At 44.8% G+C, this 144,179-nt stretch overlaps 2 protein-coding genes across 3 annotated transcripts; one reads left to right on the top strand and one right to left on the bottom strand.

Annotated features, from left to right (window-relative positions):
- Positions 1–25,261: 25,261 nt before the first annotated feature.
- LSM1 (LSM1 homolog, mRNA degradation associated) lies at positions 25,262–42,548 on the bottom strand. The gene is made up of 4 exons (XM_040414745.1): positions 42,411–42,548; positions 40,189–40,257; positions 27,618–27,733; positions 25,262–25,672 (listed from the first exon to the last, which is right to left on the bottom strand). Exons 1-4 carry the CDS (start codon positions 42,454–42,456, stop codon positions 25,502–25,504), a joined length of 402 nt encoding a protein of 133 aa, XP_040270679.1. The 5' UTR covers positions 42,457–42,548; the 3' UTR covers positions 25,262–25,501.
- A 427-nt stretch (positions 42,549–42,975) lies between these two features.
- On the top strand, positions 42,976–80,393 carry BAG4 (BAG cochaperone 4). Of its 2 annotated transcripts, none has more exons than XM_040414738.1 (5): positions 42,976–43,243; positions 66,778–66,870; positions 69,255–69,506; positions 77,092–77,247; positions 78,059–80,393. In XM_040414738.1, the coding sequence occupies exons 1-5, from the start codon at positions 43,070–43,072 to the stop codon at positions 78,530–78,532; spliced, it is 1,149 nt and encodes a 382-aa protein (XP_040270672.1). In that variant the 5' UTR covers positions 42,976–43,069; the 3' UTR covers positions 78,533–80,393. The 2 variants fall into 2 exon arrangements, with proteins under 2 accessions (XP_040270672.1, XP_040270671.1); XM_040414737.1 differs by having other exon boundaries at positions 42,977–43,243; positions 77,089–77,247.
- Positions 80,394–144,179: the final 63,786 nt, after the last annotated feature.

Below are 144,179 nucleotides of genomic sequence, written 5' to 3'. Positions count from 1 at the left end.
CGTCGTCCGTTTTTTGCGGACCGCAAAAAATGGCACGGTCGTGTGCCTGAGGCCTAAATATACAGGAAAGAATGTTTCCTAACAATTTTTCCTCTAAAATCGATTTTATCTTCGGTTTGGTGCGTATTATTATCAGTCTGTAAACGTGGTGTACTACTCGGACAACATCGTTCCCAGCAGCGACCTGGGAGTCCAAGATGCATCCAGACATCCTCCCCATGCTGTTCCCGAAACCATTTCAGTGGTGTTTCCATCAATTTCTGACCTTTTCCTGTGAACCAGACACCCTCCCATCTTCAGAGCAGGGGGTGCCTGGTTTAATGCTCGGGTTCTCCCATTGACTTCCATTGTGGTCGGGTGCTCAGGGTGTTCTACTTGAGCATCCGAGCACTTTGGTGCTCGATCAACACTAATGGACACATAAATGTGAACAAGGCGTTAGTTTTGCCTTTGGCCCAATATGGATTAATGAACATGGGGAAAGAGGGAAATAAACTATATGGCCAAATGTACATAAACACCCCTCCTAAGGCTACCTCCACACGTTGCGGATTACGTGTGCTTTTCCAATGTTGATTTTCATGCAGAAAAACTGCAGCAAAATACAGTGCCAACAAAGTGTACATGTTTTGTGGACTTTAAAATCAGCAGCGTCAATTTTGCACCTTAGCTTTGGTGGTTTTCCCAATAGACTTCAATGGGGTTGTTAACATAAACAGAATTATTTTATGGGGATTTTCTTTATGGAGATTTTCTGCATACGGATCCGCACTGTGGGCAGGTAGCCTAAAGCTAGAGCTACAGTACATGGTGACTTTGGTCATCCCCTGACCTCATTCAGTTCCATTATGTTTTGAGGCTGCACTGTGATCTATAGTCGTGCAATGCTTGTCTCGGCAAAAGTCGCCGTGTAACCCCAGCCTAATCATGACATTAAAGTTTTACAGCCACGCCATTTTAGACAGGTGGATGAAATGATGCACACAGCCATGTAAACTCCATAGACAAACATTCGTACTAGTATGGGTCGTACTGAAGAGCTGTGGTGGTTAAAGGCCACCATACACATCAGCCTATTGTTGGCCCAGCACACCAATTTTGGTGGGACCAGCCGAGTATCGGATTTCAACTCCTGGACCTTTTGTTCTCCCAGAAAAACACATACATGCTCGGCCTTGCCCAGTGAGAAACATTTACTATTCCTTTGCATCCCATTTACAAACTGTTTTACTCTTTTCTAAGCATTTTATGCCTCGTCCAATAAGGGCTGTGGCTTCACAAGAAAGGGGCGTACCTTCTCAACAAAAGGGGGCATGGCCTAAATGCACCTCCATGCGCCAAAATGTTGGTGCATTTTTGGAGTGAAACTACGCCAACTTATAGGTGGGTTAAACCTAGACATCGAGTTTTTTGGTGCATGGATACATTTTTTGGGCAGACAAAATTTAGAGGTGCACAGACAACATTCTGGCACACAGACACACTTTTGGTGTACGAATCGAATTGCTCTTTAAATCTGGCGCAGGATTTACAATATAAATGTTTTTTGACCGAAATACGTCAATAAAGATTTTACCGCATATATCTGCAGCGCTGATTGCTGAATAAAATTTGTTTTTCGACCGAAATACATCCCAAAAGGTTTTACCGCATATAACTTTGACTGAAATACGTCAATACGTCAATATAACGGAGCACGGAGATGGAGAGGGTCTTCGGATTCCCCCCGCACTATACGGACGTCTCAGAAATGAACCGCTGCTCCCAACAGCAGCTCCTGGGAAGGTCATCCGGCATCTATTCGCACCGCAGAAGGATCATTTAGAAAGTGTGTAGAAGCCACAGGGGGCCCCCACGCTGCAGATTTATCATGGAGACATCATGGAGATTTTACCGCATATAATCGCGGCGCTGACCGCTGAATAAATGTAGTTTTTTGACCGAAATACGTCAATGAAGATTTTACCGCATATAACCGCCGCCGACGTGAACTGAGAACGTATTTTTCTTTTTGTACTGAAATAGGCCACTGAAATACAAAATAACACATATGACCGCCGCACTGACTGAACGCTACCGCCGCTACTTCCATGAACCCCTGCACCACTACTTCCCGGGTAGGTAGGCTCCTGACCTCCCACTGCTGCCACCCTGCTGACTCCCAGCCATGCTTTCAACACATATAACCGCCGATGTGAACTGAGAATATATTTTTCTTTTTGCAATTGGCCACTAAATGCTTTCAGCAGAAATAAATGCACCAGTGAAGTGCGTATATATTTTTCTTTCTGTACTGAAATAGGCCACTAAACACTTTTGCCACAAATAAATGCACCAGTGAAGTGCGTGTATATTTTTCTTTTTGTACTGAAAAAGACCACTAAAGGCTTTTCAACATAGCACTTGCACCCCAATAACAAGAACAAATTGCTGGAATGACAGAGCTATATAATGGCTATTTGGATCCCCAAACAATCTTTCCCTGCACTTGTAAATCACTTTCCTTTCAATGTCACTAGCGACTTCTGACATCTCTCCCTGCACTAAGATGCTGTGAAATGATTCCTCCCTATCCTTTCCCTGCACTTATAAATCCTTTTTTCATTTTTTTTTTTTACAATCAGGTTTTTCCAATTGCTGTCCCTAGCGCCTTCTCACGACTGTCCCTGCACTCTGAATGCTTGAAAATGTCTGACTCTAAGATGGCCGCCGTATTTATAGGGCTGTGGCATCACAGGGCTGGCTGGCTGCTGATTGGCTGCATGCATGGCATTATGGGTCAGCCCGCCTTCCCAGAGTTCCTTGCCCCATGTCCTCACACGTGTAGCCGCCATTTTAGGAAAAAATGAAGCGTGAGGAAATTCTAATCGTGAGGAAATTCGCATTCGTTGCGAATCAACTTTTTTTCCTAAAGTTCGGATCGAATTCCACTTCGTCAGCTTCGATTCGCTCATCTCTATACATAACAATATAAAACAAAGTGACATGAAACAATGCAGTAGCACAATCATGATATACAGTAGAAATACTAAGAGAACATGGTCACATTTATTATAGTAAAATTATGGTACCAGGAAAAAGAGGGGGTAACACAGATGGGGTAAAATTAAAATGATGTAGATGGAAGTACATGGAGATAGCTAAGAAGGACGCAGTCGTACAAGTCAAAGCCCTTTGGAAAATACCCTAGTCATGAACCAAAAAAGGGCAAAGAGAACTGGAGATGGGAGAGCAGAGAACTATGAAATCTTAGAGGCATCCAAGTTAACCCACTTAAGCCAAGGTGACCAAAGTTTCAAAAATGGGAGTGAAAATGGGTTTCCCGACTGGACAACTCCTCCATTCAATACACTTCTTTGGCCATGTTGATCCAGTCTTGTACAGTGGGGGTGGGGGGTGATGTCTGAACAGTGCAAAATATCAAATTACTCCCACTGGTGGATAACAACTTACCTTGAGTCTCACTCCGACTCAGTGTCCATAATCTCAACACAATTCAGTTGTATATAGCTCCTAGCTTACATGTATGAGTGAGGAAACATTGCTACTCACTTTTTATGAAGTGCTTGCACTTTCAGTCCTTTATTTGATAAACATTTGATAAACATTAAAAGCAGTTTCTGAGGCACCGAGTTGTAGCCTACTCCATCATGTGCAACGTTTCGGGGGTCACGCATGAGTAAGGGGGCGTGACGCCTGAAACATCTCACGTGATGGAGTAGGTTACAACTCGGAGTAGCAATTTTTCTTCACTTATACATGTACGCTAGGGTGATGTCTGAAGCCAATGAAGAGGAATTAAATGTGTCTTGATCTGATAATAGAATGGAAATTAGGCTAACCCTAGAAGGTCTATAAACGACTTGAAGGTTTATAAAGGAAGGCCTCTTCAAAAGACAAAAGTACATTGAAGAATACCTATTTGCCTCGGGGAGGACTCAGTGCTCAATGCTGTGCCAATAATTAATCATTATGGTGCATTACCACCACATATGGGACAAAAGAGCCTACCTGTGAGAACCACACCTCCAACAAAGAGCGGAATCAACAAAACCAAAACGATGAAAGAGTTGTCGGGTCTTGTACCGGCGGGAAAGTAATTTATAAGAGTTTTCTTGTAGCAAAACACATTTGGAGAAACTATGTGAGAAAGCTAGCATAGATTTCATAAAAGGTTGTATTTATGGTAACTCTTTTTCCCACGAAAGGAGAGACGAAGGTTTACTGCTTCATTTTGTGACTTTTTGAAGCCAGAATTCTGGAGTAAAGGCATGATAAACCAGGACCTCAGTATTTATTACCCCAATTCTGCAGTTTTAAGAAATATCCCTTATGTGTATCCCATATATAGCATACGACGTGAGTCAAATACCTGCCTCATGAATGGAGGAGCATCTTGGATTTTGGGGCTTTTACTTTTTAAGAGGTTTTTCAAACATCATTTGAGATGGCCTTGAGGTGCCCAAACATAAGATACATCACCAAAAGACCCATTTCAGAGACTACAACATTTCAGCAATTCATCTATGGGTGCAGTGAGCATTTTGACCCCACAGGTGTTTCATAGAATCACTCAGAATGAGGCCATGAATATAAAAAATTACATGTTTCCAAAAATATGCAGTTTTACCTCTTTTTTTTTTTTTTACAAGATTTAACCAGAGATAAATCATCCCACAAATTGTAACGCAGTTTCTCCCAAGTACGGCAATACCCAATGTGGTTATAACCTGTCGTTTGGGCACACAGCAGGGCTCAGAAGGCAAGGAGCCCTACTTGACATTTGAAACACAGATTATGTTGGAATGGATTTGGGCACCTAGACGCATTTGCAGAGCCCCTGAAGACCCAGTACAGTCAATCCCCCCCCCCCAAGAAATGACCCCATTTTGGAAATTACACCCCTCAAGTAATTCAGCTAGGGGTGTATGGAAAGTTTTGACACCACAAGTGTTTAATAGACTTTATTGACATTGGACAGCAAAAATTTAACTTTACATTTTTTTAGCTGATGGGTGGAGGTGCCAGGAACTGATCAGATATTGATGACCTGTCCTGAGGACAGATCATCGGTATAGAGCATTCGGTAAAAGCAGTACACAAAGTGTTACACAATTTCTCTTGAGTATGGCAATACCCCATATATGATCAGAAACTGCTGTTTAGGGACACAGCAGTGATCAGGAGGGAAGGAGCACCATTTGGATTTTGCGGCATTGATTTTTTTAACAGCTAAAAAAAATTGTATAAAAAATTTTTTGGTCTGGGGTACGTATAACTTTTTGATCACTTTTTCTTAGATTTTTGGAGCTATAAAGTGGCCCAAAAATTGCAATTCTGTCAGTGTTTTTTATGGGTTTCACATGTGGTATAAATGACATGATAACTTTATTCTATTTGTTGATATGATTACAGCTGTAGATTTTATTAGTACCATTTTGGGGTACATTTGGGGTACTTTTAATTCAATAAGGTGTCCAAATAACATTATTTATTTTATTGTTTTTTTTTTATTTTATTATTTTTTATTAGGTTTCATCGTATGGTGTAAATGAAAAAATAACTTTATACTGAGGGTTGAGAATTTATACTGAGGATAATGACAATGGCAAGTTTATATAGTTTTTTATGTTTTACTACTATCTTTTTATTTTCTGTTTTTGTGTCACCATATTCTAGGAGTCATAATTTTCTTATTTTTCAGTTGACAAAACTGTGTGAGGGCTTGTTGTAGTTTCCATTGGTACCATCTTAGGGTACATATGACATTTTGATCACTTTTTATAAAAAAAATTTTAGGAAGTCAGGTGGTCAAATAATAGAAATTCAGTCAATGTTTTATTTTTTTATTTTTTATGAGGTTCACCATGCGAGGAACATGATAACTTTATCCTATGTGTTGATATGATTATGATTATACCGTATTTATATGTTTTTTTTGCTTTACTAACTTTGCATAATTTTTTATTAGAAATCATTTGTAATTTGCATCGCTGTGTTGTAAGAAACAACTTTTTAATTTTTCTGATGAGGGATCTGTATGAGGGCTTGTTTTTGGTGGGACAAGCTGTATGTTTTTATTGCTACCATCTGGGGGAATATATGACTTTTTGATCTCTTTTTATACCATTTTTTGGGAGGTGAAGTGACCAAAAACATAAATTCTGTCATTCTGACATTTTGTTTTTACTGCGTTCACTATGCAGGAAAAGTAATATAATCTTATAGATGGCACCCTCTGAGAATGGCACAAGCACACCTCCTGTGTCCGCACCATTCACTTCACATAAACGCGTACATTTGCAGTAGTAGGATGCTGTATTTGCCACAAGTCAGTTTGTTAATTTTCTGATGTTTGGTCAACTGTGATATGAATCTGAAGTGGAATCGTGTAAGGCCTCATGCACACGACAGTATTTCTTCACGGTCCGCCAAACGGGGTTCCGTTGTTCCGTGATCCGTTTCCGTTTTTTTTCCCGTGTGTCTTCCTTGATTTTTGGAGAATCACCAGACAGGAAAAGTGAAAAAAAATTCTAAGTCAAGTTTGCCTTGAAAATGATAGGAAAAAAACGGACACGGATGTTCTATTTTTTTCCGGAGCCGCGGACCGGAAGATCAGCGGCGCGCTCCGGAAATGCGTATGCGGACAGCACACTGTGTGCTGTCCGCATCCATTCCTGCCCCATAGAGAATGAATGGGTCTGCACCCGTTCCACAATTTGTGGAACGGATGCGGACCCATTATTACGGACGTGTGAATGGAGCCTTAGTGTGTAATGATTAGCAGGTGCAAACCCGCTGTCCCACATTACCAATAGTGATGAGCGGCAGGGGCAATATTCAAATTTGTGATATTTAGCGAATATTTGGGCGAATATTCATCATATATTTGCAAATTTGAGAATTTGCAATTATTTTCTTGATTGCGAAAATCGGCAATGTAATATGCGCGTATTGCGCGCGCAATACAGGCGTGGATCACTTTTGCTACATTTTTCAAGCTGGTAGAAGTTTCCTGAGACTGGAGAAAATGGTTGGCATGGCGGAACATTACAATAGCTTTATGTGCAGATAGAGTCAAGTGCTCCAATGTATCTGCGATCGTGCAAATCGGCAATTAATGATGCGCATATTTTTGTGCAATACGTGCAACTTCACATTTTAGCAGGTCTGACTACATATTACTGATTGGTGCAGTAAATATTGTTGTGTACTTGTGACATCACAGCACTATGTATGTAGCATGTATGTATGGACAGCAGAACCTACAGCTGCACTATATCAGGATATAACCTACACTGACTATCTCCCACTAACTATCTGTATTATATATATATAATATCTAACTAACTATCTAGTGTAATGACACAAGAGAGCACAGAGCACAGCAATAACACTGCTCTCTCTCTCAGAACTGCAAAAAACTGTAGAAAATGGCTGCTGGGGAGGTTCCTATATAGTAAGGGGCAGGCAACTTTCCTATTGGTTGCTAGGGATGTTGCTAAGCTCAGACAAAGACATTGCAGCTTTCCCATTGGCCCACAAGCAAGAAGGGAGGTCACTGATGAAAAAAAATCTAGAATATTTGCAAATACGAATATATAGCACTATATTCTAAATATTCGCAAATTCTCGAAGTGGCGATATTCGCGATTCGAATATTTGCGCTCAACTCTTATTACCAACCTCCTCAGAGGGCGATGACTAAGTGCACCCCTCGTTCTTTACCTCTGATGGTGAGGATAGACTTTCCCAAGGGGTACACCAGGTACTACTACCTCTGTGGAGGGCTGGAACACAAGGGAACAGAACCTGGGTGTGGACCCACTGGGCTGACCTCCAGATGGTATGGTACATCCAGAGAGTGCTGGGAGGCCAGAGGCTGATCAGGCGGTGGCAAGGTCAGAGTACAAGGTCCAAGGTCAGGGCTGACAGCAGTATGGTGGAGTCTGTAAACGAGGTCAGGGCAGGCAGCAATATAGCAAGGTCTGTAAACGAGGTACAAGGTCAGGGGCAGGCAGTTCGTTAAACAAGATGCAAGGTCCGGTACACAGTAATGGTAAGCGTCAAAGAAACATCTTCGCTAAACAGGAACTAGACTAGGCTAGGAACCAAAGTTGCTTAGGTCCCCATTTAAATTTTTACCTCAGGCAACAGAAAGACTAGGTGCACCCCTACCCCTTGCCATAGCACTGAGGGAATGGGGGCCCAAGCTGAACTCTTGCACCAGGGTCCATAAACATACCCCTTGGCTGAAGATAATCTAGAAGAGGAATTGGAGCAACGAATGTGGAGATCTCTGGATCCATGTGAGGTACCAGGGCTGGTTCTAGCTTTGTGAGAAAGAGATTGTCATGTACTATATGATGTCATAGCATATACGCTTTAATGGATGTGATATCACTATATGGAGGACTGGCAATGGGGGAGTCAGTCACAGCAGTCTTTTTCAAGACTAAAAGAATTTTATTGGCCTACATCCAGCATAATTAATGGCTTTTTCCTCAGATCTTTCCCACTAAATATTCTGATTTGAAGACCACCTGATGGGGATCGCCATGCTGTGGACAGTTGCCAAGCTGTTTTTTTCTCCCCTCTGCACAGTGCTAATCTTGCTTCGATCATTTGAGACTGGTTGCTATGGATACACTGCCTAACAACCAGGTCGGCTTATAATGCAGCATATCCCTAACAACTTGTCAGTCTGAAATACGTCAGGTCCACAGCTCAAGGCTAAGTTGGCTTGATCTAAGGAAGGAAATATCAGAGTAAACTTTTCTCTTCTTATAATCAGGAAGTAATTCTACTGTCTCAACTCTTTTCATATCCGGGAGGTAAGAGCCTGGGGAGGCGAAGAACTGCATGCAAAACATCCCTAATTATATGGAGAGATGCAGCACGCTACTATCATCAAGCAAACAAATTTCCAGGTTACGGGTGTTTAAAGAGAATGTACCATCAGAAAATTATGGATAATTTAACCCCTTCAACACCCAACGACTTTCCGTTTTTGCATTTTTGGGGTGTTTTTTGTTTACTTCCTGCCTTTGCAAAACCATACCTTTACATTTTTTTTCCATTTACATAGATGTATGAGGGCTTGTTTTTGCAGGAAAAATGTCATTTTCTAATGGCACCATTTAATATTGCATATAATGTAGTGGGAAGCTGGAAAAAATTACAAATAGAGTGGAATTGGAAAAAAAAATGCAATTCCGACACAGTTTTATAGGTTTTGTTTTTACGGCGTTCTCTATGTGGTAAAACCGACCTTTTACATTCATTCTCCAGGTAAGTACGATTACAGTGATACCACATTTATATAGTTCTTATTGGGTCTTAATACTTAAAAAAAATAAAAACTGTAAAAAAAACTGATTTTTCTTTGCATCGCTATATTCCGACCCCATAACTTTTTAATAGTTACGTCTACGGACCTGTTAGAGCACTCATTTTTGTGGGGTGATCTGTAGTTTTATTGATACCATTTTGGAGTGTTTAGGACTTTTTGATCACCTTAAATTAAGAATTAAAATCTTTTTCTTCATTTTTTTCCCCCTGCAGTTCAGTTGTTAGCTTTACTGTGTAGACTGGGGCAGAGTCAGCAGGGTCATCTCATTATTTTAGAGAAAAGTGATTTAATGACAGATGACAGCGCTATAGTACTGCCGCATAAAGAAGAATAGCAATAATATACATATATATAAGGGCTTGTTCACATGACCGTTGCCCCTCCGTGCCGGTGCTGTGGACCGCAAATTGCGGTTTGCAATGCACAGGCACCGGCCGTGGGACTACCGCATGCGGATCGCGACCCCATTCACTTAAATGGGGTCTGTGATCCTTCCGTTCCGGTGTTTGCGGTGCGGAGGCACGGAACAGAACCCACGGAAGTACTCCGTAGTTATTCCGTAGGGTTCCGTTTCGTTATTTTGTTCCGTTCCGCACCGCATCTCTAGATTTGCGGACTCCTTCAAGTGAATTATTGCGGGCCGCAATACGGCAACGGCCGTGTGAATGAGCCCTAATGTCCATTATGCAGATTTTCTGACCTCTGGAGTAAGGTGACTGTAATCCACCCCTTTATGTAAACAATAGGAGTCTATGGATAATTTTCTGAGGAAGCCATGACAAGCAACCTCTAGTGGCAATCGGCACGTGCAGTGCACAGATGAAGCCGAGGCTAGTGCACCTCACATCACTCCTCCTGCACCGGATGGCACTGGAGATGACTCCTGATGACATATCCAGCCTGTGGGACATCAATCAAGCCAGGAAAGGGATCGGCCAGCATACGTCTTCCAAGTTGCGACCCCTACCCCACGACTCCTGACACGCATTGGAATATAGCAGGCAAATTTTTATTTTTGACTTAGGCCGAATTACTCAATATCTTAAAGATGTCAGTGTCCTGGATAGCAAGTTGGTGATGGCTTGAGGGCCTAAATCTTGATGAAAAATGGGGCTTTAAAGGGGCTTCTGCATTTAACGTAGAGCTGTTTTCCCTTTGTGTGGATGGAAACAAGTCAGACCCCCACCGATCGGATAGTGATGTCATACCCCAGCGATAGGTCATCATGGTGGTGGACACCAAAGCTTTATTTCACACTGAAGTTTCAGCTAGTTGGCTCTAGAAGCTGCATCCTCCTCCTTACAGCAGAATGATTGAGAACATCCTCTGTGGGAACCTTCAGCATCCTACACACAGTGTCAGACCGGCTGTTCCTTTCTGCTGTGACTATATGCAGCTCTGCTCTTTGTTAATATTTTCTTTATAAGGGAATTTTAGGATATTGTTATTACAAGTTTTGGTCTAAACGATGGTAGGAATGCAGTTTTCCAGCTTTTTCATGAGCTTTTGGCATTACTTAAAGAAACAGTCCACCCAAAATAACAAGGTCCAATCCCATGTGTATGGGAACCTCTCTCAGTTCTATGCACAAATGTGTGGTCTCATGTGAGCTCTTCAGAGTGATGACTGTGAATTATGCAGCTCTACCTCCCTCTCTTACAGCGACTGCAAGCATCAGTCACAGCTGCATTACATCTGCCTAGCAAACCAAATTTTTGTGCCCTAGGGCTAGTCATTTTTTTATGTTCAAAACCCCAACTATATATTCTATTAGGAAAAAGGAATATCAACATGGAATGTCAGATTCTACCAATATTAGTCATAGTGAATGGCCATTAAAGGGATAGTCCAAGATTACCAAAATCAGCCTTTTATTTAGGAAACTGTGCCACGTCTGTCAGTTGGCTGTGTTTGGTATTGCAATGCAGTCCCATTCTCTTAAATTTTTTTATTTTTGGCATTTTTTTTATTTATTTTGGCAGTGCTATACCATTGAAAATTTAAAAAAAATATTGCCCTAATGTATCAGTCAGAAGAGCCTGATAAAACGCCTATATAGATATTACACTAATTGTCAGTTTACTGCTGCTGTGAGGGAAAGATTTTAATTGAAATGTAATCCTCATTGTTAATGGTAGGTGTAGAATTGGGATAACAGTATGACTGCTCTATTGCTTTCTTGCTAGAAATAGGTAAAGGTATCCAGAGAGGAATATTGTACTGTACTTACCAGTATACAGTTACTGCAAAGGGGGGTCCCTGTGGCCTTAGCGATGGTCTGCCGTGCCAGGGTAGGAAGTAGAATACACAAAAAAACTTCAAAATCCAGAAAACCTATTACATAGTATATATTCATATAGGCTCTTAATATGTGATTCAAAATTTTTGATGAAAGTGTCCCTTTAAATGAGCATCTAGATGCGATCCCCCCCAGTGATACCGGCTGATCACTGAACCAGCTTTCTTTTAGGGAACGGCTACGTGGTGATTTTGGTCATGCTAATCTGGGTTGGATTTTTTGCGATTCTGGGGGTCACAGTCACGGCAAACGCCATTTATTTCTCGCTGGAACCCCATTAATTTCTGTGGCTGCCCTGCTACACTGCAATACTTGGACACAGCAGTTGTCACGTGACCAAGATCACCATGTAACCGTACCCTTAAAGGGGTTGTCTGGTAAATTTATCAGTTTTGTTAATCAACTGCCCACAGCATGGCCCATACTTACCTGCCTCCGCTGTCTCCATCTTCCGCTCCTGGCTGGTTATGGGCATAGTCACATGTACTGCTTCACCCAATTACTGGCTTCAGCCGTGATGTGCTGCCTGCTTGCGACCATGTCACCGCTGAAGCCAGTCATTGGCTGCAGCAATGCATGTGATTATGGATGTGAAGAGCGCGGGGACTGGAAGATGGAGACAGCGGAGGCAGCACAGAGGACTAGAGTGGCTTGGAGCAGGTAAGGATGAATCTTCTGTATCAGGTGCCTTGATAAAAAAAATAATTCTTACGGGAAAACCCTGTTAAAGGAATTGAAAGATGAGACAACACTTGACTACTACTCTGAAGAAGCCTAATAGGATGCAGTTGGCGAGCACTTCGGTGATAAGAGTGGAAGTTGATAGAATTTTTACATTCTTGCACCATTCTTGGTCTTGCACCATTTATAGTACAATTCCTTTTTTTTGTTTTTGAGAAATAGATTGATGATAAGGTGTCCCATTGCCGAGACTACCTGCAGTCAGCGGATGAAACTGACAGGAACCTGATTCTTTATGGTAAGAGCAGTGAGACTATGGAACTCTCTGCCTGAGGAGGTGGTGATGGTGAGTACATCAACATCATCTATTTATCCCCAGGACTGTGACGAGGGGACATCCTCTGCGTCTGGAGGAAAGAAGGTTTGTACACAAACATAGAAGAGGATTCTTTACGGTAAGAGCAGTGAGACTATGGATCTCTCTGCCTGAGGAGGTGGTGATGGTGAGTACAATAAAGGAATTCAGGAGCGGCCTGGATGTATTTCTGGAGCGTAATAATATTACAGGCTATAGCTACTAGAGATGGGTCGTTGATCCAGGGAGTTATTCTGATTGGAGTCGGGAAGGAATTTTTCCCCTAAAATGAGGAAAATTGGCTTCGACCTCACATTTTTTCTTTTTTTTTTTCTTCCTCTGGATCAACTTGCAGGATAACAGGCCGAACTGGATGGACAGATGTCTTTTTTCAGTCTTATGAACTACACTGCGTGCAGAATTATTAGGCAAATGAGTATTTTGACCACATCATCCTCTTTATGCATGTTGTCTTACTCCAAGCTGTATAGACTCGAAAGCCTACTACCAATTAAGCATATTAGGTGATGTGCATCTCTGTAATGAGAAGGGGTGTGGTCTAATGACATCAACACCCTATATTAGGTGTGCATAATTATTAGGCAACTTGCTTTCCTTTGGCAAAATGGGTCAAAAGAAGGACTTGACAGGCTCAGAAAAGTCAAAAATAGTGAGATATCTTGCAGAGGGATGCAGCACTCTTAAAATTGCAAAGCTTCTGAAGCGTGATCATCGAACAATCAAGCGTTTCATTCAAAATAGTCAACAGGGTCGCAAGAAGCGTGTGGAAAAACCAAGGCGCAAAATAACTGCACATGAACTGAGAAAAGTCAAGCGTGCAGCTGCCAAGATGCCACTTGCCACCAGTTTGGCCATATTTCAAAGCTGCAACATCACTGGAGTGCCCAAAAGCACAAGGTGTGCAATACTCAGAGACATGGCCAAGGTAAGAAAGGCTGAAAGACGACCACCACTGAACAAGACACACAAGCTGAAACGTCAAGACTGGGCCAAGAAATATCTCAAGACTGATTTTTCTAAGGTTTCATGGACTGATGAAATGAGAGTGAGTCTTGATGGGCCAGATGGATGGGCCCGTGGCTGGATTGGTAAAGGGCAGAGAGCTCCAGTCCGACTCAGACGCCAGCAAGGTGGAGTTGGAGTACTGGTTTGGGCTGGTATCATCAAAGATGAGCTTGTGGGGCCTTTTCGGGTTGAGGATGGAGTCAAGCTCAACTCCCAGTCCTACTGCCAGTTTCTGGAAGACACCTTCTTCAAGCAGTGGTACAGGAAGAAGTCTGCATCCTTCAAGAAAAACATGATTTTCATGCAGGACAATGCTCCATCACACGCGTCCAAGTACTCCACAGCGTGGCTGGCAAGAAAGGGTGTAAAAGAAGAAAATCTAATGACATGGCCTCCTTGTTCACCTGATCTGAACCCCATTGAGAACCTGTGGTCCATCATCAAATGTGAGATTTACAAGGAGGGAAAACAATACACCTCTCTGAACAGTGTCTGGGAGGCTGTGGTTGCTGCTGCACGCAATGTTGATGGTGAACAGATCAAAACACTGACAGAATCCATGGATGGCAGGCTTTTGAGTGTCCTTGCAAAGAAAGGTGGCTATATTGGTCACTGATTTGTTTTTGTTTTGTTTTTAAATGTCAGAAATGTATATTTGTGAATGTTGAGATGTTATATTGGTTGCACTGGTAAAAATAAATAATTGAATAGGGTATATATTTGTTTTTTGTTAAGTTGCCTAATAATTATGCACAGTAATAGTCACCTGCACACACAGATATCCCCCTAAAATAGCTAAAACAAAAAACAAACTAAAAACTACTTCCAAAAATATTCAGCTTTGATATTAATGAGTTTTTTGGGTTCATTGAGAACATGGTTGTTGTTCAATAATAAAATTAATCCTCAAAAATACAACTTGCCTAATAATTCTGCACTCCCTGTATGTGACTATGACAGTGGGTGTTTGATTTCCCTGCAGCACCACCGCAGGCAAAATAATGCATTACACTGTGTCCATTGAAATTAGTGGCTATCCATGTAACGCGTTTATGCTTCCAGTCCTCCAGATAAAAATATTCTGCTAAGGGTGCATTCACACGACCGTATAAATGGATCCGCATCCGTTCTGCAATTTTGCGGAACAGGTGCGGACCCATTCATTTTTAATGGGGCTGCAAAAGATGTCGTATCCGTTGTTCCGTTCCGCGGCCCCGCAAAAATATAGAGCGTGTCCTATTCTTGCCCGCAACCGCGGACAAGAATAGGCATTCTCTATACAGCGCTGGCCATGTGCGGTCTGCAAAATGGTATCCGTGTTTTGCAGATCCGCAATTTGCAGACTGCAAAACACTTACGGTCGTGTGAATGCATCCTAATAAAGTCCTGAATGAGGTAGTCTCCCATATTAACTCAAACGGGCCTAATAGGGAGCTAGATGAGGGACTTGGGTGTCTGCATGATGATCAATGACCCCAATGCTTGCACAATACTCAGAGGGATGGATTGATACAGAGTTTTGTAACTGCTTCTGCATTAACACGCTGCTTGTTCGGGCAAGCTGAAAGTGCTTGTGTAACACCCTGTGACGTGCACATCCACTGCCGCATTATTAATGCTTTCCTAGAAAGTGGATCTACAAGAGTTTAATGGGTTCCAAAATTTGCTCCGTATTATATACCCGTGGTGACACGTCCGCCATGTGGGTTCGATGGCTCGATACTTCCAGCACATAGGTGTACTTCCAATATTGTTCTGCTTTCCCACACAACATATGCATTCCATCAGACATCATGCGGCCCAGTCAACAGGTCCAACTAAAATCACAGCCAGGCATTGGCTTAGGTTATGGGTATTGTGCAAGATTAGAAAAATACAGCTGATTTTTCCCCCTAAACAGCGCCACGTTTGTCTGAGGGTTGTGTAAGGAATGGCAGCTCGGCTTCACTGGAGTGCCCGGGGCTGAGCTGCAGTCCCGGTGAACAGAGAGGACTCTGTTTTAGGGAAGACAGTAGACATGTTTTTCTAATCCTAGACTGCCCCTTTAAGTGCATCCACTAAATAGCTCCCCGTTCTACATTTTAATTTGAAGGGGTCGGGGTGAGGTTGAAGTCTCTAATTTGTTTCCTGACGTGTTTTTTAACAATGTTTTTTTGGGTGGTTTATTTTAAACTTTTTTTTTTCGCCTATAGAGAAGTCCATGGGAAATTCCTTGAAAAAATACGGCACATCCAGATCATACTGCAATTTGAAAACAGCAAAAAAAAGTGTCTTAAGGGGGATGTTCCACGATCGATGTGAAAAATGAAAATCAGACATCATATAGTACATGACAACCTCTTTCTAACAAAGCCAGAACCAGCCCTGTACCTGACATGGATCCAGAGATCTCCACATTTATTGCTGCAATTGTTCTACTAGGTTTCTAGAGTCTGGCATCTAAGGGTGTGTGTCCTGTCTGCTGCAGTTCTCCTGTCACAACTCAGGGGGGTTCCTTTCTGCTGCAGGTCTCCTCCTATCACAGCTCAGGGGCATGTGCTTTACTGCATTTCTTTTCCTATTCCATGTCCTTTCTGGTGCAGGTTTCTCCCTAGGGTGCATCCATTCTCATGGGGTGTGTCCTTTCTGCTGCAGTTCTCTCCCTGTAACTATCACAGCTTCTGACGGTAGTTGAAGGACAGAACTGAGCATGTGTGACCTCCTCAGTAGGTGAATGTGCACATTACTATACAGATTAAACACCAGAGGGCGCCATTTTAATGAAGTAGATAGAGAATATCTCACAAGTGGAGCATTTCTGTTACAAAGTAAATCACAAAAGTAACTCGTTTTTCACGCTGAATTATTAAACTAACATTTAATGGTGGCCCAACCCCTTTTTTTTCCCTATAGAGAAGTCCATGGGAAATTCCTTAACAAAAACGGCACATTAAGATCATACTGCAATTTAAAAACGGCAGTAGTGCCCCAACCCCTTTAAAGCAGGGCTACAAAAAATATAGTGTTCCTATTGGCCAACATGTAACATGTGACTGGGGTGATTTTTGCTCAAAAAATTAAATTCTGGCATTTTTGAAAAGGACTAAATGCATGCAGCCTGCTGGGGCCATCTTCCTATGACTGAACACGTACTGCAGTGCCGTAAATTGGAAATAATCTCGCCCAGAATGCTCCAGGAGGAGGAGGATACCCCAGTAAGATGCCATGTTAATAACATTAGAGAAACTTGGAGGTACAGTGGGTGCCGGGATTAAGAATCCATATATTTGTATATGTTACACGCAGTACATCCATGGAAAGATGTATGTGCATGCAGAGAGTGGAGATCTGCCCATACCAGCCAATCAGATTCAAGCTTTCATCTTTCAAAGGCTCCTTGAGAAATCAAAACTGCTAACCGATTGGTTGCAACGGCGGATGAACCAGCTGAGTGCTGTGCTTGGCTAAGCTATGTCAGTTCCATAGACAAAGGGTTTTCCGACATTTTACTACTGATGACCTATCCAGAGGATAGGTCATCAGTATCCGATTGGTGGGTGTCTGACCCCGTTGATCAGCTGTTTGAGAAGGCACCGGATCTACTGTGAGCACCGCGGCCTTCTCTCAGCTCACCAAGCACAGCGCCGTACATCGTATAGTGGCTGTGCTTGGTATTGCAGGTCAGCCCCGTTCACTTCTATGGAGCTGAGCTGCATCTAGACCACGTGACTGATGAATGTGTCGTCACTGACCTAGGGAAAGTTGAGAGAAGGCCGCGGGACTACTGCAAGCGCCAGTAAATTCTCAAACAGCTGATTGGCGGGGGTCCCGGGTGTTGGACCCCTGCCGATCAGGTACTGATGACCTAACCTGAGGAAGGGTCATCAGTATTAAAATCTCAGAAAACCCCTTTAAATGGAGCGGCACTGCACATGCTTCTGCTTCATGCAAACTCCTCCTGCCGCAGTCATTTACTGGGGATAAATGGGGGCTCGGGACTTGTGATGGGGGGTGCTCGCCCCCTCAGACATTTATTACCTGTCCTTTAAATAGGCCAATGTGGGAAAACTTACTAATTAAAGGGGTTGTCTCACTTCATCAAATGGCATTAATCATGTAGACAAAGTTAACACAAAGCACTTACTAATGTATTGTTATCATACATATTGCTTGTTTTGCTGGCTGTTTTCTTTTATTCATCAAATTATACGCTGCTTGTTTCCATGGTAACGACCACCCTGCGATCCATCAGTGGTGGCCGTGCTTACACAGTATAGGAAAAAGCACCAGCTTATTTGGTGTCTGGAACCGCGAGAGCGCACTTAGGCTAGTGATTTTTTTTTCTATAGTGTGCAATCACGACCACCACTGATGGATTGTAGGGTGGTCATAACCATGGAAACGAGCAGTGTATAATGTGATGGAAAAATGAATCCAGCCAGCAAAGGAAGCAATATGAACAATCACAATACATCAGTAAGTGCCTTGTAGTAACTTTCTCTACATAATAAATTCCATTTACTGAAGTGAGAGACAACCCCTTTAAGAAAACACTGCAGTCCATGCAGTCCACAAATACCAGCTCTTGTAGCAAGTACAGTGGATATAACAAGTCTACACACCCCTGTTAAAATGTCCACCTTTAATGTGACCTATAAACTGTACCACTCAATTGAAAAACAAACTGAAACCTTTTCGGTGGAGGTGAGAAAACAAAAAAAACTAAAATAATGTGGTTGCATAAGTGTGCACACTCTCCTATAACTGGGGATGTAGCTGTGTTCAGAATTAAGCAATCACATTCACAATCCTGTTAAATAGGAGTCAGCATACACCGGCCATCATTTAAAGGGAGTCTGTCACCACATTTGAGCCTATTAGACAGATCCAATAGCGTTATATGTGCCACCCAGAAGTTTAAAACGGTACCTTTGTTGCATATACCGGAGTCTTGTTTCAGCCAAAAATGAACTTTGTAGGTTCTGTAACTGCGCCCTCTCAAGTGCCCAGGGCGGCGTCTCAATCTTCCGAGCCCAAGACCGGACCTCCCCAACGGCTCATAACCCCGCCCTCCGTGTGCCTCTGCCCGCCCGTTTACGCTCCTCCTCTCTCCTGCGGCGCAGTGGAAAAGGAGAGAGGAGGAGAGTAAACGGGCGGGCAGAGGCACACGGAGGGCGGGGTTATGAGCCGTTGGGGAGGTCCGGTCTTGGGCTCGGAAGATTGAGACGCCGCCCTGGGCACTTGAGAGGGCGCAGTTACAGAACCTACAAAGTTCATTTTTGGCTGAAACAAGACTCCGGTATATGCAACAAAGGTACCGTTTTAAACTTCTGGGTGGCACATATAACGCTATTGGATCTGTCTAATAGGCTCAAATGTGGTGACAGACTCCCTTTAAAGTGCCTCTGATTAACCCCAAATAAAGTTCAGCTGCTCTAGTTGGTCTTTCCTGAAATTTTCTTAGTCGCATCCCACAGCAAAAGCCATGGTCCACAGAGAGCTTCCAAAGCATCAGAGGGATCTCATTGTTAGAAGGTATCAGTCAGGAGAAGGGTACAAGGCATTAGATATACCATGGAACACAGTGAAGACCGTCATCATCAAGTGGAGAAAATATGGCACAACCGTGACATTCCCAAGAACTGGACGTCCCTCCAAAATTGATGAAAAGACGAGAAGAAAACTGGTCTGGGAGGCGACCAAGAGGCCTACAGCAACATTAAAGGAGCTGCAGGAATATCTGGCAAGTACTGGCTGTGTGGTACATGTGACAGCAATCTCCTGTATTCTTCATATGTCTGGACTATGGGGTAGAGTGGCAAGACGAAAGCCATTTCTTACGAAGAAAAACATCCAAGCCATAATTCCAAAAGATATGTTTGGCGCAAAAACAACACTGCACATCACCAAAAGAACACCGTGCCCACAGTGAAGCATGGTGGTGGCAGCATCATGCCAAGGGGCTGTTGTTCTTCAGCTGGAACTGGGGCCTTAGTTAAGCTAGAGGGAATTATGAACAGTTCCAAATACCGGTCAATATTGGCACAAAACCTTCAGGCTTCTGCTAGAAAGCTGAACATGAAGAGGAACTTCATCTTTCAGCATGACAACGACCCAAAGCATACATCCAAATCAACAAAAGAATGGCTTCACCAGAAGAAGATTAAAGTTTTGGAATGGCCCAGCCAGAGCCCAGACCTGAATCCGATTGAAAATCTGTGGGGTGATCTGAAGAGGGCTGTGCACAGGAGATGTCCTCGCAATCTGACAGATTTGGAGTGTTTTTGCAAAGAAAAGTGGGCAAATCTTGCCAAGTCAAAATGTGCCATGCTGATAGACTAATACCCAAAAAGACTGAGTGCTGTAATAAAATCAAAAGGTGCTTCAAGAAAGTATGAGTTTAAGGGTGTGCACACTTATGCAACCATATTATTTTAGTTTTATATTTTTTCTTCCCTCTACCTAAAAGATTTGTTTGTTTTTCAATTGAGTTGTACAGTTTATAGGTCACATTAAGGCTCTATTCACACGTCCGTGATGTGTTGCGGACCCGCAAATTGCGGGTCCGCAACACACCAGCCCGTCACCCCCATTGAAATGCCTATTCTTGTCCGCAAGCTGCGGACAAGAATAGGACATGCTCTATCTTTTTGCGGAGCTGCGTACCCAAAATCGGTGGCGCGCTCCGCAATTGCGGCTGCAGACAGCACACTGTGTGCTGTCCGCATCCATTCCGTCCCCATAGAGAATGAATGGGTCCGCACACTTTCCGCAAAATTGCGGAAAGGATGCGGACCCATTTTGCGGACGTGTGAATGGAGCCTAAAGGTGGAAAAAGTTCTGAAATGATTTATCTTTGTCTCATTTTTTTACATCACAGAAACCTGACATTTTAACAGGGGGGTGTAGACTTTTTATATCCACTGTATCTAAACATAAAAAAAAAAACTCTGGGCGTATTTAAAGAAGCTGCGGAGAGCCCCTTTAAGAGTGACAAGTCTCTTCACCTATGTGACTAAAAATCCTTCATCCAGACAGAAGAGCAGAAACCTGCTTAAATAAACTCTTTTTCTAAAACCTGTAAATCACCGGCCGCACAAAATGCCATATTAGGACGAGCCAAGTCCCTGCAGAACCAGACGAGCCGGTCCCTATTATAGTTCAGCATTCCAGCCGCACGTCAGATGAAAGCTACACACAAGCCTCCCGGCTCTGCTATATATAGCACTCAGAGATGGTCCGACTGGTCCTACCAATACCTGGTATTTGATAGCAGGAAAGATACCGTCAATCTGCGCAAATACCTTACTAATTTTAGCTCGAGATGCTGTCAAGAAATGTCTTACGTAAAACCGTCATGTCAAAGTCAATAATGTAGTTGTCTATGTGCAGAATGTCCTTGGAAGTCCCATGGGAACTTCTTCTCATTGTCCTTTGCTCTAAGGTGAGAAAGAGGAAATTGTCCAAGTGTATTACCCTGAAAAACAGGTCATGTTGTGATGTGAGAGACAGGTAGGAATGTCCTGAGGCGTGGGGGAGGGGATAGTCAAAGGTTTGAGTGATGACCTGTACCCAAGGAGCACCACCCAGGACGACATAATGGTGGCTGTGATCTGCCCTACCAGATAAAGGCCCCTAGGCCAGCACGGTGCCATCATCTCATGTGATGGACAATGAACATTTTTTGCAATGATTTTACGACCTCATAACATGGCCTCAAGAACGCGACTGTATTTTTCATCCATGTGCGATCGCACACTGGCCCATTTGTTTCTATGGAGCATACACACAGCCATATTTTTTGTGGATCCGAATGGCCGTTCCACAAATTATAAAAGATGTCCTATTTTGGTCTGTATTGCGGAACAGGACAGCCATTTCTACTGATGGGAGTGAGAAAAACGCAGGGTGAACATGGAAGGTAGCTGTATATAGCGTAGCGTGGTTTGCGGACAGAAATACGGACATGGCCACTGCAGATTCAGTTACAAAATCATGCAGATGACTGCTCCAGTAATAGTCAATAGGGTCCAGTGGGCGCCATTCATTTCTGTCATGATAATTCCTAGGCTGTCATGTTTTTTTTTTTTTTTTTTACCCCGGACCTAGAACAGAAAAACCGATGCAGTTGTGAACATAGCCTAAGCGATCCCAGGACCTCAGGCTGTGCAGAGAACCAGAGCCGGCCCCATTGGAACAGACCAGGTGGGCAAATACATCACTTAAATCCCTTCATGCTAAGGCCTCATGCACACAACCGTTGTTTTGAGCTGCAGTTTTGGCGGCTGGGATGCGGACCCATTCACTTCAATGGGGCCGCAAAAGATGCGGACAGCACTCCGTGTGATGTCCGCATCAATTGCTCCGTTCCGCGGCCCCGCAAAAAAAAATAATATAACCCGTCCTATTCTTGTCCACGTTTTGCGGACAAGAATAGGCAGTTATATTTATGGCTGTCCGTGCCGTTCCGCAAATTGTGGAACGCACACTTATTCCATCTGCAGTTTGCAGACCACAAAACACACAACGGTCATGTGCATGAGGCCAAGAGGATCACTGGGTCATGACATCATATCAATATTGTCGCGTTTCTGTATGGGAGGGAAACCCACACCGAACGTAGGAGGGAAAGGGGTGAGGGGAAAAGGCCTGGAAACTAGAGAAAGGAGCTGGTCACCTCCTAGAGAAACCCTAATCAAAGTCCTGACTGACTGCAAATACAAACTGACCCCAGAGGTAGGCGAGTTGATACACAGGAACCTAAAGTCCCAACTCACCCTGTAGGATCCTGGTACTAGTGTCAGGACAAGAGACAACCTGTTCCTCCAAATGGTAGGACGAACAGGAGTCTCCCTCAGGCCTAAACACAAATGACAGGGAAAAGAGCAACACAAGATAAACCAAAAAGGGAAAAAAAAAGACACTTCAAATAGATATGGAAGCACAGGAACTCCGCCGAGATACAAACATCAGTAATCCAAAGCAAGACTATAGCTATAAACCGCACAGCATGGTGGGAGAAGCCACAATAAATAGGGAACGATAAATGACCACATAAAACAACACCTGAGGCAAGGGGTGTCGCCATCACCAGAAACGAATTGATCCACAAGGAACCTGACAGATCAAACCACGTGTTGCCAGTCTCACTGATCTCCTGGCACAGGAACGTCCGTGACAAATATGTCACTTTAGAAGATTGAAGAGGCAGGGAAGACTTTTGGCTTTTTCCATTCACATGAATATATGAGTGCTGTTCATTTTGGGGTATGCTAGGGAGGCTCGTTCCCGTCACCACCTGACATTGGCTGAAACCACTCCCGCGCACAGGGAGAAGCACCGGTGGCCATGCAGGGTTCAGAAGAGACACAGATGCCAGGAAAGTACATTTTGTGTGTGAGGGGCCCGGGCGTATGGGGAGGGGGGTCATTTCAGGGGTCGGCTAACCCCTTTAAAGGTCATGCACAATGCAGTGTAAATATTTTACCGTCATTCAAGGGCCATTGCCATTCATGGGATACCAAACGTTCTGGACAGCAAAGACACGGAGCATTAACATGATTGATAATACTCTTTGCCCCTCTGTGACCTTTTCGCTATAAAATCCCGGTGACAACTTTATCTCACTGTGATTTTGTAGTAAAAAGATCATAGTCAATCATGTTAATGCTCCGTGTCTCTGCCGTCCGGAACGGGGCTTGGTTCCCTTTCACGCAGTGGATTACCCGCACGGCCTCCGCTCGTGTGAAAGAGCCCTAAGGGAGAGAAAAAACAAAACATGGCAATTTTTATTTTTAAAGACACTGAAGCAAAATCACATCTGAATGGTCGAAAAAACTGCTTAAAAAGAAGGCAGGGACAGGACTTAGATGGTCACACAACTTTCCATAAATCAATAGTGCAAGCGACCACAAGAAACTTTGTAATATGTTTTAGCATTGAGAAATGTCTAGTTCTCCTGTTTACTAGCATCACTGCCCTTCACTTTAAAAATGGCTTTTCTCCATCCAGGACAGATCATATTACATGTCAAATGCAAGTCTATGGAGAGGGGAGGGTGGAGGAGTGAGCAGGAGCTGAAGAGAAACAAAGCCAAGCAGGACTGCACAGCTACATAGGAAGCTTATAGCTCAGCACACGCTTCGTTCACAAAAATACAGGTCAGGCTACTTTCACACTAGCGTTTTTTGCAGACCCGGCGTGGATCTGCAAAAACGCTTTCGTTACAATAATACAACCACATGCATCAGTCATGAATGGATCCGGTTGTATTGTCTTATATAGCCTTGACAGATATGTCATGACACAAATTGAAAGCCAATGGGCGGCGGATCCGTTTTCTTTTGTATCCGAGAAAACTGATCCATCCCCATTGACTTACATTGTGAGTCAGGACTGATCCGTCTTGCTCCACACCACATCGCGGACAGAAAAACGCTGCTTGCAACGTTATTCTGTCCGCGATGGGAGCGCAACCAAACATTTTGGTGCATTCCGTTTTGTTCAGTTTTGTCCCCATTGACAATGAACGGGGGACAAAACTGAAGCGTTTTCATCCGCTATTGAGATCCTATGACGGATCTCAATAGCAGAATTGAAACCGCTAGTGTTAGAGAAGCCTCAGTACTTCTCTGTAATGTCCTCCATTATCCTGGGGCTGCTGGAAGCTGAGTGACTGTGAAACAGGAAGGATATTCTCATCTACTTTCTGTGTGCAGTTGATGGCAGCTAGCCTCCACCCACCATGTCTGAGAGAACTGCAACCAGATATTCAGCATTGAAAACGGCTTTAATAAATATATATATATATATATATATATATGCCAGATATAAGTCACATATTGGCCAGAATTGGTGTCACTTCTCATGTACACACTGTACTATTGATTAATGCAATATGCTGAATGCTCTAAGGAGGAGGGGGGGGGGGGGGGGGAATCTATATTACTCCAGCCAGTTTTAATTACTAAAACTTCACAACCCCTTTAACCCCTTGCAACTATAGCTAATGTTTGCTGCTTGAGAGCCATAACTTTCTGTTGATGGAGGAACATGAGGGCTTTTAATGAAATCTTTTTGGGGATTTAATTTTTTTTAATTGTGTAAAATTATACAGTTTATAACCATTTAGAAAAAAAAATATATATATTTTTTAAATAAAATCCACAAACAGGTCGATTTAGAGTCGCACTAGGGGACTACAAAGTGCATGGTGATCACATTCTATATACTGTGTTCGTACACAGTATATGAAAGTCCTTATTGCCCGTCAGTAATAGTCTCTTTTAGGGACGCACCACAAGTGGACATACAGTTAAAGATGGTCCAGCCTGGACTAATACACCGTTATCCCTGGTTTATGGGCAGAGCACGAGCAGGACACCATATGGAGATCTTACATTCCTTTTGTCATGCACTGCCCCCTCTTTTCCAGTGTAAATTACAATAATTTTTTTTATAGCCATGGACAAACCAGTCCTATAGGTGAACAGTCCCACAGTTGCCAACAATTATAAGATTGGCACAGCCATGTACATTATGGTATAATAAAGAGAAGTAGCACAATCAAAAAAAATAAACCAGTCAAAAAAGAAATCTTTAATGGGGTGCCTTCCCCTCATCGTGGAATATAAGTGCTCTCATCTAGGGATCACATACAACAGAAATCATTACGTAAGTTTGAACCATTATTCACAGAGTGCAGCAGACAAGTCCGAACAGAAAAAAAAAAAAAGGAAAAAACGCAAAGTAATCCCCCTGGGATCTGTATAAGTGTGGACACCTACAGCGGCATTGTCCACGCAGGAGCTCAGTACTCGTCCAGGGTGTCCGCTCTAGGAATGGACAGGCCTCGTTCCTTCAGGGCCTGCACCTTCACCCTCTCGGCCTCCTGTTTGCTTTGCTGCTGCACGCGCTGCTCCTCTAAGATCTCCTCGATGGAGACCTGCAGTAATTGAGTGTCGCTCTCCTTCTCCAGGTCCTGTAGGGACACAAGAAGCGCAATCATTTAGACGATCCACTACTGTCCATGATCCGAGAAAACTGTGCCGATCATCTGGTGTGCATGGAGCAATTCTTTACGGACATGGGCCACATGAAACTCAGCACGACCGATCCTCATGTCCTCAGGGGACAAATACCGCCAGAGGTTACTGGCATCCACTTTCTTCCCCCTACCCGTTCAGAAGACATGCAGGAGCGAGTGTCTACATGGTGGCGCTGTTCTAAGGTGTATGGTGTATGAGAAATGGATGTTAAAAATGGCCCCCTTTCAAATGGTATGTGCGCTGTCGGTGAAAACGGACAAAATAGAACTATTTATTTGACATCCGTTCTTCACGGGCCTTCAAACAAATTGCTGTGTGAATAACCCCCCCAGACTTATTGTGGTTTTTGTTTCTATGGGGAAACAACTTTACAGAAGGTGCAGAATTGAACAAGCCATTGACATCCACACAACAGGTCAATTTCTGCAAGAGAATAGAAGACTAGAACATGTCCTATTATTTTCCACATTACAGACAAGTATAGTACTGCTCTATTCAGGGCCGGCCATTCCGCAAATGTGGAGTGCACACCCGGTATCCGCGTTTTGCGGATCAGTCGTTTGAGGACCGCAAAACAACAATGATCGCCATTGCACAGGCTGCAGAGAAAAGAAAATCCGTGACATAGATTGACATGCGGTGCGGAATTTAAAACCTCACCAGCTGCAATGCAAATTAATCAGTACGGTATATTAGATAGTTAGAAGACGGACATTATACTCTAAAGCTTGCAGTATGAAAAGCATTCAAAAAGAGAAGGCAGATAACATTTGTGGCCCCAAGCCCCTCTGTAATATAGGGGAGAGCAAACTCTCAATTAGAGCATTAAAAGGGTTGTCTGGGCTACAGCTATTGATGACCTATCCTCAGGAGAGGTCATCAGATCAGCACCCCCACCGATCAGTTGTTTTGGGCAGGTTCCAGAAACTATACAGTGTACAGAGTGGAAGCTGAAGGCTCCGTGCAGTGGTCGTTATGGGGTACTGCAGCTCAGCGCCCATTCAAGTGAACAGGAGCTAAGCTGCAATACGCCAGAAACGGCACCATGTACAAGCCTTCTGCTTCCGCTGTACACTATAGTTTTGGGCACCTGCCCAAACCGCTTACCACTTTATGGTGAATGAGTGCAGATCAGGTCTGAACCCGGACAACCCCATTAAAGGGGAGGTCTCACTTCAGTAAGTGGCATTTATTATGTAGAGAAAGTTACTACAAGGCACTTACTAATGTATTGTGATTGTCCATATTGCTTCCTTTGCTGGCTGGATTTATTTTTCCATCACATTATACACTTCTCATTGCCATGGTTACGACCACCCTGCAATCCATCAGTGGTGGTCGTGCTTGTACACTATAGGAAAATGCACCAGCCCATGTGCGCTCTCACGCTTTTTCCTATTGTTGTGCAGGCACGACCACCACTGATGGCTTGCAGGATGGTCATAACCATGGAAACAAGCAGTGTATAATGTGATGGAAAAATGAATCTAGGCAGCAAAGGAAGCAATATGGACAATCACAGTACATTAGTAAGTGCATTGTATTAACTTTCTCTACATAATAAATGCCAGCTACTGAAGTGAGAAAACCCCTTTAAGACCTCACGCACACAACCGTGTGCTGGCTGTGCCCACCGTCTGCGGACCTGTTCACCGTCTGCATCCATGATACGGTGTGCACACGGCCGATGCCCGTCTATTGTGGACCGCAATACAGGAATGGATCTGCTACAGTCATGTGCATGAGGCCTTCGTCTTTTCTACATCAGGATAAGACCTACCCTCAGAGGAGGACTATAAATGGGCAATCTGACAAGTTCAGCTTATTGGCGACACCAGGCATGCTGTGGAACGCTGGTTTTCTTCACCGATTACTTACTATTTCTCCAAGAAGGACCACATTTTCTCCTCGCACAACAAATATTCCCCTAGGAATATCCCCGTATTTCTTCCCAACGTGTATCCTTTCCACCGTCTGGTGCAGAACAAGATTCGCTAAAACACAAGTAAGGATGAGAGATCAGATCATCTGCCCTCAAAACACATTTCTACCTGGAGTCCTTACACAGTCTACAGCCTGGCGCCACATGACTATGTCCTGCAGCTGAAGGGTTTTTAAAGGGGTTGTCACAGACTGAAAAAAAGTGGTCTTTTTTTTCTCTCCCTCACACAGTGCTGCTCGTCCAAGACCTGTGTCTGGCATTGGACATAAGTCCCATCCACCTGAACACTAGGCACAGCTCATGGTCTAGATCAGGGATGCTCAACCTGCGGCCCTCCAGCTGTTGCAAAACTACAACTCCCAGAATGCCCAGACAGTCTACAGCTATCAGCAGGGCATGGTGGGAGTTGTAGTTTTACAACAGCTGGAGGGCCACAGGTTGAGCATCCCTGGTCTAGATAGTGAAAATTCACAGGTCCTAGGGACGCAATTTAGCCGATGCAGTCACAGGTTTCGAGGAAAATCTAATTCCAGACGCGCTGCTGTCAATTATGAGCACCTTTCCTTAAAACGCTGCATTTTGACGTCCCTCTATTATTCCATCCGGTAAGGAACAAACTAGATTTTTGTACTTACCATAATATCAGTTTCTCTTCTGTTCATTGGGGGACACAGGCTTGACCGTGGGTATAGCTGTTGCCACTAGGAGGCGACACGAAGCACAAAAGTGTGAGCTCCTCCCTTCAGCTATACTCCTCCTACAGGGACTAAGCTAAATCAGTTTGTGCAAAAGCAGTAGGAGAAGCACGACAAAAAACGGAAACCAAACTCTGTACAAACCCAGAACCACACAGGCCAGAAAAAGCCCGTAACAAGAGAGAACGGGTGGGAGCTGTGTCCCCCAATGAACAGAAGAGAAACAGATTTTACGGCAAGTACAAAAATCTAGTTTTCTCATCCATATCATTGGGGGGACACAGGCTTGACCATCGGACGTTACAGAGCATTCCCAAGGGTGGGCCATAAATGGATCCGGCCAATCAGAGAACCGCCGTCTGCAAAACTCTACGCCCCAGAGAAGCGTCAGAAGACGCCAAGGTGTTTGTACTCTGTACAATTTGGAAAAGGTGTGCAAAGATGACCAGGTAGCGGCCTTACACACCTGAAGGGCCCAAGCCCCATGATGCACTGCCCAAGAGGCCCCCACTGCCCGAGCAGAATGAGCAGTAACCCGGAAGGGTGGGGCCCGGTCACCGACACGGTACGCTTCCACAATGGCCAAATAAATCCATCGGGAAATGGGAATTTTGGATGAAGCCAGCCCTCGTCTCGGCCCCTCTGGAATGACGAATAATAAATCCATCTGTCGGAAAGAGGACGTCTGAGACAGATACAGTCATGTGAAAAAATTAGGACACCCTTTGAAAGCATGTGGTTTTTTGTAACATTTTTAATAAATGGTTATTTCATCTCCGTTTCAACAATACAGAGAGATTAAAGTAATCCAACTAAACAAAGAAAACTGAAGAAAAGTCTTTTCAAGATCTTCTGTAAATGTCATTCTACAAAAATGCCTATTCTAACTGAGGAAAAAGATAGGACACCCTCACATGTATTCCCTCTTAAATTGGCTCAGATCTCACACAGGTATATCACACCAGGTGCACATAATTAGTAGATCGTTACTCTGCATGTTGAATGAGGCTTGCCCTATTTAAACCTCAGACATTTAGTTTGGTGTGCTCCTGACTGTTGAAGTGAGAGTGAGCACCATGGTGAGAGCAAAAGAGCTGTCAGAGGACTTCAGAAAAAAGATTGTAGCAGCCTATGAGTCTGGGAAGGGATTTAAAAAGATCTCAAAAGATTTTGAAATCAGCCATTCCACTGTCCGGAAGATAGTCTACAAGTGGAGGGCTTTCAAAACAACTGCCAACATGCCCAGGACTGGTCGCCCCAGCAAGTTCACCCCAAGAGCAGACCGCAAGATGCTAAAAGAGGTATCCAAAAACCCTAAAGTGTCATCTCGAGAACTACAGCAGGCTCTGGCTACTGTTGATGTAGAAGTACATGCCTCTACAATCAGAAAGAGACTGTACAAGTTTAACTTGCATGGGAGGTGTGCAAGGAGGAAACCTTTGCTTTCCAAGAGAAACATCGAGGCCAGACTGACATTTGCCAGCGATAAAGTTGACAAAGACCAGGACTTCTGGAATAATGTTCTTTGGACAGATGAGTCCAAAATTGAATTATTTGGACACAACAGCAGAGGACATGTTTGGCGTAAACCAAACACAGCATTCCAAGAAAAGAACCTCATACCAACTGTGAAGCATGGAGGTGGAAGTGTCATGGTTTGGGGCTGCTTTGCTGCAGCAGGACCTGGTCAGCTCACCATCATAGAATCCACGATGAATTCTACTGTGTATCAGAAGGTGCTTGAAGAACATGTGAGACCATCAGTTAGAAAATTAAAGCTGAAGCGGAACTGGACCATGCAACATGACAATGACCCAAAACATACTAGTAAATCAACCAAAGATTGGCTGAAAAAGAAGAAATGGAGAGTCCTGGAATGGCCAAGTCAAAGTCCAGATTTGAATCCCATTGAGATGCTGTGGGGTGACTTGAAAAGGGCTGTACGTGCAAGAAACCCCTCAAACATCTCACAGCTGAAAAAGTTCTGCATTGAGGAGTGGGGTAAAATTTCCTCAGACCGATGTCGAAGACTGGTAGATGGCTACAAGAACCGTCTCACTGCAGTTATTTCAGCCAAAGGAGGTAACACTCGCTATTAGGGGCAAGGGTGTCCTATCTTTTTCCTCAGTTAGAATAGGCATTTTTGTAGAATGACATTTACAGAAGATCTTGAAAAGACTTTTCTTCAGTTTTCTTTGTTTAGTCGGATTACTTTAATCTCTCTGTATTGTTGAAACGGAGATGAAATAACCATTTATTAAAAATGTTACAAAAAACCACATGCTTTCAAAGGGTGTCCTAATTTTTTCACAAGACTGTAGATGCGAACGGCCCGAACCAAATCCAGAGTGTGGAGTGACTGCTTACGAGGAGGAGACTGAACAGGACAAAAAGGGAGAATGATCTCTTCATTGAGATGGAATGCTGACACAACCTTCGGAAGGAAGGACTGGACCGGACGAAGGACTACCTTGTCCTGATGGAGGATAAAGAAGGGCGACAGACAGGAAAGAGCCGCGAGTGCGACACCCTACAGATGGAAGTGATTGCCACCAAAAAGGCCACCAAGAAGGACAGGAAGCGAAGGGACACCTACTGCAAAGGCTTAAACGGAGAGAACTGGAGAGCGCTGAGCACAAGATTAGGAGGATTCAACGGATGACGGAAAGATGGCGCAGCATGCGCAACTCCCTGCAGAAATGTCCAAACCGCAGAAAGCAAGTTCCGCCGAAAAAGAATGGAAAGGGACGAAACTTGCCTTTTGAGGGAACTGAGAGCCAGCCCCAAGTCCATGCCCAACTGCAGGAAAGACAAGAGTCTTGGCAATGAAAACCAAATGGGATAGATCCGGGAGGACGACGGCTTCCTAGCACGAATTATGGTCTGGACAACAGCATCCGAGAAACCCTGAGCCCTTAGTACGGCGGCTTTAACAGCCTCGCCGTTAAATGTAGAGACCCTAAATTCGGGTGTAAGATCGGTCCCCTGTGACAAGAGGTCCTCCCGAAGGGGAAGACGCCAGGGTTAGTCGGCGAGGAGGGAGACTAGGGATGCGTGCCAAACTGTGTGGCCAGTCCAGGGCCACGAGAATGAAGGACAGACCTTCGGACCTGATTTTCCAGAGAAGACACGGAATGAGCGGAAGAGAAGGGAACACGTGATCTAGTGGACGCAGTTCACGTTTCCTTACAAGGTTGTCCGACGCCCGAGTGAGAGGGTCCTTGGACCTCACAATGAAGTTCTCTACCTTGCGGTTGAAGTGGGAAACCATGAGATCCACATCCGGGCAACCCCATCACAACGTGAGAAAGACCTATGGATGCAGAGCCCATTCATCGGGATCGAGTATCTCTCAGCTGAGAAAGTCAGTGATCCAGTTGTCGACGACGAGGATATGAACTGCCGACAGAGCTGGGACATGGCTCTCCGCCCAGGAGAGGATGAACGCTGCTTCCTACATGGCTGCAGGGCTCAGGGTGCCGCCCTGCTGATTTAGATACGCGACTGCGTGGAGTTGTCGGACTGAACCCAAACTGGATACCCCGCAGACGGTCCGTCCAATGAACCAGAGACAAATTCCACAATATTGATCGGAAAGTAGCGTTCCTCGCAGGACCAGATGCTCTGGACCGAGAGATTGTCCAGAACTCCCCCTCAGCCCCGGAGACAGGCGTCAGTCTTCAACACCATCAAGCGGAGGGGAAGGAAGGAGCGGCCCGATGTCAGCATCGGAGACATCAACCACCACTGAAGGTCTCAGCGAGTCGGGACAGAAAGACGGATGAGTCGATCCAGGGAGGCTGGGGAACGGTCCCAAATGGTCAGAATGTGCCACTGAAGAGCCCTGGTATGGAACTGAGCATAGGGCACTGCTTCGAAGGAAGAGACCATGTGGCCCAGAGCCCTCATGCAATGGGAAGAGGCTGAGGCTGCAACAAAGAGGATCTGACGACAGAGTGGAGAGTTTGTCTAGGGGCAAGAATATCTTAGCCCGATTGGTGTCCAACAGCATGCCCAGAAACATCAGCTGCCGAGATGGGTAAAGACATGACTTTGATAGTTCAGAACCCACCCGAAGTGTTCCAGGGTGTCAGACGATGCGTAGGCTGTCTGCTGTTGCTTGGAATGACGGACCCTTGAACAGAATATCGTCCAAGTACAGAATCGCCACTATCCCCCTGGCATGAAGCAGATCCATGACTGAGGCCAAAATCTTGGTAAAGACCGTGGGAGCTGTGGCAAGACCGAACGGGAGGGCCACAAACTGGTAATGAAAAGGTCCCACTGCGAACCGAAGATATTTCTGGTGACCAACGCAGATGGGAACATGGAGGTAGGCGTCCTTGATGTCTATCGAGGACAGGTACTCCCCCAGGTCCATGGATACAATGACCGAACGCGGGGACTCCATCCGGAAGCGGCCGAGCCAAAGGAATCGGTTGAGGGCTTTGAGGTCTAGGATGGGACAGACCGTACCCTCCTTCTTGGGGACTACAAAGAGATTAGAGTATAATCCGCGAAAACGGTCTTGAGGCGGAAACTCAACAATCACTCCCTGCCGCAGAAAAAAAAAGGAATGGGCAGAGGAGGGAGAGGTCAGGGGAGACTAGCGGGGGGGAAAAAAAAAAAAAAAAGTGGGGGGGCCGAGGTGGGGACTGGAAGTCCAGTTTGTAACCCTCCGAGATGACTTCTCGCACCCAGGCATCCGAGATGTCAGCTAGCCAGACATGCTGGAACAGATGAAGACGACCTCCCACTTGACTGGGGGCGCTAGAGACCATACGTCATGCAGAGCCCTGGGGGTATAGGGCTTGGAGCCCTGCTGGCGAGGACACCAGGGAGGGCAAGGCTTGAAAGATGGCTTGCGCTTCTGCTCTGGGGCAGATTTGTTCGGCTGGCCGCTTCGGGCTGGAGGAACTCCGAAAAAAAGAGGTCTGCGCTTTTTTGACCTCTTGAAGCCCGTACTGCTCTGCAGCAAATGGGTGCTTTTACCGCCCCCCCCCTCTAGCATCAGAGATCATCTCATCCAGACGCTTGCCGAAAAATCTGCTACCTGCAAAGGGGAGGGACGTCAAGGCCCGTTTAGAAGCATTATCAACCGCCCAGCAAGATAGCCACAGGGTATGGCAAATAGTCACCAAAAGGGCTGAAGAGCGGGCCAAAAGCACGGCCCCGTCCAGAGAGGCCTCACAGATGTAAGAACTAGTGTGGGAAAGTTGCACTGCCATATCAGAAAGTTCCTCTGAGGAGTCCCCAGAGGAGAGGCCCTGACGTAGCTTGTTTGCCCACTCGGCCATAGCCTTGTTAACCCATAGAGGCAAAAACCGAATGCAGGGCAGTTCCAACTGCTTAAAAAAAAGATTTGGCAAAACATTCCAATTTCTTATCCCTGTGGTCCGAAAAGGAAGCCCCATCCGCCATAGGCAAGGTGGTATTTTTAGCCAGGCGGGATACCGGAGGGTCAATAGGAGAGGATGACCACTTCTTTGTGAAATCCTCTGAAAAAGGGATATAAGACGTCTAAACGTTTCGGCAAAGCAAAACGCCTGTCAGGGAAGTTCCATTCCTTGGAAAGGGAGGAATAAAACTCTGGGTGGTTGGGGTAAACTTTTGGCAAGCGACAGGAATCGCCTGAAGGAAAAACTAGAAACGGCAGATGAGGGCATAGGGTCCTCAACCTGTAAGGTTTCTATAACCGCTGCAATGAGATTGTCTACCATAGTGGACAGTTTGGAACACTGTATTTGGTGAGGGGCATAGCAGTCCCTCGGCATACACACTGGTCCTCCGGTGAGACAAAGTCAGCGTCTGACAACTTTGCCCTTGGAACATGCCTCTTCTAATGAAAATGCGTTGGAGCGAGACTCCCTATGAGGTGGAGGAAACTGGGGACGCAGACGCCCTTCGAGGAGAGAGCGGTCTGGCCAGTTTTACAGACGCCCCGGCATTTCCACAATGGCCCTGTTGGAATGGGAAACGTCCTGCACCATCTTAGAGAGCGCACCCACTCCGGCTCTACCATGGGCTGGGCAAGGGGGGAAAGGGACAGGGTCAGAGCCACTTGGTGGTGGAGCAGAGCACAAGGAGCAGAGGGGAACCAACTGAACGGATGGGAATTTTGAGCGATAAGAGGCACATGCAAAATGTCACACTGAAGTGACTGACGGCTTTGGGGCCTGGGTTCGGACATAGCGAGTACCTGTAGTGAAAGGTAGGAGGGCTAAAGTTAGACCCTGTAGGAATGGGAGAAAGAGCTTACCCGGCCTGTGTCCTTACTGCAGCGCTGGCGCACCAACTGACTCCCCTTAGAGGTCTCTCCCCCCCCCCGGGTGAGAAGTGCCGTCCGGGTGAGAAGTGCCCGCAGCGAGTGGATCAGAAGTAGGCCGCAGTCGAAGCCGGGGCCTCAAATACAAGCGGCCCGGGCGGAGGGGTCTTTGTTTGGGCCAGAAAGAAGCTTGGCAAGCACAGAGGGCTTCCCTTCAACCCCCCACCGGCGAGCTTTACACGCAGCCGTTAACCCTTTCCCCGGCTGGGGGGGGGGGGGGGGGGGGACAAGGTTTCATGGGGCCATCCACAGCAAGTAACCTGAAAAGGGTAGGGGGAAAAAATAAATAAAAAATAAGCGGGTTTGGAGCAAGTAATACTTACCCATCTGGCGTGTTCTGCTCCCCTGGTTCACCACCTTCGGTGGGCGGCCCCTTGGGGAGGGCAGCTACACCGGAAACAGAGGGGACTTGTTGTGGGCGGCCGTGGTGACCCGAAGGCTGGCGGGATGCAGAGGCTTTAGGAACATCTGGTCTTCTGGAGACCAGGAAGGAGCAGGGGGCTTGGGAACCCCCTGGTCTCCCGTCTCCTGGGTGTGAGTGCAGGCAGATAGGACTGCCTGAGATCCTGCTAGAAGAAAAGAAAAATCAGCAGACCTGCAAAGCTGGGAGGTCTGCCTCCTACACTGATTTAGCTTAGTCCCTGTAGGAAGAGTATAGTTGGAGGGAGGAGCTCACACTTTTGTGCTTAGTGTCGCCTCCTACTGGCAGCAGCTATACCCATGGTCAAGCCTGTGTCCCCCAATGATACGGATGAGAAACATGGATTGTTAAAATAGGGTACACACTTACACGTCCGCGCTACGAGAAGCGGCAATCCAACAGGAGGAGAATGAAGATAAAGCACCTAATGACCCCAATCTATACCTAGAGCACCAAGAAAATGGAAACGCATCACCAAAGGGTGTTTGAGAACGGCCTCCAACTTGGATGTTGCCCAGACGAGAGTTGGGGGTTCTCCATCTCTCCCGCCTCCCCCATACACATTCAGTTTGGCTGAGCATGGATGTACAGTATATCAATGGGGAGAGAGGAGACCGACACAGCCAGACCCCTCTGGCGGAAGCTTATCTCCTGGGAGAATGACTGGACTGCATGCAGATCTCCACTATCGTGTGATCGTTGCCTGGAACAAATATAAGGTGGTGGTTTTTAACCCTTAGTGGTACTCAGAGCTAATTAAAACCACATAACATCTGAAAAAACACTGCGCCCTCGGGAGACCCCACCCCCCCCCTCTCCGCAATAGGCCATTTGCATTACAAATGTTTAAGTTACAGCAATTTTCCTGCCGTCATTTGAATAACAATCAGTCACATCACAAGGCTTCCTGCTAAAAGGAGCGACTGGGAATAACGCGACCAGGAAGTCTTCAAGGCAATGGCATGAGTCATTAAAGAGGTTCTCCGGTTTATTATTAGGGAAGGCTCTGGTCGGGATTCCTGCCTTTTGGTCAGAGCAGAGAGCGGTTATAAACCTATAATATAATCATCTCACCCTCCGTACAATACAAGCAACCCACTGAAGTGAATAAACAGTGTGTAATGTTTAGCCTCGCCTGTGGCGGCGCTGCAGGATAAATGAACGCCCACTACCAAGTCTCCCCCACAGATTACAGCGGATCGCTGGGGGTCACTTATCAGCTTGTGTCTAGTAGCCCTCCTACCAAGTAGGAAGTCAGAGGGCATTGAAATAAAAAATAAATAAAAAATTAGCTCCTATTTTAATGGGTCTGAAACCCCTTTAAAAGGGTCCTTATTAAAAATACTCAGCCGCTCTGTCACAAAGGGTTGGCGATAAGGGCTCATTCACACTGCTGTATGAAGTAGTCTGCATCTGTTCCCCAATTCTGCAGAATGGGTGAGGACCCATTCATTTCAACAGGCCGCAAAAGATACGGACAGCACACCGTGTGATGTCATCATCCGTAGTTCCGTTCCGTGGCCCCACAGAAAAGATAGAGCATGTCCTATTCTTGTCCGCAATTGCAGACAAGAAGAGGCATTTTCTTTTATAGCGGAGGCAGTGTGTGGTCCGCAGACGGGCCGGTGTCCGTGTTTTGCAGATCATGTGACTGCAGCCTTATCTGTGGGATTCTCAACCCATGTAAAGAGCCCTTAAAGCCACATTCTTAGCTTTAAAAAGGTGAGAACTGCGCTATAATCCTTGGAGAACCCCTTTAAGACTAAAATACTACAACTGTCTACAAAAGACCTTACAAATATATCACAATAGGACAAAAATTACTATGGAAATAATAGTGTTAATTAACCATTAGATGACATGTCAAAAGATATCATGGCATCGGTAGGATAGCGGGTGCAGGGAACATTAAAGGGGGTACCGGTTTCATTTACAGAAGGAACAGTAGATCCTCTGATTCTGCTGCAATAAGGAAGTCGTCTAAATAAGGGACAACTAATATTCCCTTCAGATGTAGGTCCGCTACCGCATCTGCCATTACCTTGGAGAAGACTCTCGGGGCTGACGTAAGGCCAAATGGGAGGACCTGGAACTGGAAGTGATGTACTACTGTCTGACCGAACTGCAAATCTGAGGTATCTTTGGTGATCTCTGCAAATTGGAATGTGGTAGTATGCATCGGTGAGATCTAGAGTTGCCATAAAGATGTTTCTTTTTAATAGACCGATCGTGGATTTTATACTCTCCATCTTGAAACGCTTGTAAAGCAGATGATGGTTCAGCCCTTTTAGATTTATAATGGCTCTGTAATAGCCGTTCGGCTTTTTTAAAAGGAATATAGGGGAATAATATCCTGTTCCTTCTTCCCCCGGGGGGACTGGAACTATGGCTACTTTCTGCAATAAGATCTTTACCTGGTCTAGGATTAAGGACTGGACCGATCTGGTTTTTCCGGTAATCTGAAAAACATCCTAGGGTAGAGCGAAAAATTCTAGCCTTAGGCCTGACGAAATTACGTCCAGCACCCACGGAGAGCTGGAAATATTTCTCCAGGCCTGGACGAAATCCTTTAACCTTCCTCCTACCCTGCCTCTGGCGTCATTGTTTAGATGATTTTTGGGAAGAATCTGAGGGGTTGAATAAAAACCCTTTTCCTCTTCCCCTCCCCAAACACCATCGGGGCGAGAAATCTCTTTTTTTCTGATCCTGCCTGCCTCTTGATGCTGCAGGAAAGTTTTGTTTTTGACAAAATTTTCTCGGGTCAGAGGGAAAACCCTTTTTATCCGTGGCCTTTTCTAAAATGTCATCCAGGACCGATCCGAACAATCTATCTCCTTCACAACTTATTTTTTAGATGCAGTGTCCCCTGCCCAAGACCTCAGCCACACTGCTCTTCTGGTGGCATTTGAGAGGGCCGCTGATCTGGCTGCCAGTTTAACCGTATCTACCGAGGCATCCGCTAAAAAGTTTGCCGCCTGCTTAAGCATTGGTAAGGAGGCCACGATATCTTCTCTGGGGTTCCCTGCCACTAGGTGTTCCTCGAACTGGCTTATTAACATGGATCTGGCCGTGTAAGTGGAAGCTACACTAGGCCTTAGGATGGACATAGAGGCTTCCCAGGATTTTTTCAGTAACGCCTCACCTTTTTTGTCCATAGGGTCTTTCAGCAGACCTAAATCTTCAAAGGGTAGCGCTGATTTTTTTGTAATTTTTGCAACTGGGGCATCTACCTTTGGACACTTATCCCAAAAGGCTGTATCTTCCTCTACAAAAGGGTATTTTCTTTTTAGGACTCTAGAAACCCCAGATCTTTTTTCTCGGTCGACCCATTCCTTATTAATTAATCCCGTTATATTGCAGTGAAGGGGAAAAACTCTTTTCCTTTTTTTCTCCTTTTTACAGATGGAACATTTTTTGACCCGCTGCGAAGATTCCGCTGATTTCTGAGCCTCCCTGACCTAGGAGATACATAAGAGTGCTCTTTCAGAAAAGGGGGCCGCCCCGGAACATAAAAAGTTAGACCCTTACCCTGGTGCAAGTAAAAGACTGCTTCTGACCAAAAGAGGGGTGCACAGATAAGGAGAGCAATCGTTTTAACCTCCAAAGGAGGCTGTCTTACCGGGCTGCCACTTTTTGCTGGGTCTGCAGGCCTGCGAATCGTATCCTCTCCTGGTGCCGACATAGCTGAATCATCTGCTGCACCGAGGACGCCAAGCAAATCTCCACGCTCGTTCTCTAGGGGAAATTGCGTCAGAGCTCCGACTGCAAGTGAGTCAAGCTCACGTGACCCGCGAGACTTCGCACGGGCACGCCGCCCGGGACCGTCCCCACCGGAGGACTTATGTCTAGCAGTCAGGAAGGGCCGTACTGCGCCCCGCCCGGAGTTCCTCTTGCTGACCGGGCGCTCTTACAAAGGACCAGACGTTCTCCCACAGGAGGATCTCCACGTACTCCCAGAGGGACAGGAAACAACTGGAGCATGTAAGGGGAGGGGACTATTTAAAGATCTCCATGTTTCCTGCCCCTGGGGAGGCGGGGTATCCTCCTGTTACATGCCGCTGTGGGGGCATTTGGAAATAAATAAAATCTTTGTAAAATATTAATTTTCTCTTTTTATTGCCTTATTCTAACCCCTATAACTCTTTAATATTTATGTCTATAGAGCTATGTAGCGGGGCTCGTTTTTTGTGGGACAATCCGTACTTCATTTTAAAGTGATTGCCTTTTTTGTAAAAAAAAATAAAAATAATAATTAAAAAAAATAAATAAAAATATCGCACAATTTTAATTTCATCTTCTGTTATGCCATGCATTTTTTGGATGCAGCGATGCCCATGTTTTTTTTTTGTTTCTTTTTATTTTGGGGAAATGGGTGTGATTTGAACTTTTCTATTTCACCGTCTTCCAATACAGTGCTGCCACCTGCAGGCCTGTATTGGAATATATCAGTGATAGGTATCGGAGCCTGCTTGAGGCTCCGAGCTATCACTGGCATATAACAGCTTCCCCGATCTCAGCTTAGAAATGGCTGTTGCGGGAGCGTGTGGTTAAGTGTACGCGATTGGCCTTATGGCTGATCACAGACATTAGCCCCAGGCCTCTGCTGTTTCAAACCTAGAGGCTATGGTGCTCGCTAGTGGGCGCCACCTTTAAAGTGACAACTTCAGCTGCACATGTCCCGCGGAGATCGCAAAGGAGTTTATGTCACACAACCCAAATAAAGGGACAGATGAGCAAAGTCCCCATCTTTACAGGATGGCAGCAAATTGGCTGACTTACCAGTGATGGCTCCTAACCTGAAGCATAGATCTGCCAGGAGTCTGGGAAAGCTGAATGACCTCCATCAAGCTACATGTAATAACAAGCCCAATGGCCGTCACCCAGCTTTCCCAGAAACGTCATCAAGAAAAAGCAGAATTTTAGTTCCATATTCAAACGCCACTCACGCCCTCGTCTATCTACAATGTCTAGCACGCCCTAAGAGCAGAAGGGCATGCTGGGAGTTGTAGTTTTGCGACTGCCAAGAGACCAAAGTTTAAAAGAAATAAAACCTTCAAGACACTCACCAAACTGGTCAATGCTTCTCAAGTATCCAATAAGAGTTCTCCCATCTCGGAGTAGGACCAAGTGTTTTTCTGAAACAAACAAATGTACAGTCATTATATAAGGGTGGACCACCGAGTGGAGAGGGGGGTGCAGAGACCTGCCCTCAATATCAGATCAGCAGGAGTCCGACTACCAGCACCCCCGCCGATCAGCTGTCTGCGGGCTTTTCATACTATACCAAGCACAGCGCCATACTTTGTGTAGTGGCTGTGCTTGGTACTACAGCATAAACCCATTCACTTGAATGTGACCGAGCTGCATAAAGGTCATGTGACCGATGGACATGATTTTACTGGCCTTTTGAAACAGCCGACGGGTGGGGGTGGGGGTGCAGGGTGTCCGACCCTTCCCCACCGAACAGATCTTGATCCTGACAGTAGGCGGAAAACACATCTGAACTTGCCCCCAACACAGGATCCCACCCCCATCCTTGGGGGGACAAGGTGATGCAGCTTGCATGTTTTCAGATACAAATCGGAAGCTGAAGTGACAACAACCCCTCCCGTGGTGGGATCCCATAACCCGAGCGGTCGGCTGTAACCTGTGGGGGAGGAAGGACCTGACAGTAAGTAGTCCGTTTCCCCTCGGCGTCACCAGAGGAAATAACGCATTACACACACATTGAAATGCATGAATGTGATAGATGCCCTGAAACGTTGTAGCCCCCCTCTGCTCTAATTGATGTGGACCCCTCCTCTAATACCCTGAATTCCTTAAAGGGGTCGTCTCATTTCAGCAAACTGCATGTATCATGGAGAGAAAGTTACTACAAGGCACTTACTAATGTATTCTGATTCTCCATATTCCCTTCTTTGCTGGCTGGACCCATTTATCCAATCACATTATACACTGCTCGTTTCCATGGTTATGACCACCCTGCAATCCAGCAGCGGTGGTCGTGCTTGCACACTACAGGAAAAAGCACCAGCCTCTTTGGTGGCTGGGACCGTTGGAGCGCACATAGACTGGTGCTTTTTCCTATAGTGTACAAGCACAACCGCTGCTGGATTGCTGGGTGGTCATAACCATGGAAACGAGCAGTGTATAATGTGATGGAAAAATGAATCCAGCCAGCAAAGGAAGCAACATGGAGAATCACAATACATTAGGAAGTGCCCTGTATTAACTCTCTCTACATGATAAATGCCACTTACTGAAGTGAGACGACCCCTGTAAGTTCCACTTCACAGGACAGATAGTAAAGGGGTTCTGCACTTTCATTAACTGATGATTTATCCTCTGGATAGATCATCAGCATCTGATCGGCGGGGGTCTGACACCCGGGACCCCCGCCAATCAGCTGTTTGAGAAGGCAGCGGCGCTCCAGCAGCACCACGGCCTTCTCACTGTTTACCGCCGGCCCAGTGACGTCACGACTAGTATTAACTAGCTTGGGCGCGGCTAAGCTCCATTCAAGTGAACAGAGCTTAGCCGCGCCCACGCTAGTTAATACTAGTCGTGACGTCAGTGGGCCGGCGGTAAACAGTGAGAAGGCCGTGGTGCTGCTGGAGCGCCGCTGCCTTCTCAAACAGCTGATTGGCGGGGGTCCCGGGTGTCAGACCCCCGCCGATCAGATGCTGATGATCTATCCAGAGGATAAATCATCAGTTAATGAAAGTGCAGAACCCCTTTAATGTAGATTCCGCTCCAACACGCTGGCGGCAGCCACGCACGTGTCCACAGCGTTCACGGATTACCGCCAATCAATGGGGGCAAAACCGCAATTGCGCCAGTGGCACCAAAAAACTGCCGTTGCGAAATTCGTTGTGTGAACGGGCCGGGGCCTATATGAAAATGGGCTTTCCAAGTTAGATAAAGGATACGTAGCATGGTACATGGGTAGGTGGGCTCCCTAGTCTGATGCCATACTCTACCCTGTCCATAGGGGGCAGCAAGTGTCTATGTCTGGTCACCAAGTAAATGGGGCTAACAGACAACATCCAGTTTTCTGGGTCAGAATTCGTTGTCACTTCCCTTCCCCCACTCTTCTAAGAAGACAAGAAGCGATATACATTACAGCCAGCAGGGGGCGACAGGGAGCAAAGAATTAGGCGCCATCAGACACACACACACAGCAGACAGTAAGCACATCACACCAGGGCAGGAGGTTGTTATGGCAACCGTACTTCTTACACACACCACAGGAGTCAGGAAGAGCAGGGCACCCGTGCCATATACTGACTGTCAATATCCTCTATGAGGCTTGCTGTCCCCGGCATATAATTCATTCTTTCTTCCGCCCCCCTGCTTGGGGCAAACCCTCACACGGGACACCTCGTCAATAAGCCGACCGGAAACACCGCCATCTTTAAACAGAATTACATCCGGCGCATAGGTAGCCAAATATAAACACCACATGACGTCATACTCTCGCTCCCGGCTGAATGGGCGTGGTTACACGGCTGTCATTTATCACTGCGCCGATTGGACAGTAGACAATAACGTTGCCCTAAAGCCTATGCGTCCTGATTGGTTTAAATAATCTCAGTGGGCGCGGTCGGAAAATTATTTTGTTAGAAATACGCCTGCGCAGATTACGCTGGCCGTTCATTGGGTAAGAGGAGTTAGACGTAGACGAACTATTCACTCCTGATTGGCTAGAGTACTTATAAAGGACAAGTGAAGGCGGTAACTTATGGGTGAAGGGACGGATAATTGTCTTCACTCCCTATTGGTCTTTTGAAACTGTATTGGGCGTGTCACATTTCGCAATCTGAAGCCTAATTGGCTGGCGGTTATTTTTTGCCGGTGTGATTGGCTGACGGTCGGTTGCCATGCCGCGTACCGCGCCTGCGCAGTGGTGGTGCGTTTGTGCGGCTGGTTGTAGGCTCTGCTAGTTTCATGTCGACTACGCACAGACCTGGGGATGGCAGCGGATATTATCCCCCCGGGGACGTGCTGGCTCGGCAGCGGCAGGAGGAGGCCGCCTCTGGCTGGGGTCCTGGATATTACTCTCAGGGGACTGCAAGAAGCTGGGCCGGAGGTGGAGAGATAGCAGCAGCTGCCGGAGCCCAGGTACTGCAGTCCATTCTTATGTCTGCCAGCCACATCCGAGTCTGAGAAAGCTGGGTGACGGCCAATATGGCCGCCTCTCATCCAGAGCAGGAGTGGGAGGAGCTGGCCTTGAGAACTTCAGGGAAAGTGGCTGCTGTGGTGGTCCCCAAGGATCCGGGAGCCTTCACTATGCTGCCCATTGCAGGGGTTGTCACAGATTTATGCTGGAAATATGTAATGCAGAATATTGGGGAGGTCACGTGGCTGTACGTGATGTCATAGGGGGGGGGGCAGACCTCCCAAGTGTCCCTCTTTTTGATCTGAGGTATAGAATTGCATTATTAGGCTACTTTCACACTTGCGGCAGAGGATTCCGTCGCCAGAACTGCCCGCCGGATGCGTCAAAACGCAGGCAAACTGATGGCATCTGTCAGATGGATCAGGATCCTGACCCGTATGACAAATGCATTGAAATGCCCGATCCGTCTTTCAGGTGTCATCCGGAAAAAACGGATCTGGCATTTATTTTTTTCACATTTTTTTGGCGGACTGACCGCAATGCCGGATCCGTTTTGCCAGGACACTCGGGGCCTAATGCATGTCAATGGGAAAAAATGACTTATCCGGCAATAGTTCCGGAATTTTGGCCAGAGATAAAACCGCAGCACGCTGCGGTATTATCTCCATCCTGATCAGTCAAAAAGACTGAACTGAAGACATCCTGATGCGTCCTGAACGGATTGCTCTCCTTTCAGAATGCATGGGGATACACCTGATCAGTTCTTTTCCGGTATTGAGCCCCTAGGACGGAACGCAACGCCGGAAAAGAATAACGCTATGTACAATAGATCTGCATATTAGACCCCATCCTGTATATTATTTCATTATTTGGATTCTAGAAATTTCTATATTCAGATAATTTTTGTAGGAAAAAATGCTTATAGCAGCACAACGAAAAATTAAAGTCTTATCTTGTGGTGGTGCCAGCCGTGTTGGGAGCCAGTCAGAAGTTCCCCCTTGGATGCGTCATATAGAAGAAACCGCAGCACTCTCCTGTCTTCAATTCAGTGGAATTTATTTCACCAGCAAAACAAATGCGACGTTTCGACCGTAAAGGTCTTTCTCAAGCAACATTGTTGCTTGAGAAAGACCTTTACGGTCGAAACGTCGCATTTGTTTTGCTGGTGAAATAAATTCCACTGAATTGAAGACAGGAGAGTGCTGCGGTTTCTTCTATATGACGCAGATAATTTTTGTGTTATTGTGCGCTAAGAAAACTATTGAAGTTAGGGCTGCAGTAAACGATTATTTTAGCAATTGAGTATTCTATTGATTATTTTTTATGATTAATCGAGTAATCTAATAAGAAAAAATGAATTAATAGACGGTTTTCCTTTATGAAAACTCAGACCCCCTGCCATCAGTCCCCAACACCCTTTGTTCCCCGCTGTGCGATCAGCCCAAGTGCTTCAGTTCCCCCAGTGCCATCTGCCCCTCCATGCCATCCACTGCCATGTCCCCCACTTCCATCAGATCAACCCCTCCATGTCCCCCGCTCCCATCTGCCCCTCCATGCCATCCACTGCCATGTCCCCCACTTCCATCAGATCAACCCCTCCATGTCCCCCGCTCCCATCTGCCCCTCCATGCCATCCACTGCCGGCTGTCCCCCTTCAGTGCCATGTCCCCAGCGCCAGTGAAAATACTTACCCTTTTTCTTGTAGGGGCGCTTCTCCACAGCTCCTTCCTTTTCTTCTCCGCGCGTTGCACTGGATCCTGACGTCTCACAGTGTCGGGTCATGATGCGCCCCTTACGTGCACTATGACCTGATGATGCGTCAGGATCCAGTGCAGCGCGGTGCGGGTGACCATGTGGCGGTAAGTAATAGCAAGCGCTTCACTCCCGCTCCGTGGTCACATGACCCAAAATTAGCATTGATGATTTTTTTTTGGTCTCTAATTATTCGATTCAATCGAGTAATCGTTTTGGCCCTAATTGAAGTGTATAAATACGCAGGAAAATGGATCTTTCACACAATGAACAATAGAGCAGCCAGTAGCAGGTCCGGTGAACTCCGGCAGGCTCAGGATCATGGACTTAGGCCGAATGCACACGGCCGTGAGCGGTCCGTGGTATCCCGGCCTGGATTCCTGCTGACAGCAGGAGCGCACGGCGTCATTGGTTGCTATGACGCCGTGCGCTTCATGCCGCCGCTGCTGTACAGTAATACACTCGTATAGATCATACCAATGTATTACTGTACAGCAGCGGCGGCATGAAGCGCAGAACGTCATAGCAACCAATGACGCCGTGCGCTCCTGCTGTCAGCAGGAATCCAGGCCGGGATACCACGGACCGCTCACGGGCGCGTGCATTCGGCCTTAGATTCAGGATGGGAGCCTGTAGGGCAGGGACGCTCAACCTGCGGCCCTCCAGCTGTTATAAAACTACAACTCCCACCATGCCCTACTGTAGACTGATAGCTGTAGGCTGTTCAGGCATGCTGGGAGTTGTCGTTTTGCAACAGCTGCAGGGCCGCAGGTTGAGCATGCCTGCTGTAGGGTAACTCTGGACCTCCCCCTGTCAGCTCTCTGTCATCCAAAACTAATCAATCTTAGCTGCCCCCACTCGTCAGATCAGGCTGACGAGACACCTTTGCATTAACCACTTCTACCCCAGGCCAGTTTTCACCTTCCTGCCATTTTTTGCAAATCTGACATGTGCCACTTTATGTGGTAATACCTTTGGAACGCTTTTACTTATCCAAGCCATTCTGACACATTGTACTTCATGACAGCCATAAATTTGAGTCAATATATTTCACCTTTTATTTATGAAAAAAATCCCAAATGTACCAAAAATCTTGAACAATTCGAAATTTTCAAAATTTCAATTTGTCTGCTTTTAAAGCAGAAAGTGATACCTCATAAAATATTTATTACTTAACATTCCCCATATGTCTACTTTATGTTGGCATCATTTTGTAAATGTCATTTTATTTGTTGGGGACGTTAGAAGGCTTAGAATTTTAAAAGCAATTCTAAAAATGTTTAAGAAAATTTCCAAAACCCACTTTTTAAGGACCAGTTCAGGTCTGAAGTCACTTTGTGGGGCTTACATAGTGGAAACCCCCCATAAATGACCCCATTGTAGAAACTACACCCCTCAAGGTATTCAAAACTGATTTTACAAACTGTCAACCCTTTAGGTTTTCCACAAGAATTAAAGGAAAATGGAGATAAAATGTCAAAATGTCACTTTTTTGGCAGATTTTTCCATTTTAATTTTTTTTCTTTAACACATCGAGGGTTTAACAGCCAAACAAAACTCAACATTTATTACCCTGATTTTGAGGTTTACAGAAACACCCCTCATGTGGTCGTAAACTGCTGTACGGGCACACGGCAGGGCGCAGAAGAAAAGGAGCGCCAGATGGTTTTTGGAAGGCAGATTTTGCTGGACTTGTTTTTAGATGCCATGTCCCATTTGAAGCCCCCCTGATGCACCCTACAGTAGAAACTCCCAAAAGTGACCCCATTTTGGAAACTAGGGGGATAAGGTGACAGTTTTATTGGTACTATTTTGGGCTACATATGATTTTTTAATCGCTTTATAATACGTTTTTTATGAGGCAAGGTAACCAACAAATGGCTGTTTTGGCAAATTTTTTATTTTTTACAACATTCACCTGACAGGTTAGATCATGCGCTATTTTTATAGAGCAGGTTGTTACGGACGCAATGATATCAAATATGTCTACTTTATTTTACATAATAAAGCATTTTTGCAAAATATAATTTTTTTGGTGTCTCCATTTTCAGAACACCATATTTTTGTTTTTCTGTCTTGTGCAGGGGCGCATTTTTTTGCAGGAAGAGTTGATGTTTTTATTGGTACCATCTTTGGGTACATATGATTTTTTGATCTTTCATTATTACACTTTATGAGGCAAGGTGACCAAAAAATTTTGTCGTTTTAGCACTGTTTTTATTTATTTTTACAGCGTTCACCTGAGGGGTTAGGACATGAGATTTTTATAGAGCAGGATGTGTCGATACCTAATATGTATACTTTTTCTTATTAATTTAAATTTTACACAATAATAGCATTTTTGAAACAAAACAAAATGTTTTAGTATCTCCATAGTCTGAGAGCCATGGCTTTTTTTTTTTTTTGACAGATTGTCTTAGGTAGGGGCTAATTTTTTTGCGGGATGAGGTGACGGTTTGATTGGTACCATTTTGGGGGGCATACACCTTTTTGATCGCTTGGTATTGCAGTTTTTGTGATGTAAGGTGACAAAAATGTTTTTTTTTGTTTTTTTTACGGTGTTTATCGGAGGGGGTGGATAATGTGATATATTTATAGAGCCGGTCGTTACGGACGTGTCGATACCTAATATGTGTGTGTATTTTTTATTTTTTTTTCTTATATAAAATCAGGGGAGAGGGGCTTTTTCTTTTTTTTTTACTTGAAACCTTTATTTTTATTTTTTTACTTTTTTTTTTTTTTTTTTAAACTTTATTTCTGTCCCACTCTGGGACTTTACTTTTGGTGTTCTGATCCCCTCTGCAATGCATTACATCTGTATTGTAATGCGTTGCCTGATCGTGTACTACACTGAGAAATACACGAACAGGTTGCCTAGGAGACCGGGCCTGGGGCTGGATCTCCTCGGCTCCTGTAGAAGGCAGGTCCCGGTGCCGTGCAAGTCCTTGGGCAGCCTCTGCACGGCATCGTGCTGCCTTCTCACCCATTGTGTCCCCGTCACAGCAGTGCGGGGACTCGATGCGCTCCCTCACCTGCCTCAAATCCCTTCTTTGTCGCGGTCAGCGCTGATCGTGGCATAGAAGGGGTTAATCCGCCAGCATCGGGTTGTACAGCGATACCTGCGGATACAGCAGGGGCCCAGCTATCAGGGACTGCCGGACCCCTGCAGTGATCGGGCGCGCACCGCTCCGGTGCCCGCCCGATCACCATGACGTAATAGTACGTCAAAATGCGGGAACGCACCTGCCGCCATGACTTACTAATACGTCATATGTCGGGAAGGGGTTAAATAACACCCGAGTACACTTTACAGCTGCTAGCATTCACCGGTTACTAATGCAATCTAGGTAACGCTTCTTCTAAGGTCATGAAATCGTTAGAACACAAGAAGGCTCTTATTAAAGTGAACTTTAATATCAAAAACGGACAGGGAGCGCAAACATACAAAAAATAACCTAAAATATTCAGACATATACATACAGTGCAAAATAACAGTTTGGAAATTAAAAGGGATAAAATCAGAACTTAATACGTTATACAACAGTTGCCTGGGGAAGCGAGAGTCTGGAGATCCCCCCCCCCCGGCCTGTGAGTATAGTAATGACCCATTATGACCTCTGCTGCCCATCAGGTCTGCCTCCAAATCTTTGTATTAAAATATATTTTCAGTCATTCATCCAAGCAACTTCATATTACCTCCATCCTAACGTCCTAACGTCCCGCACACGTGTGCGTACCAAACATGCCGGAGTTATCTAACTGCTCCCTGTTACTGAACTGGGATCGATTTGATTTTGATGACATGGAAGCACGTGGGCCAATTATGGATTAGGCCACATATTTCTTTGATGTATATCGCAAGCCAGGGGTTCCATGTGTGATCTCGGCTGGAGAGCATGCTAGCCTTTTCCTGATCGCTTCAACGGTTCTGGTCTGTGTAAGGCCTCTTTCACACTTGCGTTGTCCGGATCCGGCGTGTACTCCATTTGCTGGAATTACACTCCGGATCCGGAAAAACGCAAGTGAACTGAAAGCATTTGAAGACGGATCCGTCTTCAAAATGCGTTCAGTGTTACTATGGCACCCAGGACGCTATTAAAGTCCTGGCTGCCATAGTAGTAGTGGGGAGCGGGGGAGCGGTATACTTACAGTCCGTGCGGCTCCCGGGGCGCTCCAGAATGACGTCAGAGCGCCCCATGCGCATGGATGACGTGTCCAATGCGATCACGTGATCCATGCGCTTGGGGCGCCCTGACGTCACACTGGAGCGCCCCGGGAACCGCACGGACGGTAAGTATACTGCTCCCCCGCTCCCCACTACACTTTACCATGGCTGCCAGGACTTTAGCGTCCCGGCAGCCATGGTAACCATTCAGAAAAATCTAAACGTCGGATGCGGCAATGCGCCGAAACGACGTTTAGCTTAAGGCCGGATCCGGATCAATGCCTTTCAATGGGCATTCATTCCGGATCCGGCCTTGCGGCAAGTCTTCAGGATTTTTGGCCGGAGCAAAAAGCGCAGCATGCTGCGGTATTTTCTCCCGGCCAAAAAACGTTCCGTTCCGGAACTGAAGACATCCTGATGCATCCTGAACGGATTTCTCTCCATTCAGAATGCATTAGGATAAAACTGATCAGGATTCTTCCGGCATAGAGCCCCGACGACGGAACTCTATGCCGGAAGAAAAGAACGCAGGTGTGAAAGAGCCCTAAGGCTTGTGTATGACCCTCGCGCGGTCTTCACGTTTTATGACTGGGTTCTCTGGTCTCTGTGAAGTGGTTCCATCTTACAGATTTTATGGCTACAATCTCCTGACCTGGATTTTGGTAAGGGAACGTGGACAAGGTTATGACCTGAGGGAGGGGTGTCTACTCCTAAAAATAATTTTGATATCTGGACGCCTCTATTATCGCACTTTTCCTCGGCCAGCACAGCCTGCCAGATTAGGTAAATGCAAGTGTGAACCTGCCCTTATCACTAGTCTATATGTTGTAAAGACTCAGAGTTTCTGTGCCTAAAAAGCCCCAGTATGACTATTCAGTGTTGTGCTTGTGAAGAAAACCGTAATCCCATTAGGCATAACAATCCTGTCTTTGCAGCAGAGCCTTACCATAGAGAAGTGGATAAGGCTGCTGCCTGCTATACAGAGGATTTTGGGTCCAAATCCCAGCCTAGAGCTGGAAAATAATTTCTTCTATATTCAGCACACACTGAATTTTCCATAACTCTACAGACTTAGGGCTCATGCACACGTCCGTTGTTGTTTTGCAGTCCGTTTTTCACGGATCCGTTGTTCCGTATCTGAGGGTTTTTTTTTTTCTCTGATTTTAAGTCTTCTTCCGTTCCGTTATTGCACAAAACATATCCGTATGGTTTCCGTATTTGATCAGTTTTTTGCGGATCGTATACAGAAACAGTAACTTATTAATCACCAAACACATGAGCAATATGGGCTGGGCATAGCATTTCTACAGTACGGACCCGCAAAATACGGATGTGTTCCGTATTTCTTGCGGACCCATTGACTTGAATGGGGCCTCGGACCGTGATTTACGGACAATAATAGGACATGCACTACTTTTTTGCGGAACGGCCATGCGGACAAACGGAAACGGAATGCACATGGAGTAACTTCTGTATTTTCTACAGCCCCATGGAAGTGAATGGTTCCGTATACGGTCCGCAAAAAAAAAACGGAACGGAAGCGGAAAGAAAATACGTTCGTGTGCATGAGCCCACGCGAATGTAATTTCTTTCTGTGTCCGTTCCGCTTTTTTTGCGGATCGTATACGGAACCATTCATTTCAATGGGTACGCCAAAAAAACGGAAATTACTCTGTGTGCATTCCGTTTCCGTATGTCCATATTTCCGTTCCGCAAAAAAAAGAACATGTCCTATTATTGTCCGTATTACGGACATGGATAGTACTGTTCTATTGGGCCAGCTGTTCCATCCCGCAAAATACGGAATGCACATGTCTGTATTTTTTGCGGAACACTAAATAATTATGGTCGTGTGAACAAGCCCTTACTGGTATTGCACTGATGTTCAGCCCATTCCAGTGAGTGGTAGTACCCGCCACACCTGTGTGTATGGCACTGTGCCCGGGTAAACAGTGGAGGGCCTGCAGTGATCCAGCCTTTGCTTGAGCTGAACTCAAAGATCTGAAACATTTTCTACATAGACAATAGACCCATTACTCTCAAATATTGTTCACAAATCTGTCTAAATCTGTGTTAGGGCTCTTTCACACTTGCGTTATTGTCTTCCGGCATAGAGTTCCGTCGTCGGGGCTCTATACCGGAAGAATCCTGATCAGTTTTATCCTAATGCATTCTGAATGGAGAGAAATCCGTTCAGGATGCATCAGGATGTCTTCAGTTCCGGAACGGAACTTTTTTTGGCCGGAGAAAATACCGCAGCATGCTGCGCTTTTTGCTCCGGCCAAAAATCCTGAAGACTTGCCGCAAGGCCGGATCCGGAATTAATGCCCATTGAAAGGCATTGATCCGGATCCGGCCTTAAGCTAAACGTCGTTTCGGCACATTGCCGGAGCCGACATTTAGCTTTTTCTGAATGGTTACCATGGCTGCCGGGACGCTAAAGTCCTGGCAGTCATGGTAAAGTGTAGTGGGGAGCGGGGGAGCAGTGTACTTACCGTCCGTGCGGCTCCCCGGGCGCTCCAGAGTGACGTCAGGGCGCCCCAAGCGCATGGATCATGTGATCGCATTGGACACGTCATCCATGCGCATGGGGCGCTCTGACGTCATTCTGGAGCGCCCCGGGAGCCGCACGGACTGTAAGTATACCGCTCCCCCGCTCCCCGCTCCTACTATGGCAACCAGGACTTTAATAGCGTCCTGGGTGCCATAGTAACACTGAAAGCATTTGGAAGACGGTTCCATCTTCAAATGCTTTCAGTTCACTTGCGTTTTTCCGGATCCGGAGTGTAATTCCGGCAAGTGGAGTACACGCCGGATCCGAACAACGCAAGTGTGAAAGAGGCCTAAGTGAGCACTTCTCCTTTGCCGAGATGATCCATCCCACCTCACAGGTGTAGGATATCAAGGTGCTGATTAGACAGCATGAATATTGCACAGGTGTGCCTTAGACTGCCCACAATAAAAGATCACTCGGAAATGTGCAGTTTGATCACACAGCACAATGCCACAGATCTCACAACGTTTGAGGGAGCGTGCAGTTGGCATGCTGACTGCAGGAATGTCTACCAGAGCTGTTGCCCGTGCAATGAATGCTCATTTCTCTACCATAAGCCGTCTCCAAAGGCGTTTCAGAGAATTTGGCAGTACATCCAACCGGCCTCACAACCGCAGACCACGTGTAACCACACCAGCCCAGGACCTCCACATCCAGCATGTTCACCTCCATGATCGTCTGAGACCAGCCACCCGGACAGCTGCAGCAACAATCGGTTTGCATAACCAAAGAATTTCTGTACAAACTGTCAGAAAGCGTCTCAGGGAAGCTCATCCGCATGCTCGTCATCCTCATCGGGGTCTGGACCTGACTGCAGTTCGTCGTCGTAACCGACTTGAGTGGGAAAATGCTCACATTCAATGGCGTCTGGCACGTTGGAGAGGCGTTCTGTTCACGGATGAGTCCCGGTTTTCACCGTTCAGGTCAGATGGCAAACGGCATGTGTGGCGTCGTGTGGGTGAGCGGTTTGCTGACGTCAACGTTGTGGATAGAGTAGCCCATGGTCGCGGTGGGGTTATGGCAGGGCTTGACAAATTTCCTTGGAATCTAGGAGCCAGCTTAAAAAGTTAGGAGCTAGGCGGAGCCGCGTCATAAAGTCCTCAGTAGATGCCCCCATAGTGCTCCCCCCCCCAAAAAATTCTGTATACCATGTTACATATGCAGTGTACATGAGCTGTATAGTATGGTATATGCAGTATACAGGACCATGATATATGTACAGTATGTAGGACTATGACATACAGTGTACGTGCTGTATACTATGATCTGTACAGTGTACATGTGCTGTATACTATGATCTGTACACAGTGTACATGTGCTGTTTACTATGTTACATACGCAGTATACAGGACCATGATATATGTACAGTATGTAGGACTATGACATACAGTGTACGTGCTGTATACTATGATCTGTATACAGTGTACCTGTGCTGTTTACTATGTTACATATGCAGTATACAGGACCATGATATATGTGCAGTATGTAGGACTATGACATTCAGTGTACGGGCTGTATACTATGATCTGTACAGTGTACATGTGCTGTATACTATGATCTGTATACAGTGTACCTGTGCTGTTTACTATGTTACATACGCAGTATACAGGACCATGATATATGTACAGTATGTAGGACTATGACATACAGTGTACGTGCTGTATACTATGATCTGTATACAGTGTACCTGTGCTGTTTACTATGTTACATATGCAGTATACAGGACCATGATATATGTGCAGTATGTAGGACTATGACATTCAGTGTACGGGCTGTATACTATGATCTGTACAGTGTACATGTGCTGTATACTATGATCTGTATACAGTGTATATGTGCTGTTTACTATGTTACATACGCAGTATACAGGACCATGATATATGTGCAGTATGTAGGACTATGACATTCAGTGTACGTGCTGTATACTATGATCTGTATACAGTGTACCTGTGCTGTTTACTATGTTACATATGCAGTATACAGGACCATGATATATGTGCAGTATGTAGGACTATGACATTCAGTGTACGGGCTGTATACTATGATCTGTACAGTGTACATGTGCTGTATACTATGATCTGTATACAGTGTATATGTGCTGTTTACTATGTTACATACGCAGTATACAGGACCATGATATATGTACAGTATGTAGGACTATGACATACAGTGTACGGGCAGTATACTATGATCTGTATACAGTGTACATGTGCTGTTTACTATGTTACATACGCAGTATACAGGACCATGATATATGTACAGTATGTAGGACTATGACATTCAGTGTACGGGCTGTATACTATGATCTGTACAGTGTACATGTGCTGTATACTATGTTACATACGCAGTATACAGGACCATGATATATGTACAGTATGTAGGACTATGACATACAGTGTACATGTGCTGACACCTCAGGCCTCACTTGGATGAGAGTAGTAGTAATTTGCACTGGCGGCGGGTAGTTACCTGCAGGTGAACCTGAGAGCCACGAGGAGGGCGCAGGGCAGCACTATGGCCCCGCACAGCAGGTCAGGCCTCCAGCCCATCAGACACAGCAGCCGCTTAACGTGCTGCCAGGCCGGACTCTGCATTCCGCTTATAGAGCAGATGGGCGGCCCGAGCTCGCTGGGGGCAGGACGGAGCTTCTCCTCATCACACCACATCTGTCACAGTGGACTTCCGCGGCGTACGCTCAGCCATGGGCAGGGAGCGTGTCCAAAGAGCAGCCGCATATATGGAACCTAAGGCACCGTCACACAGCTCTCCGCTCATCTCCACTCCTGTGCTGCCTCTGGACAGAACGGTCCCCCTCCGGAGCTCCGCACCTGTCACCCGGGCACCTTTGAAAACGGGCTGACAAATACCCAAGCGCCAGGACCAAATTCCTGGTCGCCATGGCGACCTGGCACCTGCGATTTGTTGAGCCCTGGGTTATTGTATGGGCAGGCGTATGTTATGGACAACGAACACAGGTGCATTTTATTGATGCCATTTTGAATGCACAGAGATACCATGACGAGATCCTGAGGCCCATTGTTGTGCCCTTCATCTACGACCACCACCTCATGTTGCAGCATGATAATGCACGGCCCCATATTGCAAGGATCTGTACACAATTCCTGGAAGCTGAAAACATCCCAGTTCTTGCATGGCCAGCATACTCACCGCACATGTCACCCATTGAGCATGTTTGGGATGCTCTGGATCGGCGTATATGACAGCGTGTTCCAGTTCCTGCCAATATTCTGCAACTTCGCACAGTTATTGAAGAGGAGTGGACCAACATCCCACAGGCCACAATCAACAACCTGATCAACTCTAGGCGACAGAGATGTGTTGCACTGCTTAAGGCAAATGGTGGCCACACCAGATACTGACTGGTTTTCTGACCAGTATAATATATATTATTTATATATATATAATATATATACAGTACAGACCAAAAGTTTGGACACACCTTCTCATTCAAAGAGTTTTCTTTATTTTCATGACGATGAAGACATCAAAACTATGAATTAACACATGTGGAATTATATACATAACAAACAAGTGTGAAACAACTGAAAATATGTCATATTCTAGGTTCTTCAAAGTAGCCACCTTTTGCTTTGATTACTGCTTTGCACACTCTTGGCATTCTCTTGATGAGCTTCAAGAAGTAGTCCCCTGAAATGGTCTTCCAACAGTCTTGAAGGAGTTCCCAGAGATGCTTAGCACTTGTTGGCCCTTTTGCCTTAACTCTGCGGTCCAGCTCACCCCAAACCATCTCGACTGGGTTCAGGTCCGGTAACTGTGGAGGCCAGGTCATCTGGCGCAGCACCCCATCACTCTCCTTCATGGTCAAATAGCCCTTACTTTCAAAGTTTTCCCAATTTTTCGGCTGACTGACTGACCTTCATTCCTTTATGTAATGATGGCCACTCGTTTTTCTTTACTTAGCTGCTTTTTTCTTGCCATAATACAAATTCTAACAGTCTATTCAGTAGGACTTGCAATAGAAAGACCAGCACTCCGTAATTCCAATAATGAAAAAGAATTTCTTTATTCGTCACCCATATGGGTGACTAATAAAGAAATTCTTTTTCATTATTGGAATTACGGAGTGCTGGTCTTTCTATTGCAAGTATCTGGGGAATCAACCTATTGACCGTGCACCTGGACCCCGACTGAAGCACAGTGCCGCCCATTTGTTCCTAATCTATTCAGTAGGACTATCAGCTGTGTATCCACCTGACTTCTCCTCAACGCAACTGATGGTCCCAACCCCATTTATAAGGCAAGAAATACCACTTATTAAACCTGACAGGGCACACCAGTGAAGTGAAAACCATTTCAGGGGACTACCTCTTGAAGCTCATCAAGAGAATGCCAAGAGTGTGCAAAGCAGTAATCAAAGCAAAAGGTGGCTACTTTGAAGAACCTAGAATATGACATATTTTCAGTTGTTTCACACTTGTTTGTTATGTATATAATTCCACATGTGTTAATTCATAGTTTTGATACCTTCATAGTCATGAAAATAAAGAAAACTCTTTGAACATTTTTTATTCCCCCCCCCTCTGGCGCATTAGAAGGGTGCATGATGTAACTGGTTGTAGTATCTTTTTACTGGTGGATGTAGTTGTGAGTTATCCACTCCGTTCTGATCCTCAGATGTGTCATGTGACCAACACTCTGACTTCTCCTGACACAGCGTCTTACGTGTAGACAGGAAGGCCGTTTATTCATTAATTCATTCTGGAGCCTTGATGTTGGCCTCATGGGAAGGAATGGAGAAAGTGACCTGTCTGCTCATGAGGAGAGTCAGTGTCTGTCACAGCTGAGGATCAGAAGGGAGGGGATAACTCGCAGATACATCCATCTGTAAGAAGATTATCTTCACTACAGTTTACATCGTGGACCTTTCTACTGGGACAGAGAATAACATTTCTATTGGAGTTCTTCTTTATCTGGTTAAAAATAAACATTAGTAAAAAGATCTGTTGGTTTCAGCAATCTGGTTGTGTGGACTGGACACTCCCCCACATCAGTGGTTTCATCTGCCCCCCCCCTTCCGTTTCGTTCCGGTGGTCTGTATAATGGCCCCTCTCCTCCCTCTCACAGCTGGAGACTGTGTCCTATATATTGATATACAGACCAGAGAACAGTCCTATTATATAAAAGATATATATATATACACCGGAGACTGCATCCTATACACTGATATACAGACTGGAGAACAGTTCTATTATATAAATGATATATATACACCGGATACTGCGTCCTATACACTGATATACAGACCAGAGAACAGTCCTATTATATAAATGATATATATACACAGGCGACTGCGTCCTATACACTTATATACAGACTGGAGAACAGTCCTATTATATAAATGATATATATACACTGGAGACTGCGTCCTATACACTGATATACAGACCGGAGAACAGTCCTATTATATAAATGATATATATACACCGGAGACTGCGTCCTATACACTGATATACAGACCGGAGAACAGTCCTATTATATAAATGATATATATATACACACCGGAGACTGCGTCCTATACACTGATATACAGACCGGAGAACAGTCCTATTATATAAATGATATATATACACTGGAGACTGTGTCCTATACACTGATATACAGACCGGAGAACAGTCCTATTATATAAATGATATATATATACACCGGAGACTGCGTCCTATATACTGATATACAGACCGGAGAACAGTCCTATTATATAAATGATATATATACACCGGAGACTGCGTCCTATACACTGATATACAGACTGGAGAACAGTACTATTATATAAATTATATATATATACACCGGAGACTGCATCCTATACACTGATATACAGACAGGAGAACATTCCTATTATATAAATGATATATATATACACCGGAGACTGCGTCCTATACACTGATATACAGACTGGAGAACAGTACTATTATATAAATTATATATATACACCGGAGACTGCATCCTATACACTGATATACAGACAGGAGAACAATTCTATTATATAAATGATATATATACACCGGAGACTGCATCCTATACACTGATATACAGACCGGAGAACAGTCCTATTATATAAATGATATATATACACTGGAGACTGTGTCCTATACACTGATATACAGACCGGAGAACAGTCCTATTATATAAATGATATATATATACAGCGGAGACTGCGTCCTATACACTGATATACAGACCGGAGAACAGTCCTATTATATAAATGATATATATACACTGGAGACTGCGTCCTATACACTGATATACAGACCGGAGAACAGTCCTATTATATGAATGATATATATATACACCGGAGACTGCGTCCTATACACTGATATACAGACCGGAGAACAGTCCTATTATATAAATGATATATATACACCGGAGACTGCGTCCTATACACTGATATACAGACTGGAGAACAGTCCTATTATATAAATGATATATATATATATATACACCGGAGACTGCGTCCTATATACTGATATACAGACCGGAGAACAGTCCTATTATATAAATGATATATATACACTGGAGACTGCGTCCCATACACTGATATACAGACTGGAGAACAATCTACGTGTACGCCGGTGTACAGACGGGTTGTGTCGCATTGTTCATTCATTCCATAGTACAGAAGATCACACAGTCATACATCATTTATTTTGGAAGAAGTCTTGAGTATCTCAGTAATCCCTGTTATGATGACGCAGGCGCTCCTTGTGCATTCGTCTGGGCTTGCTCACACGTCTTTATCACGTGGGCTGATTGTCACGCCATGACTCATTGTGTAATACCTGTGGTAAGTCAGAGGACACTTCGTTCGTGCTCTTCGGAGGTAAGGCTGTGTGCTCTCTTGTCCTGAATATTACATATCCAGTCTTGTATTGGTATTTTTCTGCTGGTCCTGGAGGGATATATTAGGCTGTCTACATTGTAAATGTAATTGTATGGTAGCACTGATGGTAGCCTTAGGCTACTTTCACATTCCCGGTTTGGCTTTCCGTTTCTAAGATCCGTTCAGGGCTCTCACAAGCGGTCCAAAACGGATCAGTTTTGCCCTAATGCTTTCTGAATGGAAAAGGATCCGCTCAGAATGCATCGGTTTGCCTCCGTCCCGTCTCCATTCCGCTCTGGAGGCTGCCTGCAGCGTTTTGCTGTCCGCTTGACAAAACTGAGCCAAATGGATCCGTCCTGGCACACAATGTAAGTCAATGGGGACGGATCCGTTTTCTCTGACACAATAGAAAACTGATCCGTCCTCCGTTGACTTTCAATGGTGTTCAAGACGGATCCGTTTTGGCTATAGAAGACCTAATACAACCGGATCCGTTCATGACGGAAGCGTTTTTGCAGATCCATGACCAGAGGTCGCAATAACGCCTGTACAAACGTCATAGACTCCTGTTCAGGCCATTTTACTACCTGGAAAAAGTCTAAGGTGTACCGATACGCCTTAGACTTTTCCCTGCCATTCATCAGCGCAGTGAACGGCACGGGCAGCGCAGCGATGCTGCCTGAAACAACCAATAACAAGACTCCTTACAGTGAGGAGCTTTGTGATTGGTCAGTTTGAGCGGGCTGCCGGAGCTTATGGCACACCGCTCTGAAGTGAGTAAGGAGGCGCGCGATCCTTACTGGTGGGCAGGGTGGATAAAAATCAATGATTTAAAAAAAAAAATATGATTTTTTTTTAATTTAAATCGGAATTTTTTTAATTTAAATTGGATTTTTTTTTTTTATATAAAATGCTTTTTGAGGAAAATATATTACCATCCAAAGGTTATTCCATCATGAAATAAAGATTCGTTTTTTAATTATGTAGAATAAGGCTGTACGTAGACTCCATATTGTTGAATGGGTTAGGCAGTGGCTGAGGGACAGACAACAGAGGGTTATAGTCAATGGAGTATATTCAGACCAAGGTCTTGTTACCAGTGGGGTAACTCGGGGATCTGTTCTGGGACCCATAGTGTTTAATATATATTGCAGAAGGCCTCGATGGTAAGGTGTGTCTTTTTGCTGATGACACAAAGATTTGTAACAGGGTTGATGTTCCTGGAGGGATACACCAAATGGAAAAGGATTTAGGAAAACTATAGGAATGGTCAAAAATCTGGCAACTAAAACTTAATGTTGATAAGTGCAAGATAATGCACCTGGGGCGCAAAAACCCAAGAGCAGAATATACAATCAGTGATACAGTCCTAACCTCAGTATCTGAGGAAAGGGATTTAGGGGTCATTATTTCAGAAGACTTAAAGGTAGGCAGACCATGTCATAGAGCAGCAGGAAATGCTAGCAGAATGCTTGGGTGTATAGGGAGAGGCATTACCAGTAGAAAGAGGGAGGCGCTCATGCCGCTCTACAGAGCACTAGACCTCATTTGGAGTATTGTGCGCAGTACTGGAGACCATATCTCCAGAAGGATATTGATACTTTGGAGAGAGTTCAGAGAAGAGCTACTAAACTGGTACATGGATTGCAGGATAAAACTTACCAGGAAAGATTAAAGGACCTTAACATGTATAGCTTGGAAGAAAGACGAGACAGAGGGGATATGATAGAAACTGCTAAATACATAAAGTGAATCAACAAGGTAAAAGAGGAAAGAATATTTAAAAGAAGAAAAACTGCTACAAGAGGACATAGTTTTAAATTAGAGGGGCAAAGGTTTAAAAGTACTATCAGGAAGTATTACTTTACTGAGAGAGTAGTGGATGCATGGAATAGCCTTCCTGCAGAAGTGGTAGCTGCAAATACAGTGAAGGGGTTTAAGCATGCATGGCATAGGCATAAGGCCATCCTTCATATAAGATAGGGCCAGGGGCGATCCATAGTATTTAGTATATTGGGCAGACTAGATGGGCCGAATGGTTCTTATCTGCAGACACATTCTATGTTTCTATATGTGTAATTTTTTTGGTAAATAAATTCCATTAATCCATTCACAATGTCATGCTCTTCCAGAGGTTTTTGTAAGATTATTGGGCAGTTTCTCTGCCTACAAGATATTATCACAGGTGCTTGGTTTACATTTGCAGTTCTCAAAACTGAATTTGACTCAGCAGAGATCACATGCCTCCTCTTCACAGCAAAAATGTTATAACAAGAACAGAGTTGAGAAAAATACCTTAATCCTAACTTCTACAAACCTATGAATGCAGAGTCAAACTAATATGAAAAGTTATTCTAAAAATCTTCATCTACTTGCATATTATAAGTTATACCAGCAAGAATTAGTCTTTATGTAGAAAACTATGATTTAAATCAAGCCTTACTGACTAGTGATTTAAATCGTGATTTAAATCAGTTTGATTTAAATCAAATCCACCCTGGCTTGCTGTGAAATATAGTGGGGGTCCCGGATCTGAGCGCCTTGTTTTCCTCTCTAATGAGGAGTCTGAAGCGCTCAGCCGAGCGCGGTCTCTCCTCCCTGCTGAACTGAAGACTGCCTCAATAGAAGGTCTAGGGGACCGTCTTCACTACCGCGCTCAGCAGTGAGGAAAAGTGGCCGAGCGCTTCAGACTCCTGCTCATAGAAGTCAGCGAGGGTCCCAGCGCTAGACACTCCAACAGGAGACCTCCATAACGGACAGACCTGTCACCCGTAGACCTCTATGTCACCTGTCAGCTTTCTTATGGATCCATCAAGGATTCATTGCAGCATGTTCCATCAGACACTGCATGGCGGCACATGGTGCTACAAGGACTGCATGTGGCCATTTACAGCCTCCAGGACATACAGTCCCTCTGCCAAGCACATGAAGTCTTCGCTGTAAGGGTCCATTCACACATCCGTGTGTGTTTTGTGTATCCGCAAAACACAGACATCGGCGATGTGCGTTCCGCATTTTGCGGACCGCACATCGCCGGCATTCTCATAGAAAATGCCTTTTCTTGTGGACAAGAATAGGACATGTTCTATTTTTTTTCGGGATTGCGGATAGAAATGAATGGGTCTGCAATTCCGTTCCTGCGTGATGACATTATCCAGGTCCACAACATGACTGTGACGGTGCAAGGCATGTGCCCGGGTCTTTTGCTTGTGCCCTTGGCACCAGCATGCACCACCATCCATTGTGCCTGTGTCCTGCTCCGCCAGTGCCTCAGGTCTCTTTAGAGTCTACCAACAGCCCCGGTGGCACAACATGCCCACCTGAGAGCTCATCTACAAGGAGGTAACTTTGCGGGGCAGCAATGGCCACGTGATGGATGGCATACCCCAGTGACCAGCGGCACAGAAACAGCAGCAAAAATTAAAGGGATTGTCCCAAGATCAACACTATTTACCTATCCATACTTGACCCAGAGAACACTAGAACATGGTAACCAAGGTGGGGCCCTCAGCGATCATGTACTTGAAGGGGACATGTCTGTTTTACTAACGACTTGCATTTCCCATGCAATAATAATTCTGGGGAGTCAATTCTTGTGACTCTATATTGTACCATTCCTCTATTATTCCTACTAGAACTTATGAACGAATTGCTAGTAGTCTGCAATAAAGGTCCAGCTGGATGTTACCAGTTGACAGCACTGATTGAATAATGTCAGGCTGTGCAGGGACACCCCCATCTGGACCTTCACTGCAAACTGCCAGCAAGTCATTCATAACTAATAACAGGAATAACAGTGACCTCGGTGGTGCCGACCCCCTCAGCGCAACAGTGACCTCGGTGGTGCCGACCCCCTCAGCGCAACAGTGACCTCGGTGGTGCCGACCCCCTCAGCGCAACAGTGACCTCGGTGGTGCCGACCCCCTCAGCGCAACAGTGACCTCGGTGGTGGCGACCCCCTCAGCGCAACAGTGACCTCGGTGGTGGCGACCCCCTCAGCGCAACAGTGACCTCGGTGGTGGCGACCCCCTCAGCGCAACAGTGACCTCGGTGGTGGCGACCCCCTCAGCGCAACAGTGACCTCGGTGGTGGCGACCCCCTCAGCGCAACAGTGACCTCGGTGGTGGCGACCCCCTCAGCGCAACAGTGACCTCGGTGGTGGCGACCCCCTCAGCGCAACAGTGACCTCGGTGGTGGTGACCCCCTCAGCGCAACAGTGACCTCGGTGTGCTATCCGCATCCTTTCTGTCCCCATTGAGAATGAATGGGTCCGCACCTGTTCCGCAGAATTGCGGAACTGATGCGGACCCATTCTACGGACGTGTGAATAGATTCTTATATAAAGTTTCTAGCTAGACTTAAACCTTCTTGTGGGAGCGGTGGAGTGGAGAAAATCATCACAAGCAAATACATTGTTTCAACTCCCATCTATCATACTTACATTAGAGCAGGGGTACTCAATTGGCGAATCGCAGTCCAAATCCGAACCGTGGTTGACAGCTGTCCGGACCCAGGTGCCCGCTCTCACACGGTGCCAGAGCCTAGAAGCAATGAGCACTTCCATCAATACAGATGAAAGCGCTCATTGCTGGAGCGCAGGGAGCTGGGTCCTGTCCCTCACCGCTCAGCTCCCCGCACTCCTCCCCTCCTTCAGGCCAGTCGCGCTCTGAATGGTGAAACAGGAAGACTTCTCCCTGCTCCTCCAAATCGCTCTGGCGACACGTGTGGGCAGAGCCTGCAGCCCGGAAATCTGCATAAGCAACGCCCACACCGTGCTGCAGCGCGATCTGTGTCTGCAGGGGAGAGAGGACTGTGAGCTTCAGGAACGGGACAAGGTGAGTAGTTACTGTGTTGTTTTTTGTTTTTTTTTAACACAGAGGGGGCACAATGGGCATTTGTACTCTGGAGGGGGCACAATGGGCATTTGTACTCTGGAGGGGGCACAATGGACATTGCAAATGTGAAGGGGGCACAATGGACATTGCAAATGTGAAGGGGGCACAATGGACATTGCAAATGTGAATGGGGCACAATGGACATTTCTACTCTGGAGGGGGCGCAATGGGCATTTCTACTATGGAAGGGGTGCAATGGGCATTTCTAATGTGAAGGGGGCACAGAGGGAATTTCTACTATGGGGAGGCACAATGAGCATTTCTACTATGGAGGGGGCACAATGGGCATTTTTACTATGGAGGAGGCACAGTGCACAGAGGGCATTACTACTATAAAAGGGGCACAGAGGGCATTATTACTGTGAAGGGGGCACAATGGGCATTGCTAGCACAGTGGACATTACTACTATTAAGGGGGCACAATGGGGATTTCTACTCTGGAGTGGGCACAGAGGGCATTACTAATGTGAAGGTGGCACAATGGGCATTTCTACTCTGGAGGGGCACAGGGCATTATTACTGTGAAGGGGCACAATGGGCATTTCTACTATGGAGGGGGCACTGAGGCCATTATTACTGTGAAGGGGGCACAATGTGTATTATTATTAAAGGGCATTATTACTGTGAAGGGGGCACAAAGAGGGCATTACAACTGTAAAGGGGCACAGATAGGGTGGTAGTACTGTGAGGGGGCACTTAGGGTATTCATACTCTGTCGGGAGGAACTAAGGAGCCCCATAATGTGTGGGGGCACCAAGTGATCACCCTGCTGTGAGGGTGCACTTAGCGGTTACATACTCTGTGGAGCAGTAAAGGGATATCGTACTGTCTGAGGGGCATTAAATGGGCATCATTATTGTTAGGGGGCACTGAAAGGACATTCTTACTGTTTGGTCAGCAGAAAGGAGATTAGGTGGGCTTGGAGGTGTGGATCATTGTAAAATAATAATAATGCAGCGCTACACGCCAGTGGTGGTGTCCCTCCTTATATCGTTTTTTGTTTTGCAGTTCGGACCTTCATCCTACGGCAGACTCAGGTATGTGGACTTTTACAAAAAGTACTTGAGTACCCCTGCATTAGAGCTTCAATGACGGAGCAGTTTTTCCAGATAATAACAGAGCTAAACCAGACAGTTAACCCCTTCAGGACCGTGCCGTTTTTCACCTTAAGGACCCGGCCATTTTTTGCAAATCTGACCAGTGTCACTTTATGTGGTGATAACTTTAAAACGCTTTTACTTATCCCGGCCATTCTGAGATTGTTTTCTTGTCACATATTGTACTTCATGACAGTAGTAAAATATTTCATTTTTATTTATAAAAAATCATAACAATAAGTTTTTTTCCTTGCATTGCCATTTTCTGACAGCCATAACTTTTTTCATATTTCTATCTACCTAGCTGTGTGAGGGCATTTTGTGTGGGGTGAACTGTAGTTTTTATTGGTACCATTTTTGATCACTTTTAGGGCTCATGCCCATGACTGTTGGCTGTTTTGCAGTCCGCAAATTGCGGATCCACAGAACACGGTTCCCGGCCTTGTGCGTTCCACATTTTGCCGAACGAAATGGACAGCGACTAATAGAACAGTAATGTGGACAAGAATAGGACATGTTCTATAATTCAGTGTGTTGTCCGCATCTTTTGCAGGGGAGTGGCTATAGCTCTGAATTAAATATACGCTGGACTCACTGACATCACGCTGGACTCAAATCAGCTCATTAGCATGCGGCATCTTTGTGTGTATATTATGAGGTAACCATCTGTCACGCCTGTAAGTGAATACATCTAAGGTAGTTTTTAGTAGTTAATGATTGTATATAATTAGTTAGATTATAATCAAATATCCACATGACAGGTTCCCTTTAACTACTAAAAAGTGCCTTAGATGTATTCACTTACTGGTGTGACAGATGGTTACCTCATAATATACACACAAAGATGCCACATGCCGCATGCTAATTGAGTCCGGCGTGATGTCATTGAGTCCAGCGTTTTTTTTAATTCAGAGCTATAGCCACTCCCCTGCCCACCTGCTGCTGATTCATATAGAAAATAACTGTCATTCAGCAGCAGGTGGGCGGGGAGAGTCAGGAGCTCATGAATATTCAGGACTCATCATTATCAGCTGGAGATTTTCAATACAAGATGTTGGCAGATTGACTAGGTCAATTAAAGAAAGTGACCCAGCATTGTGCTAAGAGAATCAGTCACTTATTTATGTTGCCCTTAGTTAGGACACCATAAAACTGATGACAGGTTCCCTTTAATGATTGTATATAATTAGTTAGATTATAATCAAATATCCACATGACCAGTTCCCTTTAAGGCCTCTTTCACACTTGCGTTGTCCGGATCCGGCGTGCACTCCACTTGCCGGAATTACACGCCGGATGCGGAAAAACGCAAGTGTACTGAAAGCATTTGAAGACGGAGCCGTCTTCAAATTGCGTTCAGTGTTACTATGGCAGCCAGGACGCTATTAAAGTCCTGGTTGCCATAGTAGGAGCGGGGGAGCAGTATACTTACAGTCCGTGCAGCTCCCGGGGCGCTCCAGAATGACGTCAGCGCGGGGAGCCGCACGACGTTAAGCTTAAGGCCGGATCTGGATCAATGCCTTTCAATGGGCATTAATTCTGGATCCGGCCTTGCGGCAAGTGTTCAGGATTTTTGGCCGGAGCAAAAAGCGCAGCATGCTGCAGTATTTTCTCCGGCCAAAAAACGTTCCGTTCCGGAACTGAAGACATCCTGATGCATCCTGAACGGATTTCACTCCATTCAGAATGCATTAGGATAAAACTGATCAGGATTCTTCCGGCATAGAGCCCCGACGACGGAACTCTATGCCGGAAGACAAGAACGCAGGTGTGAAAGAGCCCTAAGCAGCATTCTTATCAGTAAGATGAGAACTCAGCTATAATGAGTATTTATAATGTCAGAGAGCAGATATAAGGAGCCGGTCAGCTTCCTGCCTGACTGAACAGACTGAATATTCAGATCCTGCTACTAAAGAATCTCAAGGCTGTGCAGGAAAAAGGCCTCCATATTTTTAATAAAGACCAATAAAGAAAAAAAAATGCTTTTTACCTCAAAAGGAGTGCAATACAATAATAAAAAAAACTGCCCCCATAAGTGTACATGGCCTTTAAAAGGGTTGTCCAGGACTTCTCTATTAATATTAGGTAGACCATCTACTGCAAGCAACCTCTCAAAGGTCTTATAACAAAAAGTATCTGGTGTCAGGACTGTTTTATTTCACATTAGTTTTACTTATCTTGAAAATTTATTCTGCCTCCTCTACTTTGTCCTAGAATTCTCCATATCCTGGGTACGATCCTAGTGGGTGGTCCTGTGCTGGTCAACCCCGTCCTCCCTATACTCCTGCTTATACAGTTGGCGGTCAGGTAAGTAAATAGGTTTCCTATCCTCATCTATTATACATGTGAGAATATAACGCTTAAGAGAAAACACCATCTTTCTGCAGACCTCCACTCTCTGTAAATCTCCTCCTCGGTCCACAATTAAATCCATCTAGTGTAAAACAGTAAAAGTCAGGGGGATGCAGCTGCAGTTCCTGTGTGTGAGGCTGCATGCTGGGAGAGGGGAGAGGGAAGAGGGAGAAGTGGGGAGGCGCCTGAATGGCTAAGTGCACTAACATCACCCCTTAAAGGGGTTGTCCGAGTTATGAAAAAAAAATATATATAGCACTGTAAATCTGATGGGCAGCAATATATAACTAAGCTAAGCACGTTTTAGGCAAAAACAAATCTATATTTCCTCATTTCCCTGGTTCTCTTCTTGCCCTTTGTTTACCTGCCATAACAACAATCTCTGAGGTTTCCCTTATGAATATTTGTGCCCCTCCCGCTGCTCTGCAAAGGGAGCGAATACAAGTGCTGCCCTGAGCAACATGTCTGACTGCTGGGATACTCAGCAGCATGTTGTATGTGTAGGACTACAAGTCCCAGCTGTACAATGCCACTATCTCACACTAATCGAATAAAGCTGGTTAACGTTCGTGAATTTGTCTAGTATCACAGCCTGATGAACGTATTAAAAGAACAAAACAAAACTTTATTGTAAAATAATAAAGTTTTGTTTTGTTCTTTTAATACGTTCATCAGGCTGTGATACTGTACAATGACAATGCTGAAACACACAGGATCTTCTCCCTACATGTTCTTGTGCAATACTCTGCAGAACTCCTCTAACAGTTACTGTGCCCAGCATTTGTCTCCGCACTGCCTGCAGTTACTCAGTAAGGGCTTTTTCACACGAACGTAAGGGCTCCGTGGGGCAGCCGCATACGGATCGCAGACCCATTCACTTGAATGGAGTCCACGATCCGTCCGTTCCGCAAAAATATAGAACAAGTTCTATCTTTTTGCGGCACGGAACAGAACACCACAGAAGCACTTCGTAGGGCTTCCGTGGTGTTCCGTTCCGCACCGCATCTCCAGATTTGCGGACCCATTCAAGTGAATGCGAATGCACATGGCTGGTGACCCGTGTATTGCGGAACCGCCGTATGCGGCGCGCAGCACGGGCACGGAGCCCTTATGTTCGTTTGCAAGAGCCCTAAAGCGTTCAGCCCGGAGTCTGTGCTGCTGAAGGGATAAAGTTTTTCCTGAAGAATCTTGGTAGAGAGCAGTCAGCAGCAGCTGGGCCAGTGCAGGGGGGGCGTGGCCAGCACAGTGACGTCTGGTGTACAGACACATATCTACTCTCTCAGGCTTGTGCACGAAACATCATCAGAGCAGGGAGAGAAGCTGACATCACACGTCATGTGACCCTCGGTGAAATCTGAGAAAGGAGCAACTATAGATGCAGTAAGTGCATGGTAAAGCCTTTACATTTGATTAGTGGATTAGAAACCTACAAAGACCAAAAAAATAACTTGGACAACCCCTATAACAAGTCTTCTCAGTAGGAGTACAAAGGGTAAATTTTCACTTTCAGAAAGCATCACATGACCGATCCATTTTGTGGTCTACAAATGCGGTTTATGTGTTGTCCACATTTTATTTGCGCACCCATTGCCATCAGTGAATTCATGGTGCATATTTTGCAGACTTATTCTATTTTTCTTACAGAATGCATGCGGAAAGCACGGACACGGTTGCTTGCATGGGTCATAACTTGCGGCTCGGCTGCACAGATGCAGACAGCTCACAGATTACATTTTTTACGGCTCCATAGAAATAAATCGGTCCACGTGTGAGCCGCTCAAAATTTGTGTTTGATACGGACTGAAAATACAGTTGTGCGAGTGCACCCTTAGGGCTTGTTCACATGACCACAATTTTGCGGAACTTGTGAACCCATTAATTTCAATGGGGTCGCAAAAGATGTGGAACGGCGCACCGTGGGCTGTCCGCATCCGTTGTTCCGTTTCGCAGCCCTGCAAAAAATATAGAGCATGTCCTATTCTTGCGGACAAGAAATAGGCATTTCTAAAACGGGCCGTCTGCTCCGTTCTGCAAATTGCGGAATTCATACAGGCGGCATCCGTGTTTTGCAGATCTGTAATTTGCCCGGTCGTGTGAATGCCCCCTTAGACGAAGCAATTCTGCACTAATCTAATATCTACAGCGGCCTAAGGAGGGATTGTGGATATTATATGCCGTGAAAGTCACGCCCATGAGGTCCTGTTGTAAGGTGCCTCGCTTTCATTCATCTATGTAATACACATAACAGTCCACCTTCCCTGTTTTTGTCACTAGCCTGTATGAAACTCCTATACGTGGTCTTATCTGTAAGGCTAATGTCTTATTTTCTTTCCTCACAGGGGATGGAGCACTATGCCAATGGTTCATATGGACCACCTTATAACCAGTCTGCAATGAACCCACCTTACCCTGGTCTCCATCCAGCAAATCCTTACTACCCACCCCCCTCACAGCCTCACTATCCCGTCGATCCCTACAAGTCGACCATGCAGCAAGGGGCTCCTCAAGCTCCTTCTCATTGGGGATACCCCCAGCAAGGTTGTCCCAGCATTCCACAGCAGCATCCCCCGTATCCTCAGTACCCTCCTCCAGTGAGTATTGGCTGTGTGAATGCTTTCTGAGGTTTATTCCTTTTCATACTCCTTTAGGCTGGGTTCACATCACGTTTTATGCCTCCGTTTAAAGTGTACGTTAGGAAAAAAAAGATACAAAAATGCAGTACACAACGTTCTTGTAGCGGCAAAAAAAGTATACTTATTTTAATAATAGAACTCTAGGGTGAACGGATGACACTGTATGGCATCAGTCTGAGGCATCCATTTAACGTATGCGTTTTTTGTATACGTTAAACGGATGGGAAAAATGTGATGTTTAGTGACACCGTAATTAACCTCCAGGTGGCCGGCCTCCTTTCCCATCTAAATGTAGGAATGGCACTTGTATTAGAAAGGGGTTGTCCCAGAAAGGTAACTTATCGCCCATCCACGGTATAGGTGATGGGGGCGGATTTACTAATAAACTCAGTCTTAAACGGGTCCTCCCACTTATCATGTAGAGGAACAGAAGACCGGCACTTCACAGGTGAAATCTTCAAACTTTTGTTTCAGCATAGGAGGAAATAGCGCAGAAGCGACACGTGTTTCGGCTCAGGTGTGAGCCTTTGTCAAGCATAATGAACTATTGCATGAAACACATTTAAATAGGCCGCCTACATGGGCGTCGACCGTGATGAAGTCACATCACCATAGGAACGGAGATACAAATCATAAGGTGCAACAATTCTCTACATTGTTGCAACAAGGTACTATGCTGTATGTGATACAATTACATCTTTAAGAGTATTACAGAAAAGAGAAATCAATAGTAGACATGGGATACAATAAATCTAGAAATTACAATAAACATATTCAATGTAATGATGATAATAATCATCTATTTGAGAACTAAATAACCCACTGGCTGTCTCAAAATATCAACATATTAAATCTTGCTGCTCTTTTTTCTTTTTTCAGATGCTTCATTATTTTCATTTTCTCTGTGACTGAATGAATAAAGAATATATATAGTACATTAAAAATGTAATTACAGTAGAAATTCCTTTGGATCTTACAGGAATGCACTCAAATCATATTCTCGATTTAAACCTTTCGGTTCAATGGTCTGCAGGGTGTGAATCCAAAAACTTTCACGTTTTTTCAGTAATAGCAACCTGTTGCCACCTCTGCGCGGTGGCAGTACCTGCTCAATTATTTGAAACCTTAATTGTGAGACATTGTGAGCACACCTGTCAAAATGAAGGGGAACAGGCAATAGCAAATTTTTCTTACGTATGGTGGATTTGTGATTACTGAACCTGTCCTTCATTCGGACAGATGTCTCACCAATGTACAATAAGCCACAAGGGCATTTTAGCAGATATTCAACAAAATTGCTATCGCAAGTGAAGAAACCTTTTACTGGAAATTTCTTACCAGTGTGCGGATGAAAAAAGGATTCGCCCTTAATTACCGCAGAACAGTGAACACACTGTAGACAAGGGAAAGTGCCTCTTTTTGGTGTGGAAAGAAAAAGTTGACGGGGCATGCTAGTAGTACCACCTATGTCCGCTTTTACAATAGTGTCTCTAATGTTCCTGGTTCTCGTATAGATATCGTGGAATTCGGCAACATCTGGATAAGCTGAGCGCATAATCCCCCAGTGTTTATTAACCACATGACGAAACTTATTTATCCAGGGGTGATATTTAACAATAAACGGTAACCGCTTATTTTCAACATGGGGCTTAAATGTCTCAATCTTACATTTCTCTATCTCTGAATCTAAGAGGGGTTTAGGATATCCCCTTAGCAAGAATTTTCCTGCCATTTCATTGAATCTGACCTCCCTCACTAATGGATCTGACACAATCCTCTTGATACGCTTAAATTGTGAGGAGGGTAAAGACCTTTTCACCGCCGGTGAATGGTTGCTAGAGTAGTACAACAAACTGTTCTTATCAGTTTTTTTGATGTATAAATCAGTCTGTACAAAACCATCATGACCCTTTATCACCAAAGTATCTAAAAAATTAATTTTGTCATGGTCATGCTGCACTGTAAAGCACAACTCGGGCCATATATTGTTAATGTACTGGGTGAATTTTTCCAAGGACTCAATGCCGCCCCGCCATACGCAAAAAATGTCGGTAACATTTGATGTGTGCAGTCTTTACACATCTATTGAGCACACAAAAGGTCTTACTGCCGTAGAATGGATCCTGGAACAGTCAGAATATTCTAGTTAAGAAAAACAATTTTTTTCTACAATTATTGGCACTGACTTTACAGGAAAATTATTTTCTGTTCCAGGACACATTCTTTCAGCAGAAACGGGGTACCGCGATGGGCTCGCATGCCGCACCGCCGTACGCAAATAGCTATATGTCGTGGCTTGAGGAGAAATTCATATACGTAAATCCATTATATAAACAATCGTGTATTGCCTAGCGTCGTTTTATAGACGACATTTTTGGCGTATGGCGGGGCGGCATTGAGTGCTTGGAAAAATTCACCCAGTACATTAACAATATATGGCCCGAGTTGTGCTTTACAGTGCAGCATGACCATGACAAAATTAATTTTTTAGATACTTTGGTGATAAAGGGTCATGATGGTTGTGTACAGACTGATTTATACATCAAAAAAACGGATAAGAACAGTTTGTTGTACTACTCCAGCAACCATTCACCGGCGGTGAAAAGGTCTTTACCCTCCTCACAATTTAAGCGTATCAAGAGGATTGTGTCAGATCCATCAGTGAGGGAGGTCAGATTCAATGAAATGGCAGGAAAATTCTTGCTAAGGGGATATCCTAAACCCCTCTTAGATTCAGAGATAGAGAAATGTAAGATTGAGACATTTAAGCCCCATGTTGAAAATAAGCGGTTACCGTTTATTGTTAAATATCACCCCTGGATAAATAAGTTTCGTCATGTGGTTAATAAACACTGGGGGATTATGCGCTCAGCTAAGGCCTCTTTCACACTTGCGTTGTCCGGATCCGGCGTGTACTCCACTTGCCGGAATTACACTCCGGATCCGGAAAAACGCAAGTGTACTGAAAGCATTTGAAGACGGAACCGTCTTCCAAATGCGTTCAGTGTTACTATGGCACCCAGGACGCTATTAAAGTCCTGGTTGCCATAGTAGTAGTGGGGAGCGGGGGAGCGGTATACTTACAGTCCGTGCGGCTCCCGGGGCGCTCCAGAATGACGTCAGAGCGCCCCATGCACATGGATCACGTGTCCAATGCGATCACATGATCCATGCGCTTGGGGCGCCCTGACGTCACTCTGGAGCGCCCGGGGAGCCGCACGGACGGTAAGTACACTGCTCCCCGCTCCCCACTACACTTTACCATGGCTGCCAGGACTTTAGCGTCCCGGCAGCCATGGTAACCACTCTGAAAAAGCTAAATGTCGGATGCGGCAATGCGCCGAAACGACGTTTAGCTTAAGGCCGGATCCGGATCAATGCCTTTCAATGGGCATTAATTCCGGATCCGGCCTTGCGGCAAGTGTTCCGGATTTTTGGCCGGAGCAAAAAGCGCAGCATGCTGCGGTATTTTCTCCGGCCAAAAAACGTTCCGTTCCGGAACTGAAGACATCCTGATGCATCCTGAACGGATTTCTCTCCATTCAGAATGCATTAGGATAATCCTGATCAGGATTCTTCCGGCATAGAGCCCCGACGACGGAACTCTATGCCGGAACACAACAACGCAGGTGTGAAAGAGCCCTTATCCAGATGTTGCCGAATTCCACGATATCCCTATGATCTGCTATAAGAGAACCAGGAACATTAGAGACACTATTGTAAAAGCGGACATAGGTGGTACTACTAGCATGCCCCGTCAACTTTTTCTTTCCACACCAAAAAGAGGCACTTTCCCTTGTCTACAGTGTGTTCACTGTTCCGCGGTAATTAAGGGCGAATCCTTTTTTCATCCGCACACTGGTAAGAAATTTCCAGTAAAAGGTTTCTTCACTTGCGATAGCAATTTTGTTGTATATCTGCTAAAATGCCCTTGTGGCTTATTGTACATTGGTGAGACATCTGTCCGAATGAAGGACAGGTTCAGTAATCACAAATCCACCATACGTAAGAAAAATTTGCTATTGCCTGTTCCCCTTCATTTTGACAGGTGTGCTCACAATGTCTCACAATTAAGGTTTCAAATAATTGAGCAGGTACTGCCACCGCGCAGAGGTGGCAACAGGTTGCTATTACTGAAAAAACGTGAAAGTTTTTGGATTCACACCCTGCAGACCATTGAACCGAAAGGTTTAAATCGAGAATATGATTTGAGTGCATTCCTGTAAGATCCAAAGGAAATTCTACTGTAATTACATTTTTAATGTACTACATGTATTCTTTATTCATTCAGTCACAGAGAAAATGAAAAAAATGAAGCATCTGAAAAAAGAAAAAAGAGCAGCAAGATTTAATATGTTGATATTTTGAGACAGCCAGTGGGTTATTTAGTTCTCAAATAGATGATTATTATCATCATTACATTGAATATGTTTATTGTAATTTCTAGATTTATTGTATCCCATGTCTACTATTGATTTCTCTTTTCTGTAATACTCTTAAAGATGTAATTGTATCACATACAGCATAGTACCTTGTTGCAACAATGTAGAGAATTGTTGCACCTTATGATTTGTATCTCCGTTCCTATGGTGATGTGACTTCATCACGGTCGACGCCCATGTAGGCGGCCTATTTAAATGTGGTTCATGCAATAGTTCATTATGCTTGACAAAGGCTCACACCTGAGCCGAAACACGTGTCGCTTCTGCGCTATTTCCTCCTATGCTGAAACAAAAGTTTGAAGATTCCACCTGTGAAGTGCCGGTCTTCTGTTCCTCTACATGATAAGTGGGCTTTTCATACCCTGGACGCGTGCACCACGACTCTGCCAGAGGAGTGCCGACTGCTTTCCCCCTTTTGGTATCATGTAGAGGAAGTTAATACAAGGCACTCACTAATGTATTATGATTCTCCATATTGCTTCCTTTGCTGGCTGGATAAATTTTTTCATCACATTATACACTGCTCGTTTCCATGGTTACGACCACCATGCCATCTATCAGTGGTGGTCATGCTTGCACAATATAGGAAAAAGCACTAGCCTATGTGTGCTAGCATGGTCCCGGCCACCAGAGAGGCGGATGTTTTTTCCAAGCACAACCACCACAAATAAATTGCAGAGTGGTCTGTAACCATGGAAACGAGCAGTGTATAATGTGATGGAAAAATGAATCCAGCCTGCAAAGGAGGCAATATGGACAATCGCAATACAGGCAATTAGTAAGTGCCTTGTAGTAACCTTTTCTACATGATAAATGCCGCTTGCTGAATAGAGAGGACCCCTTTAACCCTTAGGATACCGGAGATTTTTTTAATTTTTGCGGTTTCATTTCTTTCCTTGAACCATAACTTTTTTTTTATTTTCCCATTCACATAGCTGTAGGAGGGCTTATTTTTTGCGGGACAAGTTGTACTTTCTAATGCCACCATTTAATATGGCATACAATGTAGTGGGGAAAAAAATTCCAAATGGGCTGGAATTGGAAAAAAAACTCCCCACAATTCCTTCACCTTTTTACGGGTTTTGTTCCCATGGCGTTCCCTTTGCGGCAAAACTGACCTGTCCCCTTCTTTCTCTGGGTCAGTACGATTACAATGATACCACATATGTATAGGGTTTTTATGTCTAAATAGTGTAAAAATTAATGTAAACTTTGAAAAAAAATAATATATTTTTTTTAAATCACCATATTCTGTCCCCCATAACTTTTTTACAGTTATATCTCATTTTTTGCGGGACAATCTTTTAGTTTTTATTAATACCATTTTGGAGTGTGTGACTTTTTAATCACATTTTCTAACATTTTTGGGGGTAAGAGAAGCTATGAAAAAATAGCAAATTGCCCATTTTGACAGTTTTTTTCCGTTACGCCATTCACCGTATTGGAAAAATATTTTAATAGTATGGACATTTTCAGATGCAGCGATTCCCATGATGTTTATATTTTATTTTATGGAAAGATGGGTGATTTGAAACTTTTTTTTTTATATTTTTAATTTTTATATATATATATATATATATATATATATATATATATATTATATATATATTATATATTTTTTTTTATTTTTTATTTTCTTTACTTATGAATTTGAAGCTCGTATTTGAGCCTACAATATCTTTTTTTTTTTTTTTTTTTTTTTATTCTGAACCCTCATGGGTCTTTTAGCCCCATGATTTGTACAGAATTGCTAATTTCCTATGTTGGCCAGCCACCTGCTGGCCAAAATAAGAATTTCAGCTTCAATACCCTGGGTCTCTTCAAAGAGACCCAGCGTATTGAATTCAATTACCGGCATCCTCATTGGCCGGTAAGGATGACAGTAAGAAATCCGGAAGCGGAAGCTTCTGGGTTTTTCACCCTTTAGATGCCATAATCGCACTTTATTACGGCATCTAAAGGCTTTAATGACCACGATCGCCATTATTGTCGGTTGCGGTCATTAGCCGCGTGTCTCTACTGTTTGACACCAAAAGAACGGTGCCTTTTCAATAGTAAATCTGCCCCAGAGTGTCTGGTGGGGTTCTTACCACCAGGACCTCCACCATCACGAGATCAGAGGGTCTGTGGTTGAGCATTTGCTCTCTGGGGCTGATATGGGGGTCTTTATAGTATGCCAGCGCTATCTAATCATTAACTGGATCGAATGTTTGTCCCAATGATGTGATTAGCTGTATAAACTGCATCTGCGCTCTCTATATTTAGGGGAGTTCATTTTATCACAGAGGTGAGAACCTTCACTCACCAAGACGATACGGGTGAACGTTACTGTGGAGCAACTCGTTTTATAACCGGAGAATGATAACTTCTCCCTCTAATTGTTTTCCTGCCTGAGAGGTGATCAGCATGGGCCCTATGTAATCCGTGGCTGTGCTTCCCTCCAGTCTGGGAGAGAGATGAATATTTAGCTGTTGTGATTAACAACCGTATGATCATCTATGGTGGAGACTGCAAGCATAGTACCGTAAGTGTTTTGCAATTGTAGGGTCAGACCACCTCAAATACCACCATGTGTTCTTGTCAGCAGATTTGTACCTATGACACTGGCTGACCTGTTACATGTGCGCTTGGCAGCTGAAGGTATCTGTGTTGGTCCCATGTCCATATGTGCCCGCATTGCTGAGAAAAATTATGTTTTAATATATGCAAATGAGCCTGTAGGAGCAACGGGGGCGTTACCATTACACCTAGAGGCTCTGCTCTTTCTGCAACTACCACATCCTCTGCACTTTGACAAGTCCAGGCAATGACCTCTGCAACCCTGCTAGAAGTATCCTTACTAAAAGGGGTTGTCTCATGAAACAACCCCTTTCCACTGGTCTATAAGGCCATATGGACGTGTTAGACGGGGGCACCACACTATGAGCCAGGGCAGAGAGTGGCTCAGGCCCATGTCATCTGTGTATTCCATTTGTTTTAACACTTTGAAAAGATTGTGTGCCAGGTCTTCCCCTTTGACCAGTAGCTCTGTTGCCCAAAGTAGCAAAATATGCTAGCATGACGTGAGACCTTGATTGTGCACTGTATTTATGCCACAGCAGGGTCCTAGAGATGACAGCTGGAATATGTATGGGGCTCCTAACCACTACCAGTGGCATTCTGCACCACCGCAAAACCCAAATGGCACACAATATATGCCTGGAGGCAGACCACCCTGGCCAGGAGGAGATGTCCAGTCGCCAGTTTATGATGTAAAGGTAGGAATTACCCACTTGTCCTGCATCGGATGCATCTGAACTAAGCAAATTCTGTTTCACAGGTCAATTGATTTGTAAAACTGCATACCGAGCAGATGTTATTGATCACGAGGACAGGGTGCCCTGTGTCCCTTGTTTGAATGGCATGATGGTTATACACGTGCACCACCGCTCCATTCATGGTTCCTGGGACTCCCTAAGATGGCCGATAGTTACACTCGGCTATCTTGATCGGTCTCATAGAATTTAAATGGAGCGGTAGTGCGCATGAATGACCGCCCCTCTGCTTGAACTGGGGACATAGGACCTGCTTCTCATGATTAGTGGGGCCCAAACATTCAGAAGTGTAGATTTTGAGTCTCATGCGTATTTCTGCACTTGAGACTTTTTTTATTTCATTTTTTTTGCTGTTTTTTTGCCTGTTTAGTCTGTTCAGTCCCTGTCGCAGCATTAATCCTGGCGCAAATGGCAGGGACTGAATAGACCCCACACAGACTACGCTGACGCACTGCTCCAAGACCCCCAGCCTTCCTTGTTAAGACCAGACCTATGACAGCATGATGATGTTTTAGTGGCTCCAAACCAGATGACAGGTTACCTTTAAGCATCTCTTAAGTTCCTAATATATTTTTACTTTTATTTGGAAGATCTCCATGGTGGAGAGGGTGCTTGACTTGTCCCATATCAGAATCTGCTTGTGCCAACATACCTGAGGGCTGAAACTAGTACATGGGAGCAGTATGATAGACACACGTGATAACTTGTCATACAAAAAAAAAACAACCTTTTTTTCTCTTCATTCTAATTTTAGGATACGTCTCAAAATCCTGGTTACAACCACCAGAGGCAGTTCCCAGGCTATTCCTCAGATATCCCTCAATCATGCCAGCCTTCTGAACCCAAGCCAAACCTTCCTCCACCCAACCCTCATTACAGCGCCTCTCCACAGATGTACAACAGGAAGGAGCCTTCAAATCCAGAACCTGCTCCTAGGTCCAAAGAAGGCAGCAGTCCCCCACCCGATCCTTCAAGCGGCACACATCCAGGAGTATTAAAGATCACCCAGGTCTTGGAAAGGGTGGTCGATCTGGAAAGAGAAGTGGATGAATTCGTAGGGAAAAAGACTGACATGAGTTATCGGTGTTTAGAAGAGATGTTGACCAAGGAATTACTAGAGCTAGATTCGGTAGAAACCGGGGGCCAGGAAAGTATTCGGCAGGCTCGGAAGGAAGCCGTGAAAAAATTGCAGTCTATTTTGGAAAGGCTAGAGAAGAAGGGGCTGTGATGGTGGAACCTCTTCAGGCAAGCCAGCTATGGCCGCAGTCATGAAAGAAATCTTGGGCATTCTTGAAGAACCTATGTGGCCCTTTGTGTTTGTTGAAGATCTGAAGAAGTGAAAATCTCATCCAAGGAGCAGTTGTGTTGGTTTTGAGAAATAAGATAACAAAAGTTCCTCTTTTTCTTGCAGGGGGAGGGGAAGTGGTGATTTAGAGTGATACTTTGCCATGGCTAACAGATGTACAGATAGACCACCATTTTTGTGTCACCTTGAGGAATGTACAGAAATAAACTATTTCCAAAAACTTTTCGATACAAAAAAATGTACTCGAAACCATAGTTTTGAGTCATCTGAATTTTTTTGTTTTTTTCCCCCTGGTAAATCAAGCCATTTGTGAATAAACAGATTTTAATTATTTGAATCTGTATACCGATAACGGTGCAGACTTGGGGACCAACCGAAGACCATTAGGTCCTTGGCCCTTGTGATTTTGAAATAAGAAACCGGAACAGACCTGTGACCTATACTTTACTTTGGCCATAAATTCTTGTCTGTACTATTTCCTTCTGAATAAAGGAAGTGGAATGGTCATTGGGACAAGAAATCTTGACTACTCTGTGTTCTTCATGAATCCAAACTATGTGTTGTGCTATCAGTCTTGAGACTGGGAATAAGGACCACTTAGATGGGACCTACAGGAAACACAAACAGATGCCAAGTAAACCTTTCTCCGTTTTCAGTAGTGGTGATATATTTGGGATATGACTTTCCATAGACATTGAGATCTTTACTGGCATATCAAACTTTTTTTCTGGTGGGATTTGAAGGTCTATGGGCCACCATACATCTGCCACAAAGACCTTATGAAAGTTGGCTGTCTATGCCAGTGTCTCATGTTTGATCATCTGAAGCCTCACAGTTTAGAAGTGTAGACGGTTTGGTGCCTCCAAGACCTGAAAGAGAAGTTGTTTTGCACAAAAAACCTCCACAAACATTACTATGTGCATTTTCAAAGCTCTTGAGATATTTCCTACTGTGTTTACATGTGCTGCATGAATGAGCTTCTTCATGGAGCTAATTTTTTTTTTTTACAAAAATCTTGTTTGTTTGGCAGGAAGGGACAGATAAAGGTGTAATTTAAAGCAGTATTACCATCTTGACACTTACAACATATACACAAGATATGCCATAGATGCAAGTCCCATTACTGGGGCCCCATCTCGTGTCCGCTGTTACTGGAGAGGTGGCCGCACGTGCTTCTACCTCCGTTCATTTCTATAGGAGCTCTGAAAATAGGCAAGCATGCTTATTCAGCTATTTTAATATCTCCCATAGAAGTTAACCAAGAGAGAGCCACACATGTGCAGCCACCTCTCTCCATTCATAGCCGACCCAAGACAGGACCCCGTTGAGATAGATGGGACACTCTGGCTATGCCATGAATGTCGAGATGGGGATATCCCTTTAAGATCTGAGTATTCCAGAGATTTCAATGTGCACAGTCCTTCAAGGGAGGTATGCCGTCAGCGGAGGTGTCTGGCAACTGCTCATTCCCATCTCTCCACTGAAAACACATGCACACTCGGCTGAGCATAGTCTGCAAAAAAAGGTGGGGGTGGGGGAAGAGGTAGCTGTGGTATGCTAAACTGCTGCCAGCACTAGGAGAGCAATACAAACATATCTTTTGTAAAGCTTTTATTATCCACATTAGTGAAGTTTTATTCTGCTCCTTAAGTGCACTGGAGGCGGAGCTTCACCATGAAGTGCTTTTTGCATTGAGCTGCTTCACAGCCCCTCCCCTCTACTGAGTGACAGCTGGAGTGGTCACCTGGTTGGATGCTACAGCTGTCACTCAAGAGCACTTCACAGTGAATAGATATGTATGGAAGACATACACCACTTCGCTCTGGGTGCCTCCAAGGGACAAATTTGGGTGCCTCCAAGGGATGGAAATTTGTCCCTTGGAGGCACCCAGAGCGAAGTTGTGACGTCACACGAAGACGCTCCTGAGCTCATCCCGGCAGGCTCCTCCACGCGTTTGCTAGCTACCGGCCGGGGCAGCGCGCAAGGTGTGAGTTAGAGCAAGAAGCGTCCCATTAGATCTATACAGCGCTTCCTGGAACAACGGGATCACACCACATCACCGAACGATCATCTATCAGATACAGGTAGAGACTTTATAATCAGTGTCCTGTGTGTGTATATATATGTATTAATTTTCACCCTCCCCTACCTTCTCTGTGCCAGCACCGGTATTCCATACATATCTATAGCTATCAGCCATTCACTATCTGTGAGAGTAGGTTGGACACTCACCCCTAATACCAGGCAGCGGCAAACGAGGTGAATACATCAGCCTCAGAGATATACCTGACGGCAGCGCAAGTGTCTCTGTTTTCATAAATTCACTTCACAGTGAAGCTCTGCCTCCCGGGCACTTTCAGAATTGGTATAAAAGTTTGTATTCATATTAATCCTGGTAATCAAAGCCCCACAATATGTGTTCGCCCTGCTCTCCGGAGGTCCTACCTACTGTTGGCAGCAGTTTAGCTTGGTCAAAACTGCTGACAGACTCCCTTTTAATGGATATCAAATGCTAAATAATTATGTTATCTATTTTGATAACCTTATTATTATTATTATAACATTCCCCTTCTCAGGCTGCTGTATTGGGGTCCATTCACACGTCCGCAAGTGCTTTGCGGACCGCACATGGCCGGCACTATGATAGAAATGCCTATTCTTGGCTGTGGACAAGAATAGGACATGCTCTATCTTTTTTTATTTTTGCAGGGCCGCGGAACGGAAGTGAGGATGCGAACAGCACTTGGTGTGCTGTCCGCATCTTTTGTGGCCCCATTGAAATGAATGGGTTCGGACCCATTCATGCGGACGTGTGAATGGACCCTACATCAGATTTTTCTTTTCGTGGAGGACTTCTGAAAGGGATGTGTTCCTTGCCTTCTGATTATAATCTGACTTGTGTTTTTAGGTTCAATGGTTCTAATTGAAGGACGACTCCACTGCATGAATTCATTTTGGAATAATGATAGATTTAGAATTAAAGGGGTTGTCCAGGACCCTTCTGCCCAGTCCGACATTGGCTGTGGAGAGACACCACCGCACAGTTACCAAGGCAATAGTCTGACACCCAGCAAGTGCATGGGTCCTAGTTCATGATACTCGCTGCCCATCGAATTGTTGCCTTGGCAACTTTACCCCCTGATGGAGAATACGCCTGGCACCCGTGGTACATTTACACTGTCCACCATGTATATGTAGTAGTCTGAGAGCACATGTATGGGATTTTACTGCTGAGGGCGAGTCTGTATTAGTTGACTAGGGCACATTTTTGGATTCCATATGTCCATGTCTTGGGTCCTGTGCTGGTTCATTTTCTACTTTGTCCTTAGAACGGTCGGGGCTTTAGCTGATACAGAGCACCAAATCCACTCCATAGACACAGAGGTAACATTCTTGTTGTTTGCAGCCACCACTAGGGGGAGCTTCCAGTATCCTATTTTATTATTCCGTTTTAACCGTGTTCAGTAAACTCCCCCTAGTGGTAGCTGTTGACAAGAATATTATTTATTTCTGTCTATACAGGGGAGCTGGAGCTTTGGATCAGAAAAAACACCATAAAGAGATATTTTGAACAGAATCTGCAAAGAAGTTTAGATCTTTAACAAACAATAAAAAGCACAATGGGGTTGAAATAGATCTGCACTTTAAGGTGCTTAACCCTAGAATATAGTAGAAATAACTAGAATGTAGTGGCACCTTGCCCACCTGCTTACTTTACGATGCCTGACCATACTCCTTCGCTATAGCTGTTCTTGTCAGTGGCATCGTCTGGGTGGACTATGGAGGATTAAAGGGTATCGTTTTATAAAACACTTGACATGTCATGATTGGTTTTGATCGGCGTGGGTCTGAGTGCTGATTCCCCCTACTGATCCCTAAAACTGAGGGGCGTTCCCCTTCCCCGTCCTCGAAGAGATAAATGCCCGGTGTCTGGACTCGTACTTTCTACAAAACTCTGAACTGCTTGCTGTCTCGCGGGGAAGACAATGACAACTGAAAGGGCCCATCCCTCAGCTACCCCTTTGCTTTACCTATCAGCGAGGATCTCCATTCTTGGACCCCACCGATCAAAACTTTTGAGCGTGACACGATGACCTATCAAAAGTTTTAAAAGACAGTAAAAGAAAACTCCCTTTCCAGCTGCAGTTTTGGGTATTCCCTTTTATTCAGTAACAGTATGGCAGCCAGTGGCGGTTGTCCCTTACTTCATAGGCTCAGTGCCCTCGTGCTCGTCTGTATGTGCACACACTGGCGACAACTAAGCTTTAACAAAAAAAAAAAAAGCAATAGGAAGTGATGCATCCTGGGATGTAAATGCAGTAAAATAAGTTAATAATAATACCGTACTTATATGCCTCCATTTATAATTCTCAAACCTGCTTTTGAGAATTATAAAACTCCACCTCGTGTATGTATTTTTCCAGGCCGGTGTGGACACCTCTTAGTAAAAAAAATAAAATTGTCTGAACTCTGGGAATAATAGAAGACAATCGTAAACTTTTCTCACAGGAGGGTTGAGATTATCCTGCCAGGATATTACCAATTAAATCATCTCAGGAAAATGACTGTGTCCAGTTGATGGATTCGTGGAAGTAAAAAGTAGCAAAAATGAACCCAAGTACTTTTTAATGACCCGTTAGTATGGGGGAGTTATCCTTTAAATCACCATGGCAACAAGGAGGACTCGAAACTCGCGTCAAGCTGTCTTGGGGATGATGGGAAGTTTTAATATTTGCACTGAGGAGAACTGGTTGCTATGTACATTGACACATATATATATATATAATGAAGGCGCTTGTTGAGTTTCCTAAATAAAGCCATATAGAAATCCTGCGGACGGTTATTTTCTTGCTGTGTGACTTGTATTCTGCATTTTTCATCGGTTTTCCCCTCTGCAGGCGTCATCTCGAAATGTCTGTTTGCTCTGAGCTTGTGGGCAGAGACTAGCTGCTATGATGTCTCCCATATACAGCACACGGACATACGTGCAGCTGCATGGGGTTGCTGTGAATCCATCACTGGGTAGAGCTAGTAAAACACTCACTGGAACAGTACCAATGTCTGTGTCTCTCACTGTAACACTTTCTGCTCTCCTCTCCATTGACTTTTATGGGCAGCAGTTGTAACCTGGTCCCTCAGAAATTGAAACTCTGTTTTGTCTCTGCCTCCGCCAGATAATCGCTAACGATCGTTCCTATGAAGGATAGCTAGCGAATAACTTCAGGATTCTAGGCTCATTGGCTATTCTTCTGTGCACGGGTCTATATGTAGCTTTGCAATCGGTAAGGGTCCCAGCATAGGCCCTCTGCCCTTTTAGGAGATGTGTCTCTGTGGCACTGGTATCCGTGTAGGAAACCTGCCACCTGAAATGACCTGTAGGAGTGTTCCTTGTGGATGAGACAAGGCGTTGCTGTGCCATGAGCCAGCTCTGATCTGTTTTCTCTCGAATGTTATAACAAAGAGGCAGCGCTGCCAAGTCCTGGGGAGGAAGGGACACGCCCGGCCACATAATGAGTCACACCAGGGCTCTGTGCAAGGATTCATTGGAGAAAATGCTCCTACATGTCCATTAGACTCTTAGAAACATGGTTCCCGCTGTATTCACAGACATTCAAAACCCAACGTGAATACGTGATCACCAGGTTGATACAACAGTGTGAGGCTACATGCACACGACCGTATGTCTTTTGACGTCTGTATGGCATCCTTTTTTTTTTTTTTGCAGATTCATTGTAACAATGCCAATCCTTGTCTGCAGAACGAACAAGAATAGGACATGTTCTATCTTTTTTGCGGGGCTACGGAACGTACATACGGATGTGGATAGCACATGATGTGCTGTCCGTGTTTTTTGCTGACCCATTAAAACGAACAGGTACGCAACCCATCCGCAAAAAAACCGGAATGAACACAGAAACAAAATATGTTCGTGTGCATGAGGACTAAGGCTAGTTCACGCTAGCAATTTTAGATTCGGCAGGCTGTGCCGGCAAGGAACGGCCTTCCCGTATCTCTTTGCGTTCTGGCATTGCCTGAAGTGTTTCGCATGGCTGTCCGGCCCCATTCTCTATCATGGAGACCAACCGCAGCCTGGCAAATATACCGAGAAATGGGCCAGACGAAAACTACTGCAGGCAGTAGATTCTCTGCACATTTACCAGATTGTGGCCGGATCTCCGCTAGTCCCATTTATAGTGAATAGAGCTGGCGGGTGTCAGGAAGCAATCCAGCAATGCCGGATCAAGACCCCTCCTGCCAGAACAGTCAAATGCAAATTTGAAACTAGCCTAAGCCGTAGTATATGGCGTATTCCACCAACTGTTTTAGACCTCATGCACACAACCGTATCTGTTTTGCGGTCCCCAAACTGTAGATCTACAAAACCCAAATACCAGCCGTGTGCATGCCGCACTTTCCCATCCCGCACTGTTCTAAAAATGCCTATTGTCTGCAAAAGGGACAAGAATGGGAAATGTTCTTTTTTGCATAGCTGACATACGGATACAGTCCGCATTTTTTGTGGCCCCACTGAAATGAATTGGAACCAAAAATACGGTCCTGTGCTTAGGGCCTTACTCAAAGGACTCTTCTTCCCATTAAAGGGGATGTCTCACTTCAGCAAATTGCCTTGTATTCACTTTTTCTACATAATAAATGCTCTTACTAATGTATTGTGATTCTCCATATTGCCTCCTTTGCTGGCGGGATTAATTTTTCTATCACATTATACATTGCTTGTTTCCATGGTTACGTCCACTCCGCAATCCATCAGTGGTGGTCGTGCCTGCACATTATAGAAAAAAAAACACACACACCAGCCTATGTGAGCTCACACAGTCCCGACCATCGGAGAAACCGTCACTTTTTTCCTATAGTGTGCAAGCACGACCACTGCTTATGAATTGCAGGGTGGTCATAACCATGGAAACGAGCCGTGTATAATGTGATGGAAAAATGAATCCAGCCAGGAAAGGAGGCAATATGGAGAATCACAATACATTAGTAAGTGTCTTGTGTTCACTTTTTCTACATGACAAATGCCATTTGCTGAAGGGAGAGACAACCCCTTTAACGCTCATTCATTGCAACTGCCATAAAGCGCACTCCCCCTGCTTCACTGTGTACACAGGAACGGGGTGTGCCTACAATATGGCTGCCAAGCCTGGTGATGGATCATGTCATGAGGGCAGTGACATCACCACAGGTCCTATTCCTCACAGATGAAGACAGAAGAGATGCCGGCTGCGCGAACAAGTGGATTAGGGTCCATTCACACGTCCGTACTTTGGGTCCGCATTCATTCTGCAATTTGCGGACCCATTCACTTTCAATGGGGCTGGAACGGATGCAAATCCACATTTCCTGGATCCGCATCTGCATTTTCGGGATCCGCAATTTCGTTCCTGAAAAAAAAAATAGAACATGTCCTATTCTTGTCCGCTATAGCCGACCAGAAAAGGCATTTTCTATTATAGTGTCTGTGATGTGCGCATCCGCAAAACACTTACGGACGTGTGAATGGACCCTTAAGGTGAGTCAAATTATTGTTTTTTTTTTAACCCCTCCAGCCCTATTGTACTATGGATTCTGTATTAAGAATGCTATTATTTTCCCTTATAACCATGTTATAAGGGAAAATAATAATGATCGGGTCTCCATCCCGATCGTCTTCTAGCAACCGTGCGTGAAAATCTCACCGCATACGCACTTGCTTGCGGATGCTTGCGATTTTCACGCAGCCCCATTCACTTCTATGGGGCCTGCATTGCGTGAAAATCACCGCTCGTGTGCACAGCCCCATAGAAATGAATGGGTCAGGATTTAGTGCGGGTGCAATGTGTTCACCTCACGCATCGCACCCGTGCGGAAAACTCGCCCGTGTGAAAGGGGCCTTAGAACGGCAACCATTTTGCGGCTGCTGAGTTAGGGTACTTTCACACTGGCGTTTCCGTGTCCGCTTGTGAGATCCATTTCAGGGCCCTCAAAAGCGGTCCAAAACTGATCAGTTCAGCCCCAATGCATTTTGAATGGATAAGGATTCGTTCAGAATGCATCAATTTGGCCACATTTGGTCTCCGTTGCGTTTTTTAGACGGTCACTAAAACGCAGCTTGACGATGCGGAGCCAAACGGATCCGTCTAGATTTACAATAAAAGTTAATGGGGACGAATCCGTTTTTCACTGACACAATATGGTGCAATCGAAAATGGATCCGTCCCCCATTGACTTTCAATGCAAGTCAGGACGGATCCGTTTTGACTTAGACTTTTTTTTTTATGAATAATGCAAACGGATCCGTTCTGAACAGATACAAGCGTTTGCATTATTGGTGCGGATCCGTCTGTGCAGATACAAGACTGATCCACACAAAACGCGAGTGTGAAAGTATCTGTGTGCAGTTCCGCTGCTCCGCGTATACCGCCTTGTGTGGCTGTACCCTTTGATGGCTGGGACAAGGTTTCTGCCAGGACTTCAGTTCAATGGACTGTGTTCTTTAGGAAAAAGCGAGTTATTGGTAAAAGATTTTTGTCCGAGAGTGGAAGCAGGTTCCATATGTGTGGAGAATCCCAACCAGAACCCGTCTACCCGAAAACGATCTCTGCATTGCATCAGTGACTACGGCTCATCGGCAGTGATCTCCTGGATCCCCCCTGTGGCTGTGATCCGTAATGACATCAAGTTCAGAGAATTTTCCCTTGCCAAACCTTTTTGATATATCTCAATGCATATAAAAAGCAAAAATTTACACATTTCCTACCGGGTTGTTTCCACAGCTCCTAGGCATCTCCAGCTCATAATAAAGAGCCATTGCAAAGCTGCTTCATTTTTTTTATGGATGAAGGTGGTCCTGGCACTTAGATCAAGAGAATTCCATTGAAACACTGCAGTACTGTACGTTTTGGATGTGCTGCACCCATAGCAGGCTGTTGAATATACTGATTTGAACTCGTCACAAAAACACCATTAGGAAAACCTAAGAACTACAGACATGGGGCACATTTACTGTGCTGTCTACACATGTGTTCATGAGGAAAAAGCCTCTTTCCAACGGTATTATTTTTTAAGCCTCATTTACAAACTGACTTTGCTCCTGTTGCGCCTATTTTGAGTTTTAAGACTAATTCAGAAGTTATCAAACTTTTACGCCTATTTATATAGATGCATTCATATAATGGTCACAGTGATAACACAGTACAGCTATAATGCATACAGTGATGTCACAGTACAGCGATAATGCACACAGTGATGACACAGTACAGCGATAATGCACACAGTGATGTCACAGTACAGGGATAATGTACACAGTGATGTCACAGTACAGGGATAATGCATACAGTGATGACAGTACAGGGATAATGCACACAGTGATGTCACAGTACAGGGATAATGTACACAGTGATGTCACAGTACAGGGATAATGCATACAGTGATGACACAGTACAGGGATAATGCATACAGTGATGACACAGTACAGGGATAATGCACACAGTGATGTCACAGTACAGGGATAATGCACACAGTGATGACACAGTACAGGGATAATGCACACAGTGATGTCACAGTACAGGGATAATATACACAGTGATGTCACAGTACAGGGATAATGTACACAGTGATGACACAGTACAGCGATAATGCATACAGTGATGACACAGTACAGGGATAATGCATACAGTGATGTCACAGTACAGGGATAATGTACACAGTGATGTCACAGTACAGGGATAATGTACACAGTGATGTCACAGTACAGCGATAATGTACACAGTGATGTCACAGTACAGGGGTAATGTACATAGTGATGTCACAGTACAGCGATAATGTACACAGTGATGACAGTACAGGGATAATGCACACAGTGATGTCAGTACAGGGATAATGCACACAGTGATGTCACAGTACAGGGATAATGTACACAGTGATGACACAGTACAGGGATAATGCACACAGTGATGTCACAGTACAGGGATAATGTACACAGTGATGACAGTACAGGGATAATGCACACAGTGATGTCACAGTACAGGGATAATGTACACAGTGATGACACAGTACAGGGATAATGCACACAGTGATGACACAGTACAGGTATAATATACACAGTGATGTCACAGTACAGGGATAATGTGCACAGTGATGTCACAGTACAGGGATAATATACACAGTGATGTCACAGTACAGGGATAATGCACACAGTGATGACACAGTACAGGGATAATGCATACAGTGATGTCACAGTACAGGGATAATACACACAGTGATGTCACAGTACAGGGATAATGCACACAGTGATGACACAGTACAGGGATAATGTACACAGTGATGACACAGTACAGCGATAATGTACACAGTGATGTCACAGTACAGGGGTAATGTACATAGTGATGTCACAGTACAGCGATAATGTACACAGTGATGTCACAGTACAGGGATAATGTACACAGTGATGTCACAGTACAGAGATAATGTATACAGTGATGTCACAGTACAGGGATAATGTACATAGTGATGTCACAGTACAGGGATAATGTACACAGTGATGACACAGTACAGGGATAATGTACACAGTGATGTCACAGTACAGGGGTAATGTTCACAGTGATGTCACAGTTCAGGGATGATGCTTGTGGTGATGTCACAGTACAGGGAGGGATAATATTCACAGTGATGTCACAGTACAGGGAGGGATAACGTACATAGTGATGTCACAGTACAGGAATAATGTACACAGTGATGTCACAGCACAGGGATAATGTACACAGTGATGTCACAGTACAGGGATAATGTACACAGTGATGTCAGTACAGGGAGGGATAATGTACACAGTGATGTCACAGTACAGGGGTAATGTACACAGTGATGTCACAGTACAGGGAGGGATAATGTACACAGTGATGTCACAGTTCAGGGATAATATCCACAGTGATGTCACAGTACAGGGAGGGATAATGTACACAGTGATGTCAGTACAGGGAGGGATAATGTACACAGTGATGTCACAGTACAGGGGTAATGTACACAGTGATGTCACAGTACAGGGAGGGATAATGTACACAGTGATGTCACAGTACAGGGATAATATCCACAGTGATGTCACAGTACAGAGATGATGCTTGTGGTGATGTCACAGTACAGGAAGGGATAATGTACACAGTGATGTCACATCGTAAAGGGAATATTAATTATTAATATTTAGAGTTAATATTCATAAATAGGAGTAGGCATCTACTGTTGCCTCCGTCTATATATACTTTATTCTACCTGTTGCTCTACTTCTTTCCTGAACTACATGCGTTGACTTCTGGCGACTATAAAAGACTAAAGGCTGTGCATGAACAATAAAATATTTATTAAACAATTACAAGTCTACAGTCAATTATTTCTGCTATATCTATATATACGGTATTTATATTAATGGGTATATAAATATATATACATATAGACACACACCGCAATACATTAACAACACTACAAAACCTAACTACGCTAAGGGTACATGCACACGTTCAGGATTCATGTGCGGAGAATCCGTACTGAAATCCACAGGTGTTCGCAGGCAAATCTGTGCGGTCAATCCGCATCAATTGGTGCGGATTTGCATGCGGATTTGGTGTGGATTTTGAATAAGGAAAATCCGGTCAGGAAAAATAAAATAAATTGACATGCTGCGGATTTTAAAATCTGCCTCGTGTACATTGAGAATTTGAAAATCTCATAGAATACAATGTACATGACCTCCGGTGCGGATTTTCGCAAATCCGCACTGAAAATCCGCACGCAATCATGATCGTGTGCATTTAGTCTAACACAATACAATCCGAATTCCACCCCACAAACTATCTAAACATACACTCACGTACACACGTAAATATCAGCCGCACCCTCCCACCGCGCTATAAACTGTCCCTACAGGGTAGCAAGGGGTTAATACAATATAGATGTGGGGAAAAAGGGATATGGGGCTATGGAGGTTAAATCCTGCAGGGGTTAATGATACAGGGTACTATTGCAGGGGTTAAAGGGGGGCTATAAGGAATATGGGGCAGGAAAGGGTTAATGCAGGGATATAATGTGGGCAGTGGGACAATGCAAAAGTAAACGGAATGGAAAGGGTTAATGTGTTGGTGGTATAAGGTCGTTGGTCTAGGGCAGGCATGCTCAACCTGCGGCCCTCCAGCTGTTGCAAAACTACAACTCCCAGCATGCCCGAACAGCCTACAGCTATCAGCCTACAGCAGGGCATGGTGGGAGTTGTAGTTTTACAGCAGCTGGAGGGCCGCAGGTTGAGCATGCCTGGTCTAGGGGGTAGAGAAGGTAATGCAGGCGTTAATAATATAATGCTCGTCTCTAGGGGGTTACTGCTCGTTGTAGGGGATGATCCTCGCTTGGATGCTTGTCGTCCTGGGGATGATTCTCTTCAATGGGGCTACTGGGCGCAACTCCCCTCCTGAGCGCTCCGCCGCCGGACTATTTAAATCCTGTGGCGCTCGCTCCTGAGCAGCCCACGCTGCAGGCAAGTCCACGTGGGCTGGCGCAGTGATATGACCGCCTGTGAAGCTATTACAGCGCCGGAGGTCCGCGGCTGTAATGATCGGCGTGACGCAAAGGGATGGAAATGGGAAGGCCCTGTCCAAGGGAGAGGGAAAGGTGGTGACCCCTGATTCACCTTGCGGCTGGCACCTGACTGCCCTGACGTCCCTAGACGGGTTCCTCACCCGTACGCCGATCACGTGCCTAAACCCTGGCTTTCCCTAAGATGAGCCCTATGTAGTGAACGGGGCAGTGGGATCACTAGTCCGCACCACTGACACTAAGAGGAAAACACCAAGGAGAGGACAGACAATACAGACAAACATATAATCCCAGGAGGGCGACAACAGCAGACCACAAAGGCCCAACAGGGATCCGGAGGGTAACGTTCTGGAACAACAACCAGGGAACACAGCTACACAGCTCCAGTGGGTCAGTATAGAAGTCCAGGCAGGAAGCTCTATATCTGGCAACCAGAGAAGTGGGAGAGGGGAATATAAGGAGGTTGGGAGTGCTGGACAAGAAACACCTGAGGAGAAGGAGCTACGGATCCCTGAGTGAGCCAAAAAGGGTTGCAAGGCAAACCCAGAAAGCTACCATAAAGAAACAGCACTATCTTTCTACATAGAGCGCGCAGCCACCCGCTGCGACTTCCTGACCCTGGGTATAACGGAGTCATGCGTGGCTCTTGACACCCTCGTGACAGCGGCATACAAGGGCGGGGGGCCCTTTGTTCCCCTGTCCTTGTAATGCAAAACATCTCCGGCCCTGCTGGAGATGTTATCAAAAGGCAGAGGATCTCTATTGATCCTCTGTCTTTTGAAGTGACCGCAACTGGACATAATGGTTCAGTCACCTAGGCGGCATCTCCCTCCTGCAGGCGTGCTGGTATGCGCCTGCAGGAGGATTCCTCAGCTTGGGGGGGCACCCATATGTCCTATATTCATCTATATACTGGGAAATATATATATACACTCACCTAAAGAATTATTAGGAACACTATACTAATACGGTGTTGGACCCCCTTTTGCCTTCAGAACTGCCTTAATTCTACGTGGCATTGATTCAACAAGGTGCTGATAGCATTCTGTAGAAATGTTGGCCCATATTGATAGGATAGCATCTTGCAGTTGATGGAGATTTGAGGGATGCACATCCAGGGCACGAAGCTCCCGTTCCACCACATCCCAAAGATGCTCTATTGGGTTGAGATCTGGTGACTGTGGGGGCCATTTTAGTACAGTGAACTCATTGTCATGTTCAAGAAACCAATTTGAAATGATTTGAGCTTTGTGACATGGTGCATTATCCTGCTGGAAGTAGCCATCAGAGGATGGATACATGTTCTCATTCTGTTTACGCCAAATTCGGACTCTACCATTTGAATGTCTCAACAGAAATCGAGACTCATCAGACCAGGCAACATTTTTCCAGTCTTCAACAGTCCAATTTTGGTGAGCTCGTGCAAATTGTAGCCTCTTTTTCCTATTTCTAGTGGAGATGAGTGGTACCCGGTGGGGTCTTCTGCTGTTGTAGCCCATCCGCCTCAAGGTTGTGCGTGTTGTGGCTTCACAAATGCTTTGCTGCATACCTCGGTTGTAACGAGTGGTTATTTCAGTCAACGTTGCTCTTCTATCAGCTTGAATCAGTCGGCCCATTCTCCTCTGACCTCTAGCATCCACAAGGCATTTTCGCCCACAGGACTGCCGCATACTGGATGTTTTTCCCTTTTCACACCATTCTTTGTAAACCCTAGAAATGGTTGTGCGTGAAAATCCCAGTAACTGAGCAGATTGTGAAATTCTCAGACCGGCCCGTCTGGCACCAACAACCATGCCACGCTCAAAATTGCTTAAATCACCTTTCTTTCCCATTCTGACATTCAGTTTGGAGTTCAGGAGATTGTCTTGACCAGGACCACCCCCCTAAATGCATTGAAGCAACTGCCATGTGATTGGTTGACTAGATAATTGCATTAAGCACTTCAGCCCCCTTAGCTTAAACACCCTTAATGACCAGGCCACTTTTTACACTTCTGACCTACCCTACTTTCACCGTTTATTGCTCGGTCATGTAACTTACCACCCAAATGAATTTTACCTCGTTTTCTTCTCACTAATAGAGCTTTCATTTGGTGGTATTTCATTGCTGCTGACATTTTTACTTTTTTTGTTATTAATCGAAATTTAACGATTTTTTTGCAAAAAAATGACATTTTTCACTTTCAGTTGTAAAATTTTGCAAAAAAAACGACATCCATATATAAATTTTTCTCTAAATTTATTGTTCTACATGTCTTTGATAAAAAAAAATGTTTTGGTAAAAAAAAATGGTTTGGGTAAAAGTTATAGCGTTTACAAACTGTGGTACAAAAATTTGAATTTCCGCTTTTTGAAGCAGCTCTGACTTTCTGAGCACCTGTCATGTTTCCTGAGGTTCTACAATGGCCAGACAGTACAAACACCCCACAAATGACCCCATTTCAGAAAGTAGACACCCTAAGGTATTCCGTGAGGGGCATGGCGAGTTCATAGAACTTTTTATTTTTTGTCACAAGTTAGCGGAAAATGATGATTTATTTTATTTTATTTTTTTTCCTTACAAAGTCTCATATTCCACTAACTTGTGACAAAAAATAAAAACTTCCATGAACTCACTATGCCCATCACGAAATACCTTGGGGTGTCTTCTTTCCAAAATGGGGTCACTTGTGGGGTAGTTATACTGCCCTGGCATTTTAGGGGCCTGAATGTGTGGGAAGTAGTTTGAAATCAAAATCTGTAAAAAATGGCCGGTGAAATCCGAAAGGTGCTCTTTGGAATGTGGGCCCCTTTGCCCACCTAGGCTGCAAAAAAGTGTCACACATCTGGTATTGCCGTACTCAGGATAAGTTGGGCAATGTGTTTTGGGGTGTCATTTTACATATACCCATGCTGGGTGAGATAAATATTTCGGCAAAAGACAACTTTTCCCATTTTTTATACAAAGTTGGCATTTGACCAAGATATTTATCTCACCCAGCATGGGTATATGTAAAATGACACCCCAAAACACATTGCCCAACTTCTCCTGAGTACGGCGATACCAGATGTGTGACACTTTTTTGCAGCCTAGATGCGCAAAGGGGCCCACATTCCTTTTATGAGGGCATTTTTAGACATTTGGATCCCAGACTTCTTCTCACGCTTTAGGGCCCCTAAAATGCCAGGGCAGTATAAATACCCCACATGTGACCCCATTTTGGAAAGAAGACACCCCAAGGTATTTAATGAGGGGCATGGCGAGTTCATAGTTTTTTTTTTTTTTTTGGCACAAGTTAGCGGAAATTGATTATTTTTTTTTTTTTCTCACAAAGTCTCCCTTTCCGCTAACTTGGGACAAAAATTTAAATCTTTCATGGACTCAATATGCCCCTCACGGAATACCTTGGGGTGTCTTCTTTCCGCAATGGGGTCACATGTGTGGTATTTATACTGCCCTGGCATTTTAGGGGCCCTAAAGCGTGAGAAGAAGTCTGGAATATAAATGTCTAAAAAATTTTATGCATTTGGATTCCGTGAGGGGTATGGTGAGTTCATGTGAGATTTTATTTTTTGACACAAGTTAGTGGAATATGAGACTTTGTAAGAAAAAAAATAATCAATATGATCACCCCCCTGTCATTGATCACCCCCCTATAAGGCTCCATTCAGATGTCCGTATGTGTTTTGCGGATCTGATCCATGTATCCGTGGATCCGTAAAAAACATACGGACGTCTGAATGGAGCCTTACAGGGGGTGATCAATGACAGGGGGGTGATCAGGGAGTCTATATGGGGTGATCACCCCCCTGTAAGGCTCCATTCAGACGTCTGTATGTGTTTTGCGGATCCGATCCATGTATCCGTGGATCCGTAAAAAACATACGGACGTCTGAATGGAGCCTTACAGGGGGGTGATCAATGACAGGGGGGTGATCAATGACAGGGGGGTGATCAGGGAGTCTATATGGGGTGATCACCCCCCTGTCATTGATCACCCCCCTGTAAGGCTCCATTCAGACGTCCGTATGTGTTTTGCGGATCCGATCCATGTATCCGTGGATCCGTAAAAAACATTCGGACGTCTGAATGGAGCCTTACAAGGGGGTGATCAATGACAGGGGGTGATCAATGACAGGGGGGTGATCAGGGAGTCTATATGGGGTGATCAGGGGTTAATAAGGGGTTAATAAGTGACAGGGGGGGGTGTAGTGTAGTGGTGTTTGGTGCTACTTATTACTGAGCTGCCTGTGTCCTCTGGTGGTCGATCCAAACAAAAGGGACCACCAGAGGACCAGGTAGCAGGTATATTAGACGCTGTTTAATGAGAAATAGAACAGGTGTTCCTAATATTTCTTTAGGTGAGTGTATATCTATCAATATACATATACACTAAACAAAAATATAAACGCAACACTTTTGGTTTTGCTCCCATTTTGCATGAGCACAATATTGCTCTCAAATCTGTCTAAATCTGTGTAAGTGAGCACTTCTCCTACCTCACAGGTGTGGCATATCAAGGTGCTGATTAGACAGCATGAATATTACACAGGTGTGCTTAGACTGCCCACAATAAAAAGCCACTCTGAAAGGTGCACAGTTTTGCCTTACTGAAAAGGGGGGGGGGGGGGGGGTCAGAAAACCAGTCAGTATCTGGTGTGGCCACCATTTGCAACACGCAGTGCAACACATCTCCGTCGCATAGAGTTGATCAGGTTGTTGATTGTGGCCTGTGGAATGTTGGTCCTCTCCTCTTCAATAACTGTGCGAAGTTGTGCAGAATATTGGCAGGAACTGGAACACGCTGTCATATACGCCGATCCAGAGCATCCCAATCATGCTCAATGGGTGACATGTCCGGTGAGTATGCTGGCCATGCAAGAACTGAGATGTTTTCAGCTTCCAGGAACTGTGTACAGATCCTTGCAATATGGGGCCGTGCATTATTATGCTGCAACATAAGGTGATGGTCGTGGATGAATGGCACAATAATGGGCCTCAGGATCTCGTCACGGTATCTCTGTGCATTCAAAATGCCATCAATAAAATGCACCTGTGTTCGTTGTCCATAACATACGCCTGCCCATATCATAACCCCACCGCCACCATGGGCCACTCGATCCACAACGTTGACGTCAGCAAACCGCTCACCCACACGACGCCGCACACGCTGTCTGCCATCTGCCCTGAACAGTGAAAGCCGGGACTCACCCGTGAACAGAACGCCTCTCCAACATGCCAGATGCCATCGAATGTGAGCATTTACCCACTCAAGTCGGTTACGACGACAAACTGCAGTCAGGTCCAGACCCCGATGAGGACGACAAGCATGCGGATGAGCTTCCCTGAGACGGTTTCTGACAGTTTGTGCAGAAATTCTTTGGTTATACAAACCGATTGTTGCTGCAGCTGTCCGGGTGGCTGGTCTCAGACGATCATGGAGCTGAACATGCTGGATGTGGAGGTCCTGGGCTGGTGTGGTTACACGTGGTCTGCGGTTGTGAGGCCGGTTGGATGTACCGCCAAATTCTCTGAAACGCCTTTGGACACAGCTTATGGTAGAGAAATGAGCATTCATTGCAAGGGCAACAGCTCTGGTAGACATTCCTGCAGTCAGCATGCCAACTGCACGCTCCCTCAAACGTTGTGAGATCTGTGGCATTGTGCTGTGTGATCAAACTGCACATTTCAGAGTGGCATTTTATTGTGGGCAGTCTAAGGCACACATGTGCAATATTCATGCTGTCTAATCAGCACCTTGATATCCCACATCTGTGAGGTGGGATGGATCATCTCGGCAAAGGAGAAGTGCTCACTAACACAGATTTAGACAGATTTGTGAACAATATTTGACAGTAATGGGTCTTTTCTGTATGTAGAAAACGTTTCAGATCTTTGAGTTCAGCTCATGCAAAATAGGAGCAAAACCACAAGTGTTATGTTTATATTTTTGTTCAGTGTATATATCTATATATGCCTACCTGGCACTTCCCTCTACAATCTCCCGAGAGCACGACAATAAAGTTTGAGGGAGGTGTTGGGATGTATTTGCCTCCTCAACCCCAATCACTGTCGGTAACAGTTCAGGAAGGACTGAGTATAATCTGGCCCTCAGGTACCTAGACATCGCCCATCGCGACTGACACCTCCAACCTGCCCTTTAACGTAACCAAACGTCTCCATCCACAGAATAGACCGTCTTCTCTCTGGAACTTCCTTGGCTCTTTTCATTTCTGCTGACTGTCAGTGCCGATCTTCAGGTATCAGCTACTCCCAATGTCGTCTTTTCTGACTCTGGAATGGCTTCACTCTCACAATCTCTAGGTCGATCCACGTGGCACCTCCTTCAACCATGGAATGGCCTCCTTTCAGCAAAGCATGACTTTCATCCGACACTTCTCCTTTCATCTTGATTGAAGCGTTGAGGAGGTTCTCCCATGGACAGATACGTAGGTCTTTAAATGGCAGGTCAGAATTTCTGAGTAAGAGGTGATGTCATAGTACCTAAATTCTAACTGCGGGAAGAACACCGCACTAACTGACATTCATTCCAACCCTTACGAACTTCACAGTTTTTAGGGTTAAAGTGGCAAATTGTCACGAGGGTGTCAAGAGCCACGCCTGACTCCGTTATACCCGGGGTCAGGAAGTCGCAGCGGGTGGCTGCGTGCTCTATGTAGAAAGATAGTGCTGTTTCTTTATGGTAGCTTTCTGGGTTTGCCTTGCAACCCTTTTTGGCTCACTCAGGGATCCGTAGCTCCTTCTCCTCAGCTGTTTCTTGTCCAGCACTCCCAACCTCCTTATATTCCCCTCTCACACTTCTCTGGTTGCCAGATATAGAGCTTCCTGCCTGGACTTCTATACTGACCCACTGGAGCTGTGTAACTGTGTTCCCTGGTTGTTGTTCCAGAACGTTACCATCCGGATCCCTGTTGGGCCTTGGTGGTCTGCTGTTGTTGCCCTCCTGGGATTATATGTTTGTCTGTCCTCTCCTTGGTGTTTTCCTCTTAGTGTCAGTGGTGCGGACTAGTGATCCCACCGCCCGGTTCACTACATAGGGCTCATCTTAGGGAAAGCCAGGGTTTAGGCACGTGATCGGCATACGGGTGAGGAACCCGTCTAGGGACGTCAGGGCAGTCAGGTGCCAGCCGCAAGGTGAGTCAGGGGTCACCACCTTTCCCTCTCCCTTGGACAGGGCTTTCCCATTTCCATCCCTTTGCGTGACGCCGGTCATTGCATTATATCTGGCCCTTATTTTGTATAGGTAAAAAAAATTAAATAAAATTTCTTTCTACCTACTTAGAATCCAGTATGGATCCAATTGCTGCTTTGTCAAAGCAACTTCAAGGCCTGTCTTTGGAGGTGGCAGGATTGAAGGCGTCGGTCCTCCAGCAACAGCAGCAATTACAACAGACCGCAAGCCCAGCGGTTGCTACAGGTAACCAGGTTGTTGCGGAACCCATGGTTGTTCTTCCTGACAGATTTTCTGGGGGAAGGGACAAATTTGTGACGTTCCGTGAGGCCTGTAAATTATATTTTAAACTGCGCCCTTACTCCTCTGGTAATGAAGAACAGCGGGTGGGGGTTGTTATTTCCCTGCTGCAGGGGGACCCGCAATCCTGCGCGTTCTCTTTACCCGCTGATTCCCAGGCTCTCCGGTCAGTGGAGGAATTTTTTGGGGCCTTGGGTCTCGTATATGACGACCCTGACCGAGTCGCACTGGCTGAATCAAAATTACGGAGACTCCTACAGGGAGAGCGGCCAGTAGAGGAGTATTGCTCAGAGTTCCGTAGGTGGGCTACGGATACCCAGCGGAACGACCCGGCTCTCAGGAGTGAGTTCTGCTCTGGGTTATCCGAAAGGATTAAGGATGCGCTTGCGCTGTATGAGACTCCCTTTTCCCTTGATGCGGTTATGTCCCTTGCTATCAGAATAGATAGACGTCTTAGGGACAGATTGAAAAAACCGGAGCAATTGGTAACCCCTCCCAAGCAGCAATTAGTCTGTACGGACTTAGACGAGCCTATGCAGCTAGGAGGAACTACTCGTCAGGTCCATCCTCCTGAGGCTCACCGTAGGCGTGGGGTTTGTTTTTTCTGTGGGGAGAGGGGTCATTTTATTAATGTCTGTCCTTCCTTCCTCAAAAACAAAAGACCGTCGGAAAACTACTAACCCCAGGCTGTGTGGAGGATGTCAGCAGGGGGGTACACGTTTCCTCCATACGAACATCGCAATTTGTGTTGCCAGCGGTTGTTGTTTTTGGCGTTAAGATGGAGTCTATTTCTTTTTTTCTAGACAGTGGAGCAGGAGTAAATTTGATAGATGCCCATTTTGCCCGCACTATGGGTTTGTCTCTCTGTAGGCTACAGAGACCTATTCCCGTATTCGCTATTGATTCTGCTCCTCTGTCTCAGAGAAACCTCACTGACATTGTCCATAACTTACACCTTCGGGTAGGGGACCACCATAACGAGTTTCTTTCATGTTATGTTCTGGAGGGGCTTCCCACTCCGGTGGTGTTGGGTCTTCCCTGGTTGGTAGCGCACAATCCAGTGGTGGATTGGCAGGCCAGGGAGATATTGGAGTGGAGTGAGCATTGCAGAGAAAATTGCTTAAATAGCAATTGCTTAGTCGCCTCCATAGCTACCCTACCTACATTTGTTTTGGACTTTGAGGACGTTTTTTCTGAAAAGGGTTGTCAGAAGTTACCACCTCACCGTCCTTATGATTGCCCGGTTAACCTGATTCCCGGTGCAAAATTACCCAAGACCAGGTTATATAATCTTTCGGGTCCGGAGAGACAAGCCATGAAAGATTATATCTCCGAGATCTTGGCTAAGGGACACATCAGACCCTCTTCTTCACCCGTGGCTGCAGGGTTTTTCTTCGTTAAAAAGAAAGATGGGGGCCTGCGTCCTTGCCTAGATTTTCGCGAAGTAAACCGGATAACCATCCGAGACACATACCCTCTCCCTCTCATTCCTGACCTGTTTAATCAGATTGCGGGTGCTAGGTGGTTCTCCAAACGTGATCTTAGGGGGGCCTACAATCTGATTCGTATTAAGGAAGGGGATGAGTGGAAGACAGCTTTTAACACCCCTGAGGGGCATTATGAAAATCTAGTCATGCCTTTCGGTCTGACCAATGCCCCCGCTGTCTTCCAACATTTTGTTAATTACATTTTTAGTCATCTTATCGGCAGGTTTGTGGTGATATACCTAGATGATATTTTAATTTATTCGTCTGATCTGAAAACACATGAGGTGCATGTCAGACAGGTACTGCAGGTCCTACAGACGAAAAAATTATATGCTAAAATTGAAAAGTGTGTCTTCACCGTTCAGGAAATACAGTTCCTAGGTTATTTATTATCTGCTTCAGGTTTCTGTATGGATCCTAGGAAGGTCCAGGCAATTTTAAATTGGGATCTTCCTGAGAACCTCAAAGCACTTGCAACGGTTCTTGGGCTTTGCAAATTTCTATAGAAAATTCATAAAAAATTATTCGGTGATTGAAAAACCCCTTACTGACATGACTAGGAAGGGGACTGATTTTTCTAAATGGTCTGACGCCGCTAAAATAGCTTTTTCCTCTCTAAAAGAGAGGTTTACCTCGGCACCTGTACTAATCCAACCTGATGTCTCCCAGCCTTTTATTGTTGAAGTCGATGCGTCAGAGGTGGGAGTGGGGGCTGTGCTGTCTCAGGGTCCGTCTCCTGGCAAATGGCATCCTTGTGCTTTCTTTTCTAAAAAACTATCTGCAGCAGAAAAGAACTATGATATTGGCAATAGGGAACTGTTAGATATTAAACTAGCGTTTGAAGAATGGCGTCACTTTTTAGAGGGGGCAATCCACCCCGTCACTGTGATTACGGACCATAAAAACCTTCTGTACCTCGAATCAGCTAAGCGTCTCACCCCTAGACAAGCTATGTGGTCGCTATTTTTACCAGGTTTAACTTTGTTATTACCTATCGTCCTGGGGCAAAAAATACCAAGGCAGATGCATTATCTCGTTGTTTCCCTGGAGGGGGTAATGTGAGTGATCCGGTACCCATTCTACAAAGAGGAGTGGTTGTCTCTGCGGTACACTCTGTTCTGGAGGGGAAGGTGTTAGAGGCCCAGGGGGACGCCCCGGTCTCTTGCCCCTCAGAGAAATTGTTTGTACCGTTGAACCTGCGTCTCGAATTATTAAAGGAACATCATAATTCGGCACTTGCTGGGCACCCGGGTAGTAAAGCAACCTTGGAGCTATTGTCTCGTCATTTTTGGTGGCCAAGGTTGCGTCAGGATGTAATGGATTTTGTGTCTTCTTGTTCTACTTGTGCGCGCGCGAAAGTCTCTCATACACGTCCTGCAGGGTCTTTATTGCCACTTGTCATTCCCAATAGGCCATGGACACATCTGTCAATGGATTTTATCACTGACTTACCTTTGTCTGCGGGTAAAACAGTTATCTTGGTAGTAGTGGACAGGTTTAGCAAAATGGTACACTTCATTGCGTTACCCGCACTACCTAATGCTAAGACTCTTGCTCAGGTATTCATCAGTGAAATCGTGAAGCTTCACGGGGTCCCTTCCGATGTTGTTTCGGATCGGGGAACCCAGTTTATTTCTAAATTTTGGAAAGCTTTTTGTTCCCTGAGAGACCTAGTCCTGAGTGTCTGGAGGCCCCTCGTAGAGAGGGGGGTACTGTCACGAGGGTGTCAAGAGCCACGCCTGACTCCGTTATACCCGGGGTCAGGAAGTCGCAGCGGGTGGCTGCGCGCTCTATGTAGAAAGATAGTGCTGTTTCTTTATGGTAGCTTTCTGGGTTTGCCTTGCAACCATTTTTGGCTCACTCAGGGATCCGTAGCTCCTTCTCCTCAGCTGTTTCTTGTCCAGCACTCCCAACCTCCTTATATTCCCCTCTCCCACTTCTCTGGTTGCCAGATATAGAGCTTCCTGCCTGGACTTCTATACTGACCCACTGGAGCTGTGTAGCTGTGTTCCCTGGTTGTTGTTCCAGAACGTTACCCTCCGGATCCCTGTTAGGCCTTTGTGGTCTGCTGTTGTCGCCCACCTGGGATTATATGTTTGTCTGTATTGTCTGTCCCCTTCTTGGTGTTTTCCTCTTAGTGTCAGTGGTGCGGACTAGAGCTATCCCACCGCCCCGTTCACTACATAGGGCTCATCTTAGGGAAAGCCAGGGTTTAGGCACGTGATCGGCGTACGGGTGAGGAACCCATCTAGGGATGTCAGGGCAGTCAGGTGCCAGCCGCAAGGTGAGTCAGGGGTCACCACCTTTCCCTCTCCCTTGGACAGCGTCTTCCCATTTCCCTTCCTTTGCGTGACGCCGGTCATTACACAAATAATGTGGCAGAGGAGGGGGCCTGTCCCTATGTGATCTACTCTTTTCCCCATTCACACAAAAACAGATCCTCATCCCTCCCCCACCCAACACCGCCAAACCAATATGACAGTAATATACTCAATACAAATACGACATTATGGGGTTTCAGGACCAATTTGAAATCGTGTCCCAAACAACCATAACCATACATGTGAGTCCTAAGGTTTCCGGGCTTCTCAGAACTTAGACCCTGAACCTTCTCCTTCACTGTCTCTCATGTCCATGAGGTACCTGGCTTCAGGATTTTACTGGAGTTACGTCCTGAGCCTCCTTCTCTGGTTAGCTTTATGAAGTTCTGTCTGGTTCTGTTGAAATTGGTTAGCAAGTCCCTTGACCCTCTGGATAACCAGAACCAGGAGAACTAAGACCGGGTGTATCAAGAGATTGAAAAATGTGGCTTTTGGGCTGTATCCGAACACCTCCAAGTCTTACTCCAAAGCATGGGAGATCCCCGTTCTCTTAGTCCTGTAAACCGAGTGGGATCCTCTGGAGCCTCACGAGAGGGCGGATAGCAAGTCTCTTCTCTGGCGTCATCTGGGTTTTTCCTTCTTCTCCATAGTAAACATACCTCGGACAGAAGAAAATACCATGCGCTCCTGGGGGATTTCTCCCCTCACGGTGCAATTAATTTCATGCCGTCCCCAGCACCAATACCCTTGACCCAAGTGTAGAGAAAGGTATTGGGCTGACCTTCATCTAACAGGACCCCTCGTTATCCCAACACTGGTGTCTGAGCACCCAACTATCAGAGGATCGCATCCTCTGCTTCACTTTCATCTGTACCAACAGATAAGGATGGCCACCCTAATAGGTTAGGATATCTGAGGGGAGCTGTGGAGAAAGCACCATCTTGTAATTGATGGCACTGTATCCTTGCCTTACTCATGTGCACTCAGGCTGATTTCCCCTTGTTAGCCTATCCTATGGAGGTCAGTAGAATCCATGGCATAGGTCATGCCTTGACTCTTTAGGACTCCACAACACTAAATACAGGGCACACTCTGCTGTCAATCACTCTGCGTCCAACCTCAATCAGAGCTGTGTTACCTGTCCGGACCAACAAAAGTGAGTCCACAGTGTAACCTCACACTAAACCTAGTGCCAAGGTTACCTGTCCGCAACCTACTGCCCGTAGTCCCCAGTATAACACAGCCCTACCGAAAACCTTGAGCAAAACAGTGTTACCCGTCCGGATCTGAGACCTTGGCTGCACAGAATAACATCACACTATACCGAGTGAAAATGTTACCTGTCTGCAAACCAACAACTACCTTAGTCCACAGTATAACCCAGTTCTACTCAAAGGTGACACAAGAATAAAAAAAAAAACAGCAGCGCCTGGAATCACAGCGGTGAATGCAAACTACAAAAAGCAGCAGGTTGAAACACATTAAAAAAACAAGGACTACCGCCATCAACATAAAAAACATACAAACAGATAACCAAAACACATGACATGGACATACACGGGGAACAAACAGTGTAACAAATAGTACTGGGGTGTCAAATATTCTTTCCTAGCCTAGATTGGCCATTCTGACCCCTCAGCACCTGGTGAGGACGTATGTTGCTGAGCGGTAACCCCTTTATGGCCAAGCTGACCCCACTGCACGATTTGTTACTTGGCTACTACTACTGGACACATTGAAATTACTTGCACAAGAGCAATTCCTTGCAATGTGTCCTTTGTTCCCACACCTGAAACACCTCACTTGGCTTCCTGTCCTGAGTGTTTTGTCCTTACCTGCTTTGCAGTGTTTCGCTATATGACCTAAGCCAGCACATGCAAAACATCTGATGTTTGCCCTGCATGGCTTAGGTCTGTCTACACTGCAGTCGTGCTCCCTTCTTTTGAATTGATCCATCCTCAGGGATGCGCTTCTCACAATATTTCTTTTTCCTCAAGTCATGGAACAATTTCTGTTATTCTGGACAGGCTCATATTTTGGTAGATTTGCCTATCACAGACTGATCTCCCCCTTTTTGCCATGGACAGGGAAAATTTGTTAATGACACATCATCAGCTGGGACCTGGCAGCAATCTCGTCATTTTATTTGGCTATCATCACGTTAGTAGAGGCAGTCCGTTCCTTGAAGGCCTTGAACTCAGCATACAACTGAGCCTCAATTTCCTCCTTCTGCCTCTGCAGCTCTACTAACTGTGACTCTATTCTAGCCACCTGCGTGTCTCGGTCAACCGTAGATTGTACATTCTCTGCCAGCTGTGCCCGTAATGCCGAAACCTGGTTCGAATTACTGGCACAGCACTGGCAATGATTGTTCGGAGGAATTGTCTCCGTTGACCGAGACACCGGTGCTACATGCTCTGGCTTGCCGATGCTATCCTCAAATGTATGCACAAGTTTGGCCAGCATCTGAAGCCGTTTGGTTGCCTTAATTAATACCGTCCGTTTGTTAATACAGAACTTGTCATGACTACAAGCCTGTGTCAACAAATCGGACCACAGCATTTCTGCTGACTTGTACGTGGTGGGGAGGATGGGGTTAAATGTGCTGTGTTTAGCTAAGTGCTGTAGTGTGGAGAAGTCCATACTCACTTTATGTTGAGATGCCATCTTCTCTGGTGCTGCCTTTTCCTGTCCTGCATTTGCTGCTTGGAGAACGTCCTCTAGTACCCGGAACGCCTTCTCCCGATCAGCCGGACTTCTTCCGATCAGCACCAACAGCGATAGCTCTCTGAAAGCAACGGTATGCGACGGCTTCTTCTATGGACGCTCGCACATGTTCAGGGGGCGTGTAACGAACAGAAAATCGTTAAAATACAAAACCAAAAGATTTAGGTTCTCTGCTGCAGACATTGCTCTGTGTTCAGCTCTTATTGAAAAACCGTATTACCTGTCCGAACTATCAGGCTCTGGACGCACAGAATCCACTGTCCGCGTCTCTCTTGCCTGACTAGTTCACAGAGTAAGCGATTTTCTTCACCAAAAGCAAACACAGAAACAAATTACTAGCAGTGGGCCTGACTTGCCAATGTTAAAGGGAATATTAATTTTAAAATTTGGAGTTAATTTTAATAATTAATATTCATAAATAAGAGTAGACATCTACTGTTGCCTCAATACATTACTGCAATACATTAACAACACTACAAAACCTAACTACGCTAACACAATACAATCCCAATTCCACCCCACAAACTATCTAAACATACACTCACTTACACACGTAAATATCATCAGCACCCTCCCACCTAACTATAAACTTTCCCTACAGGGTAGCAAGGGGTTAATACAATATAGATGTGAGAAAGAGGGATATGGGGCTATGGAGGTTAAATCTTGCAGGGGTTAATAGTACAGGGTAACATTGCAGGGGTTAAAGCAGGGATATAAGGAATATAGGGCAGGAAAGGGTTAATGCAGGGATATAATGTGGGCAGTTGGACAATGCAGGGGTAAACATGGAACAGAATGATATGGCAGTGGGCCAATGCAGGGGTAAACAGGGAATGGAAAGTGTTACTTCGTTAGTGGTATAGGGTCGTTGGTCTAAAGGGTAGGGAAGGTAATGCACGGGTTAATAATATAATGCTCGTCTCTAGGGGGTTACTGCTTGTTGTAGGGCATAATCCTCGCTTGGATGCTAGTCGTCCTGGGGATGATTCACTTTAATGGGGCTGTTGGGCTCAACTCCCCTCCTGAGCGCTCCGCCGCCGGACTATAGAAATCTGGCGGCGCTCGCTCCCGAGCAGTGCACGCCTGCAGGCAGGTCCATGTGGGCTGGCGCGGTGATATGACATCATCGCACCATCCCGCGCATCCTGGCGCGCGCTTCCAGGCGGGGATGCTTTGACCCTTTGTTCCCCTGTCCTTGTAATGCAAGGAGATGTTATCAAAAGGCAGAGGATCTCTATTGATCCTCTGTCTTTTGAAGTGACCGCAACTGGACATAATGGTTCAGTCACCTAGGCGGCATCTCCCTCCTGCAGGCGTGCTGGTATGCGCCTGCATGAGGATTCCTCAGCTGGGGGGGGGGGGGGGGCACCCATACGTCCTATATTCATCTATATATTGGGAAATATATATATATATATATATACACACACAGTATATATATATATATATATATATATATAGAGACGGAAGGAGTCGGACTGCACTCCAAAATGATAGTGAAATAAACAATTTATTCACCCATAATATGGCAAACTTGCGACGTTTCGGCTCACAAGAGCCTTCCTCAAGCCTGGAGGTAGTGAAAGTGAGAGCATATAAAATACATTTCATAAGTGTAGGACCAATCAAATTGAAGTTACAATTAGAATCCAATTACATACATCTGATACAAGAAACACAAAGTGCATGTGCATAAAGTGACATGTGCCATGTAATCTATATTCTCGGGAGTAAATCCCTATTATGTGAAAATAATGCCAATAAAGATCATGATAAAAACAGTGATACAATAATGAGTACGGATCACAGAAATAGAACCCTAGGAAGTTATAGCGCCCACATAGACCATCGCGTCCGTTGAGCGTCTCCGTCTCTTCAATGCGCATGTCCAGACAAGCGTCATCCTATGAGTCATGGTGCAGAGAATGTGACGCATGCGTTCTATAATATCAAACGAACATCGCCATCTTGTTTAAGGGCAAATTGCCCTATACATTTATACAATACACCGATGTGAGCTGTACCAAATATCACCAGAATAAGGTAAATAGCCATAGTAGGGGTCTCCTACATGTGTCAGCAGATGGATCGGGATCCCGCCCCGCCGAGAAGGACACCGAACCAAAGGGCCGTTGGTGTCGGAGGGGAACATTTCCATGGACCATATCGACACCAATAGCCTGACTGCTAACAATACTGTGGCCGCAGGGAGATCATCCCTTAATAAAATGGAACAGCATCACACCAAAGAAATAATCAAAAATCGAAGTCTGCAAATATAAAGGACTACAAATCTGGGACTGCGCACAGAAGAGAGAACGATGATATCCGCTCTGGTCTCCGTTGCTTCCAAAAGGATATAGTTCACGGATCCGTATCCAATACCATGTGTATTAAAATGTTCTAAAAGGCAAAGAGAAAATATATGTCAGTATTTATATATATTATATTGCAATTACATATTGATCTTTCACAATTCTCCTGCACTATTATACTTTTAAGAGAGAGGTATACCGCACAAGGGGAGAGAGGGAGCGAACCACAGATCTCCAAACTCTCACCTGAACTCAACGTTAAGGCCTCTAGGGTACAAGCTATCCAGATCATAGATCCATCGCAATTCTCTTTTCTTAAGGATTGCTGAACGATCACCTCCTCTCCTAGGAAGTGCAATCTGATCAACAATCCAGCATCTTAGATCCCGTTCAGTGTGTTGTAGGGATCCAAAGTGCCTGGCAACTGGTAGATCGGTACGTTTTTTCCTAATGGAATTTCTGTGGTTATTTAACCTCAACTTTAATTCTGTTGATGTTTCTCCAACATAAATTAGATTGCACGGGCAAGCCAGCACATAAATTACGTATGATTAAGAGCAGGTCAGATGGAATTTAATAGGATATTCTTTATTTGTAGAAGGGTGTATGAAAGATCTGGATTTACAGATAAAGCAGCAATTGACGCAGCTGAGGCACGGATAGCATCCAAGCCCCAACGGCGCCAATGTCCGCTGTATACTGACCTTCTTGGGGCCAACATCTGCCCTCACTAAATGATCTTTGATGTTTTTATTTTTTCGATAAGATAGAAGTGGAGGAAGTCTAAATTCGGGTACATCCTGAATGGATTTACTTAGAATGCTCCAATTCTATTTTTTTGTTCATCCAACAATCGACGGGGATAACCCCGTTCCTTAAATTTGCCTGCCGTCATATCCAAAGTAGTTGTAAACTCAATCTGATCCATTCAGGATGTACCCGAATTTAGACTTCCTCCACTTCTATCTTATCGAAAAAATAAAAACATCAAAGATCATCGTTCTCTCTTCTGTGCGCAGGCCCAGATTTGTAGTCCTTTATATTTGCAGACTTCGATTTTTGATTATTTCTTTGGTGTGATGCTGTTCCATTTTATTAAGGGATGATCTCCCTGCGGCCACAGTATTGTTAGCAGTCAGGCTATTGGTGTCGATATGGTCCATGGAAATGTTCCCCTCCGACACCAACGGCCCTTTGGTTCGATGTCCTTCTCGGCGGGGCGGGATCCCGATCCATCTGCTGACACATGTAGGAGACCCCTACTATGGCTATTTACCTTATTCTGGTGATATTTGGTACAGCTCACATCGGTGTATTGTATAAATGTATAGGGCAATTTGCCCTTAAACAAGATGGCGATGTTCGTTTGATATTATAGAACGCATGCGCCACATTCTCTGCACCATGACTCATAGGATGACCCTTGATTTTCACATAATAGGGATTTACTCCCGAGAATATAGATTACATGGCACATGTCACTTTATGCACATGCACTTTGTGTTTCTTGTATCAGATGTATGTAATTGGATCCTAATTGTAACTTCAATTTGATTGGTCCTACACTTATGAAATGTCTTTTATATGCTCTCACTTTCACTACCTCCATGCTTGAGGAAGGCTCTTGTCAGCCGAAACGTCGCAAGTTTGCCATATTATGGGTGAATAAATTGTTTATTTCACTATCATTTTGGAGTGCAGTCCGACTCCTTCCGTCTCTACAATACTTGGGGTATTGCCGCTGCCCTGTGCTGGACGTTGCACCCACACCTTGGCTGGTGCTCCCGCTGGATTTTTTCCTTCTTATATATATATATATATATATATATATATATACACACTCACCTAAAGAATTATTAGGAACACCATACTAATACGGTGTTGGACCCCCTTTTGCCTTCAGAACTGCCTTAATTGTACGTGGCATTGATTCAACAAGGTGCTGATAGCATTCTTTAGAAATGTTGGCCCATATTGGTAGGATAGCATCTTGCAGTTGATGGAGATTTGAGGGATGCACATCCAGGGCACGAAGCTCCCGTTCCACCACATCCCAAAGATGCTCTATTGGGTTGAGATCTGGTGACTGTGGGGGCCATTTTAGTACAGTGAACTCATTGTCATGTTCAAGAAACCAATTTGAAATGATTCGAGCTTTGTGACATGGTGCATTATCCTGCTGGAAGTAGCCATCAGAGGATGGATACATGTTCTCATTCTGTTTACGCCAAATTCGGACTCTACCATTTGAATGTCTCAACAGAAATTGAGACTCATCAGACCAGGCAACATTTTCCAGTCTTTAACAGTCCAATTTTGGTGAGCTTGTGCAAATTGTAGCCTCTTTTTCCTATTTGTAGTGGAGATGAGTGGTACCCGGTGGGGTCTTCTGCTGTTGTAGCCCATCCGCCTCAAGGTTGTGCATGTTGTGGCTTCACAAATGCTTTGCTGCATACCTCGGTTGTAACGAGTGGTTATTTCAGTCAACGTTGCTCTTCTATCAGCTTGAATCAGTCGGCCCATTCTCCTCTGACCTCTAGCATCCACAAGGCATTTTCGCCCACAGGACTGCCGCATACTGGATGTTTTTCCCTTTTCACACCATTCTTTGTAAACCCTAGAAATGGTTGTGCGTGAAAATCCCAGTAACTGAGCAGATTGTGAAATTCTCAGACCGGCCCGTCTGGCACCAACAACCATGCCACGCTCAAAATTGCTTAAATCACCTTTCTTTCCCATTCTGACATTCAGTTTGGAGTTCAGGAGATTGTCTTGACCAGGACCACCACCCTAAATGCATTGAAGCAACTGCCATGTGATTGGTTGACTAGATAATTGCATTAAGCACTTCAGCCCCCTTAGCTTAAACACCCTTAATGACCAGGCCACTTTTTACACTTCTGACCTACCCTACTTTCACCGTTTATTGCTCGGTCATGTAACTTACCACCCAAATGAATTTTACCTCCTTTTCTTCTCACTAATAGAGCTTTCATTTGGTGGTATTTCATTGCTGCTGACATTTTTACTTTTTTTGTTATTAATCGAAATTTAACGATTTTTTTGCAAAAAAATGACATTTTTCACTTTCAGTTGTAAAATTTTGCAAAAAAAACGACATCCATATATAAATTTTTCTCTAAATTTATTGTTCTACATGTCTTTGATAAAAAAAAATGTTTGGGTAAAAAAAAAATGGTTTGGGTAAAAGTTATAGCGTTTACAAACTGTGGTACAAAAATTAGAATTTCCGCTTTTTGAAGCAGCTCTGACTTTCTGAGCACCTGTCATGTTTCCTGAGGTTCTACAATGGCCAGACAGTACAAACACCCCACAAATGACCCCATTTCAGAAAGTAGACACCCTAAGGTATTCCGTGAGGGGCATGGCGAGTTCATAGAACTTTTTATTTTTTGTCACAAGTTAGCGGAAAATGATGATTTATTTTATTTTTTTTCCTTACAAAGTCTCATATTCCACTAACTTGTGACAAAAAATAAAAACTTCCATGAACTCACTATGCCCATCACGAAATACCTTGGGGTGTCTTCTTTCCAAAATGGGGTCACTTGTGGGGTAGTTATACTGCCCTGGCATTTTAGGGGCCTGAATGTGTGGGAAGTAGTTTGAAATCAAAATCTGTAAAAAATGGCCGGTGAAATCCGAAAGGTGCTCTTTGGAATGTGGGCCCCTTTGCCCACCTAGGCTGCAAAAAAGTGTCACACATCTGGTATTGCCGTACTCAGGATAAGTTGGGCAATGTGTTTTGGGGTGTCATTTTACATATACCCATGCTGGGTGAGAGAAATATTTCGGCAAAAGACAACTTTTCCCATTTTTTATACAAAGTTGGAAAAATCACCACCTAAGGAGCGACCCCACTTATCGATGGCTGACCCTGGCAATCTCGCCCTATATTGGTAACTCCCAGTGCCTATATAGCCAGAGATTCCGTCTATTCCAGACATGTTTCCTCTGTCAAGATATACTGGCAGATTCATCAAGGGATAAAAAAGATAAGGGTACAGCTTAATGGCCGTTAGCTGAATCGCTATAGCTGATGCTCCCTAATATTCCCATTATAATTAAACAGATTTTGTACACGTGTCCCTTACATTTTCCATGGCGTGCGTTGGAAGAGCGGAGCCGGAAACTTGTCGCTCGGCGCATTCGCCAGTATCCACCCTGGAACGCACTGACGTCACTGATGTGCGTCCGGAAGCGCGTCGAGCGGAAGTACGCATGTGGCTTGTCCGAAGTGGAACGCATACAAATGCGCAGGCGCCTGGAGATATATTCGGTGCCTGCGTGGTCAATTTAAATAAGGTGCTATGTGGCTTGCCGGCGCATGCGCACAGGGAATTTTTATTCTGCCCGTGATTATGGTCTGGTGCCAGCTATAATAAAAATGAGTTAACTGGATCTTCGCTATCTTTTTATATATATATCTCCTCTATAGGGTATAATCTATGATTTTCCCCACAATGATCTATACGATATAATTTATATACAATATAATTTATAGTTACCCCGTAGTGAGATAAATTTTATTAATTGTTATATATATATATCCAAAAAACACCTTAAACCAGATGTGTTGCCAGGATAAGTTATACTAAATTAGGGTATATTAGATTAGGGTCAGCGATTTGTTTGAAGGGGACCAAGTGAGTAAAGAGATAAGACTATTCTATTATTTTACAAAAATTCATGAAGCGCCCTATCTAGACACTTCTTAACCTAAATCTTGATAAATAATTGTTCGACCTTTCTCGGTCTGATACATTTGCTTTCTGACAGGTCCATATGTAATCTATACACTATCTATTGGTCAAAGGTATGTGGATACAGTGAAAGTTTATATAAAACATCCAAAAGACAATACCTCATTAAGGCCTAATGGGCTCACCGTTTTCAGTCTCTGAGTCCACTCTGCCTCTTTTTGTAATATTTTTCTATTTAACCTCTTCAGGACACATGACGTACCGGTACGGCATGTTGTCCTGGTACTTAAGGACACATGACGTACCGGTACGTCATGTATAGTTCCGATCACCGCCGCCCGGCGGGCGGTGATCAGAACCCGGGGCCTGCTGAAATCATTGAGCAGTCACCTTGGCTAAATGCGCCGGGGGTTCCTCTGACCCCCCATGTCGGCGATCGCAGCAAACCGCAGGTCAATTCAGACCTGCGGTTTGCTGCGGTTTCGGAAGTTTCTGATCAGAAACTTCAAATAACCTTTATTTTAATGTTTAACCCCCCCCCCTGCTGCCCTCTTTGTTATCTGCCGGCGGGCGCAGCGGGGAAGGGGGGGGTTCGGGGAGTGCGGCAGGGAGGGCGGGCGGGGCAGGTGGGGCGGGCGGTACTTGGGGGGGCGGGCAGGCATGCGATCATCCGCCCGCCCCCTCTCTCAGGATAGCCGAGCGATTTGCAGAGTGTCAGCACATTGCTGACACTCTGCTTGAAACGCCTGACATCTGTGCTGGCACAGATGCCATGCGTTTAACCCCTTACATGCCGCGGTCCGTAGGGACCGCTGTATGGAAAAGGTTAAGAGGGAGGGAGCTCCCTCCCTCTCCCATCGGGGGCTGCTGTGCCTTTTCAGCCCCCGATGGGAGAGGGAGGGGGCCCCCCTCCCTCCCCATCACCCACTGCTCTGCTGTGGCAGCGAGTGATGGTTACCATGGCAACCGAACGCCTTCACAGGCGTCCGGCTGTCCATGGTACTGATCAGAGGCTGTCCATGGTGCTGATCAGACTTCTGCTAAAGGCAGCAGTCTAATCAGACTTTGTAAAGTGAAAATACAGTACAGTACACTATATAGTGTACTGAACTGTATTATACAGACATCAGACCCACTGGATCTTCAAGAACCAAGTGGGTCTGGGTCCAAAAAATAAAAAAAAAAGTGAAAAAAATTTAAAAATCAAAAAACACATTTATCACTGATTAAAAATGAAAAAAATAAAATTTCCTACACATGTTTGATATCACCGCGTCCGTAACGACCTGATCTATAAAAAGGTCATGTTACTTTACCCGCACGGTGAACGCCATAAAAATAAAAAATAAAAAACTATGATGAAATTGAAATTTTGCCCACCTTACTTCCCAAAAAAGGTAACAAAAGTGATCAAAAAAGTCGTATGTACGCCAAAATAGTACCAATCAAACCGTCACCTCATCCCGCAAAAAATTAGACCGTACCTAAGATAATCCCCCAAAAACTGAAAAAACTATGGCTCTCAGAATATGGAGACACTAAAACATGATTATTTTTTTTTGTTTCAAAAATCTAACAATTGTGTAAAACTTACATAAATAAAAAAAAGTATACATATTAGGTATCGCCGCGTCCGTAATAACCTGCTCTACAAACATATCACATGACCTAACCCCTCAGGTGAATGCCGTAAAAAACAAAACAAAAAGAACGGTGTAAAAAAAGCTATTTTTTGTCACCTTACATCACAAAAAGTGTAATAGCAAGCGATCAAAAAGTCATACGCACCCCAAAATAGTGCCAATCAAACCGTCATCTCATCCCACAAAAATCATACCCTACCCAAGATATTTGCCCAAAAACTGAAAAAACTATGGCTCTCAGACTATGGAGACACTAAAACATGATTTTTTTGGTTTCAAAAATGAAATCATTGTGTAAAACTTACATAAATAAAAAAAATAGTATACATATTAGGTATCTCCGCGTCCGTAATAACCTGCTCTACAAACATATCACATGACCTAACCCCTCAGGTGAATGCCGTAAAAAACAAAACAAAAAGAACGGTGTAAAAAAAGCTATTTTTTGTCACCTTACATCACAAAAAGTGTAATAGCAAGCGATCAAAAAGTCATACGCACCCCAAAATAGTGCCAATCAAACCGTTATCTCATCCTGCAAAAATCATACCCTACTCAAGATATTTGCCCAAAAACTGAAAAACTATGGCTCTCAGACTATGGAGACACTAAAACATGATTTTTTTTGTTTCAAAAATGAAATCATTGTGTAAAACTTACATAAATAAAAAAAATAGTATACATATTAGGTATCGCCTCGTCCGTGACAACCTGCTCTATAAAAATATTACATGATCTAACCTGTCAGATGAATGTTGAAAATAGCAAAAAATAAAAACGGTGCCAAAACAGCTATTTCTTGTTACCTTGCCTCACAAAAAGTGTAATATAGAGCAACCAAAAATCATATGTGTGACGGTATCATCCGTGTCACCGTCTAGTATTCCCTTCTCCCCTTGAAATAGCACGGCCAAGTAATCCACAGAGCAATAGATCACTATTATCGCTGGTATCGCCGGTATCGCCAAATAAGTCTATACATTAGCCCAAGCTGAATGCTAGAAATACTTTACTGGAAGACCACACATTGAAAAATACAATTGCTTTTATCCCCTGCTCCCATGCAAGGGAGACACCCACAACAAACATACATTAACCCATAACACAAAGGTTACAACCCACATAGACACCATGTTAACATAATCAACACAGGCAGGAGAATACGCATTGCCCTTTGTCCTGAGAGACAATCGAATTACAACTCGGTTGTCTCCAGGACACAGTACAATCGCCAATACACACAGAGAGACAATGGAACAGACATCACTTACTCAAACATACAATGTCCCACCCTTTACAATACACATAGACATTTAACACATCCCAAAATGACACGAATTAGACCAGGAATTCAAAAGTTAGTGAAAGTCTTTTAAGCAGGGAGTGGAAAACATGCGAACCACCATAGAAGGGCATCCTTTACAATGGCCCCCCTTTTTCTCCCTGCTCCGGCAGACACGGTTAGACCTTTCCTGGTCTAGTAGGGGCTGGCGGTGCTTCAGGCTCAGTCAGATAGTAAGTCAGTTTGCCTTGACAGCCCGTCCGCGTTGCCGTTTTGCTTGCCAGGGCGGTACTGGATGGTGAAATCATAGGGTTGGAGGGCCAGGCACCACCGTAATAAACGAGCATTGTCTCCAGAGACCCGGTTGAGCCAGACCAAGGGGTTGTGGTCAGTCATGAGAGTGAAGGCACGGCCATACAGATGGGGGGTGAGTTTTTTGAGGGCCCAGACCAGCGCCAGGCACTCTTTCTCAATGGCCGCATAACTGACTTCTCTTGGCAGCAATTTCCTACTCAGGTAGATCACCGGGTGCTCCCCTCCATCCTCACCGACCTGGCTTAATACTGCCCCCAGTCCAAACCTTGAGGCATCTGTGTGAACCATAAACCTTTTGTTAGCCAACACAGGAGCATTAATTAGAGCATTTTTCAAAGCTTGGAAAGCCACCTCACACTCCGCGGACCACAGGACTTGTCGGGGTAGTTTCTTTTTTGTGAGGTCAGTCAGGGGTTTGGCTAGGGTGCTGTAGTCGGGTACGAAACGTCGGTAGTAGCTGGCTGTCCCCAGGAAGGCCATGACTTGTGTCTTGGTACGGGGAGTGGGCCAATTAGCAACGGCTTCGATTTTAGCCGGTTCCGGTCGTTGCTTACCGCAACCTACTCGATGGCCCAAGTATTGTACCTCTGCCATACCGAAGTGACACTTGTCTGGCTTCAAGGTTAAACCGGCCCCCCTAATCCTATCCAATACTTCCCCTACATGTTCTAAGTGTGCCTCCCAGGTATCGCTATGGATGGCGATATCATCCAGGTAGGCACATGCATAATCCTGGAGACCCTCTAATAGGCGATCCACCATCCGCTGGAATGTGGCCGGGGCGTTCTTCATCCCGAACGGCATAAGCCGAACGGGGTGATGAAAGCGGATTTGGGGATCACATCCTCAGCGAGAGGAATCTGCCAGTACCCTTTGCATAGATCGATCGTGGTCAGATACCTCCAAGTGGATCTGCGGTCCAGTAATTCGTCCATCCGAGGCATGGGATAAGCGTCTGTGACCGTCTTGTCATTGAGTCGCCTGTAGTCTACACAGAAGCGGGTTGTACCATCCCGCTTCGGTACTAGAACTACAGGGGAGGCCCAAGGACTTAAAGAGTGCTCTATTACCCCTAGCCGGAGCATTTCTTCTATTTCTTTCCGCATCCCATCTCTGACCGCTTCAGGGATGCGGTAAGGGGGTTGCCTTAGTGGCGTCTGCCCTGGAGTTTCCACTTTGTGGACAGTCAGTGGGGTGTGGCCCTTTTGGACTTGAGTAAGCGGACTGCCTGAGCTTTCTCCTGGGGTGCTAGTTGTTCCCCTAACTGGACTAACTCTATCGTTCTTGTTTCTTGGGTACCCCCTAACATGTCGGGTAATGGTAGTGCCTCTGTGTCCTCGCCGGCAGGGGCGCAGATGGCAGTTACCTCTTCCGTTCTTTCCTGATATGCTTTGAGCATGTTGATGTGAAACGTCCGTTTCACCTCCTCATTCTCACAGCTAGCTACAGTATAGGTTGTATCACATACCTGTCCTATAACCTTATAAGGTCCCTGCCAGGCAGCCTGAAGCTTGTCGGTACGGACGGGTCTCAGTACCATCACCTTCTGTCCTACTTGAAAGCTTCGGTACCTGGCCTTCCTGTCATACCATACTTTCTGGCGCCGTTGGGCCGCCCGGAGGTTGTTCTGGACAGCCTGAGTCAACTCCTCCATGCGGTCCCGCAGCTCCAACACATATGGTACAATTGGGGTCCCTTCTATTTCTGTGTGACCTTCCCAGTGATCCTTAATGAGATCCAGTGGCCCCCTCACCCGCCTCCCGTATAATAGTTCAAAGGGTGAAAACCCGGTGGATTCCTGCGGCACCTCCCGGTAGGCGAACAGTAAGTGCGGCAGGAATCGCTCCCAGTCCCTATAGGCTCCTATGAACGCTTTCAACATCTGTTTCAACGTTCCGTTGAAGCGCTCACAGAGCCCATTGGTCTGGGGGTGGTACGGGGAGCTGGTTATTGCGTTAACCCCACACAACTTCCATAGTTGTTGGGTGACCTCGGCAGTGAACTGTGTGCCCTGGTCTGATAGAATCTCTTTGGGAAATCCCACTCGAGAGAATATCTTGACCAGGGCATCCGCCACTGTCTCGGCCTGAATATTTGGGAGGGCTACGGCCTCCGGATAACGGGTGGCGTAGTCTACTACGGTAAGTATATAGCGCTTACCGGAGTGACTAGGCTTCGCTAGGGGTCCTACAATGTCCACTGCAACCCTCGCAAAGGGCTCCTCTATTATAGGAAGGGGAATCAGTTTAGCCTTCGGGTGATACCCTCTCTTACCTACCCGTTGGCATACTTCACAGGTTTGACAGTACGCCCGGACGTCGTCGGATACCCCAGGCCAAAAGAAGTTCTGGGTTATCCGGTGTAACGTCTTGCGTCTTCCTAAATGTCCAGCTAACGGGACATCATGCGCTACTCGCAATAGCTCTTGCCGGTATTTGCTCGGTATTACCAGCTGGCGCTTTTGCTGTGGCCCGGGTGCATTGACCCGAGTCTCAGTAAAACGATACAAGCGACCTTCCTCCCATACTAGCTGCTCCTTTTCTAACCCCCCGTGCCCTCCCTTAGCTTTTTCCCTGTAATGGCTGAGGGTGGGAAGGGTGGGATCCCCCCCCACTTCCTCCCCAAAATCCTCTGGAGTATCCCAGGGAAGGGGGTCTACAGTCAAGGGTATAGTCAGTTGGCTTACCTGGGTCTCGGTTGGTTGTGGGTGGCTCTCGGTAGCACGACTTTGGGCTCGGGTTGTCACGGCTTGTACTTCTTGCGGAGAAGTGGCTGCAAAAGCGGAAGTCAAAGGGCCAATATCATTGCCCAACACTACCTCAGCGGGCAACTCTTTCATTACCCCAACCTGTACGTTGCCTGCTCCGGCACCCCAGTCCAGATGTACCTGAGCGGTAGGAATGTGGTACACTGCCTCCCCTGCCACTCGCACAGTAATCGATTTCCCCGGTCTCTCTTTGTTGCCAATGAGGTGCCTTTGTACCAGGGTTATGGTAGCGCCACTGTCTCGTAGTCCGCGGGCAGTTTTCCCATTAATCATCACCAGCTGACAATGATGTTTGCGGTTGTCAGTGATGGTGGATTGAACACTAAGGGCTTCATACAAGTTACCCAGGGGTTCTTCCCGGCTTAATTCTTTGGCATCCCACACAGAGGGTACTTGGTAATCCACGCAGTGAACGGCCGCCTGGGGTTGAGGGAAACCGGGTCGGGTCCAGCTGGTTCTGGGGGGCTCCAATGGACAGTTGTTCCGAATATGCCCCACTTGGTGACACCGATGACAAGTGATGTTGTTGGGTGGTCGGGAATAGCGACGTGTAGCTGTCACCGGCCTGCTGGGCTGTTGGTACCTGGGGGACGCTGAAGCTGTGAGTACTGTGAGACATAGAGGTTGGGTTCTTGGAGTAGGTGCTGTAGTTCTCCGAGTATCTGCATACTCGTCTGCCAATTTGGCAGCCTCTGGTAGGGAAAGGGGCTTGCGGTCTCTTACCCACTCTTTCACCTCTGCTTGGATGTGGTCGTAGAACTGCTCCAGTAGTACCAACTGCAGGACGTCATCCAGGGTTGTAGCTTGGCAGCTGGTGATCCAATGGGTAGCTGATTGTTGCAGGCGACAGGCCCATTCTGCGTTAGAGTCCTTTTCCAGCTTCCGTAAATCCCTGAATTTTCGCCGGTATGCCTCTGGAGTTATTGCATACCGGGCAAGGAGGGCTTCCTTAACCCGGGCATAGCTGTGAACATCCTCCCAGGGTACCGCTCGGAAGGCATCTGCTGCTTTGCCAGATAGCTTCCCTGCGAGTATGGAAATCCAGTCTTCTGCTGGTACTCGATGTAGGATACACTGGCGTTCAAAGTCTGCCAGGTACCCATCAATTTCACAGTCCTTTTCATCAAATGCTTTAAATGCACTGAAGGGAACCTTTCTGGAGTCCCCAGTGCTGCTGGTTCCGCTCGGGGGACTTACGGCTGCTTGCTCTGCCAGTTTTAACTGTAGCTCCAGCTGTGCTTTCTGCATATTTTCTTCTGCTATTATTTTCATCACCTGCATGATGATCTCCGGCGTTGGGTTCGGTCCAAACCATGCCAGTCTCTCTCGCATCTCCCGGTTCATGTGAGATTCAGTTTTCCGAACCGTCGGCATATCCATCTCCCGAACGGCCGGTATTTCGGTCTCCTGACCGATCGTTACTGCCTCAGCCAAGGTGCCTCGGTTTAGCTCCATCAATTCGGCTATAATGACCCGCTTAGCCTTGCTGCCTGCACTTTTCCCACGAACTTCCAATAGTTCCTTTAATGTGCTGCGCTTAAGGTGTGTGTACCAGCTTTCCATTCGCTGTACACCCGCTTCCTTTGAATTCTTCGTTTAAGGAGAAAAAAGGAAAATCCCGGTGCTGCCAACCAGTTGTGACGGTATCATCCGTGTCACCGTCTAGTATTCCCTTCTCCCCTTGAAATAGCACGGCCAAGTAATCCACAGAGCAATAGATCGCTATTATCGCTGGTAACGCCGGTATCGCCAAATAAGTCTATACATTAGCCCAAGCTGAATGCTAGAATATATTAGGTATCGCCTCGTCCGTGACAACCTGCTCTATAAAAATATTACATGATCTAACCTGTCAGATGAATGTTGTAAATAGCAAAAAATAAAAACGGTGCCAAAACAGCTATTTCTTGTTACCTTGCCTCACAAAAAGTGTAATATAGAGCAACCAAAAATCATATGTGTGACGGTATCATCCGTGTCACCGTCTAGTATTCCCTTCTCCCCTTGAAATAGCACGGCCAAGTAATCCACAGAGCAATAGATCGCTATTATCGCTGGTATCGCCGGTATCGCCAAATAAGTCTATACATTAGCCCAAGCTGAATGCTAGAAATACTTTACTGGAAGACCACACATTGAAAAATACAATTGCTTTTATCCCCTGCTCCCATGCAAGGGAGACACCCACAACAAACATACATTAACCCATAACACAAAGGTTACAACCCACATAGACACCATGGTTAACATAATCAACACAGGCAGGAGAATACGCATTGCCCTTTGTCCTGAGAGACAATCGAATTACAACTCGGTTGTCTCCAGGACAGAGGACAATCGCCAATACACACAGAGAGACAATGGAACAGACATCACTTACTCAAACATACAATGTCCCACCCTTTACAATACACATAGACATTTATGGCCCCCTGCACACGATCAGGATTGCGTGCGGATTTTCCGTGCGGATTTGCGTGTGTAAAATCCGCACCGTAGGTCATGTCCATTGTATTCTATGAGAATTTGAAATTCTCAATGCACACGATGCGGATTTTTTCCGCGCGGATTTTGACCTGCGGTGCGGATTTTAAAATCCGCGACATGTCAATAAATTTTTTTTTTCCTGACCGGATTTTCTTCATTCACTTAGTGAAATCCGCATGCGGAAAATCCGCACCGAATCCGCACCAAATCCGCACGCAAATCCGTATGCAAATCCGCACCAATTAATGCGGATTGACCGCACGGATTTGCCTGCGAACACCTGTGGATTTCAGTGCGAATTCTCCGCACATGAATCCTGATCGTGTGCATGTAGCCTTACACATCCCAAAATGACACGAATTAGACCAGGAATTCAAAAGTTAGTGAAAGTCTTTTAAGCAGGGAGCGGAAAACATGCGAACCACCATAGAAGGGCATCCTTTACAATATGTACCCTAAACTAGTACCAACAATACTGCCACCCTATCCTGTAGTTTCTAAAATGGGGTCACTTTTTTGGAGTTTCTACTCTAGGGGTGCATCAGGGGGGCTTCAAATGGGACATAGCATTCCTTTCCTTCTGCACACTGCCGTGTGCCTGTACAGCGGTTTACGACCACATAAACTACAGAATCAGAGCCATAAATATTGAGTTTTGTTTGGCTGTTAACCCTTGCTTTGTAACTGGAAAAAAAATTATTCAAATGGGAAATCTGCCAAAAAAGTGAAATTTTGAAATTGTATCTCTATTTTCCATTAAATCTTGTGGAACACCTAAAGGGTTAACAACGTTTGTAAAATCAGTTTTGAATACCTTGAGGGGTGTAGTTTCTAGAATGGGGTCATTTTTGGGTGGTTTCTATTATGTAAGCCTCACAAAGGGACTTCAGACCTGAACTGGTCCCTAAAAAGTGGGTTTTTGAACATTTCTGAAAAATTTCAAGATTTGCTTCTAAACTTCTAAGCCTTGTAACACCTAAAGGGTTAACAAAGTTTGTAAAATCAGTTTTGAATACCCTGAGGGGTGTAGTTTCTTAGATGTGGTCACTTTTATGGAGTTTCTACTCTAGGGGTGCATCAGGAGGGCTTCAAATGGGACATGGTGAAAAAAAAAAACAGTCCAGCAAAATCTGCCTTCCAAAAACCATACGGCGCACCTTTCCCTCTACGCCCTACACCATTGTTTACGGCCATAGTTTACGGCCACTTATGGGGTGTTTCTGCAAACAATAGAATCGGGGCAATAAATATAGCATTTTGTTTAGCTGTTAACCTTTGCTTTGTTACTGGAAAAAATTGATTAAAATGGAAAATTTGCCCAAAAATCTAAATTCTGAAATTTTATCACCATTTGCCATTAACTCTTGTGGAACACCTAAAGGGTTAACAACGTTTGTAAAATCAGTTTTGAATACCTTGAGGGGTTTAGTTTCTAGAATGGGGTCATTTTTGGGTGGTTTCTATTATGTAAGCCTCACAAAGGGACTTCAGACCTGAACTGGTCCCTAAAAAGTGGGTTTTTGAACATTTCTGAAAAATTTCAAGATTTGCTTCTAAACTTCTAAGCCTTGTAACACCTAAAGGGTTAACAAAGTTTGTAAAATCAGTTTTGAATACCCTGAGGGGTGTAGTTTCTTAGATGTGGTCACTTTTATGGAGTTTCTACTCTAGGGGTGCATCAGGAGGGCTTCAAATGGGACATGGTGTAAAAAAAAAACAGTCCAGCAAAATCTTCCTTCTAAAAACCATACGGCGCACCTTTCCCTCTACGCCCTACTGTGTGCCCGTACAGTAGTTTACGGCCACTTATGGGGTGTTTCTGCAAACAATAGAATCGGGGCAATAAATATAGCATTTTGTTTGGCTGTTAACCCTTGCTTTGTTATTGTAAAAAATGGATTAAAATGGAAAATTTGCCAAAAAATTTAAATTCTCAAATTTCATCTCCATTTGCCAATAACTCTTGTGCAACACCTAAAGGGTTAACAAAGTTAGTAAAATCAGTTTTGAATACCTTGAGGGGTGTAGTTTCTTAGATGGGGTCACTTTTATGGAGTTTCTACTCTAGGGGTGCATCAGGGGGGCTTCAAATGGGACATGGTGTAAATAAACCAGTCCAGCAAAATATGCCTTCCAAAAACCAAACGGCGCACCTTTCCCTCTACGCCCTACTGTGTGCCCGTACAGTAGTTTACGGCCACATATGGGGTGTTTCTGCAAACTAAAGAATCGGGGCAATAAATATAGCATTTTGTTTGGCTGTTAACCTTTGCTTTGTTACTGGAAAAAATTGATTAAAATGGAAAATTTGCCCAAAAATCTAAATTCTGAAATTTTATCACCATTTGCCATTAACTCTTGTGGAACACCTAAAGGGTTAACAACGTTTGTAAAATCAGTTTTGAATACCTTGAGGGGTGTAGTTTCTAGAATGGGGTCATTTTTGGGTGGTTTCTATTATGTAAGCCTCACAAAGTGACTTCAGACCTGAACTGGTCCCTAAAAAGTGGGTTTTTGAACATTTCTGAAAAATTTCAAGATTTGATTCTAAACTTCTAAGCCTTGTAACATCCCCCAAAAATAAAAATTTCATTCCCAAATTGATCCAACCATGAAGTAGACCTATGGGGAATGTAACGTAATAACTATTTTTGTAGGTATTACTATGTATTATAGAAGTAGAGAAATTGAAATTTATTTATTTTTTATAAATAAAATAGAATATGTACAATATGTGACGAAAAAACTATCTCAGAATAGCCTGGATAAGTCAAAGTGTTTTAAAGTTATCACCACTTAAAGTGACACTGGTCAGATTTGCAAAAAATGGCTGTGAAATAAGGCTGTGTCCTAAAGGGGTTAAATCTCCTCCTCTTGGTGAGGGACGTACAACTTCAACTACACAAAACCTCAATGATTTTTCATTTCCTTCAGGGAAGTTCTGTATATGTCTAGAAATTGTTGTATCTCTTTTGTGTCTTATGTCTCCTAGGTGATCCCCAATCCTTCTCCTAAACTTGTTTTGCCCACATACTGAAGTCTGCACGTGCATGTACACAAATACACGACTCCTGTTGTTTTACAGTTTGCAAAATCTCTGATGGTATTTGTTTTATTAGTCGTGTTGCTGGTGAAGGTTTTGGTTTGACAAATGTGCGGGCAGGCTATACAAGATCCACATCTGAAAGTGCCAAGAGGTTTTCTATCCAGCCAAGTGCCTGATTTTTTAATAGGTGTATAGTGGCTATGGACGAACCTGTGTCCTAAGGATCTACCTCTTCTGTACGTTATAGCCGGATATGAGGGGAGAATGTCCTTAACGATCTATAAGCAACATTTCCCAATATTTTTGTAAAATGTCTCTCACTTCTCTGTTACAGTTATCAAAAGTTCCCACTATTCGAAGCATTGGATCCATTTCCTGTTTCCTCACTTTTTTAGGGGACAATAGATCTGTTCTATGCGCGTTTAGAGCTGATCTGAAAGCTGTTTGTAAAGGTCGGTCTGGGTACCCTCTTTGATTAAATCTGATCTTCAAATCTCTGGCCTGATCATAAAAGTCATTTTTGGTGGTACAGTTTCTGAGGATTCAAAGGTACTGTCCCTTCGGAATGCCGCGTTTAAGGTTAAAAGGGTGAAGACTTTCCCATCTTAACAAATTATTGGTTGCTGTAGGTTTCCTATAGGTTTTGGTGTTGATAATACCATTAGTCAGAGTGATGTACAAATCCAAAAAGGCCAGACCTTGATCACTTATCTCAGAGGTAAAATGCATACCAATCTGATTGCTATTTAGTTCAGCCAAAAAATCGGAGAATAGTTTTCTGGAGCCGCCCCAAAATATCAATATATCATCGATATAGCGGCCCCAGAAAACTATCCTTGACGTTCAGACACTCTCCTCTGTGAATACCACCGTATCTTCCCACCAGCCCAGGAACAAATTAGCATAAGTGGGGGCACATGCGCTCCCCATTGCTGTGCCCCTGAGCTGGTGGAAGAATTTAGAATCAAATAAAAAATAATTGTGTCTCAGGACGAAATCCATAAGTTTGAGAACGAATCGGTTATGTGCTGTAAATTAAGTTCCCCTACTTTTCAAAAAATGGTTCACCGCACATAGGCCCAAGTCATGGGGAATGTTGCTATAGAGCGCCTCTACGTCTATGGATGCCAATAGAATACCCTCTTCAAGATGTAATCCATCAATTTTAGTTAGTAGATCAGAGGTGTCTCTGTTATACGATGGGAGTGCCGTAACGAATGTTCTCAAAATCCTGTCAATATATACACCTACATTATGTGTTATGGAGTTAATCCCTGCCACTATTGGGCGACCCTTTAGTGGGGATTTTAGATACAGGGATAATGTTCACAGTGATGTCACAGCACAGGGATAATGTACACAGTGATGTCACAGTACAGGGATAATGCACACAGTGATGTTACAGGACAGGGATAATGAACACAGTGATGTCACAGTACAGGGGTAATGTTCACAGTGATGTCACAGGACAGGGATAATGTACACAGTGATGTCACAGTACAGTGATAATGTACATAGTGATGTCACAGTACAGTGATAATGTACATAGTGATGTCACAGTACAGGGATAATGCACACAGTGATGTCACAGTGCAGGGATAATAAGCATAGTGATGTCACAGTACAGGGATAATGTACACAGTGATATCACAGTACAGGGATAATGTACATAGTGATGTCACAGTACAGGGATAATCTACACAGGGATGTCACAGTACAGGGATAATGTACACAGTGATGTCACAGTACAGGGATAATGTTCACAGTGATGTCACAGTTGTCATGCCCTGCTCGGACGGTGTGCGGAGGTCTGTCAGATTGGCAGCACGTGTCTAACCATTTGTTTTGTTTTGTTTTGGAATCATGCTGGATCCGCCTTTCTTCAGGTGCTCTGGGTGGGGTCATTGGCTTAAATTGCCTTCACTCCCAGAGGGCCGCGTGGGTTATAGAATTCAGTCTGGCCTTGGATTCAAGGAAGGAAGGATTGTCTGTTCCAGCTCAGATAAGTTTGGTTTCTATTTTTGTTATTTGCGGTCTAGGCTGTTTGTGTGTTTTCTGCCCCTTCTCCCCTTTCACCATCTCAGGGATTCTAGGGTGTTTGCAGTCCAGGCATGAGGACACATTATTCCTACCATCAAGGTCTGAATGTGGGCTTAGCAGCGTAGGGACAGAAGTCAGGGATATGCTAGGAGGTGACCATTCCCCAGCATCTCGCCTAGACACTTGTTTATTTGGTTGTCTGTATATCTGAGATACTGTCCGCCGTGACATTATAATCCGCCGTACTGTGACTGCCATTACTCAGCGGTTTTGTGATGGCGTCAATTGATGCACTGGTTGACCGCATGCAGGGATTATCCCTAGAGGTTGGGATCTGCGTAGTTCGGTCACACAGTGTCAGAGTATTCTGGCATCAGGTGCAGGTCAAATTGGTGGGGAGCCTAAAGTCGCTCTTCCCGAGAAATTTACAGGGGGTGCAGATGATTTTTTTCGCTTTAAAGAGTCATGCAAATTGTATTTTCGACTGCGTCCATTTTCGTCAGGTGATGAAAGTCAGAGGGTTGGTATAATCATGTCTCTGCTAAAAGGGGACGCGCAATCCTGGGCTTTTTCTCTGCCGCCTGGTTCTCTGGCCCTCCGGTCGGTGGAGGAATTTTTCAAAGCCCTGGGATTGATTTACGATGACCCAGATCGGGTCTCGATTGCAGAATCTAAATTGTGTAACTTATTGCAGGGTAAACATACTGCAGAGGTTTACTGCATAGAGTTTAGGAGATGGGCTAATGAGTCGGGTTGGAACGACCCCGCGTTACGTAGTCAGTTTTGTCAGGGGTTATCTGAGAGGTTGAAAGATGCCCTGGCTTTTCATGAGTACCCGGATACTCTAGAGAATGCGATGTCTTTGGCTATACGGTTGGATAGACTTATCAGAGAGAGGTGTAAGGGTCCCTCCGTGCAAGGGATCCCTTCTGCGTGTGGTTTTGTCTCACCTGCTGCCCAGGGTGATATTACTTATAGCTCTGGTGTAGGGGAGGAACCCATGCAGTTGGATCAGATATCTTTTCGTTCTGGTAGGAGAAAATTTAGGAGATTACATAAATTATGTTACTACTGTGGTAAAAGTGACTATTTTGTTTTTGCTTGTCCTTTTGTTAAACCGCGTGATGATATGAAAGAAAAAAAAAAACGTCCTGACTCTTGGTAGCGTGAATGGAGTAGTGGAACAAGCAAATATGCAAGCTCCCTGTAATTCTTGTTTTCTCCTTCCAGCTATGGTGGCGCTAGACTCAAGAATTTTTTTTGTTGAGGTATTCATTGACTGTGGTGCTGGGCTAAACCTTATTGACTTTCTTTTCCTTCAAAATCTGGGTCTAAGTACGTGTACTTTAGAAAGGGAGATTCCGGTGTTTGCAATAGATTCTTCACCTCTTTCTCAAAGGAGTCTCACTGATATTGCACATGGTATTCAGTTGAGGTTGGGTGATTCACATATAGAGCTTATTTCTTGTTTTGTCATGAGGAATTTGCCTGCTCCTATAGTCCTAGGTTTACCGTGGTTGAGAAAACATAACCCATTTATAGATTGGTAAGCAAGACAAATTATTGGATGGGGAGAGTTTTGTTCGGAGAATTGTCTTGGCACATCTATCTCTGGGGTGTCCACTGCGGTTCTACCTCAATATCTCTCAGACTTTGCGGATGTCTTTTCGGAGGGTGGGACTCAGAAATTGCCCCCTCATCGTGACTATGATTGTCCTTTTTAATCTCATCCCAGGAGCTAAGTTGCCAAAGTCTCACCTTTACAATCTTTCCCAACCTGAAAGAGAGGTCCTGCGAAAGTATATCGCCGAGAGTTTGGCAAAAGGTCATATTAGGCCATCTAAGTCTCCGGTGGCAGTAGGTTTTTTCTTTGTTAAGAAAAAGGATGGATCACTGAGACCGTGTTTGGATTTTCGGGAATTGAACCGTATTACGGTCTGGGATCCGTATACCCTTCCTTTGATCTCCGACCTTTTTGATCAGATTGTTGGTGCCAGGGTGTTCTCCAAGTTGGATTTGAGAGGGGACTACAATCTGATCAGAATCAAGGAAGGGGATGAGTGGAAGACGGCCTTCAATACGCACGAGGGTCATTTTGAGAATCTGGTTATGCCTTTTGGGTTGACGAACGCGCCAGCGGTATTTCAGAGATTCGTCAATGACATTTTTCATCACTTGGTGGGGAGCTTCGTGGTAGTTTACTTAGATGACATTTTAATTTACTCTCCTGATCTGAAGACCCATCAGGATCATGTGAGACAGGTTTTGACGATCCTTCAGGAGAATAAATTATATGCCAAATTGGAAAAATGTGTGTTTTCGGTGCATGAGCTTCCGTTTTTGGGATATCTGCTTTCCGACTCTGGTTTCCGTATGGACCCCGAAAAGGTCCGGGCGGTTCTGGAATGGGACCGACCAGAGAATCAGAAAGCTTTGATGCGGTTTTTGGGGTTTACTAACCATTATAGAAAATTTATTCTGAACTATTCCACCATTGTTAAACCTCTGACTGATATGACAAAGAAGGGCACTGACGTCTCTGTTTGGTCGGAGGAGGCTTTACAGGCCTTTTCGACTATTAAGGAGTGTTTTGCGTCTGCTCCCATTCTCGTGCAGCCCGATGTGTCTCAGCCATTCGTGGTGAAGGTGGATGCATCAGAGGTGGGGGTGGGAGCGGTGCTGTCGCAGGGTTCTTCTCCTGGCAAGTGGGTCCCGTGTGCTTTTTTTTCTAAGAAGCTCTCGGTCGCCGAGAGGAACTATGATGTGGGAGATAGAGAGTTGTTGGCTATAAAGTTGGCTTTTGAGGAATGGCGTCACTGGTTGGAGGGGGCTTCTCACCCCGTTACTGTTTATACAGATCATAAGAATTTGGCTTACCTGCAATCTGCCAAGCGTTGGAATCCTAGGCAGGCCAGATGATCACTGTTTTTTACCAGGTTCAATTTTGTTGTTACTTTTCGTCCGGGGGTCAAAAACATCAAGGCAGATGCGTTGTCTCGCAGTTTTCCTGGGGGAGGTGATTCAGAGGATCCTGCTCCGATTTTGGCTGACGGGGTTGTGGTTTCAGCTCTGTATCCCGAATTGGAGATGGAGGTGTTGGGAGCTCAGGAGGGGGCTCCTGGTTCTTGTCCCCCAGGGAGGTTGTTTGTTCCCGAAGAACTGCGATACAAGGTTTTCAAGGAACATCACGATACTGTCCTTGCCGGACATCCTGGTGGTAAGTCCACCTGTGACCTTGTGTCCCGAAGGTTCTGGTGGCCCGGGTTACATAGGAGCATTGAGGATTACGTGGCAGCTTGTGAGACCTGTGCACGATCTAAGGTTGCTCATACTCGACCGGCTGGTTCACTCCTTCCTTTATCTATTCCGTCTCGTCCTTGGACGCACTTGTCCATGGACTTTATTACGGATCTACCGAGTTCCTCAGGGAAAACAGTAATTTTGGTGGTAGTTGACCGTTTTAGCAAGATGACTCATTTTATATTGTTAACTAGTCTGCCTAATGCCAAGACTCTTGTGCAAGTTTTTGTTGATAATATCGTGAAATTGCATGGTATTCCTTCGGATGTGGTTTCTGATAGGGGCACGCAGTTTGTCTCCAGGTTCTGGAGGGCGTTCTGCTCTCGGGTTGGCATTCAACTTTCGTTCTCTTCGGCTTTCCATCCGCAGTCAAATGGACAGACGGAGCGTACTAATCAGAACCTGGAGACCTACTTGAGGTGCTTTGTGGTGGAGAATCAGGAGGACTGGTCCTCATTCCTGCCCCTAGCGGAGTTTGCTTTGAATAACCGTAGGCAGGAATCCACAGGTAAGTCGCCATTTTTTGGCGCATATGGTTTTCATCCTCAGTTTGGTACCTTTTTGGGGACTAGTTCCTCTGGGATGCCAGAGGAGGAAAGGTTTTCTTCTACCTTGTCTTCTATCAGGCGGAGGATACAAGTGAATTTGGAGACGATGGGTGAGAGATATAAGCGAATGGCTGACAGGAGACGTGTGACTGGTCCGGACCTGTGTGTGGGTGATCTGGTGTGGTTGTCCACTAAAAATATTAAATTGAGAGTGCCATCTTGGAAACTGAGCCCAAGATTTATCGGCCCGTACAAAATATCTGCGGTGATCAATCCAGTAGCGTTTCGGCTGGATCTTCCGCAGACTTGGAGGATCCATGATGTGTTCCATAGATCTTTATTGAAAAAATATGTGAGACCGGTGGAACCATCGCCATTGCCTCCTCCTCCTGTTCTTGTCGATGGGAATTTGGAGTTCGAGATCTCCAGGATTCTTGACTCTAGATATTTTCGGGGTTCCCTTCAGTACCTGGTACACTGGAGGGGATACGGCCCCGAGGAGAGGATGTGGGTTCCGGCGCTGGAGGTCAGCGCCAGCCGACTGGTTAGGGCTTTTCACAGAGCCCACCCGGATAAGGTTGGTCCGGGGTGCCCGGAAGTCACCCGTAGAAGGGGGGGTACTGTCATGCCCTGCTCGGATGGTGTGCGGAGGTCTGTCAGATTGGCAGCACGTGTCTAACCATTTGTTTTGTTTTGTTTTGGAATCATGCTGGATCCGCCTTCCTTCAGGTGCTCTGGGTGGGGTCATTGGCTTAAATTGACTTCACTCCCAGAGGGCCACGCGGGTTATAGTATTCAGTCTGGCCTTGGATTCAAGGAAGGAAAGATTGTCTGTTCCAGCTCAGATAAGTTTGGTTTCTGTTTTTGTTATTTGCGGTCTAGGCTGTTTGTGTGTTTTCTGCCCCTTCTCCCCTTTCACCATCTCAGGGATTCTAGGGTGTTTGCAGTCCAGGCACGAGGACACATTATTCCTACCATCAAGGTCTGAATGTGGGCTTAGCAGCGTAGGGACAGAAGTTAGGGATATGCTAGGAGGTGACCATTCCCCAGCATCTCGCCTAGACACTTGTTTATTTGGTTGTCTGTATATCTGAGATACTGTCCGCCGTGACAACAGTACAGTGATAATGTACATAGTGATGTCACAGTACAGGGATAATGTACACAGTGATGTCACAGTACATAGATAATGTACATAGTGATGTCACAGTACAGGGATAATGTACACAGTGATATCACAGTACAGGGATAATACACACAATGATGTCACAGTACAAGGATAATATACACAATGATGTCACAGTACAGGGATAATGTACACAGTGATGTCCCAGCACAGGGATAATGTTCACAGTGATGTCACAGTACAGGGATAATATAAACAGTGATGTCACAGTACAGTGATAATGTACATAGTGATGTCACAGTACAGGGATAATGTACATAGTGATGTCACAGTACAGGGATAATGTACACAGTGACGTCACAGTGCAAGGATAATAAGCATAGTGATGTCACAGTACAGGCATAATGTACACAGTGATGTCACAGTACAGGGATAATGTACATAGTGATGTCACAGTACAGGGATAATGTATATAGTGATGTCACAGTACAGGGATAATGTACATAGTGATGTCACAGTACAGGGATAATGCACACAGTGATATCACAGTACAGGAATAATGCACACAGTGATGTCACAGTGCAGGATTAGCTCACTGCACAGGAATTATATGAGCAGTGATGTCAGGGATAATGCGTAATATGATGTATCGTAGTGCAGCGTGCTAAGCCGGAGGGGAGGCACAGTGTTGGTATTGTAGCTAAAGAGGATGGGAGTAGTGTCAGTGGCAAAAATGGTGGTTGTAGTCCTCACAGTGGCTAATCCTTCTCCCTCTAGCAATCCCTCGCTGTGCATGCAGTGCTTGGAGGGATGCACCCTTTCTTCCCTTGGGGCACACCGGGGACTTTCTATGGCTCCTGCCTGGTTCTGGCTGGGATGTCCTTGACATTAGGTTTATAAGTAGCAGGGTGCAAGGCAGAAAGACAGGCATGGGGGGCTGGCTGATGACCATGCCAGTTTGGTTATATAATAAATTCTTTCTTTACTGAGCAGATGATGGGTGTTGTAGCACATACAGAAGCAGTAGGCACAGTTGTGAGGTATATAACACAGCAGAATTCTCCCAAAGGTTGTATTCAATGATGGTAGTAGTCCTCCCTGAGCCTCTCTCTAGATACTCTTTGCAATCTTCACAAATTAACCACAGGTGTGCAAACTCTCTCAATATACTTTCTGCGATGCCCAGTCTGCATGGTGCAGTTCTTAGATCCGGATGGCAAGTTTTAGAAGTGTGGCAGGCGCCAGAGGCAATTAGCCCTTTTCACAAGCAGTAAAGTCTATTGCCAAAAACGTGCATTTACCTTACTGTCTCAGTCCATCTGGACTTTCAGTGTTTCTCAACCTTCTGCAAATGTCTGTTTTCTTTCTCTCAGTCCAGTTGCTTTTCTGGCAGCTTTCAGTCTCAGGGATGAAGGTTCCCTGCACTAGGCCTAGTTCTCAGCAGGTCATACATACACATCCTTCCTCTAGGTCTGATCAGCAGACTCCTAACCAGGGGGGCAGCGCCAGACCATCTTTCAGCAACCGAACTAAAACTGCTCGTACTACCTCCTTCCCGTATATCACCTTTTGGGATTTATAGTGCATATACATTATCTCAGTAAACATTTTAAAATGGTAAACCTGAGTATTAACCCTTTAACTGTAAATCACAATATTAACCCTTTAGCAGTGACCCACTGGCTCATTACAATAGCACAGACACATGATGAAATGCAACATAGGAGCACAACGCCTCTTCCTGGTGGAATACCTCCTGACACGGTTACAGGTCGACCCCAGAATGGACCCCACTTACATAAATAAATAAAAAAGGCAGCAGCCAGCCAGAAGTGACTGATGGATTTCTGCCAGCTACCAGCCTAAATAGGGGTCAGGGTCCTGTCAAGGGATGGACCCCCAGGATTTGGTCCAGGGATCCAGGGGAACCCCTTGAGTTGTGTCTGCAGTGTGGCCATGAAGCGCTGCACAGTTCTGCGTCTGCTCAACACCTTTGCGTCTTTGCTGAGGAACGGAACACCACAGGAGGAGAATCTAGCCATGGCGCTATCAGACTCTCCTCCTGTCCTGCTTTGTTCTGTTCTCCAGGCTGGGCTCCAGTGTCCACTTGCAGAGAGACCAGGGAATGGGAGTGGAGTTATAGTAGCAAGAATGGTGGTTGTAGTACTCGCTCACTCTGTCGCTCCCCTGGGCTGTGCAATGATGGGAAGGGCACACCTATTCTTCCCTTTGGCGTACTCTGTGGTTCTGAGGCACTCCTGGCTGATTTCGGTTGAGGTACCCTTGATGTTCAACGTTTTGAGGTGAAAGGCAGTGTCCCTTGGTGCAGCTGTAGATGTCAGTGCAGTGTATCAGCGCAGGGAATAATGAAGCCATGTTAACAGGAAATGATTCTATACTGAAGGGAAGCACATCAGTTACAGTTCTCGGCATGCAACGGACTGGCAGGAGTTACACAAATGCACTTTTCTCAGGCTGGTGAAGGAAAACAGCCCCATCTAGTGGTCAATGGGTGTAAATATGACCTATTAACCTGTTCCCGACATATGATCTACTATTACCTCATAATGGGAAGTGACTTCCCGCAATTTGACATTATAGTATGGGCACCAGAGCGATGCGTGCCTGATCAGTGCAGGGGCCCAGCTATGACTGACAGCATCACTGTAAACGGCTATGTCGGTTGGCGGATTAGCCCCTTGTATGCCGCTGTCAAAGATGACCGCGGCATACAGGGGTTTTCAGGGGGACTACGGATCCATTTACTTTCCATCGAGTCCCCGCGCTGCGGAGAAGGGGAGTCGATGGTTGAGAAGGCAGCCCGATGCGGAAGCCTAGGAGCCTTCTACGGAAGCCTAGGAGATCCAGCCCCTTAGACCAGGTCTCCTAGGCAATAGTGATGAGCGGCAGGGGCAATATTCGAATTCGCGATATTCACCATAAATTCGCGAATTGGTGATCTCCAGTCATTTTCATGATTGTGAAAATCGGCAATGTAATATTCACGTAAAGCGCGCGCAATACAGGCGTGGGTCGCTGTTGCTACATTTTTCAAGCTTCTAGAGACTGGAAAAAAATGGTTGGCAGCAACTTTCAGGACTCCTGATCACTGTAAGAAATTTTACATTACAGCACTGTGCTCCAATATATTCGCGATTGCAAAAATCGGCACTAATAATGCGCATATATTTGACGCAATACATGCAACTTCACATTTTATCAGGTCTGAGTAGATATTACTGATTGCTGCACTAAGTATTGTTGTGACATCACAGCAGTATGTCTGTAGCATGTATGTATGGAGAGCAGAGAAACAGTAATTCCTATCACACTACCTAACACCCTGCACTGGAACCTATCAGCTACACTATATCAGGATATAACCTACACTGACTATCTCCCACTAACTATCTGTATTATATATATAGTTAGTGGGAGATAGTCCACCCCCCCCTTCCATTTTATTTTTATTTTTATTTTTTCTGTATGAAGAGGCTGCGGTGCTTCATAAGCGCCAAAGTCTCTTCCTAGGCCATATGACATCGTTCACATGGTCTAGGTGCAGCTCTGTCCCATCTGAGTGATTGGGTCTGAGCTGTAATACCAAGCTCAGTGCTATCAAATGGACAGCGCTGTGCTTGGTAACGAGCAAAGAGGCTGCGGCGCTCACTTTAACAGCTGATTGGTGGGGGTGCCAGGAGTCTGACCCCCACCATCTCATAACTTTCTGAGTACAGATTTCATAGAAGTTACCTGCAGTCCTATGTAACACCCCACATAACACAGTGAACTATTGTGGGGTGTTACATAGAAAATCTACTACATTATCTGTACACAGAAAGTTATCACTGTTATCTGGGCTGTTACATAGGACTGCAGGTGACAAATTCAAATTTTAGTTGCCAAATTTAAAATACATACGATTATGATAAAAAAAGACTTGGAGGAGAAGATGAGACGCAGGTCACAGTAGTGAGCCAGCTCTACAAATAGGGAAATACAGCACCACATACCTGTTACATCCAGTGACATCTCCTGTCATGTAGATCTTCTCTTTCCTTTTCTCCTCCATTTGACCCAGAACGCCATGACTAATTCTTTCAGCCGCATCTCGTCTCTACAGAGTTTGTTACACAGACACGTTAGAGTTCTCATAATTGGGGTCATTTATCAAACTGGTGTAAAGGAGAACTGGCTTAGGTGCCTATAGCAACCAATCAGACTTCACCTTTCATTTTCCAAAGGAGATGTTAAAAATGAAAGGTGGAATCTGTTGCTATGGGTAACTAAGCCAGTTCTACTTTACACCAGTTTGATAAATTACCCTAAAGGTCCCTATATTGTCTACAGCAATTATAATGTCCCCTACAGTGCCCCCAGTAATAATAAAACCCTATATTGTGCTCCAGTAATAATGCCTGTATAGTGTCCCCAAAAATAATGTCCCCTAATAGAAACGCCCCCACACTGCCCCCATATAGTAAGTTCCCCCTCACTGCCCCCATATAGTAATTTCCCCCCTAAAATGTTTTTTTTGTTTATAAAAAGATAATATAGTTAAAAAAAAAAAAAAAAAGTAGACATATTAGGTATCGCCGCGTCCGTAAGAATCTTCTCTATAAAAATACCCCATGACCTAACCCCTTGGATGGACATTTTTTTGTCTCCTTACATCACTAAAATTGTAATAGCAAGCGATCAAAAAGTCATATGCCCCCCAAAATAGTACCAATAAAACTGTCTTCTCATCCCGCAAAAAATAAGCCCCTACCTAAGATAATCGGCTAAAAACTAAAAAAAAATGACTCTTAGCCTATGGAGATACTAAAATGTTTTTTTTTTTAAATAAAAAGATAATATAGTGTAAAACATAAATAAATGTAAAAAAAGTAGACATATTAGATATCGCCGCGTCCGTAAGAATCTGCTCTATAATAATATCCCACGACCTAACCCCTCAGATGAACACGATCAAAAAAATAAAAAAAAACAGTGCAAAAACAGCAATTTTTTGGCAAATTTTCAATTTTAATCCAATTTTTTTCCCAGTAACAAAGCAAGGGTTAACAGCCAAACAAAACTTTATATTTATTACCCTGATTCTGCAGTTTACAGAAACACCCCATATGTGGTTGTAAACTGCTGTATGACCAAACGGCCTTTTTTTTTTTGGCACCATGTCCCATTTGAAGCCCCCATGATGCAACCGTAGAGTAGAAACTCCATAAAAGAGACCCCTTCTAAGAAACTACACCCCTCAAGGTATTCAAAACTGATTTTTACTAACTTTATTAACCCTTTAGGTGTTCCTCAACAGTTTGGAGATGAAATTTCAGAATTTCTATTTTTGGTAACCTTGCCTCAAAAATTTAATTTAGATAAACCAAAAATCATATGTACCCTAAAAATAGTCCCAACAAAACTGCCACCTTATCCCGTAGTTTCCAAAATGGGGTAACTTTTATGGAGTTTCTACTCTAGGGGTGCATCAGGGGGTTTCAAATGGGACATGGTGTAAATAAACCAGTCCAGCAAAATCTGCCTTCCAAAAACCACACGGCGCACCTTTCCTTCTATGCCCTACTGTGTGCCCGTACAGTAGTTTAACGCCACATATGGGGTGTTTCTGCAATCTACAGAATAGGGGCAGTAAATAAAGCATTTTGTTTGGCTATTAACCCTTGTTTTGTTACTGGAAAAAATTGATTAAAATGGAAAATTTGCCAAAAAATTGAAATTTTACAATTTTATCTCCATTTGCCAATAACTCTTGCGCAACACCTAAAGGGTTAACAAAGTTCGTAAAATCAGTTTTGAATACCTTGAGGGGTGTAGTTTCTTAGATGGGGTCACTTTTATGGAGTTTCTACTCTAGGGGTGCATCAGGGGGGCTTCAAATGGGACATGGTGTAAATAAACCAGTCCAGCAAAATCTGCCTTCCTAAAACCACACGGTGCACCTTTCCCTCTACGCCCTACTGTGTGCCCGTACAGTAGTTTACGGCCACATATGGGATTTTTCTGCAAACTACAGAATTGGGGCAATAAATATAGCATTTTGTTTGGCTGTTAACCCTTGCTTTGTTACTGGAAAAAATGGATTAAAATTGAAAATTTGCCCAAAATTCAGAATTCTGAAATTTTATCTCCATTTGCCATTAACTTCTGTGGAACACCTGAAGGGTTAACGAAGTTTGTAAAATCAGTTTTGAATACCTTGAAGGATGTAGTTTCAAGAATGGGGTAATTGGGTGGTTTCTATTATGTAAGCCTCACAAAGTGACTTCAGACCTGAACTGGTCCCTAAAAATTGGGTTTTTGAAAATTTCTGAAAAATTTCAAGATTTGCTTCTAAACTTCTAAGCCTTGTAACGTCCCCAAAAACTAAAATGTCATTCCCAAAATGATCCAAACATTAGGTAGACATATGGGGAATGTAAAGTAATAACTATTTTTTGGAGGTATTAGTATGTATTATAGAAGTAGAGAAATTGAAACTTGGAAATTTGCAATTTTTTCCAAATTTTTGGTAAATTTGGTATTTTTTTATAAATAAAAATGATTTTTTTTTTTACTTCATTTTACCAGTGTTATGAAGTACAGCATGTGACGAAAAAACAATCTCAGAATGGCCTGGATAAGTCAAAGCGTTTTAAAGTTATCACCACTTAAAGTGACACTGGTCAGATTTGCAAAAAATGGCCTGGTCCTTAAGGTGAAATATGGCTGTGTCCTTAAGGAGTTAGGCTTCGTCTACCCGACAACATTTATCGCGCGACTACAGATAGGGCACAACTACACTGCAACATTTGTAGAGCAACATTTTGTTGCACTAATGTCACGCGACAATGGATGGATGGATTTTCTGCGACTGTTGCGTCGCAGTCGCAGCATGTTGCATGTTGCAGTGCGACACCATAGACTGCCATTATAAAAATTGTCACGCGACATTAGTGCAACAAAATGTCGCGCGACAAATGTCGTCGTGTAGACGTAGCCTTAAGGTCTATACAGCAACAATCAATTGGGATATCAAACAGAAAGTCGATACTGCAGCCATCTATAAAACATATGCTTAACAGCAAATAACAAGGAATCTATGGAGGCTGCTTAACGCCAATACGGCTGATTCTACAACCTAAAGTCTGACCCTAACTGACTTCCAAATTAGACGATACCCAACTATATATGAGAATAATGTGACTGCATTATATGAGAGGCACATTATTTCATTAACGTGGCACATTATTCCATCAACGTGGACAACTCACAGATTGGTCTACATTATATGCACTCTATGGTATTTTGACTGTTCAATGCTTATTACAAATTTTTACAAATTTTTTATTATTAATTTTTTTATTATTAATTTTATTTTTCAAGTATTAATTCTATTTATCTATCACTAATAACTATAGATTTTATGGTTTCTCATATTGGTCCCAGATGGTGAGTGCCTATCTCTTTCTCTATGCAGATTTTTCAAGTTTTTTCAACTTATTTTTTCCAAATTTCTGGCAACTTTTGGATTTAAAAAATAATAATAAAGGTGAAATAGATCAACTCAAATTTACCACTGTCATGAAGTACAATGTGTCACGAGAAAACAATCTCAGAATCGCCTGGATAAGTAAAAACGTTATTACCGCATAAAGTAACATAGCTCTGTCTTGAAGAGGTTAATACCTTGTGCATACATATGTAGAGGGATGAATTTACCACACAAAAAAATAGAGTTTTAACCTCTGTTTTGCAGTGTACCGCGGCTCTGCAGTGGGGCGCTGCCCACTTTTGTCCTCTACCTCTCTGAGCCTCTGCATGTAGTGAATGCATAGCATCCGGAGTGAATCCTAATCCATTCATTTCAATGGGTCTGTGCACATGAGCGGCTTTTTGAATGGGTCATCTTCAGGAAAAAGCACTGCGTTTTTTTTACGCCATAGAGATGAATGGGGCTTGCGTGAAAAATGGAAGGCAACCAGATGCAATGTGTTTTTCACTGATGGTTGCTGCTAGGAGATATAGATTATTCTTCAGTTTTGTGAAAAACACACGTGATCTGGATACAATCCAGATGGAAAAAACGCACTCACTGAACGCAATCACAGAAAAAACTAATTGAACTTGCGTGCAAAACCATAATTTTTTTCTGGAGCAGATACTGACACAATCCGTATTGCCTGTGTGTGGCCACCATTATGCAGGTGCGAGATCTCTTGCTTCACTTATCTCCCTTCCGTTCTTCCTCTTTCTGTCCTCTCCCTTCTCCCCCTTCTCCCCCTGTTTTTACCCCCAATCATTTTTTTTTTTATTTTTTTTTCTGGTTATGAGTTTATTAGGGGGTTTAGTTTTGTAACTTTGGGTCAGGGAAACCATTTTCAGTTAAAGTTACAATTTGTATACACTTGTATAATGCCTTCAATCCATACTAAACCTTCAATTATTCCAGAATACAACCCAAAATTATTCCAGAACAGACCCCAAAATTCATACCCTAGAACAGAATCCATAAATCAGACCCTAAACCATACTCCAAAAGTCAGACCCCTCTAATAAATCACCTCTCCTTCTTCAGCTCAGAACGCCACTGCACACAAAATCATAGCACTGACCCCCATCAACCCCCTTCCCCCAAATCCTCCCCTGTGTTTGTGTGACTGGGACTAATAATTGCCAGGACTGCCCTCAAAAAACAGGGGTGAATCCAGAACACTCTGGACTGTTGGTGGTGGCAGCAGTTGACAGGGCCGTTAAAAGTACTATTAAAATGATTATATATATATTTTTTTTAACCCATTTCTTCCCTTCTCTAAAAATAAAAAATCCCTGTGGACCGCCCCTTTAATAAGCACACAGTACATGGGGGATTTTGCATTGGGGCCCAGGAGCTTCTGAGGTGACATCCAGGGTGACCTTACACTGCTTGATGTGCAGGCAGTACGATCGCCGATGGAAGATACATCCATATGCGCCTATTTGCACAGACCAATGCACACTGAATGTGGGAGGAATGATCGCTACTGCAGTCGTTCCTCCGTCATTCATTTCTACTGATTATGGGCATCACATTCCTGATTACACAGACAGATGTGATCCAGATAGTTGGGCATTTTCGATCCTGATAAAAGATGTCCATCAGCTGACAAACTAGCATTTGCTCCTTCATTGGCCGATCGACTGCTCAAATACATGAGTCAATTATCGGGAACGGGCGTTCCTATGAATAATTTGTGCAGGCTAATAGGGGCTTTACTGTTAACAGCTTTATCTAGGATCGTGATGACTTGTTAGCCGCCACAGCGAGAATTCATTGACTTGAAAGGGTTGTTTGGTGGGATAAAATTTTTAGAAAAGAGGCAGAATCGTTAAAAAATAAAATAAAAAAGCTTTACACCCCTCACTGCCAATTCTTTTCTGACACTTACTAGTTACTCAGTTCCCTCCACTTCATGGTCATTTCTCATAAGAAGCTGCAGGAGAGGGCTGCTGAGCCAGTTACCGGAACCACGGACGGGAATGGTAGTGGTCCTGATGAAATGTGGTGTCACGGTGTTCCACCTCAGGCCATCGCTCCCTCGGTCCAGTGAAGCTGAGGGAACCAGACAGAGATTATAAAATAAAGAACATATTTCTTTATTGAGTGCAAAAACCAAATAGCAGCATATCCGGCAAGTGCAAATTCTCCTCCCAGATAATGGGGATATTGTGGCTGACAATGTGTCAGAAGATGACACTCAGAAGTTTACCAGCCGTCTCTCTCCTCATTTCCTTCCCTACACCTTCACTCTGGCACCTGTAGCTGAAAGTATCCACTGTATGATGCAGGCTTCTATCTAGGCCTGTCCTGAACTATGGTGATGGTGTCTTAACATGTTAACCACCACTTTTCAGCAGAGTCTGTATAGCATGATTGCTTAATCACCCTACTGAACATAAATATGCAGTAGTTTACAAATCTTCTGTGGCCTAGGACGTTGCAGGCTCTCTGGATCAGTTGTCCTCCTAGATTAATCGCCTCTGTGGTCCACATGAGCAGGAGATGGATTGCATGTGGCCTCATCGCTAGGGAAGGAAAAGGGCTACCACCTATAAAACCCTGCTCCTGGCCCTAACTCCTATCCGTATGGGCACCTCTCGATGGTAGATATACCCATACACGGGAACCTAGAAAACCCTGGTGACCCTCAGATGCCCTAAAGATAATGACAGGGCAGAGACCACCTGTTCATTCCCTGGTGAAGGAACTAGCGTCTCACTGAGGCCTAGTAAACAACCGGGGGGGTAGGGGGGGGAATACAAAACACGACAAGCGGAACACTTAACTTCAGAGGATGAAGGATGAACAGGACTTCAACACGAACCACACTCCAGCTCTTCCAAGACCAAATGAAGCTATCCCAAGCAAGGAGTGATGGGAAAAGTCAGACTAAATAGGGCAAGGTAAAGGTCACATGATCCACACCTGAACAGACGGTGTGGACATACCAGCAACACACAGACAAAGTGAAACCAAAAGAGGCTGTCAGATCACTAATGCGTAGATAATATTTCAGACCTTCTGAGACCTGTCACAGATGTGAAACTTATATACACTGCTGACCCCAGGGCTGGTTGATATGACTTCTGTAGACCCCTATAGAACTCATAACAGTCCCTAGGCCATGTGACCGATGAATGTGACATCTCCCCCGGGTATGATGTCTTCCTTTTGGGGTTATGAAAGTGGCCAGCCAAGATCGGCGAGGTGAGAGATGCATCTTTTAATGTATTTAACCCATGGTGTCATATAACCCAAATACAACCTATCCTTTTTGTAAATAATAGATTAGACACATCTTGAATAAATATTAAATTTTTTTTTAATAGTGGAATATAATTGGCCACGGTGCATAATGTTAACTGTATCTATTACATACAACTCCATTGTTAAAACCAACCAATTAATATATAAGAATAACCAACAACAATTAGTCCGCCCCCAAGGGTGACTTTACCCCATACTTAGCACCGTGACATTTTTTAGGAAAATAAAGGGGGGGGGGGGGGGTTGGGAGGGGGTTTCTTAATTGCCACTTACTTGAGTGCGCAGTAACGGTCTTTCCTCTTCTTTTATAGGTACCATCACGTGATCAAGAGTTGCTGTCTCCTCCAATCAAGGTTCTCCAGTGGTGTCTTCTGCCTGAACCATTCCCATCTGAATCGAGGTGAGTAATATTTGCGCATGTAAATAGTGGGTTCAGGACCCCATGTCCTCCCTATTTGCATCCGCAAATATGGATTAGCCATTCCACCTTTATCTAAAATCTAAAAAATGTTTAGTGAGAGTTTCTGGTTTCAGACCTGCACTGTGTTGTCTACGTCTGCGTCTACGTTAGATCTTTCTTTTCCTAGAAAGCAGCCTATTTCCCTTTCTCTAATGTAACCCTTATGACTCTGAATTTTTTAGCTAACATACTGTATTTACTGTAACTGGTGGGGGTTTTATGCCAGGAAATACTATGCACACTGGAAAAACTAGTTTATTTGTGGGTAAGACCTCCTATGCTGGGAATTAATGCTTTTTTAACCTGTAGGTCCTGTCTCGTTAGATTTTATCCCTGTAAACAAGCTAAATATGTGAACCTCCACTTCCTTATCCTCTACTTGTTCATAATGACTTTACAACATTTTACAACAACTGGCCCAAATGATAGCGTATGTTGAGCATAATAGAAGCTGTAGATGGATCAGACTCGTGGTCGGGTTTATAAAATAGTGTCTTTTTTAACTCTTTTTTTTTCTCTTTTATAAAACTGTATCTGCACGTCCACCAAATTATTTGTAACGCTATCAGCCAAAAGTACTTTATATAAAATTTTATAAGTGGCCTACCCCTGTCCTCCATGTTCTGTCTTTAACAGTTACCCAGACAGGCCATAAAAGTAAGTTAACCACCTCAGCCCCCTTAGCTTAAACACACTTAATGACCAGGCCACTTTTTAAACTTCTGACCTACACTACTTTGACCGTTTATTGCTCGGTCATGCAACTTACCACCCAAATTAATTTTACCTCCTTTTCTTCTCACTAATAGAGCTTTCATTTGGTGGTATTTCATTGCTGCTGACATTTTTACTTTTTTTGTTATTAATCGAAATTTAACTATTTTTTTGCAAAAAAATTTAATTTTTCACTTTCAGTTGTAAAATTTTGCAAAAAAAACGACATCCATATATAAATTTTTCTCTAAATTTATTGTTCTACATGTCTTTGATAAAAAAAAAATGTTTGGGTAAAAAAAAAATGGTTTGGGTAAAAGTTATAGCGTTTACAAACTATGGTACAAAAATGTGAATTTCCGCTTTTTGAAGCAGCTCTGACTTTCTGAGCACCTGTCATGTTTCCTGAGGTTCTACAATGGCCAGACAGTACAAACACCCCACAAATGACCCCATTTCGGAAAGTAGACACCCTAAGGTATTCGCTGATGGGCATGGTGAGTTCATAGAACTTTTTATTTTTTGTCACAAGTTAGCGGAAAATGATGATTTTTATTTTTAATTTTTTTTTCTTACAAAGTCTCATATTCCACTAACTTGTGACAAAAAATAAAAACTTCTATGAACTCACTATGCCCATCAGCGAATACCTTGGGGTGTCTTCTTTCCAAAATGGGGTCACTTGTGGGGTAGTTATACTACCCTGGCATTTTAGGGGCCCAAATGCGTGCAAAGTAGTTTGAAATCAAAATCTGTAAAAAATGGCCGGTGAAATCCGAAAGGTGCTCTTTGGAATGTGGGCCCCTTTGCCCACCTAGGCTGCAAAAAAGTGTCACACATGTGGTATTGCCGTACTCAGGAGAAGTTGGGCAATGTGTTTTGGGGTGTCATTTTACATATACCCATGCTGGGTGAGATAAATATCTCGGTCAAATGCCAACTTTGTATAAAAAAATGGGAAAAGTTGTCTTTTGCCAAGATATTTCTCTCACCCAGCATGGGTATATGTAAAAAGACACCCCAAAACACATTGCCCAACTTCTCCTGAGTACGGTGATACCAGATGTTGGACACTTTTTTGCAGCCTAGGTGGGCAAAGGGGTCCACATTCCAAAGAGCACCTTTCGGATTTCACCGGCCATTTTTTACAGATTTTGATTTCAAACCACTTCTCACGCATTCGGGCCCCTAAAATGCCAGGGCAGTATAACTACCCCACAAGTGACCCCATTTTGGAAAGAAGACACCCCCAGGTATTTCGTGATGGGCATAGTGAGTTCATGGAAGTTTTTATTTTTTGTCACAAGTTAGTGGAATATGAGACTTTGTAAGAAAAAAAAAAAATCATCATTTTCCGCTAACTTGTGACAAAAAATAAAAAATGCTAGGAACTCGTCATGCCCCTCACGGAATACC

Source organism: Bufo bufo, chromosome 1 (genome assembly GCF_905171765.1).
Source record: "Bufo bufo chromosome 1, aBufBuf1.1, whole genome shotgun sequence".
Taxonomy (NCBI): Eukaryota; Metazoa; Chordata; class Amphibia; order Anura; family Bufonidae; genus Bufo; species Bufo bufo.
Note: the sequence above shows the minus strand (reverse complement) of the source record. Positions and strands in the feature narration are given on the sequence as shown.

Excerpts from the sequence above, each read along its gene's own strand:
- LSM1 (XM_040414745.1), bottom strand. The coding sequence starts at position 42,456 with ATGAATTATATGCCGGGGACAGCAAGCCTCATAGAGGATATTGACA. Across the intron at positions 40,258-42,410 it reads CCTCATAGAGGATATTGACA|AAAAACACTTGGTCCTACTC; the intron begins GTCAGTATATGG and ends TGTTTGTTTCAG. Across the intron at positions 27,734-40,188 it reads GAGAAGCATTGACCAGTTTG|CGAATCTTGTTCTGCACCAG; the intron begins GTGAGTGTCTTG and ends CTTGTGTTTTAG.
- BAG4 (XM_040414737.1), top strand. The coding sequence starts at position 43,070 with ATGTCGACTACGCACAGACCTGGGGATGGCAGCGGATATTATCCCCCC. Across the intron at positions 69,507-77,088 it reads ATCCTCAGTACCCTCCTCCA|CAGGGTCCTAGAGATGACAG; the intron begins GTGAGTATTGGC and ends TTTATGCCACAG. Across the intron at positions 77,248-78,058 it reads CGCCAGTTTATGATGTAAAG|GATACGTCTCAAAATCCTGG; the intron begins GTAGGAATTACC and ends TTCTAATTTTAG.